The 125,560-nt window shown below is 42.1% G+C and overlaps 4 protein-coding genes and 1 long non-coding RNA gene across 5 annotated transcripts in view; 1 reads left to right on the top strand and 4 right to left on the bottom strand.

The window, feature by feature from the left end:
- Window positions 1–20,506: 20,506 nt before the first annotated feature.
- LOC310864880 (myosin heavy chain, fast skeletal muscle-like) lies at window positions 20,507–38,567 on the bottom strand. Its single transcript, XM_083773700.1, has 42 exons — window positions 38,459–38,567; window positions 37,696–37,742; window positions 37,073–37,291; window positions 36,836–36,979; window positions 36,502–36,658; window positions 36,381–36,408; window positions 36,178–36,289; window positions 35,952–36,044; window positions 35,804–35,867; window positions 35,581–35,679; window positions 34,788–34,891; window positions 34,494–34,632; window positions 34,105–34,223; window positions 32,778–32,927; window positions 32,514–32,684; window positions 31,910–32,097; window positions 31,613–31,728; window positions 31,284–31,348; window positions 30,957–31,044; window positions 30,482–30,599; window positions 30,273–30,396; window positions 30,041–30,177; window positions 29,456–29,711; window positions 27,670–27,912; window positions 27,339–27,515; window positions 26,616–26,761; window positions 26,438–26,528; window positions 25,955–26,344; window positions 25,478–25,604; window positions 25,210–25,328; window positions 24,926–25,122; window positions 24,225–24,408; window positions 23,925–24,090; window positions 23,664–23,788; window positions 23,213–23,521; window positions 22,910–23,113; window positions 22,700–22,825; window positions 21,465–21,635; window positions 21,277–21,381; window positions 21,065–21,160; window positions 20,746–20,874; window positions 20,507–20,633 (listed from the first exon to the last, which is right to left on the bottom strand). The coding sequence occupies exons 3-42, from the start codon at window positions 37,277–37,279 to the stop codon at window positions 20,613–20,615; spliced, it is 5,805 nt and encodes a 1,934-aa protein (XP_083629826.1). The 5' UTR covers window positions 37,280–37,291; window positions 37,696–37,742; window positions 38,459–38,567; the 3' UTR covers window positions 20,507–20,612.
- Window positions 38,568–46,199: 7,632 nt separating this feature from the next.
- LOC310864901 (myosin heavy chain, fast skeletal muscle-like) lies at window positions 46,200–64,996 on the bottom strand. Its single transcript, XM_083773730.1, has 42 exons — window positions 64,927–64,996; window positions 64,164–64,210; window positions 63,544–63,762; window positions 63,307–63,450; window positions 62,981–63,137; window positions 62,860–62,887; window positions 62,656–62,767; window positions 62,430–62,522; window positions 62,282–62,345; window positions 62,062–62,160; window positions 60,989–61,092; window positions 60,689–60,827; window positions 60,301–60,419; window positions 58,756–58,905; window positions 58,492–58,662; window positions 57,885–58,072; window positions 57,588–57,703; window positions 57,259–57,323; window positions 56,936–57,023; window positions 56,450–56,567; window positions 56,241–56,364; window positions 56,009–56,145; window positions 55,423–55,678; window positions 53,683–53,925; window positions 53,351–53,527; window positions 52,628–52,773; window positions 52,450–52,540; window positions 51,967–52,356; window positions 51,490–51,616; window positions 51,222–51,340; window positions 50,938–51,134; window positions 50,193–50,376; window positions 49,893–50,058; window positions 49,624–49,748; window positions 49,172–49,480; window positions 48,869–49,072; window positions 48,659–48,784; window positions 47,149–47,319; window positions 46,961–47,065; window positions 46,749–46,844; window positions 46,436–46,564; window positions 46,200–46,323 (listed from the first exon to the last, which is right to left on the bottom strand). Exons 3-42 carry the CDS (start codon window positions 63,748–63,750, stop codon window positions 46,306–46,308), a joined length of 5,802 nt encoding a protein of 1,933 aa, XP_083629856.1. The 5' UTR covers window positions 63,751–63,762; window positions 64,164–64,210; window positions 64,927–64,996; the 3' UTR covers window positions 46,200–46,305.
- Window positions 64,997–72,645: 7,649 nt separating this feature from the next.
- LOC310864727 (myosin heavy chain, fast skeletal muscle-like) lies at window positions 72,646–91,050 on the bottom strand. Its single transcript, XM_083773448.1, has 42 exons — window positions 90,942–91,050; window positions 90,184–90,230; window positions 89,563–89,781; window positions 89,326–89,469; window positions 88,992–89,148; window positions 88,871–88,898; window positions 88,667–88,778; window positions 88,441–88,533; window positions 88,293–88,356; window positions 88,067–88,165; window positions 86,985–87,088; window positions 86,691–86,829; window positions 86,302–86,420; window positions 84,788–84,937; window positions 84,524–84,694; window positions 83,918–84,105; window positions 83,621–83,736; window positions 83,292–83,356; window positions 82,965–83,052; window positions 82,479–82,596; window positions 82,270–82,393; window positions 82,038–82,174; window positions 80,765–81,020; window positions 79,054–79,296; window positions 78,722–78,898; window positions 77,997–78,142; window positions 77,819–77,909; window positions 77,335–77,724; window positions 76,858–76,984; window positions 76,590–76,708; window positions 76,306–76,502; window positions 75,556–75,739; window positions 75,257–75,422; window positions 74,988–75,112; window positions 74,538–74,846; window positions 74,235–74,438; window positions 74,025–74,150; window positions 73,595–73,765; window positions 73,407–73,511; window positions 73,195–73,290; window positions 72,882–73,010; window positions 72,646–72,769 (listed from the first exon to the last, which is right to left on the bottom strand). The coding sequence occupies exons 3-42, from the start codon at window positions 89,767–89,769 to the stop codon at window positions 72,752–72,754; spliced, it is 5,802 nt and encodes a 1,933-aa protein (XP_083629574.1). The 5' UTR covers window positions 89,770–89,781; window positions 90,184–90,230; window positions 90,942–91,050; the 3' UTR covers window positions 72,646–72,751.
- A 12,800-nt stretch (window positions 91,051–103,850) lies between these two features.
- Window positions 103,851–104,204, bottom strand: LOC310864728. The gene is made up of 2 exons (XR_014569756.1): window positions 104,094–104,204; window positions 103,851–103,978 (listed from the first exon to the last, which is right to left on the bottom strand). It is a non-coding gene; the product is annotated as an uncharacterized lncRNA (long non-coding RNA).
- A 7,201-nt stretch (window positions 104,205–111,405) lies between these two features.
- Window positions 111,406–125,560, top strand: part of LOC310864258 (zinc finger FYVE domain-containing protein 1) — a 16,535-nt gene continuing 2,380 nt past the window's right edge. The window contains exons 1-10 of the mRNA XM_083772879.1: window positions 111,406–111,954; window positions 115,275–115,556; window positions 116,175–116,397; window positions 117,161–117,378; window positions 118,851–118,957; window positions 120,158–120,266; window positions 120,741–120,838; window positions 121,454–121,571; window positions 123,546–123,716; window positions 124,513–124,705. Of these exons, the coding sequence (XP_083629005.1) occupies window positions 111,814–111,954; window positions 115,275–115,556; window positions 116,175–116,397; window positions 117,161–117,378; window positions 118,851–118,957; window positions 120,158–120,266; window positions 120,741–120,838; window positions 121,454–121,571; window positions 123,546–123,716; window positions 124,513–124,705 (1,660 nt within the window). The 5' untranslated portion in view covers window positions 111,406–111,813. The remainder of the gene's footprint in view (window positions 111,955–115,274; window positions 115,557–116,174; window positions 116,398–117,160; window positions 117,379–118,850; window positions 118,958–120,157; window positions 120,267–120,740; window positions 120,839–121,453; window positions 121,572–123,545; window positions 123,717–124,512; window positions 124,706–125,560) is intronic.

The raw sequence follows: 125,560 nt of genomic DNA, 5'->3' as shown, positions 1-125,560 counted from the left end.
ACTGTACTGTACTGTACTGTACTGTACTGTACTGTACTGTACTGTACTGTACTGTACCTAAGTTCTCCTTTCATTGTCAATATATTGCAAATTGCAAATATTGAGACGTGTGGGGACAAAAGCTGTATGAATAAAAATCACACTCGTGTGAAGTGAGCGGTGCTCTTGTCTTGTCATCGTACATAATCATGACGTAACGTATGTCGATTTGCTCAGACACACATGACGTAAATTCTCCATTCATAGTCAATTGGAACTGAAAAAATAATTTAAACAAGAACTTTTTTTTTAATAATTTCGTACCAAAATTGGGCATAGCTTCGCCGTCCAGCAAAACGTGACATTACTCCTTCTGGCACGATAGTTACACAAACGGTTGGACGTGGTTTATAGGAAAAAACACAACAGTACAACAGTAAAAAATAAATAAATTGTATTTTAATTTGATTATTTCAATTTCCAGGACTTTTACCACTACATCTCAGAGGCAAATAGTCTACTTTTACTCCACTACATTAATTTGAAAAATGTCGTTACTGAATGTTAGTTTGTACATTTAGATCAGTGGTTTTCAACCCTCTTCATATCAAGGGGGGGGGAGGGGACTGTCAGGAAAAACTGTCAGGATTTAGAAGGCATTTGTAGAATAGTCCTCAGGCATGTTTTGTAATAAATATTAAAAAAGACCTGCAAAGTAAATAGTAACTAATGTTTTCAAATAAATGCAGTGGAGGTAAAAGTATAATGTCTGGATCTGAGATGTAGTGGTAGTAGAAGTTAAAAATATTGGGGAAAAACTAGTGCAAATGCCTCAACATTTTAACGAATGACCAAAACCTACTCAAATTCCCTCTAAAACGTATTGTAACATTGTAACAATTTAACAACATTGTAGTAACCTTGCGATAACAGTGTAACGCTAATGACATTGTAATATTGTACTATCATTGTAACACTAATAAATTACAACTCACCGGTCTGCCGGGTCCACAGGCCGGGGAGAGGCAGGGAGCCAAATCTGTACCTCTCCCCCACGCCGTTCTGAGGAGGGTCTGGGAGAGGCAGGTAGCCAAATCTGTACCTCTCCCCCACGCTGTTCTGAGGAGGGTCTGGGAGAGGCAGGGAGCCAAATCTGTACCTCTCCCCCACGCCGTTCTGAGGAGGGTCTGGGAGAGGCAGGGAGCCAAATCTGTACCTCTCCCCCACGCTGTTCTGAGGAGGGTTCCAGACAAGAGCATCAGGCATCATTCTCCTTTAAAAATAAACAAACAAAAAAAAACATCAGAACCGTCTGAAGTGAGTGGTGCTGTACTATACTGTACTGTACTGTACTGTACCTAAGTTCTCCTTTCATTGTCAATATATTGCAAATTGCAAATATTGAGACGTGTGGGGACAAAAGCTGTATTAATAAAAATCACACTCGTGTGAAGTGAGCGGTGCTCTTGTCTTGTCATCGTACATAATCATGACGTAACGTATGTCGATTTGCTCAGACACACATGATGTAAATTCTCCATTCATTGTCAATTGGAACTGAAAATAATCCAAACAAGAACTTTTTTTTTTAATAATTTCGTACCAAAATTGGGCATAGCTTCGCCGTCCAGCAAAACGTGACATTACTCCTTCTGGCACGATAGTTACACAAACTGTTGGACGTGGATTATAGGAAAAAACACAGTACAACAGTAAAAAAAAAAATGTATTTTACTTTGAGTATTTCAATTTCCAGGACTTTTACCACTACATCTCAGAGGCAAATAGTCTACTTTTACTCCACTACATTCATTTGAAAAATGTCGTTACTGTATGTTAGTTTGTACATTTAGATCAGTGGTTTTCAACCCTCTTCATATCAAGGCCCATTATTTATTGGGCATTTGACCCAAGGAACCACCATATGATGACATTGAGCCTCTCAGACCCATTTGACCCAAGGAACCACCATATGATGACATTTAGCCTCATTGACAATTATTTTACATCTAATTGTGATACATTATTAAACAATACTTTTACTGTTGACGGGTCCATTTGGTTTCATTCTATCTCAAGAGTTAAAGATCTAATAAGGGTCCATTTGGTTAAACTCATATCTGCATGCGGACCACCTGGAACCACCCTCAAGGACCACTGGTGGAATGGCTTATTTTAGCAGCTTAATTACCATTAAAGGAGTTGATGGAATTAGTTAGTTAGATCACTGGTTCCCAAATCCTTGTCATGTCAAGGACCCCCAAATTGACACTAATCAGCCCCGCGGACCCCCATTTGAAAAGATATGCCAGGGACCCCCATAAAAGAAGGTTTTTACTGCTCGAGCAGTGATTCTCAACCTGTTTATAATTTCAAGGACCCCCAGTTTGACATGCATTAGTCTACGTACGGACCCCCATTTAATGGAATTTCTATCTCTGAGACCCCCAATTTATATTGTAAAATCTATGCTTATTTAATTCTGAGAGTATAAATGGATCCATTAGGGTCCATTTGGTTCAAAACGATCATTTGCGTTTGTGATCTGCTTGTATTAAACAACGTTAAACTCACCAACATTGCAACTCTAGGCCAAGCTTGAATTATCCTCTTTCAATCTGCCCAGCTTTTGTTTCATAAAAATCCACCGTAGACATGTTGTTATGAGATACTTTCTGTCAAGACTGTACCAACATCAATACAGCCTGTTATCTCTCCTAATGTTACCAACATCAATACAGCCTGTCATCTCTCCTAATGGTACCAACATCAATACAGCCTGTTATCTCTCCTAATGGTACCAACATCAATACAGCCTGTTATCTCTCCTAATGGTGCCAACATCAATACAGCCTGTTATCTCTCCTAATGGTACCAACATCAATACAGCCTGTTATCTCTCCTAATGGTACCAACATCAATACAGCCTGTTATCTCTCCTAATGGTACTAACATCAATACAGCCTGTTATCTCTCCTAATGGTACCAACATCAATACAGCCTGTTATCTCTCCTAATGGTACCAACATCAATACAGCCTGTTATCTCTCCTAATGGTACCAACATCAATACAGCCTGTTATCTCTCCTAATGGTACTGTGATGTGCATGCGAACACGGACTCATTGATGACGCCACACAGGCGGGTGTGGTAAACTAATGACACTGATTGCGGGCATTGAATCAGGTGGCGACGAGAGGACGCCAGTATAAAAGTGACACTTAGACGGCTGTGTGTTGTTGGAGCCCACGTCTAGTGAAGCGGCACTCTGGGTACGGGAGGGGCCGTTCGCAAGTGGTATAGTCTTGCCGACGGTGAAGACAGGTAGTGAGGGGGAGCTAGCTGTCATATCGTAGCAGGAGGGGAGACTACACCTGCGGTCTCCTGTAGTTTAGACAGAGGGGCTTTTAGAGAGTGTGCGCTCACTTTGCTCCTCCATTCAATCTGCAACGGACTGAACGTTAACTTGTCCAAGTCACGACGTCCGACACGCATCTCCCCGGGGAGTTGGACGGCGTCACAAGCAAAGACCCCGGGGGAGGGTCCGCCACATGGCGAGTTAAGTACCCAGAGACATTGCATTGTGTATTGAGTATTATAGGCTATGTGCATGATTATGTAAGAGACATTGTATTGTGAATACCCGGATTATTTAAGAGACATTGTATTTATACAGTTTATATAGCTACTTGGTTTTAATGGGGGATTAATGTGTTACTGTATTGATTCTTATATTTTGTATACTATTCCATGTATTCCATGTATATTCCAAGCATTATAATAAAGGTTGCTATTTGTACATTGTTGTCTGCGGTGCTTCCAGGGCTGACATTTACGCACTATAGAAAACCCACATATATTACACTGGTGGCAGCGGTGGGATCTATAAAAATGTCAGTCTCTGATCATGGAGCGGGCCCCAGTAACAACAGTGGTGGCCACAGTAACAATTTATCTGCAACTCCACGGCCAGTCTTTATGCCAGAAACATTCACGGGCACGGGACGGGAATGGGCTGATTGGGCTGAACAGTTCGAAATGGCAGCTGATGTTAATAATTGGGATGAATCTCTGAGATTGAAGTTTATGAGCCTACTTTTGTCTGGTCGAGCTCGGGAGGTGTATAGCGGGTTGTCTGCAGCAGCTAAAGCTAATTATGCCTTGTTAAAGACTGCAATGGGGAGATGTTTAGACCCATGTGATAGTGAGGACTGGAACAGGGCCAGCTTCTCGTCACGTAGGAGGCTACATAATGAGACTGTAAGAGAATTTGGCATTGCACTTCGCCGGTTGGTCACTAAAGCATACCCTACAATAGATCTTAATACCCAGGATGTGTTGGCAAAAGATAATTTTATTGCACATGTGGGAAATGGGGATTTGCGTATTAATCTCCGCAGTGCCAAACCAGCAACATTGGAGGAAGCCATTAACCTGGCTGCAGAGCTTGAACTCATTAGGGGTCTAGAGGGAGGGGGCCCAATGACTGATGCTAAGGTGCGCGGAGTTGTTGATAAATCTACCAGTGACGAGCGGATAGAGTCCCTGCTTGGGGTGGTAGAGGGCCTACGACAGGAAGTTAAATCCCTGCAATCGACTGTACAGGCAATAGGCCACCCAAGTAAAAGTGCTCCTACACCCACACCAGCGGTATCGGTTCCTTTTGGACGCTCAGTTCAACCACCCTCCCTATTCAAACGGGAAGCTGAGCGGAACAAGGGATGCTGGGAGTGTGGGTGTACTCGCCACATTCGACGTGACTGTCCTTATTTACAGGGAAACTAGAGGGGGTGTGCACAGAGGGCCCAATGCCCACCCCCGAGTCTGTGTCAACTGTGGCCCCTGGTGGTTCTGGATATTTGAAAGCTAAAATAGGTGGGTTGGATTGTTATGTGTTGGTTGATACAGGAGCCTCGCGCTCCATTATACCTAAGCAACTGTGGCTTTCTGTTACAAGTGGAGGAAGTGACCTAGCGAATTATATTGGCAGAGCTACAGCAGCTAATGGTGGGGGGATGCATATTTTGGGGTCCTGGCAGACTGTTTGTCAGTTCGATTCACTTGCCCTTGTTGCAGAGTTTCTAGTATCTGACATCCCCTCAGAGGAGGTTTTGCTGGGTTTTGATTTTTTATCAAAGTATGGTGCTGTTGTTGACCTGGGAAAAAAGAATTGTCAAATAATGGGCAAACAATTTCCTTTGGTAAATCTTAACCCAGGATCAGAGCCTCAAATAGTCACGGTCCAGACTGATACAGTGATACCCCCCCGCAGTGAGACCATTGTTTGGGGGCAGGTCCAAAGTGGGTGGGGGGATTATGCTGAAGGGTTATTAGAACCTTCCCTCATGTCTAAGCAGAGTGACATTTTGGTAGCCAGAGTGGTTTGTAGGGTGCAGCAAGGTAAACTGCCAGTGCGCGTTATTAATGTAACCAATGACGCTCTACCGCTAAGGAGTGGCATGAAAGTAGGCACACTTTTCACAGACATTGAAGTGGGAGAGGAGATGATGGAGCACTGTGAGGATGAGGGAGGGACCTTATTGCCACCGTGGACAGTTGACGCACTTGTAGACCACTTTGGGGTAGGAGAGAAGGGTCTCGCTCCAGATGAGGTGAGGGCAATTAGGCAGTCATTTCACAAGTACCGGGACGTGTTCAGTCGGGGTGATGCAGATTTGGGCAGAACACATTTAACATCACATAAAATTGACACAGGGAATGCACAACCCATTAAGTTGCATCCTCGACGGGTCCCCCTTCACTTGCAACAAGAAGTAACTAATAATCTGACACAAATGTTGGCTAATGGGATAATCCGTCCTTCCTGCAGTCCATGGGCAGCCCCAGTTGTGCTTGTAAAAAAGAAGGGAGGTGGGCTCCGGTTTTGTGTTGACTATAGGAAACTCAATGAGGTTACAAAAAAAGATGCATATCCCCTCCCTAGGATTGATGATGCCCTTGATAGTCTGTCACACGCTCGGTGGTTTTCCACCTTAGACTTGGCTAGTGGCTATTGGCAGGTTGAAGTAGAGCCAGAGGATCGCCATAAGACTGCCTTTGCCACCCGACAGGGCTTGTTTGAATTTAATGTTTTGAGTTTTGGCCTTTGTAATGCACCCAGCACTTTCCAGAGGTTAATGGATTTAATTCTTGCTGATTTGCAGTGGACAACATGTCTAGTGTACCTGGATGACATAATAGTGTTTGGGCGCAGTTTTCAGGAACATCTGACACGTCTTGATGAGGTACTGGGAAAACTCCAGCAGGCCAACCTTAAAGTGAAGCCATCAAAGTGTAACTTATTTTCTACTAAGGTCCATTACTTGGGGCACGTTATATCCGCTGAGGGAGTGAGACCAGACCCAGCTAAGGTGGAGGCAGTCAGAGATTGGCCTGTCCCTACCAATCAGACAGAGGTTTCCAGTTTTGTAGGGCTGGCATCTTACTATAGGAGGTTTGTAAAGGGTTTTGCAGACATTGCTCGCCCGCTACATAAGCTAGCAGAGAAGGGAAAGCGTTTCCAGTGGAGCGAAACTTGTCAATGTGCTTTTGATCAGCTTAAGACTAGTTTGATTACGGCCCCTGTGTTGGCTTACCCAGACCCCTCCAAACCCTTTATTTTGGACACAGATGCAAGTGATGTGGGGATTGGAGCAGTGATATCTCAGGAGGAGGACGGGATGGAACGAGTGGTTGCATATGCCAGTAGGGCCCTTGCAAAGTCAGAGCGGAAATATGCCACTACAAAAAAGGAGCTTTTGGCTATGGTAGTCTATACTAAACACTTTAGACACTATCTGCTAGGTAAAGAGTTTGTACTGCGAACTGACCACAATTCCCTACGGTGGCTACACAATTTTCAGGCTCTGGAGGGGCAGTTGGCTCGCTGGATTGAACAACTTGCCAATTTCCAATACACTATTGTCCATCGGCCTGGCAAACTTCACAGCAATGCTGATGCCCTCTCTAGGCTACCAGGCTTTCTAGAAAATAAACGGCAACCTGAACAGGGTCCCCCTCAGGGAGTGCCAGTAAAGCTCAACCTAAAAGTATGTGTGGTACAGGAGGTTCCAGACACCTCAGTGGCTAGTGAGATGGATGAGCTTTCTCTGGCACAGATGGCAGACAATGAGTTGCAGCGAATAATTCACTGTAAAAATCTGTCTGCTGACAGCTTAATTCCAGACGATCCTGATTTACAGAAATATGCACAAATTTGGGCTCAGCTTAAGGTACAGAGAGGCAGGTTAGTGAGGATTCCTCCTGCCAATTCTGATGCGGCATCCAAAGTACAGGTGGTTTTACCTCGGTCAATGGTGCCTGAGGTCTTAGCACAGCTTCATAGTGTTTCCACTGGGGGCCATTTGGGGGTGCAAAAACTGCAGGGAAAGGTTAAAGACCGCTTTTACTGGCTGGGGTGGTTTATAGATGTAAAGACATGGGTTAAAGACTGTGTAGATTGTGCTTCTCGTAAGACACAGGGGAAAGCACGGTGTGCCCCTTTACAGCCATCCGTGTCATCGAGGCCGTTCGAGCGAGTAGCCCTTGACATTCTTGGTCCCCTTCCAGAGACCCCGGGGAAGAATAAGTATGTATTGGTTGTCGGCGACTATTTCTCAAAGTGGACAGAGGCTTTCCCACTGCCTAATCAAGAAGCCTGTACTGTCGCTAAAGTTTTGACGGAACAATGGGTGTGTCGGTTTGGCGCCCCTCGGAGTCTGCATTCAGATCAGGGACGCAATTTTGAATCAAACTTGTTCAAAGAACTGTGTAGGCTTTTGCATATGCATAAAACTCGCACTACACCTTATCACCCAGAGTCAGATGGGTTGATCGAGCGATTCAACCGTACCCTTTTAGATATGCTATCCCTCTTTGTGGAAGACAATCAGTCTAATTGGGACACACTGTTACCATATGTTATGTTGGCATATCGTAGCAGTGTGCATGCTAGCACCCTGTTTACTCCTTACAGGGTATTGTTTGGACAAGAAATGGTCTTGCCAGTAGATGTTATGCTAAACATAGACAACCAGGAGTCCTTTACCTCAGTAGACAATTATGTGGCTAGGCTGAGGGACACCTTGTCTACTGTTGTAGAGGCCGTTAAGAAACATCAAGCAAGGGCCTCAGGACACCAGAAAGTGGCCTATGATTTCAAGGCGAAATTCCAATACTATTCTGAGGGAGAACTAGTTTGGATGAGGGATAAGGCTAAAAAGCGCGGGGTGAGTCCCAAACTACAGAGACGATATAAAGGACCCTATAGAGTAGTGGACAGGGTGACGGATGTCCTCTACAGGCTAGTGCCAGTGGAGGGAGGCTCAGAAACTGTTGTACATTTCAACCGCCTCAAACCCTGTACTTCTTCCTTGCCAGTGCCATCTGAGTCAACAGAGAATGAGACATCCATGGGAGATGGACAGAGGGTCTGCCCTACTCCGCCAGAACAGCGCCAGCAATCGGAGGTTCCAGGTTGTGCCAGTTGGGTCCAGCTTCGTCCGGCCCGCCGTGATGTCCCCGCGGAGGTGAGGACAGCGCCGGCAGGGCCGACCGAGGGTGGTCAGCGGCAACAGGGGACCCCGTCAGCAGGAGTGATGACACCGGTAGTGCAGCGGGACATGGAGACTGTCCCAGAGGTCACCGGAGAACAAGGAGGCCCACCAGTAGATTCAGCAGCATCTGAAGTAACCCTTCCATCGAACAGGCCTGTGGCTGTCCTGGGACAATCGGGCCACCAAGCTGCAACGACGTCGGAGGAATGTTCTGCACGCCAGCAGAGCTCACCAGCTGGGTCACAGAAGGGCAACGGGCCAGAAGGCCCCGCAGCAGCGGAATCGACCCAGCCCTTGGATCTGTCAGCGTCCCGTCCTGAGCGGTGGCAACAAGACTCCATAGGGGTGCCAACGCTAAGGGGAGGACGTCCACCTCGTCAGCGGAGACCGGCCGTCTGGTCACGAGACTACGATATGTCCTTATAGACTCGGGGACGAGTCCCTTTCTTCAAGAAGGGGAGAAGTGTGATGTGCATGCGAACACGGACTCATTGATGACGCCACACAGGCGGGTGTGGTAAACTAATGACACTGATTGCGGGCATTGAATCAGGTGGCGACGAGAGGACGCCAGTATAAAAGTGACACTTAGACGGCTGTGTGTTGTTGGAGCCCACGTCTAGTGAAGCGGCACTCTGGGTACGGGAGGGGCCGTTCGCAAGTGGTATAGTCTTGCCGACGGTGAAGACAGGTAGTGAGGGGGAGCTAGCTGTCATATCGTAGCAGGAGGGGAGACTACACCTGCGGTCTCCTGTAGTTTAGACAGAGGGGCTTTTAGAGAGTGTGCGCTCACTTTGCTCCTCCATTCAATCTGCAACGGACTGAACGTTAACTTGTCCAAGTCACGATGTCCGACACGCATCTCCCCGGGGAGTTGGACGGCGTCACAAGCAAAGACCCCGGGGGAGGGTCCGCCACATGGCGAGTTAAGTACCCAGAGACATTGCATTGTGTATTGAGTATTATAGGCTATGTGCATGATTATGTAAGAGACATTGTATTGTGAATACCCGGATTATTTAAGAGACATTGTATTTATACAGTTTATATAGCTACTTGGTTTTAATGGGGGATTAATGTGTTACTGTATTGATTCTTATATTTTGTATACTATTCCATGTATTCCATGTATATTCCAAGCATTATAATAAAGGTTGCTATTTGTACATTGTTGTCTGCGGTGCTTCCAGGGCTGACATTTACGCACTATAGAAAACCCACATATATTACAGTACCAACATCAATACAGCCTGTTATCTCTCCTAATGGTACCAACATCAATACAGCCTGTTATCTCTCCTAATGGTACCAACATCAATACAGCCTGTTATCTCTCCTAATGGTGCCAACATCAATACAGCCTGTTATCTCTCCTAATGGTACCAACATCAATACAGCCTGTTATCTCTCCTAATGGTACCAACATCAATACAGCCTGTTATCTCTCCTAATGGTACCAACATCAATACAGCCTGTTATCTCTCCTAATGGTACCAACATCAATACAGCTTGTTGTCTCTCCTAATGGTACCAACATCAATACAGCATGCTATCTCTCCTAATGGTACCAACATCAATACAGCCTGTTATCTCTCCTAATGGTACCAACATCAATACAGCCTGTTATCTCTCCTAATGGTACCAACATCAATACAGCCTGTTATCTCTCCTAATGGTACCAACATCAATACAGCATGCTATCTCTCCTAATGGTACCAACATCAATACAGCCTGTTATCTCTCCTAATGGTACCAACATCAATACAGCCTGTTATCTCTCCTAATGGTACCAACATCAATACAGCCTGTTATCTCTCCTAATGGTACCAACATCAATACAGCCTGTTATCTCTCCTAATGGTACCAACATCAATACAGCCTGTTATCTCTCCTAATGGTACCAACATCAATACAGCCCGTTATCTCTCCTAATGGTACCAACATCAATACAGCCTGTTATCTCTCCCAATGGTACCAACATCAATACAGCCTGTTATCTCTCCTAATGGTACCAATCAATACAGCCTGTTATCTCTCCTAATGGTACCAACATCAATACAGCTTGTTATCTCTCCTAATGGTACCAACATCAATACAACCTGTTGTCTCTCCTAATGGTACCAACATCAATACAGCCTGTTATCTCTCCTAATGGTACCAACATCAATACAACCTGTTATCTATCCTAATGGTACCAACATCAATACAACCTGTTGTCTCTCCTAATGGTACCAACATCAATACAGCATGGAATTGTGGACAAAATCTTAAGTGTATTTGTTACCGTCTATAAATGTTCTGATGAATTGAACAGGGTGGACCCTGATGTAAACAAGTGTAATGCTTTATTTGTCGTTCCACTCCACAGTAACAGTCTTTGTATCGAGTTGTGCTTTCATGTGAAATATTATGTATAGCCATTCTGCAAACTGTTGATAAATACTTCAATCAATCTTATACAAGGAAAACAAAAATAATAACACCTGCAAACACTGACTCACCTGAGGTTGTAGCCCTCCAAGCAGAACCCAATGCTACTGAAGTTTCTGACATTTTGTTCGACCCAGTGCATGGGGTCCTGTAGCCCCTCTCGGGACCCTACGTAAAGCTTTTCTGAAATTTTTATGAGTTTTACGTAGGGTCCCTGTTCATGACTATATTTTCGTATGGAAATCCCTGGACACGGATGTAGAAATTCTCTCTAAAATAGGATCTGCGCCAAAAGACGGCGTTATTTTACTTGAGTTATTCTGAATTCGGGAACTTTAAGTAGCTATACATCCCGCTGCGAATATCTCCTGTGGCGCGGAAGCCGCTAAGTATTTTTAATCTTTGTTTGACCGATTTGGTCGCTTTATTTCTTCTTGTTTGTTTACCGTTTATTGTACCGCCTCCCGGTGTGCGGTTGGCTTGTGCGGCTACGTCCCTGCCTCTGATCTGCTCTGTCATAGCTATAGCGCCACTAGCTAGCCAGATAGGCGGTACAATGAGGTGTCAATAAACAAGGAAGGAAGAGATTAATCCAAGCTTCCAAATCGGGCAAACATAGATTAAAAATACTTAACGGCTTCCGCGCCACAGGAGATATTCGCAGCGGCATGTATGGATACTTATACTTCACATATTCAGAAAGCCTCACACTGAATAATATCGTCATAGAGCGCGGAGAGCCACGAAACATGTTGTTTATGTTTTAAAATGGGTGCGTCCCAGGTGGCATGGTAGCAGTGGAACAGGACCCCATGGTCTGGGTCGAACAAAATGTCAGAAACTTCAGTACCATTGGGTTCTGCTTGGAGGGCTAGGGGTCCTGTTGCATCACTACCATGCCACCTGGTACGCGGCCATTCATAAAACATAAACAACATGGATAACGCCTGTCTGCGCTCTTTGACGACATTTTTCCGTGTGAGGCTTTCTGAATATGTGAAGTATAAGTACCCATACATGACGCTGCGAATATCTCCTGTGGCGCGGAAGCCGTTAAGTATTTTTTATCTTTGTTTGACCGATTTGGTCGCTTTGATTCTTCTCTTCCTTCCTTGTTTATTGACACCTCATTGTACCGCCTATCTGGCTAGCTAGTGGCGCTATAGCTATGACAGAGCAGATCAGAGGCAGGGACGTAGCCGCACAAGCCAACCGCACACCGGGAGGCGGTACAATAAACGGTAAACAAACAAGAAGAAATAAAGCGACCAAATCGGTCAAACAAAGTACTTAACGGCTTCCGCCCCACAGGAGATATTCGCAGCGGAATGTATAGGTACTTAAAGTTCACGAATTTAGAATAACTCAAAGAAAAAAAGGCCGTCAAACGCCGCAGATACGGTCTTAGAGAGAATATGAATGTCCGCGTTCCAGAATTCCCATACGAAAATATAGTTATGACCAGGGACCCTACATAAAACTCTGAGGTTGATAGGCTGCAGAGTGAAGACTTCTGTTTCCACAGCTTCTCATTGTAGAAGCTTTGTTTATGTTTTTGTTTTCCACCAGCCTGGTTAAAAACACTGACGACTTTACTCGATGTCCATGTCAATTAAATGTTACATTACGAGTTATTTATGAAAACAAACGGCCGGGCCTGTTGTAACAAACACTACAGCAGCCTGTTGAGTGTTTGTTGGCGTGTTGCCAAAAGCTGGCGTTGGGCGTCCTGATGACTTAAATACATGCACATGCGTATGGATCCTAGCCTGGTAAAACACCTCCCCCTGCTGGACAACATTGGGGGTACCCAGGCTATATGGATCCCACCACAGCTAAAGGAAACCCCCGCCCCCCCGCTGCTCAGAACACCAGACAGTCACACACACACACACACACACACACACACACACACACACACACACACACACACACACACACACACACACACACGCACACACGCACGCACGCACGCACGCACGCACGCACGCACGCACACACACACACACACACACACACACACACACACACACACACACACACACACACACACACACACACACACACAGTAAAGATTGACTGACGTAACAGTATCTGGCTGCATTGAAGTGTATGATTCAACTTTGCATGGTTTATATTAAATTGTTTTGAAATATTATATAGGCTATCATTTACATTTTTAAGTAACTTGGTGGAAAAATCGCAATAGTATCTGGCTGCATTGAAGTGTATGATTCAACTTTGCATGGGTTATATTAAATTGTTTTGAAATATTATATATCATTTACAATATTTCTTCTTCCTGTGAAGCACTTTACAATTTACAATTTATGCATTTAGACGCTCTTAATGAATCGATTAATCGAGCGATTTACAGTAAGCAAGAACAAAAAACATGGTACATCATATACATAAAGAGTCATCATGAATTATACATATTAACCCATTCCCTGAGATCAGATTCATACGAGGTTTCCACTGGACACACACACTGGTCTGATGAACCCATTCTGACCTGAGATCAGATTCTAAAAATGTCAGTCGTTCTTCGATTTTTCAAAAAATAGCAGACCTACAAGCTCGTACGCTATGAGCTTGTAGATCTGCTATTTTTCAATAGCTAAAGCATAACTGGTTCAAAATGGGTTCCCGTTCAGAATGGGTTAAAGCTATTGCAACTCCCCTCCCCCCCCCCCTCCTCCTCTCTCTCTCTCTCTCTCTCTCTCATTAGCAGGCAACAGTGCAGCACTATCTCTCTCTCCGTTTCTGGCACAACAGCTCCCCTACTGGTATAGTCATACAACTAGGAACATTGCTGTTCCTTGGAGTGGTTGCACCACTCAAAAATAAAGCTTGATTGATTTGACTTCTATTGGCACAATGAAGCCCTTGTGCTCTTGAAGTCCTCATCTGTGCTCATGGACTAAGAACCAAAAATAACTGTACCGGAACCAACCGGTGGAAAGGGGGGTCCCAGAGTTATAGTGTCAAAGTGTCCTTGAGCAAGACCTCTGAAACTCTAGCTGCTCCCGATGAGCAGGTTGGTGCCTTGCATGGATACCTCGAAAACCCTCCGCCATCGGTGTACAGTTACAGTATGAATCTGTGTGTGAATGGGTGAATGTGTTATGCACAATCTCTGTAAAGCGCTTTGGATAAAAAAGCGTTACATAAATGCACCATTTAGGCAAACCTATGAGCTAAAAAAAAAGCTGGATTGTTCATGATGTACAGCCACTAGATCAGACATTTTGTATTTTGGAGATGAAAAGCAAAGCTTTTAACCGTGTCATTACTTGCACTTCCACTCACGTCATTTACATGCTGCGCTGTCCTTGTGGTCTGGCCTATGTGGGCAAAACCACTAGGAAACTGAAGATAAGGATAAGCGAGCAAAAAAGCTCTATTAGAAGAAATGATAGAGACTACCCAGTGGCGGTACATTTCAACGATCACAAGCATGACATATCTTCTTTACGTTTCTGCGGCATTGAACAAGTTGATCCGCCACACAGAGGTGGCGATCATGATTTGCTGTTAAAAAGAGGTGAAGCATTCTGGATCTTCACACTCCAAACATTGGCACCTAGAGGCCTTAATGATGGACTTTTATTAAATGTCATGCTGTGATCTTTGTTTTTATCCTTCAGTTTGCTCCATATAGTTTTTAACTTATTGTATTGTTGATAATTTGATTTTGTACCTGGTTTTAACCTCTTGTAAACTGTTCCCTTTTCTCTTTCACAGGGAAAGTTTTTCATGAAGTTTCAACCTGCAATATGTTTCTTGATCATGATTTTTGTATAATTTATTTAATAATATTACCATTTGTATACTGTCATGATTAATATGGATTATTCTGATTTTTTCTTATTTCTTTGCACGGGTGTATTGAGTGGTTTATATTACTTTTTTGTTCTCATTTAACCACATGAGTACCTGTCACCTTAAGTTGAGTGATGTCATGTAATAGGCCAGACAGCCTACAAAAAGGATGCTTTCTCATTTGTGTTCATAAAGATAGCCTGATGAAGGCCGCATAGGCCCAAACGTTGCTATTTCCCTGTAAATAAAAGTTGGTCACTGCATTTGAAGACAGTGTGCGGTTGTTTTCCTTGTATTTTGGAGATAACATAATAAAAGTGTGAGTGTCCAGGAATTATGAAATAGCATAATATTACATTAGTTGCCCTAATAACTTAAGCCAAGTCATTTTACAGCATGATCATTCACAGCGCTTCTTGAGAATGCCTCCCTCATCATAGACGAGTTGTGACTAGAATAATAATTAAAATACTTGGCCTATGATTGTTATATAAAGCATTAGGAGTAGCCTCTCCTTACCGTTTATGAACCCTTATAGCATCACTATTCTGAGCATGCCATGTCAAAAAGCAGGGAGCCGACATCTGGGGTAGCCCAATTTATGGAAGCATATGTGGTTTAACCCATTCTGACCTGAGATCAGATTCATACGAGGTTTCCACTGGACACACACTGGTCTGATTAACCCATTCTGACCTGAGATCAGATTCTAAAAATCTAATGTAAAGCATAACCCATGACAACGTCCTGTTCTACACACACACACATGTAGGAGGAGACAACACTTTGTTTTACTCAAGGATCTTAATCTTTATTTATTTTTAACAAGGTAACAAACATACTATTTAATACGGTAACAAACATTATGTGTTGTATGAATGGAAGTGTTGAACTCTGCTGTCAGATGACAAGTCAACATTGGACTTTACATCATTAATGGACCAATAACAACTTTCACTTCAACTTCTAAAAAAACACCAATAACAACAGTCAACATTAATGCAGTTACTGTACATAGAAGAAATGATGGCATTCTTCATGTAATGGAGAAGCAGAATGCAATCACTGAACTGCTAGTTAAGCAGCAGTCCATGGCCCAGCTTCCAGTTAAAGAGATTGCAGTGTTTAAAGGTAATCCACTTACATATAGATCGTTTATCAGAGCTTTTAAACAAGCAATTGAACAGAGAACTGATGATGACCAGGACAAGTTATATTACTTGCAACAGTACACTGCAGGAGAACCACAAGACCTTGTGCGTAGTTGCGAACACATGCCACCGCACAGAGGATTCAAGGAAGCAAAACGACTGCTTGAGAGACATTACGGAGATGGAAAAGCACTGAACGCGTATGCTATAGTGCCACGGGTGGTAGAAATTTGCTGGTACAGCGATTAGCATTGCTGCATCCTGCGTTGTTTAATAAAAAGCATTTTTATCCGAGCGCCCCGGCTACTTTTCTCAAACGGGGTTCGTTTGGGAAATGCACAGTTGCACACCGGGAGCGCACTCGCCTATTAGTCTGTATTGGCAGTGCGGTCAGCGTGCCTATGGGTGCGTTCGGAAAAGCGCCCTGAACGCACTGGTGTGCTCTCTTGTCGTTCGTTTATTCAGTGCACTCGGTGCGAAAATCCAGTGCGCTGGGCACCGGGTGTGCCGAGTGCCCGCACTGAGCGACCCTACCCTGAAGCTGGGGTTGTCCGGTGTGATTCGTGTGAATGCGTCACAGCTGTGGTCTTTCGTAAATAAGGCACACTGAACGCACTCTGTGACGTCACCACCCACCACACTCAACAAACTGACCACATTCCCGGTGCGCATTTCCGAACGCACCCTATATCGAACACACCGAGTGCCACACTCCTCCCGACCGATAGGGGCGCGTAGTTGAAAGCCAATGGCAAAAAAACAGCTTTGATAAAAATGCTTTTTTTAAACAACGCAGGATGCAGCAGTGCTAATCGCTGTACCAGCAAATTTCTAACACCCGTGGCACATGTGGTGAGTACTTTATATTTGTAATCTGAATGTTTATTTACAAGTTTACAATGTAAATGTAGCGATCACGTAAAACAGGCGGAAGTTAAGCCATGGCGCTCGTGAAGTACGAGCGTCATGTGAAGTTTGTGAACCATGGCTATGGGTGCGTTCGGAAATGCGCCCTGAACGCCCTGGTGTGCTCTCTTGTCGTTAGTTTATTCAGTGCACTCGGTGCGTTGTCGTTCACCGGGTGTGCCGAGTGCCCGCACTGAGCGACCATACCCTGAAGGTGGGGTTGTCCGGTGTCAGCGGTGTGAATGCGTCACAGCTGTGGTCGTTCGTAAATAAGGCACACTGTGACGTCATCGCCCACCACACTCAACAAACTGACCACATTCCCGGTGCGCATTTCCAAACGCACCCTTAAAGGACCACTTCACCACTTTTCAACCTATCTTCATATAATAGGTCCTCACTAATAATCATGATAAAATGGCACGATTTTTTTCTACTCAATCTGTGTCTCATATAGGAGGGCTGTGGGCAGTTTAGAAACCGTCTTCCAGTGACATCATCATTAGGCAGATTATTTTTTAAACAAGATTTTTTTACAAAAATGTTTAGATTTTCATTATCGTGAGGCTTCCATTTTCGCATTGCAACTTTTCAGGACTAGAAAGCCTGCAGTTTTTATTAGCTTGTATTCCCCATCGATGATGTCACTGGAAGACGGTTTCTGAACTGCCCACAGCCCTCCTATGAGACACAGACCGAGTAGAAAAAAACTGCGCCATTTTTTCATGATTATTAATGAGGACCTATTATATGAAGATAGGTTGAAAAGTGGTGAAGTGGTCCTTTAATGTCGATGATTAAAACAATTTCTAGAAATTGCTTCAAAACCTCCAATTATTTTGTGCTTTTAAGTTGAAGGATACATTTAGGTCTGACAATGACCAATGGCAAGTTATTGTGGAACAACTTGCACCATTAGCATAAGACATCCAATGTACATTTCTGGTGTGCAATGGCACAATTAAGGGACCCCCACAAAAAAAAGACCACCCCAAAAATCGGCGTGGGCACTTCCTACTCAGTGCTCTCTGCACGGCCCTGGAAGGCTACTTTACATTAGTTTAGAGTGACAATTTTTCAAATATAGGCCTATATTTTTGTTTACATTTTGGCAATTTTAGATCGAGGTGCCCACTCTTCGGGTGCGTTCGGAAATGCGCCCTGAACGCACTGGTGTGCTCTCTTGTCGTTCGTTTATTCAGTGCACTCTATGCGTTGTCGTTCGAAAATCCAGTGCGCTGCACACCAAGTGTGCCGAGTGCCCGCACTGAGCGACCCTACCCTGAAGCTGGGGTTGTCCGGTGTCGACGGTGTGAATGCGTCACAGCTGTGGTCGTTCGTAAATAAGGCACACTGTGACGTCACCGCCCACCACACTCAACAAACTGACCACATTCCCGGTGCCCATTTCCGAACGCACCCTTAATGTATCCTTCAGTTTGACAGCGTGACTTCCAACTTTCACTTGTAGTTGATTGATTGATTGATTGATAATTGTATAGACAATAATAAAATGCAAACAGTACAGGGGTACAGTCATGCACAAATAATGGCCCAAAAGGATAGCACCGAAGAAAGTCTATTTGTAGTAGATAACAGTTGCATAATTTTAAATTTGCACCCTATGGTCAGAAGACTGTGTGTTTGACTATACAGTATAGGGTTTGACTGGATTGCTAAATTCCTACAATGACCATAATACTTTGGTGCACTGCTCCACCACTGCAAAGATTGTTAATTTATGAAGACTAGACCTGTGCCCGTCGGCCACCAGCCTATTTGGGAACGATGCAAGTTGGGAACCTAATATGAAATAAAATACCCGTTGTCATAGCACCCGTTTTAACCACCTGTCTGTGTCCCTTTTGTGCCTACATATGAAGATCTCTGTATCTGTCTGTCTGCCTGCCTGTGTCTGAAGAGTGCAAACTGACTGTGAAAAGTGGACTGGTTAAGTAATCAAATGGCAGGTGTGGGGTTGCCTTGGCATTCAATTGACTCAGGCAGAGGCTGGGAATTGCACAGGTGTCGGGACTTTGGCTCACTGGCAGAAACTGACTAGAGCCTTTTTTAATAGGGGATTCACACTATGGTCCCGGATGCACACTCGGGACCACTTGGCAGATGTTGTGGTAGTGTGAATGATGCGTACCGTTCCCGGGAGCGGATTGCCCAACCGTCCCTGGGACCGCATGGGGGGCGGGTCTCTGGACCGTTGAAGTGTATTCAGATACGGATCGTTCCAATGTGAATGCATGCGTACCTAAAGAAGGAAGTGGACTGTTTTTTTTTAAGAACGTGACATAATCTCTAGTCGACAAGCCAAGCGTCAACAAAAAAAAACACACAGCCGCTGCAGTGCTGCACAACGCGTAACAACAGCTCATTTCTCAACGCCGCCCGTCTCCTGTTGAATCTGCGTATACGCGCAGCACCGCAGTACGTGCTGATCTTATTCTGCGGACTACACGTGGCTCTTGGGCTTTGCTTGGCATAGTTTCCAAAGTAAAACTAAATAATAATAATGCTAAAGTAGAATCCATAGCAAACTAATATCAAACACGACACTGGAGCACAGAACTGACTGACACAGTGAATAGCAGGCAGGCTGACAGTATAGTAGTATAACGGCAAAGAGGCAATGCAATTCAGTGTGTCTGGATTTATTTGAGACAATGTCGCACAGTTGATGGTCAGTGTCCGTGCGCGCCAGCCATCAAGCACACCGTCATCAGGAGGATTAAAGTGTGTTATGCAAGTGTACCCGGGTGCGCTGTTGAATCTCGGGTAATGTGAATCATGGCCATCGGGGACCAGGCAACCGTATTCGGAAACGGTTCCAATGAAACAGATTCAGTCCGTCTCAGTGTGAATCCCCTATAAGATGTGGTTTTAGCGTTGTCCCAGCGCCGCCAGCGGTGTGATATGTCCTGTTGCATGCTGATGCACGTCGTCCCAAGTGATTTAAAGGGACATTTCACTGCTGGAAGAAACTGCAGTCACTCAATGTTAATAGTGTTTGTAGTAGATAACAATTTCAAATGTGCACCCTATGGCCAGAAAAATAATGAAGTCTGTGTGTTTGACTAGGGTTTGACTGGATAGCTGAATTCCTACAATAACCATAATGCTTTTGTGCACTGCCCCTCATTGTGGAGAGGGGGAGGCTGCGTGAAGGTGTGACTTGACTTCCAGGAAGGAAGTGAGTCACATTTTCATGACAAATTTGGGTCTGAACATGGCATCATGACTAAAATAGCTAAACACACATATTATACACATAAAAACCCCAGGAAAGTGTTTTGTGTGTCCTAAACATCATTAAAGGTATATTCAGTGATTTCACTTAATTCAAATATCATCAAATATCATCATGATCAAGCGGTGGCGGGCCTTGGTGTGTGTGCTGTTGGCCTGTTGCGTGTCTCCCCACTGTGCATGTGCACATATTGTTACCGGGAGGGACCGGGGGTTTTCCAAATCACCCAAATCACTGAATGCTCATTTAAAATACATACATATAGAGTTTTAAGTACATTTATTTATCCTTGCAATGGTTTTACAAAATAGTATATAGTGGACGTGTGAGTTAATTGAAACCAGAATACTCTGAAGAACCTGACAATACAACGTGATGTAATGAATACAATGTACAATGAATACATGAAATTACACCTTTATTGAATACAATGGGTCATATTGTATGACTTTTTGAATACAATGCGTCATATTTTATGAGTTTTTATGGTGAGTTGTATTTGAGAAGTTATTCAGCAGCCTCCTTTCCCTGTAAAATAGGAGTATGCTATTAGATATTCAACATGATTTATTTTGTTAAATCTTAGCCATCTTAGACAGCCAACATAATAAACCTTGATATTGCACATGTATTTATTTACCTTAGAGTCACGACTTTTAGATCTCATCTTGTTGACCTGGGATTCAGCGATGTCAGCACGCTCCTCTGCCTCCTCTAGCTCATTCTGAACCTTTCTGCACTTAGACAGGTGAGTGTTGGCTGCTTCCTCCTACAATATGATAGAGATGGTTCAAAGCCTCAATATTTGAAAAGAGCACCTTACAATTATAGTCCAAGCAAGACAATTTCAGAAAAACTGTAAAGTGTGGTTGTGGCTAATGTTCATGTTAGTGTTATTAACACTAACTATTAACACTCTAGCCCATGGCGAACACAACTAAAGATGTATGTTGTCTTACCGCTTCCTCAGCCTGCCTCTTGTAGCCCTTCACCTTCATCTGCAGTTTGTCTACCAGATCCTGAAGCCTGGCAACATTCTTCTTGTCCTCTTCAGTCTGAAGTGTGAATTTATGACATTTATAGTTCTTTGTATTTGTATTTTGTAGTTCATGCAATCTATTCATTTAGTTAGTGGCATGATGGATATTTAAGTGAACATGATATACAGTACCTGGTATGTCAGCTCCTTCACTCTCCTCTCGTACTTGCGGACACCTTTAATAGCGTCTGCTCCACCTCTCTGTGCATTATCGACCTCTCCCTCCAGTTCACGCACCTTCACAAAGGAATTATGCACTATGAAATGACTTATTCTTATTTAATTGACTATAAGCTGTGTTGAAGTAAACCACATCTTACCCTAGACTCCAGTTTCTGGAGCTGCTTCTTGCCTCCCTTCATAGCCAGGTTCTCAGCCTCATCCAGACGGTGCTGCAGGTCCTTGACTGTGACCTCCAGGTTCTTCTTCATCCTCTCCAGGTGAGAGCTGGTGTCCTGCTCCTTCTTCAGCTCCTCGGCCATCATAGCAGCCTGGAAAGAAGATAAAATGTACTTAATTATCCTGCAAGGAAATAATCATGTCACTGCACACTTGACAAACATGGTACATAGATTACATTTATATCAATGTTGACTGCGAGAAAATATCTTGTAATATAACAGGTAATAATAGGGTAATAAACAGATACTAATCCTGGTCATAAGACCAGATGGAAACAAAAACATCATAGGGGGGCAAAACCCCCCACCATATTTTTAATACAACGCTTACCACCATTGCCGTTGATTAATGCTTTTATAGTGCATTCGATCGATCGAGCCATAATGCTACTTACGTTAGCCGGTTAGCTAGCTATGTTGTTAGCACAGCACTGGATCGCCCATCTTAGATTGTCGTCGCCATAATAATCCATATCTCCTATTCCTTGTCCCAGATGGCATTTTGGTCATAACGACGTTTCTTTGACGGCACAGAGCCGACGATGTGGAGCTCTCCAGTGCCCCGGTTTGGATTCATATTGTAAACAAGGGCTGTCCAGGCTCCGTTCAGCTTCCTAGGTTAATACTACTTCTGGTAGACTGGAAATGTGGCTTTTCAAAATAAGAGCTCGACTGTAAAAAATGCTGGCGTGAATTAGATCCATTTTTCAATAAATGCTAGCGCTGTAAGTGTTAATAATGGAGCTGGGAACTTCTCCTTTGGTCCACCCATTCCTGGGACATGTGAGAATGATCCAGTGAAAAGAATAGCAAAAAATCTAAAGCAAATCAAAAGCCCATTGTGGGATCACTATCTCACTAAACATGGGTGAAATTCACCCAAACACTAGCGAAAGAAAAGTAAAAAAAAAAACAGGGATGTGGTCAGGGAAACAAACCTGCCCTCTATGATGTCACTGAGCATCATGAAGGTACAGTACTGAAAGAACTTCTGAACAGAAATAAAATGTATGTCGCCGACTCGCCACCTCTGTGTCGCCAACCGACACAAAGGAATGTGGGTGTGGAATTCTCTCAATTGTAATAATTAAGCATGCCATAAGGATGTCTAATTGTCCTGGTATATTGGATAAGAGGCAGAGCTCCTAACTTACATCAGTGATGGCTTTCTTGGCCTTATCCTCAGCATTCCTTGCTTCTGAAACACTGTCATCCACTTCACCTTGGACCTGGATCAGGTCGGTTTCAAGTTTCTTCTTGGTGTTCGCAAGGCTTGTGTTCTAAAATAAAGATTCAGTTTAGCAATGCAAGTATGAATGAGTTGTATTTGAAAAATATGTTGTTGAGTTTTTCCATTGACTTACCTGAGAGTGCAACAGTCCAGCGCGCTCACTGGCATCCACCAGTTCTTGCTCAGCCACTTTGCGGCCTCTCTCTGTCTGTTCCACCGCCACTCTCAGCTCCTCGATCTCAGCGACCATTAGACCGTTCCTACGCTCCACCATAGCAGCTTGCTCCTTGCTATCTTCTTGGCCTCTGGAGGCATCATCAAGGTGCAGTTGGGCATCCTAAAATAAATTGAGGTGGTCACGATAAGAGAAACATCAGAATGTGATTTGTTCAAAGCAGTTCCATTGTTTGAAGATGTGTATAAATATGTTTTGCACCTTAAGCTGTCCCTGAACGTTCCTCAGCTGCTTCTGGGCCTCAGAAGCCTGGCGGTTGGCGTGACTCAGCTGAACCTCCATCTCGTTCAGGTCTCCCTCCATCTTCTTCTTGATTCTAAGGGCATCATTTCTGCTCCTGACCTCAGAATCCAGAGTGCTCTGCATGGAGTCAACCACCCTCTGGCTGTTCCTCTTGATCCCCTCCATCTCTTCATCCTTCTCTGCCAGCTTCCTGTCCACCTCACCCTTGATCTGGTTGAGCTCCAGCTGGACACGGAGAATCTTGGACTCCTCGTGCTCCAGAGTACCCTGAAATGCAATAATACAGGATCAAAAGGTTGTAGGACTTTTTTAATATAACATCCATCATTATACTGCTACACTGTTTGAATGTAAAACGTATTGAAATAAATAAAACTTTAGGTTATAGATGTCTGTATTTTATTAATACCTCTGCTTCCTCCAAGGCTGTCTGGATCTCTGACTTCTCTGTCTCTGTCTGCTTCTTGGACTTCTCCAGCTCATGGATGCTCTTTCCAGTCTCACCGATCTGTTCAGTCAAGTCTGAGATCTCCTCTGCAGTGGATTGAAAGTAATTAATCAGTCAGCAAATATTTTGTATTTTCATTTTAATAAAGTTGTAGCCTGATCCACCATTTGATCTGTCTATTGTTTTAACTGTTGCTCTTAAAAGAATGATCTGAAAACGTACGTTGCAGGTTCTTGTTTTCACGCTTCATGGTCTCCAGTTGGTCCAGAGACTCCTCGTAGGAATTCTTCATCTTAAACAACTCAGTGCTGAGAGAACGAGCCTCTTTCTGAGCTCCCTCCAGTTCTGCCTGTCCCTCTTCAAATTTCTGCTTCCATTCTGCCAGGACCTGCATACAATTTGTAATGAAATGTGTAATTTACCTCCACTTTAAGGACCTGCACACCATTTGTAATGAAATGTGGCATTTACCTCCACTTTAAGGACACAATAATTATTTTGTAATAATGTACGTCAAAGCACCTTATCGAAGTTCCTCTGTTTCTTGTCGAGGTTGGAAGCCAAACCATTGGCCCTCTCCACATCAATCATGAGGTCTTCCACTTCACCCTGGAGTCTCTGTTTGGTCTTCTCCAGAGAGGCGCACTTGGAATTCACAGCCTCGATTTGCTCCTCAGCCTCCTGAAGACGCTGGGCGAGCTTCTTCCTGTTGATCAGTTTTCAATGGAATTCGATTATTGTGGGAAATGTTTTGTATAGTGAGTGGAGCCTAGGGCAAAACGTGTGATGCGTTTTGACCTTGTAGATCTGCTAATTCCACTCTTTCTGAAAATGTTGGAAAACTTTTTTTTTACATTTTGACATTGAAATGAATATCACGATTATGCCCATTTAGATTTTTTTTAAATCTCAAGCGATTATCTCAGATAATTGCGACAGTGGGCCCCCAGAGCATCTGGGAAACGTTGAAGTCGCCCAACCCTTCTGGCCAAAGCTGCAAATGCAGGCAGGCGGTTTAGCTCGAGCAAAAGAGTGCGCAGCTGGGGTTTAACACAGAGCGCTTGTTCACGAGTTAGCACTTCCACATTTTCAATGCGGCAGTAGAGCGTTCTTCCATTCTTCAAATGCCAGTGAGCAACTTCTATTGAAATTAATAGTGGGGGCTGTCCGCTCTCTAGTTTATATACCGGGATAACTCTATGGTAAAAACACTGCTGACTTACTTGGCCTCCTCCAGCTCCTCAGTGCGTTGGACAGCATCAGTCTCATACTTGCTCCTCCACTGACACACCTCAGCGTTGGCCTTAGACATTCCACGCTGCAGCTCTGCCTTCGCCTCCTGCTCCTCCTCAAACTGCTCCCTCAGAAGGTCACAGTCATGGCGAGCTGATTGCACAGCATGAGCAAGGGCATTCTTTGCCTGTCAGAAAAAAATAGAAAAAACAATGTCAGCTGAATGAAATGACAAAGATTATGAAACTAAAAGGGAAAATAATCTGTTCCTCACCTTAACCTCCTCTTCAACAAGTCTCTTCAACTCCTCAATCTGTTGGGTGAAGGCCTGCTTGCCTCTTGTGAGCTGAGAGACCAGAGCTTCTTTCTCCTCCAGTTGACGACTAAACTCACCTAATTAGAAATTTGAATATTAATTTCAAACATATAATCGGTCCTGGAATCACTGTGGATCAAAAGCATTATCTCTAATAGCGTCAATTTGCTCAAGTACCATCGACAAACCATGTAGACAAATGATTTATGATTAAATGAACATTTACCGTTCTCTGTCAACAGTCTTGCTCTCTGAGCGCCGATATCATTGATCTGGCGAACGTTTTCATCACTCTTGGCCTTGATTTCACTAAGTTGATCCTCAAGGGTGCGGCACATCTTCTCAAGATTTCCCTGGAAACGAACATTATACATGTTCAATCATCTTTTTTTTTCAGATAGGTTCATTGCTTTGATAAAGCAAAGCCAATCGATGGAGTCTATAATCCCGCCCTCCGGTTTATAACTGTATGGTTTCCTTACCCAACACTATCTTAACAGCTTCATAACATTTAGAGTTTGCAATCACCATACTCGTTCACAAGATTACTTGTTTTAAACATTCCCACTGTTAAATCTGAGCTATAAAGACTGCCTTTTAATGCCATGTGAAACTATCAGTTTTAAAATTTGAGTATTTCATTTAACTTTAAACACCTTATTTTGTCTCAAGAATGATATTATACCATGGCATTTCATCATACCTTTGCCTTAGCAACAGCCTCCATGTTGCTGGACAGGTCATCGATCTCCATCTTGTATTCACTCTTCTCCTTCTCCAGTTTCTGCTTGACTCTCTGGAGGTTGTCGATCTGTTCACCAAGTTCCGCCACGCTGTCGGCCTGTTTCTTACGGAGAGCAGAAGCAGTGGCCTCATGCTGCAGGGTGGACTCTTCAAGGTCACGACGCAGCTTCTGGAACTCAGCCTCGCGCTTCTTGTTCATCTCGATCTGAGAAGCGGTGGCGCCTCCAGCCTCCTCCAGCCTCTCACTGATCTCTTCAAGTTCCCTGGAGAGATCGGCTCTCTGCTTCTCCACTTTGGCACGAGCGGCACGCTCTGCCTCGATCTCCTCCTCCAGTTCTTCAATACGAGCCTTTCAAATGAATGATGTTAGATTAACATCTGAAAATAACCATTCACACTTAGGCCTACTTATTATTAATGATTTTACAGAAAATAAAAATACCTGGAGTTCTTTGATCTTCTTCTGCAGCTGGGCCCCCAAAGATTGTTCATCCTCAATCTTACTCAGAAGCTGGCTTACTTCAAAGTCCTTCCTGTTGAATAAAGTCAATAGTCATATTTTAGCATCATTCTGCAGGTGGTTTCTCTCCATGACATTTCATATTGTTGGTGCACATTACTTCTTTATCTTCTCGTCAGATTGCTGCTTGTCATTTTCCAGGTCCATGATGGATTCCTGGGCCAGTTTCAGATCACCCTCAAGCTTTCTCTTGGCTCTCTCCAGGTCCATGCGGAGCTTCTTCTCTTGCTCCAGAGAACCCTCCAACTGCACAACAATTTATTGTTCTTATTAATCAGTACAACAATAAACATACGTAAGTAAGTAATAAACATATAATATTAAAGATGGAGTGCCGTGATATTTGTATCTTTTCCAGTTTTTCATGTGTTTATAAGGTCACAGTACTTCATTAGACCCCTTGGTGTGGTTGTTATGTGCAAGGTTCAAGGTTGCAATGATGTCTTCCCTTTGTATTTAGGGTTTCTTCCTGGAGGCTGAAACATTGACATTCAAACGTGCCAATGAAAAAACAGTGATATAGTAACATCACAAAATCATCCCTAACCCCTCCCTCTTTCTCATCCAATAACAGCTGTGGGTGTGGCTTCAGTTCAGGTGGATCACCACCCATCACCACCCACCAGGCAAACCAGGCATACTTAATGAAATGGTGGGCGTGTCCACATAAAAACAACATTTTAACAAATACTGTACACTTTTTGGGAAAGAAATTGTCCACCTCATATAATAATAGTACCTGATGATCATGTTTTAGGGTGGAAAGAAATCACTGCACTCCATCTTTAAATTCAAAACATCTGATTCCCTTTGGTAAACTCACATCGTCAACTTGCTGCTCCAGCTTGGTCTTGGCCTTGGTCAGAGTGTTGACTTTGTCCTCCTCTGCCTGCAGGTCATCCAGGGTTTGCTGATGGGCCTCTTGGAGGGCTTTTTTCTCCTTGGTCAGCTTAGCGACGCTCTCATCCTGAGACGCCATCTCCTCAGTCAGGTTCTTCACCTGATAGAAGCAAAACATAATGTGTTGTCATAGAAGGGCTCAAATTCAATCAGTGCTTTCAAAGTGCATTCCAGGGACTCTCAGGGTTCCTTTAGGGGAGGAATTGACCCTTACAAGTCTGTAACTAGTGTATGATCTTGAGTATAATCTATACCTTGTTTTCAGTGGCGTGTTTCTCCTTCTCCACTTTGGCCAAGGTGAGCTCCAGGTCATCAATGTCCTTCTTGAGCTCAGAGCATTCATCCTCCAGCTTTCTCTTCTTGGCAGTCAGTTCTGCATTGATCTCCTCCTCGTCCTCCAGTCTCTCGGTCGTCTCTTTGAGCTTTGCCTCCAACTGGATCTTACTTTTAATAAGACCTTCACATCTCTCCTCAGCATCATTCAGAGCCTCGTCTCCCTAGTTGTCAATGAAAATGAATTTGTCAGCATTTGTTCTGGGTGAGGTGAGGACAAGGAAGAAGCTGGAGGGGTGCAGTACTAAGTTCCGACACGTGTTTTGATCCGACGGTCATTAGACCGACCACCTACCTCTATCCCTAACATAACCACAACCGCAATCACGGGAGCAGCACATGTTCGAGCGGTAGTCCGACCGCTGTTCCCGCATGTCGGACTAATAGACTGACACCACGGCGCGTATTCAGAGCTTCAAGCTGTGACTCCGCCAACCCCCGGGGGAAGTTGTGATTTGCTTTCGTTCACTGCAATGCAATTTGCGGCATTTCCAAAACAATATTGCAAACGTATTTGCAATGCCATACGTTGAAAGATCTGTTGCCCGTGGACAAGGCACGCTACCTCCGCAAGTTAGATATTATCAGCATAGATGTTTGTCCGTATGTGATTAAGGATTGGACCAAGTTGCATTGGCAGCCATAGAAAATTCTTACCCTGGGCTAAAACCGGATGTGACATTTGTGGGCGTTCCTGTCTAACGTGGTGTCAGTCTATGCTCAAACTAATCAAACTCCTCCAAAAGGATATAATATAGTAGTGTATCAACCTCCTCCAAAAGGATATACTATAGTAGTGCGTGGGTGAATAGCAGTTGCATATTCAAATTCACCCTCCCCACAGAAGAATGTCAAATTGGGTCAGGCCCTTGTACTGAACAGCCGTTCGACCACCAGGCATTCTCTGCCATGGTCTGCAATGTATACCATGGCAGAGAATGCCTGGTGGTCGACTTTGGTAGAGATTTGGGTTGTGTATTTACCTTGCCATCATGATGTTCTCCAAATGTGGACAAGAAATCAAAAATAATTGCTCTAGTAATTAGAAATTGATCATTGAAAATATTCTCCTCATTGACTTACATTGTACACTGAAACAGCTCACAAAGTCACTGAAGGAGGAGAGGACACTGGAGCAGCACGGACATTTAGAGCCTTTTATTAGGTACTAGTATACAGAACGACTAACGTTTCGACCTAAGCCCTCAAAGTCACTCTTTTAGTACGTAAACAAACAAACAAAGTTGATTCAGACAATATAGAGCATCACCAAACCCAGTTCTGTTAGTTTTTCTTTTATAAAATGTAAAATTCCTGTTGATTAATTTTGCCATTTTTATAGGAAGAAAACCCGGACTGGATCCGTGGATCCAGATCTTCAAATAGTAAATTCAACAGGAAGTTAACGTTATTATTAAAAACAAAAAGAGTACTGGGTTTGGTGATGCTCTATAGGCTATTGTCTGAATCAATTTAGTTTGTGTTCATTTAAAAGAGTGACTATGAGAGCTCTTTCAGCGTCAACGAGGAGAATATTTTGAATTATCAATTTCTAATCAATGGAGCAATTATTTTTGATTTCTTGGCATGGCAACGTAACTATACAACTCAAATCTCAAAAAAGTGGTCTTGCCCTTTAAGATGATAAACAATATGAAATATTAGCAACTTCCTGTAACAATTTCCTGTACAAGTGTAGCTACTTACTGATGCCGATGCTGCTGCAAGGTTATTCTTCTCCTGCACCACAGCTATCAATTTCTCTTCCAGTGTCTTCTTCAAGGCCTGGGCAGTGGCCAGGTCAGTCTTCATCTTTTCATAGTTCTCCTTCATGTTCTGCAGCTCCTTCTCAGTCTCAGCACTCTGCAAGAGAGGCTTGATCTTGTAGTAGACCATCATCCATGGCCAGTTTTTCACATTGACGAATGAGCGGACGTTGAACTGGATGCTGTAAATGGCCTCTCTGTGGACAACAGTGGATCATGATTGAAATGTAGATTGAGGGTTTCCATGTAATACGCCTGCAGGCTGTTATTATATAATTGTGTCATTATAGTTGTACTATTGTTGTTGTTATTATTGCTGTTGGTATTATTGTTGTTAACCGCCGCAATGTAAATGCAGGATGACCCCCCCATCCTATAGCCAGATTCTGCTAGAGGTTTCTTCTGCTGTTTATTAAGGAGATTTTTCCTTGCCACCATCATCAAAAGCTTGCTCTGCAATTTTTGCTATTTTATTATAGTGATTTGACACTTTATTTCTTTTATTGAATAGATGTTTTCAAAGTACCTCCTAGCCGTCATCTTGACATACTCCTTCCTCATGATGTAACCCCTTGCGATTGCCTGAGTCATGCCGACCAGAGCAGCCAGCTTTTCATCTCGCATCTCTTCAAGGACACCCAGCAGACCAGCTTTGAAGAACACCTGAATACAATGTCACAAACACTGTAACTAAACAACCATAACATCTATTTTAGTCCTCTGTCCATAATGTTAAACCAGATTGGGAGTGTGTTTACCTTGGTGTGTCCAAACCTGTAATCATCAACAGGTACGTCAATGGACCCAAGCAGCTTCTCAGATGCCTTCTTGTTGTCCATGAACGCGCCTTCGGGACATGCGCTGGCGTTCAGTACTTTGTATCTGTTTAGCAGAAGTTCATGGTCATTTTGCATGCCTCCCGTTAATACGTTTGGAACTAAAAGCTGCTGGAAAAAGGAATTGATACCTCTGCTTGAAGTCAGCATAGGGGATTCTGCTTGGGAAGCCCTTTCTACAAATTCTGATGCCCTCCAGCACACCATTACACCTCAGCTGGTGGATGACCAGGAAGTTCTCCATCAGTCCTGTAAATATGTTGCTTCATTATTATTACAACAAAATAGTTACGCACTGGCCAAAGTTGCAAAAACGAGTCAACCAAAATAGAAATATAGCATTTGCTATAATTGTCTGGGAAAAGGGCCCTAGAGCTAAAGCAAATTGTGAGGACAGTGTCTGGTTAGTCAGTCTCCTAGCTGCAGTGGGGTTGCTGTACAATAGCCTAATCCATGTAATGAACCTATCTCCCATGTCAAATCTTTCCATCACTGAGAACAAGTATGAACATTCCACCTGGTCGAAAGCCTTTTCCGCATACACGGTCTTCCTTAGGGCCTCTAGAAGAGAATTGATAAAGCGTCAAATGTTTCTTTTCTGTTTACCTGGACACTTGGACTCGTTGGGAATCAGGCAACGCACAAAGTGAGGATGTGTGCTCCTCAAGTTGGTCATCAGCAACTGCAAGTTTGCCTATTGAGACATAAAGGTTTATAATTAGTCAAAAGTGATAGAATGTTGTAGTTATTTGAACTCTTTAGATACTACTTACTTTGCAGATTTAGATTGTTTTTAAAAACATACTTTAACTTTTACTTCAAACTTTAATTCCAACATTTAAAGACAATTTTTTACATGGATATAATGTTGATAATAATAACGCTTCATTCTTACAGGGATATATGTTGATAATAATGAAAAGATATTATTACCCTGAAAGCACTAGACACAGTCTGCATGGAACCACCCTTCTTCTTGCCTCCCTTCTTGGTATTATCTGTTTAAATTAGAATCATGAGTTATCATTAGTTATATACAGTAGAATGAAAATGCTTCCCCTCTTGTCAGTTTCTGAATGTTTATAGTATTGATATAACAATACCTTCAGGCTTAAGTGGGGGATAGAACACATTATATTATATTATTGTCCTATATTAATTTGTTGTTGTCCCGCCCTCTTTGTGTTCCTATTGCCTGGGGTACAGCCATAACTCCAGTTCCCAATATGCTAAATGCTCCAAACCAATTGTAATAAACATACCTTCAGGCTCAGGTGGGGGATATAATGTACAGAGCAGCTTCACTGTAGACTTCTGGTACAGCTGCACCACAGAGTCGTTGAGAGGATCCTTGTTCTTCTCTAGCCATCCTGTGATGCTGTTGATTGATTGATTACTTTATTAACAGTTTTTTAACAAAAGCCTATCGCTTGTTTCCATTGGGGTCCTCCATACTCAATTAATCGAAAACTGTAGTCCACAGCTCCGGTTATATTATATTATATAATATATAATTATATATACAGTGCATAATATGCATACTATAGGGTTCTGTTCACCTGTAGTCCACAGTTCCAGCATAGTGGACCAGGGAGAAGTGAGCCTCACCCTTGCCTTTACCAGGCTTGGGTTTCTCAAAGGCCTTGTTCTTCCCCAGATGCAGGTCAATCAACTTCTCTGCAAAACTTTTGTCTGTAGCTTTTGGGAACATGCACTGCTCTTCAAGGCTGGAGAAGATGCCCAAGGGCTTTGGGAAGGAGATAAAAGAGACAAATCAACAAAAGCTTAGTGCCAATAACAAAAAAAATAAGTGTGTGTGTGTGTGTGTGTGTGTGTGTGTGTGTGTGTGTGTGTGTGTGTGTGTGTGTGTGTGTGTGTGTGTGTGTGTGTGTGTGTGTGTGTGCGTGCGTGCGTGCGTGTGTGTGTGTGTGTGTGCGTGCGTGCGTGTGTGTGTGTGTGTGTGTGTGTACATTATGTCCATTAAAGCACAAAATAATTGTATACCTTCAATGAACGCAATGCTGATATACCTAAGTCCATAGCAATACATAATAATATAATACGCTATACTATTAATAATTCTATACCTTCTCAATCAACTCAATGCAACAGTGTATGTATTCAGGTCAATTGCAGGCAGCCAAGTCCATGTACAGTACCTACCTTCTCAATGAGCTCAATGCAGATAGCCAAGTCCATGCCGAAGTCAACGAGATCCCAGGGAATTCCCTCTTTCAAGTATTCTTCTTGTTCCAGAACAAACATGGTGTGGTTGAAAAACTGTTGCAGTTTCTCATTGGTGAAGTTGATGCACAGCTGCTCCAGGGTGTTGAACTGTGAGAGGAAATATCATTAGCCCAATCTCTTGCAAATGTGTAACTGTGACAAAAATATTTAGTCTCCAACATAATACAAGTCCATGCTTACATCAAAGATTTCAAAACCAGCGATGTCCAGCACACCAATGTAGAAGTTTCTCTGCTGCTTGGTGTCCAGCATCCCGTTGATCTTAATGACCATCCACAAGAACAGCTTCTCATAGATGGACTTGGCCAAGGCACTGACTGAGTTCATTGTCTAAAGGAAATAGGAACATTATAGTGAATTACACAATTTAAGCAATTTTAGCCTTTGCATAAGCCTGCAAGGTTTTCAAGGCTAGACCAAGTGTTACGGGCTAGGTTGGAGTCTGAAGAGGTGACTCTTCAGATTACGGTGGAAGATTCTGAGTTTGTCTGCAGTTCTAACTGCAATGGAAAGTTTATTCCAAAAGTTTGAGAGCCAGAAGGGAGAAGAGTCTCTCCCGAGAGCTTTAGGGAAGGTTGACAGCTTCCCTGTGTTAGCTGATCTGAGTGAGCGGGATGGGTTTTAGGGTTGGATACACAATAGAGGGTATGCACATGCATAAAGTGAATGGCAAATCGAGTGGCAAAGTGAGTGACAGTCAGTTAGATGCAATCAAATACAACTTCTCTATTTGGCTGTCAAGGCCAGAAAGTAGTTTTTTGCCACTTAGTAGACATTCCCGCATAACTTCCGGGTTTGATGATTATGTCACGCGCATACCCACTATACACAAGGTGTAGTCATATATACTGTATATATATAGTTTTTTTATATGTTTTTTTTAAAAGATTCGTTTTTTGCTTGTTTGCCTTTATTGATAGATACAAGTGAAGATGGACAGGAAAGAGGGAGAGAGAGAGACCGGGAAAAACATGGACCAAACGTTGTCATGAACGGGACTCAAACACACAACGCACTACGGGCAGAGCCTAGATATGTGGCATGCGCCTGTACCTATAGAGGTACTTGGAACTGCACATGTTTCTGCAGTGTGCTGTTTTTGTAGCAAAAATGCAGGGCAAAGGTTTTTCCTTGGCCTTGGTCAAAGTTTTAAGCAAATCAGTGCAGTTACCTGTAAAAATGCCAATATCTGTAGGACTAGGACATGTGTTTTGCAAAAATCGACCTCCTAGTGGCGCGCCGATTCTGAAAGATTTGGGGCAGAGGTTCTGCTCTGGGATCCACCGATCCAGGGAGTGTGCATGCATAGTTTCGCGGCCAAACAATGCCTGAGATTAGCTGCTCAGAGACACACAGACATGGTGCAAAACATAATCTCTGCCTCGCCTTCAGCCTGGCTGAGACAATAATGTTGGAGGATCATTTTAATAATGATTTAAAACAGTCTGGACACAACTTATAAGGTGTGTATGAAATCAGAACATGGAAATAATGTAACTTTACTCACCTGTGGCACAGTTTGTCCTTTAGTGACATATTCATTTCCCACTTTAACTCTGGGGTAGCAGTATGCCTTAAGCATATCCGCTGAGTTCAGACCCAACAGGTAGCAGATCTTGTCAGCCACTGAAATGAACATACAATTTGCAATTTACGATTCAGGCATTTAGCAGACGCTTAATCCAGAGTGCGATTTAAGAAAGTTAAACACAATTGGTAATACATTGAATGCATACAGCTAGTAATCTAGGACCATTTAGGTAAACCAAATAACCTTCAGTATAAACAGTATAATATAAATAAATAATGACAATATATTGAAAATATATTTAGCTTAGTTCTTTTGAAATAAATAAATATAGAACTATCACATTTTTTGTTGAAGATGCAACTTACCCTCCGTGCCGTCTGGCTCCGCCTGTTCCTCACGCTGCTTCTGTTTGAAGTTCAACACCCCATGATGCATCACTGCACCGGTGAACTTGTAGATGGCCTGTTTCTCCTCAGCGTTGAAGCCCAGGATGTCAATAGCATCCTGAAGATTGAGATTAAGCATTATATTAGCAATCCAGTTTAAATAGGATTATTTTGGGAGATCATGGCCTGAAAACCACTGCTGTAGAAATGTTCTTTTGCAGAGCAACTGCAATTCACAGTGAGTATTAGAAATGTAAAATAATGTCCATTTACATCTGTAGCCTCCAACTCGACTTTGTCATCAATGCTGGCCACAGTGATCTGACCCATGCTGATCAACGGGAAGTCGTATGGGTTGTTGGTGATGAGGCAACTTTCTGAGAAGCGATAAAAAAAAGTGTGAACATGTGTTTCTATTCATTAGTGTGGTTCAACCAGACTAGTAATAGTAACACTTAATGTTTTTACTTCTTTCTAGAGTAACCCTAAACTTTGGTTCACTACTTATCCCACAGTTTTCATGGCACACACTTGACCGGCTTCATCGGGAATTGTATTTTGCTAAGAGAAATGTTTAATGTTTAATTGATTGGATTAATGTATTTGTGCATTACATTTCCCCATTGACATGAATCGGAAAATGCGGAAAGTCACGTTGAAGTATTTTTTCCTCAGAGACCGTAAGGGCTATAGTTACAAAACTAGGAGTGCAGGTTCCTAATAATTATTAAAATTAATTAACTTATAATTATAGCGGTCGGCTATATGGTGGCGCTATAACAGCCCCCAACTCTTGAACCGTAGGTCGTAAAATCAAATTTATTAACCAAAACACAATTTCTGCTCCTCCTGAGTCCTACAGATTATGTCCAAATATCACAAACATTTGTACACATGATCTGAGGACCTATCCGATTAAAACAACACAGACAGAATTTTGATAGTGTGTATCGTGCGGCCATAATCGTCGGCCAAAATTAGTGGGAGGGGCCTATTTTACAAAAAACTTCCAATCCAGTCTAGTTAATTTATGTTCTCACTGCATCATCAGTATAATTCCATTTACCAATAATCCCAGGTAGGTGGTCGGTCATCATCTGGAAGAAGATATGGTAACCTCTCTCTAGAGGAAGCTGGTAGGTCACTCTAGACTTCTCCAGCAGATCTATATGGGTTGTACAACATAATTAATAATAATAATAATAATAATAATAATCTATATGGGTTGTACATAAGTCAAAATGTAATCCTCAAATATATATTTTCTTATCTCTGAACTTCATACTTACATGTCTCAATATCAGCACTGGCCAATTTACCCGCATTGTTGAAATGGATTCTGATGAATTTACCCTGTTTGATATAGCACAATTAGTTGCATCCGTCGTGTGGAATTATTGCAGGTTTACTCATAAAATGTCATTATTTTACACTTACAAAGCGAGAGGAGTTGTCATTCCTCACAGTCTTGGCATTACCATAGGCCTCCAGCAAGGGATTGGCTGCAATAATCTGATCCTCCAGTGACCCCTAGAATGTTTTAGACATCGCCCAATTTAAAATTTGGTCTGAATTCTTTTAAATTGAATTGCTATATTTCATATAAATGCTTTATGTTCCAAAACATTTTTGTTAAAGTTAAAAACATATACATATACAGTACCTTAATTTTACCACTATCGGCGGCCGATTTCTCTCCACTAGCAGTTGCTGCTGTTGCAAAGTACTGGATGACACGCTTGGTGTTCACAGTCTTCCCAGCACCGGATTCTCCACTGGTTATAAACGCATACATTCAGATAAATGCACTTAGTGAATTTGTGTACAATGTTTTTTTTTAATGCCTAGTAGATGATGGAAACTTACGTGATCAGGACAGACTGGTTCTCTTTATCTGTAAAATGTAAAGCAATTTTTTTGTCATGGATACACAGCACAAAACCATTGTAGTTATGTATTTGTTTACATTGTCCTGACTAGTACGTACCCATCAGCATGAACTGAAAGGCGTTGTCAGAGACAGAGAAGATGTGGGGTGGAGCCTCAATACGCTTCTTGCCTCTGTAGGCATTTACAACCTCCTGGTCGTACACTGGGAGCCACTTGTAGGGGTTCACAGTTGCACAGAACAAGCCAGAGTAGGTCTGAAGGGGAGAAGAGAGAGAACATTAACATTGAACATAACTTCAGAACCATGAGTTTGTTTGCATTTGTTTTTCTACGGTTTTTCATTTGATGATGTAATTTGTACTCTGTGTTTGTGTTTTTCTTTCTTTGACAGGTGAAATAGTGTACTGCTCTCAACATGTAGAAAAGCTTACATAGATCATCCATGCTGCATAACGCTCTTTGAGGTTATACAGGACAGAGGCTTCACTGAGGTAGGTCATCATGGCCATGTCCTCAATCTTGTCATACTTGGGAGGGTTCATAGGGTGCACGTCCGCCTCAGGGACAGTTCTTTTCTAAAAAATAAAATATTAAAATAAAAGCACAACATCAGAATCTAATGTGATTACAGTTGTACTGTGCCACTATTTGATTTTATATACACCTACCTCTTTCTTGTCAATCGTTTCCACGGTGACTTGTGTACCCTCCTTGCTTAAAATCTTACACTTGAGGTACAGCTCGCCCTTATCAGCCACATATGCTGCAGATTTGGCATCAAAGGGCGCAGTTTGAGCTTCCATTCTCTCCCTCTCTGGCTTACGGAGATAAATGGCGGCCTGGCCGTACTGCTTCATCTCTTCGTCCGTACTCATGGTGGCGGCTTTCTGTAGACATTTCAGGAGAGGAGAAGCAAGCACTCAGTTGGGTAGTTCAGTATAAGAATATCGGGTAGTCTATAGAAAGGAATTACAGCATTAACTTTTTATCCATTTAGGATTCTTTGTTTATTAAAGGTTTACCCCCAGCAGCAGCAACAAACAGACGTTTCAGCCCATAGGCCTTCCTCTGCTTATTTTATATTTATTTTACGCTGAGGAAGGCCTATTAAGGGCCTACATTTGTTGCTGCTACTGGGTGTGAACCTAAAGAATAAATGGAATAAAAGTGTGTGCTGGTATGCCTTTCTACAGACAGACAATAGATGGTGTTGACACCTTTGCTGACTTGACATCTGAGCAGATCATTGTAGGACTATGCTAGGTTTAACAGAAAAATTATGAACACTCACTTTTCCCCTCTACCAGTAGCAGTGAAATCTTGAGTGCAGTACAAGTCCTAAGTGTGGGGAAAAAAACATAATTTTGAGTTGAATGATTTAGTATTATATGAATCCTATATTGTTCATTCTTGCCGCACAGCAGTTCATGAGAGACATTTTTTAATTACTCATTAGTTCCACATCTTAAAAGAGTGATCCATTCCATCCAATATTATCACTGCATGCAATGAAATGAATTGATGCTTGCCCATTCACTTCTTTTCATTGGTTTGTTTGTTATTGGCTTGTTTCTTTTTTCTTTTTTTGTACTGAAGCAATGCTAGAATTATTTTCCCCTTTCTAATAAACTTTCATTCCATTGTATGAATTAAGGTTACATTCAGAGGTGGTTACACTAGCCAAACTACTACTCAAGTAAAATAATTATTATTTAACTTTAATTATAACGTAATTTAAATGTCTAAATAGAAATGTATGAACAAAAGCAAATTCCAATCTGGCCTACACCATAATTACAAATAAAAGACTATACAGTCAATAATTTAAATCTGTACATTTTAACATCAATTATGCTGTCCACTATGTGGACTATGCTGTCCACTAAGTGGGTCATCTATGTGGTATGTAAGGAGTCATATTAATGAAATGCTAATTAACATGTCTGGTTTATATGACTAGGATTAGATAACATCTCTAAAACATTTATATGACTATACATAGCTTAGATATCTAACACATTAGGACTATTAAAGACAGATAAAGTGTCACTCACCAGATGAAACGCGGAACACCTCTGCAGTGGGTCCGTGTCAACCAGCTCAGCAGGCTTATATGAGTTGCAATTGCATGCTATGCAGAAAGTAAAAGTAGGAATGGCCTTTAATGGTTCGTTCGTCCATTCGGATACTGGATAGTGCATCTTGGAGGTGCATAAACTTTATGACCATGCCAGTGGCTCTGATATAAAAATAGCATAATTGGCAGGGTGTGGGGTGCCTGTTTTGGTATAGTCATGACAGCATGATACATTATTTTAATATTCAGTGAGGAAAGTAAATACGTAAATGTGTTGAGAATTGCAAATACTCCACTTAAGTAAAAGTACCACAAAATTGACCATTATTTGAGTAAATGTAATTAGTTACTTTACACCACTGGTATTTCCATTGTATGCTTCACACTCTTAGGACTCTTAAGCTTTAGTCGCATTTTGGGGGGTTTGATGTTATTTTTTATTGTTTTGTCACAGTTCAGATTTAGGTTAGATGTCCTGATGTCAGATGTCTTAATGGCACTGACTTCGATGTAGGAGCAGCACTGGTATTAATCACTCAACCTCCAGCCCATTAACGTGTCTCACCCTAACCCAATTTCCATTCCTTGTGCTCATCACATTTCAGCATTACATTTCACCATAAATGCATTAGTTAACAGACACCTTCCATGTTTAATTGCAAACACAGCTTCTCTCACACAGCTGATACAGTCCAAGTTGGTTTTCACTCACAGCTTGCCTATATAAAATCAAGCAGATACAAAGTAGCCTAAACCCAAATCTAGTGTGTTTAATGAATAGACCAGTGGTTCTCAAACTGTGGGTTGGGAGCCCAAAGGGGGTCCCCAAATGATGAATGGGGGATTTGCTTACTGTTTTTTCCTCACTCAACAGTACAGTAGTTAAGTATATGCAGGGTATCTGCACATTTTTAAAGTGACAATTTAAGGTCTTAAAGTATTAAAAGTAATAAACATAATTTTTTTTATAAAAATAAAATCATTGGTCAAATAGCCAATATTACCTAAGAAAGAGGGATTTTTTTTGTTGATCGGCTATTTTCACAACTGTGAAACCGAGTGCTGAGCAGCAGTGGTGTACAGTAATTACATTGAATTTGTTATTGTACTTAAAGGGCCACTTGACCCCTTTTGCAACCAGATCTTAATGATGTTTAGGACACAATAAACACTTTCCTGGGGGTTTTATGTGTTTATTATGTGTTTTTAGATATCATTAGATGTCATGAACTCATGACGCCATGTTCATGACCAAAATTGGTCATGAAAATGTGGTCTCACTTCCTTCCTGGACTACAAGTCACACTTCCAAACAGCCTCCCCCCGAGGGGCAGTGCACCAAAGCATTATGGTCGTTGTACGAATTCAGCAATTCAGTCGAACCCTATTCAAACACACAACAACTTTTTCTTACCATATGGGTGTACATTTCAAATTTTGCTACTGTTATCTACTACAAATGCTATTAACATTGAGTGACTGCAGTTTCTTCCAGTGGTGAAATGTCCCTTTAAAGATGGAGCGCTCTGATTCCGATCTCAAATAGGTGTTAAAATTCAGTTTTTATGTGGCCACACCCACCAGTTCATAAGAAAGAAACCAGAAATACACATGGAAGACATATTTGAATATTAAAACCACACCTGGGTTCTATTTGAGTGATTTTAACTGTTTGTTTGAATATCGAAATTGTACTTGTAAACAGACTATTTCTACAATAGGGTATTGATTATTCATTCCATCACTGATAGGCATTATAGTAGATAGATTACATCTAGATCTGAGTCACTGAGCAACTCTACATGAAACATTATGAAGTATCATGCAGTGGTGTAAAGTAACTATACTGTGTAAATAGTACATTTAGAGTACATTAGAGTACATTAAGTACTGTAAAACATTTGAGGGATTGATTGGATTTTTTGACTTTAGTATTATGCATTTTCAACACTTTCACTTCTGCTTCACTACATCTCTGAGGCAATTATTGTACTTTTACTCCACAACAATAATTTGACAACTTTAGTTTGAATATTTGGATTATTATTACATATAGGTCTAACATACATTCACAACTTCATCCCTATACTTTGGCTATTTGAAAATGGACGTACAACCTGTCGACACATTGTGAACTCATTGTAGATCTGCACCAGTCACCAGAACCAAGGTTGTGTGTTTCAGGGAATCTAACAGAGTTTCTAATGCAGGCTTTGACGTTTCAATGGGTTGTTATATACAGTGGAAAGAAAATGTGTCTGATGTCATTATTATCAAAAATTATTACACACTATGGTCTTTGCTAGAGAAGACACAGGAGGAATGACCATGTGTTTGTGGCCCCTCACATTGCAAAAGTAGTGTCCAAGTAGCCTAGCCATTACTGTACACCTATTAATAAAGCACATCATGTGTAAATGATACAACATTCATCCCATACTTGGTATGGAGTGAATGAGGTGAACTTGCTACGTGGTATCCAAGTGGCTAGTGATCAAATTGAATCACTGCTGAGAGCATAAAATAATCTGTATAACTGGGAGGGTGGCAGGGTGCTGGGTTTCTTCACTTGGTGTCACTATATCTTGTCAAATAAATTATTTGGAATAGGTTAATATTAGTTAAGTGGTGTATCATTTTGGTGCCAAAAGCCTACTTATACAACTCTGTAGGCATGTCAGGCTGGGACAAAATGTTGGCCCTGGTCCCCGAATGTGATCCCATAATAGAGTGTCTCACATAATGTTATTTTCATGCCCTATACTCATCACATTTGATTTCAGCATTACATTTCACCGTCAAACGATGAATTAATAGACTATTTAATGTATTGTAAACAGACTATTTATATGTATTGTAAACAGACTATCCTTTCTGATACAGTCCAAGATTGTCACAACTTGCCTATACTATAATATAGTATATCTTTGCTGTCGGGCAGAAACCATTACTCGTATATTATATGAGCATATACTATACAGGTATAGTATATGCATAACCTCTGATTGTACTACCTGTACTGTTAATAAGTGTTAATAGAGATTGGACATTGTTATTGACATCTACATGCTTCTATAGGAGTTCACATAAATGTGTCCTGTATATTATGTTTGTATGTGATATTGCATTATGTCATAATGCTGTGTGCAAATTGTGTTTTTATGGAATGGTCTGTGAATTGCTACCGAAGTCTGTATGACTGGGGCAGTCTGCTCTCTAGTTTATATATAATTCTATATAAACTACAAAATCTACAAAATCACGGCCACAATTGAGACAGCACTGCCACTTCTGGTCCGGGAGAACGGTGTACTGCAGTTTCATCTGTATAGTTAGCCTACTTTTACAATAATCTGAAATGAACTGAAGACTATATTGAATCGGATTCTATATTGAAAAATAATAAAAATAATAATAATAATAGAAAAGAAAATCGGACAAGGAGCTCAATGAGTGAGTGAAAACCGCAATGACATGAGCCGGAAACAAGGATTAAAGGTTAACTGAAAAATTATTATTAAACTTCACACAGAAAATAAACAGCTTTGAACATTCATGAAAAACAGTTCAGTTTCTATTCAGTTCTAAAGGGAAATCAGTCTCTTTCTCCAATTTAGAGAACCAGATTACCACATTTGTGGGGGGAAGGGGGGTTCAGAATCCCGGGTCGGCTCGCCAGGTCTGGGTACCTTCCGGTACCAGTCCAGAACCATCCATGGAACAGAATCCTTTCAGGACACAAAAAACCTGACCTGAAAGGCGAGGTGTCCAAATGAGTATTTGTTTCAAAATCACTGTTGTATAACATCAAAATTAAATAAACTATCAATGCATGAGAAAAGAGTTCGATTTGATCAGGATCGACCTCTTTAATCATGATTTCCATTAAACAATTTGGTTCTAGCATGCATGCATTAATTGTCTTAGAAAATAAAATACAAAGGTGTATTTCATAACATGCTTTTATTCGGGTGCAGTACTTAGTTTAGACAGTTTTTGGTTTAGAGTAGTCATTGGTTAGACCAGTCATTAGTCCTACAACTACAACCTATCTCAAACCCTCACCCTAAACCTAACCTCTCACAGGGAAGCACACCTAAAACTAATCTTAACGCATGTCTAACCAATGACTATAGTCTAAACTAAGTATGCACCCCGTCTTATTCAAACAAAATATAAATCAAATTCTTTCAAGTGAGAACTCAATACAAACTCAAATCAAATAACTCAAAAACAGTTAACCAGTTGATCCAATGATGAAGACACCAAGCCTAAAATGACTCACAGATGAGTAACAAAGGGTAACAAAGGGCTAGCACAGGAGTGTAGAAGAATCACCAAGAGGAATCAGAAGCTGCTGCCATGCTGGCAAACATTTCGGCCATCTTGGAATGGAGGTGGGAGTGGGAAGTGCCATAGATATAAAAAAAATAGATGCCTCATTGGCTGCTGCAGTTCGTTGGAGCAATGTGTGTTGACAGGAGGGCGGAATAATTTACACTGGCGCCGGAAGAGTGGACAGCACACTACGTCACGCTGCCACTCAAGTGACTACTGGCCAATCACAGCGCATCTTTTCCGGGTCTTATCAGACCCGAACATGCGCTCTGTGCTCATGCTCATGCTTCCGCGGGGCTTCGCAAGGAATATTTTGCTCTCCCTTGAGCACATACACTCCAGAGCCGAAAGGGGCGTCTACCTTTATATGTCTATGGGAAGTGCAAGGAAGCTTTGACTAAGGACTGTCTAAAGAAGACGAGACACGAAGACCGTAAGGGCGCCGCCATGTTGCTCACATGGTGCTCCATGGAAGGAAAGAAACATGCGCAGTTGAGACCAAGGAAGCTGAACGCGGAAGTGTTGGCTGCATATAGCCTATTGCGCATGTTTCTTTCCTTCCATGGAGCACCATGGAGCAACATGGCGTCGAACCGTCGCGCCTCGTCCTCTTTAGACAGTCCTTGGCTTTGACAAGGAAGAGAAGTGGTCACGTGACTGGGCTGCGCCATGACACTTTCATGGACACTTTCATGGGAGCCAAACTCACACCGGAAGTGCAATGAATACATGGCAGTGAACGGAGCCGGCTGGACCAGCTCATAACAAACCTTATTTCTGGGTTTTTTGTCATCAAAGTTTTTTATTGATTTTACAATAAAGCATACAAAATACACATGACTTACACAAAAGAAAGAGACAAGAAAAACAAACAAAAAACAAAACACAACTAGCAGTAAAAAAAACAAAAAAAACCAATGAACAACAACCCTCCACATTCTGTTGTTGACAATAGTGATTATAACATCTGTAATGTATTATCAATTACAAATTGTTAATGCAAACATCCTTTAATATACAAATAAAAGTAGTCCCATATTTCATGGAACTTTCCTTTGACATTGTTCCTCCTGGCAATTGAGTATTCAAAGGTTGCAGTTTCAGTCATAAGTTGGGTCCATTCTGTGATCTCTGGCGTAGCAGAGCTCTTCCAGTTTCTCAGTATCAACCTGGCTGCAGTAATAAGACCTGCAGTCACCAATGCATGTTGTGCCTTGGTGACCCCCTGTGGCAGCACTGTGCGATATCCCAAGAGACATAACCTTGGGCATTCTGGTAGTATTAGCCCCATCCATTCTCCAAGTTTCCCCAGTACCTCTTTCCAGAATGGTATAACCACAGGACATTCCCAAAAAGCATGTAAAATGTACCATTTTCCCCTTTACATTTCCAACACTGTCTTCCATCCTAAACAGTTTCACAGGGTAGTAGAATCTATGTATAATTTTGTAATGTATAAATTTGCTTTGAATATCCCTAGTGGCCCACCCAACTTTGGAAATTATATTTGACCATTTCTCTTCACTTATTTCACATCCTAAATCCCTTTGCCATATTAATCTAAGATTTTCAGTCTTTGCACTTTGTAATTCCATTATACTTTTGTAAATTATTGAAGCCCTATGCATTGTTGGTGGCCAGTCAAAAATAGTTTTCAACATATTAGATTCCTCTATAATATACCCCTGTTAAGATTGAACACACTAACATTATTTACGTTAACAATTGTGACCTTTTGTAAAGCAAATAACAGTGACATCATCTGTCAACAATGACCACTCAGCCATAATATCACTTACCCTTCCTCTCCAAAGTCCTGGAGAAAATAGTTTACACACAAATACAATCCTTTTGAACTAATCATGACCTCATTTTCAATCTGGTTTTAGACCCGGCCACAGTATGGAAACAGCACTCCTAAAAGTTTTTAATTACCTCATTTTAACAACCTCGGCCACCAAATCCACCATCCATACCAGTGCAAAAAACCTTGGCGTTATTTTCGACAACCACCTCAATTTCGACAAATAGATCAGCTTTGTTGTTAAAACAAGTTTTTACCACCTACGTTTACTCGCCAAGATCAAACCCTACCTCCCCCCTAAACAATTCGAAACAGTCATCCATTCATTCATCTCCTCAAGGCTAGACTATACTGTAATGCACTATATTATGGTATCCCCCAATCCTCTCTCAGTCCTCGGACGACTACAATTAGTCCAAAATGCCTAGGCCTCCTCACTGGTACCAAAAGGTTTGACCACATCACACCCATTTTAACCTCACTCCACTGGCTCCCCATTAAACAGAGAATAGATTTTAAGATCCTCCTATTTACCTTTAAATCTCTCAACGGCCTTAATCGATCTTAATATATGGAGATGGCCATATATGGAGCATGTGACGGACTGATTGACACAAGACTTGACTAACGAATGACTAATGAAATTAAGGTTTTCATAGTAAACTGCGACCTGCAGTCGCAAATATGCAAAAGCTAAACTAATTTTGTATAACTATTGAACATTTTAAAATAATGTCATATATATTCTTTGTACAGATTTGTGACACGTATTAGTATGTGCCTGCCATGCAATGGCAAAACACAGCTTGGATTGTACCATTATACTTAAAGGGACATTTCACCGCTGGAAGAAACTGCAGTCACTCAATGTTAATAGTGTTTGTAGTAGATAACAATTTCAAATGTGCACCCTATGGCCAGAAAAATAATGAAGTCTGTGTGTTTGACTAGGGTTTGACTGGATAGCTGAATTCCTACAATAACCATAATGCTTTTGTGCACTGCCCCTCCTTGTGGAGAGGGGGAGGCTGCGTGAAGTTGTGACTTGACTTCCAGAAAGGAAGTGAGTCACATTTTCATGACAAATTTGGGTCTGAACATGGCATCATGACTAAAATGGACCGGGGGTTTCCAAATCACTGAATGCTCATTTAAAATAAGATCTGGTTGCAAAAGGGGTGAAGTGGCCCTTTAATACAAGATAACTTATATATTTGAGGTCGTAGCATTCGTCTCCCTGCTCTTCTAGAGACATTTAGATAATGTCAAAGGTCACGTCTCAGCTAGACACAGGATCTGATATGAATTTTGGTCAAGATTCAATTTATCCCCTGAGCAAGCAGGCCAGCTCTATTAGATCAATGGTAACATTTCAGCACAGCACACAGGAAACTGGGTTCAAATCCGTAGAAGAGGAAAGTTACATATAGTGCTGCTTTAAGTACATTTATTTATCCTTGCAATGGTTTTACAAAATAGTATATACTATATAGTGGACGTGTGAGTTAATTGAAAACAGAATACTCTGACCAACCTGACAATACAAAGTGAAGTAATGAATACAATGTACAATGAATACATGAAATGACACCTTTATTGAATACAATGGGTCATATTGTATGACATTTTGAATACAATGCGTCATATTTTATGAGTTTTTATGGTGAGTTGTATTGGAGAAGTTATTCAGCATCCTTTCCCTGTAAAATAGGAGTATGCTATTAGATATTCAACATGATTTATTTTGTTAAATCTTAGCCATCTTAGACAGCCAACATAATAAACCTTGATATTGCACATGTATTTATTTACCTTAGAGTCACGACTTTTAGATCTCATCTTGTTGACCTGGGATTCAGCGATGTCAGCACGCTCCTCTGCCTCCTCTAGCTCATTCTGAACCTTTCTGCACTTAGACAGGTGAGTGTTGGCTGCTTCCTCCTACAATATGATAGAGATGGTTCAAAGCCTCAATATTTGAAAAGAGCACCTTACAGTCCAAGCAAGACAATTTCAGAAAAACTGTAAAGTGTGGTTGTGGCTAATGTTCATGTTAGTGTTATTAACACTAACTATTAACACTCTAGCCCATGGCGAACACAACTAATGATGTATATTGTCTTACCGCTTCCTCAGCCTGCCTCTTGTAGCCCTTCACCTTCATCTGCAGTTTGTCTACCAGATCCTGAAGCCTGGCAACATTCTTCTTGTCCTCTTCAGTCTGAAGTGAGAGTGAATTTATGACATTTATAGTTCTTTGTATTTGTATTTTGTAGTTCATGCAATCTATTCATTTAGTTAGTGGCATGATGGATATTTAAGTGAACATGATAGTACCTGGTATGTCAGCTCCTTCACTCTCCTCTCGTACTTGCGGACACCTTTAATAGCGTCTGCTCCACCTTTCTGTGAATTGTCGACCTCTCCCTCCAGTTCACGCACCTTCACAAAGGAATTATGCACTATGAAATTACATATTCTTATTTCATTGACTATAAGCTGTGTTGAAGTAAACCACATCTTACCCTAGACTCCAGTTTCTGGAGCTGCTTCTTGCCTCCCTTCATAGCCAGGTTCTCAGCCTCATCCAGACGGTGCTGCAGGTCCTTGACTGTGACCTCCAGGTTCTTCTTCATCCTCTCCAGGTGAGAGCTGGTGTCCTGCTCCTTCTTCAGCTCCTCGGCCATCATAGCAGCCTGGAAAGAAGATAAAATGTACTTAATTATCCTGCAAGGAAATAATCATGTCACTGCACACTTGACAAACATGGTACATAGATTACATTTATATCAATGTTGACTGCGAGAAAATATCTTGTAATATAACAGGTAATAATAGGGTAATAAACAGATACTAATCGTGGTCATAAGACCAGAGGGAAACAAAAACATCATAGGGGGGCAAAACCCCCCACCATATTTTTAATACAAGGCTTACCACCATTGCCGTTGATTAATGCTTTTATAGTGCATTCGATCGATCGAGCCATAATCCTACTTACGTTAGCCGGTTAGCTAGCTATGTTGTTAGCACAGCACTGGATCGCCCATCTTAGATTGTCGTCGCCATAATAATCCATATCTCCTATTCCTTGTCCCAGATGGCATTTTGGTCATAACGACGTTTCTTTGACGGCACAGAGCCGACGATGTGGAGCTCTCCAGTGCCCCGGTTTGGATTCATATTGTAAACAAGGCCTGTCCAGGCTCCGTTCAGCTTCCTAGGTTAATACTGCTTCTGGTAGACTGGAAATGTGGCTTTTCACAATTAGATTTGAAAAAAATATATATATATCAATAAATGCTAGCGTGTTAATAATGGAGCTGGGAACTTCTCCTTTGGTCCATCCATTCCTGGGAATGATCCAGTGAAAAGAATAACAAAAAAGAAAAAGCTAATCAAAACCCCATTGTGGGATCACTCTCTCACTAAACACGGGTGAGAGAGTAACACTAATGCGAAAGAAAAGTAAAAAAAAAACAGGGATGTGGTCAGGGAAACAAACCTGCCCTCTATGATGTCACTGAGCATCATGATGCTACAGTACTGAAAGAACTTCTGAACAGAAATAAAATGTATGTCGCCGACTCGCCACCTCTGTGTTGCCAACACTTCTGTCGCCACCTCTGTGTCACCAAAACCTCCGACACAAAGGAATGTGGGTGTGGAATTCTCTCAATCATCATACTATAATTCTAACAATGTCTGTCTGCGTGTGTGTGTGTGGGGGTGTGTGTGTGTGTCTGTGTGTCAGAAACACTGCCATAGCTCCTTACTGCCTGCACCAATCACTCCCAGGCATTGACCATATGTATATGGAGGGCGTAACAAAGCCCTTTTTTCGATTTGACACATTAATGATTATTAATTTATTTATTAGTCAATTACAAACGCACCCGGGCGCAGTACCCCCCACGGCCACAAGGGGGGGCAAATATCTCACAACGGGTAAGGGCTAGTTGTAATAATTAAGCATGCCATAAGGATGTCTAATTGTCCTGGTATATTGGATAAGAGGCAGAGCTCCTAACTTACATCAGTGATGGCTTTCTTGGCCTTGTCCTCAGCATTCCTTGCTTCTGAAACACTGTCATCCACTTCACCTTGGACCTGGATCAGGTCGGTTTCAAGTTTCTTCTTGGTGTTCGCAAGGCTTGTGTTCTAAAATAAAGATTCAGTTTAGCAATGCAAGTATGAATGAGTTGTATGTTAAAAATATCTTGTTGAGTTTTTCCATTGACTTACCTGAGAGTGCAACAGTCCAGCGCGCTCACTGGCATCCACCAGTTCTTGCTCAGCCACTTTGCGGCCTCTCTCTGTCTGTTCCACAGCCACTCTCAGCTCCTCGATCTCAGCGACCATTAGACCGTTCCTACGCTCCACCATAGCAGCTTGCTCCTTGCTATCTTCTTGGCCTCTGCAAGCATCATCAAGGTGCAGTTGGGCATCCTAAAATAAATAGAGGTGGTCACGATAAGAGAAACATCAGAATGTGATTTGTTCAAAGCAGTTCCATTGTTTGAAGATGTGTCTAAATATGTTTTGCACCTTAAGCTGTCCCTGAACGTTCCTCAGCTGCTTCTGGGCCTCAGAAGCCTGGCGGTTGGCGTGACTCAGCTGAACCTCCATCTCGTTCAGGTCTCCCTCCATCTTCTTCTTGATTCTAAGGGCATCATTTCTGCTCCTGACCTCAGAATCCAGAGTGCTCTGCATGGAGTCAACAACCCTCTGGCTGTTCCTCTTGATCCCCTCCATCTCTTCATCCTTCTCTGCCAGCTTCCTGTCCACCTCACCCTTGATCTGGTTGAGCTCCAGCTGGACACGGAGAATCTTGGACTCCTCGTGCTCCAGAGTACCCTGAAATGCAAAAATACAGGATCAAAAGGTGTTAGGACTTTTTTAATATAACATCCATCATTATACTGCTACACTGTTTGAATGTAAAACATATTGAAATAAATAAAACTTTAGGTTATAGATGTCTGTATTTTATTGAATACCTCTGCTTCCTCCAAGGCTGTCTGGATCTCTGACTTCTCTGTCTCTGTCTGCTTCTTGGACTTCTCCAGCTCATGGATGCTCTTTCCAGTCTCACCGATCTGTTCAGTCAAGTCTGAGATCTCCTCTGCAGTGGATTGAAAGTAATTAATCAGTCAGCAAATATTTTGTATTTTCATTTTAATAAAGTTGTAGCCTGATCCACCATTTGATCTGTTTATTTTTTTATTTTTTTAACTGTTGCTCTTAAAAGAATGATCTGAAAACGTACGTTGCAGGTTCTTGTTTTCACGCTTCATGGTCTCCAGTTGGTCCAGAGACTCCTCGTAGGAATTCTTCATCTTAAACAACTCAGTGCTGAGAGAACGAGCCTCTTTCTGAGCTCCCTCCAGTTCTGCCTGTCCCTCTTCAAATTTCTGCTTCCATTCTGCCAGGACCTGCATACAATTTGTAATGAAATGTGTCATTTACCTCCACTTTAAGGACCTGCACACCATTTGTAATGAAATGTGGCATTTACCTCCACTTTAAGGACACAATAATTATTTTGTAATAATGTACGTCAAAGCACCTTATCGAAGTTCCTCTGTTTCTTGTCGAGGTTGGAAGCCAAACCATTGGCCCTCTCCACATCAATCATGAGGTCTTCCACTTCACCCTGGAGTCTCTGTTTGGTCTTCTCCAGAGAGGCGCACTTGGAATTCACAGCCTCGATTTGCTCCTCAGCCTCCTGAAGACGCTGGGCGAGCTTCTTCCTGTTGATCAGTTTTCAATGGAATTCGATTATTGTGGGAAATGTTTTGTATAGTGAGTGGAGCCTAGGGCAAAACGTGTGATGCGTTTTGACCTTGTAGATCTGCTAATTCCACTCTTTCTGAAAATGTTGGAAAACTTTTTTTTGACATTTTGACATTGAAATGAATATCACGATTATGCCCATTTAGATTTTTTTTAAATCTCAAGCGATTATCTCAGATAATTGCGATTGGGCGACAGGCCTAGTGGTACCTGACAGTGGGCCCCCAGAGCATCTGGGAAACGTTGAAATCGCCCAACCCTTCTGGCCAAAGCTGCAAATGCAGGCAGGCGGTTTTGCTCGTGCGCATGTAGCTCGAGCAAAAGAGTGCGCAGCTGGGGTTTAACACAGAGCTCTTGTTCACGAGTTAGCACTTCCACATTTTCAATGCGGCAGTAGAGCGTTCTTCCGGGTGCTTCAAATGCCAGTGAGCAACTTCTATTGAAATTAATAGTGGGGGCTGTCCGCTCTCTAGTTTATATACCGGGATAACTCTATGGTAAAAACACTGCTGACTTACTTGGCCTCCTCCAGCTCCTCAGTGCGTTGGACAGCATCAGTCTCATACTTGCTCCTCCACTGACACACCTCAGCGTTGGCCTTAGACATTCCACGCTGCAGCTCTGCCTTCGCCTCCTGCTCCTCCTCAAACTGCTCCCTCAGAAGGTCACAGTCATGGCGAGCTGATTGCACAGCATGAGCAAGGGCATTCTTTGCCTGTCAGAAGAAAATAGAAAAAACAATGTCAGCTGAATGAAATGACAAAGATTATGAAACTAAAAGGGAAAATAATCTGTTCCTCACCTTAACCTCCTCTTCAACAAGTCTCTTCAACTCCTCAATCTGTTGGGTGAAGGCCTGCTTGCCTCTTGTGAGCTGAGAGACCAGAGCTTCTTTCTCCTCCAGTTGACGACTAAACTCACCTAATTAGAAAATTGAATATTAATTTCAAACATATAATCGGTCCTGGAATCACTGTGGATCAAAAGCATTATCTCTAATAGCGTCAATTTGCTCAAGTACCATCGACAAACCATGTAGACAAATGATTTATGATTAAATGAACATTTACCGTTCTCTGTCAACAGTCTTGCTCTCTGAGCGCCGATATCATTGATCTGGCGAACATTTTCATCACTCTTGGCCTTGATTTCACTAAGTTGATCCTCAAGGGTGCGGCACATCTTCTCAAGATTTCCCTGGAAACGAACATTATACATGTTCAATCATCTTTTTTTTTCAGATAGGTTCATTGCTTTGATAAAGCAAAGCCAATCGATGGAGTCTATAATCCCGCCCTCCGGTTTATAACTGTATGGTTTCCTTACCCAACACTATCTTAACAGCTTCATAACATTTAGAGTTTTCAATCACCATACTCGTTCACAAGATTACTTGTTTTAAACATTCCCACTGTTAAATCTGAGCTATAAAGACTGCCTTTTAATGCCATGTGAAACTATCAGTTTTAAAATTTGAGTATTTCATTTAACTTTAAACACCTTATTTTGTCTCAAGAATGATATTATACCATGGCATTTCATCATACCTTTGCCTTAGCAACAGCCTCCATGTTGCTGGACAGGTCATCGATCTCCATCTTGTATTCACTCTTCTCCTTCTCCAGTTTCTGCTTGACTCTCTGGAGGTTGTCGATCTGTTCACCAAGTTCCGCCACGCTGTCGGCCTGTTTCTTACGGAGAGCAGAAGCAGTGGCCTCATGCTGCAGGGTGGACTCTTCAAGGTCACGACGCAGCTTCTGGAACTCAGCCTCGCGCTTCTTGTTCATCTCGATCTGAGAAGCGGTGGCGCCTCCAGCCTCCTCCAGCCTCTCACTGATCTCTTCAAGTTCCCTGGAGAGATCGGCTCTCTGCTTCTCCACTTTGGCACGAGCGGCACGCTCTGCCTCGATCTCCTCCTCCAGTTCTTCAATACGAGCCTTTCAAATGAATGATGTTAGATTAACATCTGAAAATAACCATTCACACTTAGGCCTACTTATTATTAATGATTTTACAGAAAATAAAAATACCTGGAGTTCTTTGATCTTCTTCTGCAGCTGGGCCCCCAAAGATTGTTCATCCTCAATCTTACTCAGAAGCTGGCTTACTTCAAAGTCCTTCCTGTTGAATAAAGTCAATAGTCATATTTTAGCATCATTCTGCAGGTGGTTTCTCTCCATGACATTTCATATTGTTGGTGCACATTACTTCTTTATCTTCTCGTCAGATTGCTGCTTGTCATTTTCCAGGTCCATGATGGATTCCTGGGCCAGTTTCAGATCACCCTCAAGCTTTCTCTTGGCTCTCTCCAGGTCCATGCGGAGCTTCTTCTCTTGCTCCAGAGAACCCTCCAACTGCACAACAATTTATTGTTCTTATTAATCAGTACAACAATAAACATACGTAAGTAAGTAATAAACATATAATATTAAAGATGGAGTGCCGTGATATTTGTATCTTTTCCAGTTTTTCATGTGTTTATAAGATCACAGTACTTCATTAGACCCCTTGGTGTGGTTGTTATGTGCAAGGTTCAAGGTTGCAATGATGTCTTCCCTTTGTATTTAGGGTTTCTTCCTGGAGGCTGAAACATTGACATTCAAACGTGCCAATGAAAAAACAGTGATATAGTAACATCACAAAATCATCCCTAACCCCTCCCTCTTTCTCATCCAATAACAGCTGTGGGTGTGGCTTCAGTTCAGGTGGATCACCACCCATCACCACCCACCAGGCAAACCAGGCATACTTAATGAAATGGTGGGCGTGTCCACATAAAAACAACATTTTAACAAATACTGTACACTTTTTGGGAAAGAAATTGTCCACCTCATATAATAATAGTACCTGATGATCATGTTTTAGGGTGGAAAGAAATCACTGCACTCCATCTTTAAATTCAAAACATCTGATTCCCTTTGGTAAACTCACATCATCAACTTGCTGCTCCAGCTTGGTCTTGGCCTTGGTCAGAGTGTTGACTTTGTCCTCCTCTGCCTGCAGGTCATCCAGGGTTTGCTGATGGGCCTCTTGGAGGGCTTTTTTCTCCTTGGTCAGCTTAGCGACGCTCTCATCCTGAGACGCCATCTCCTCAGTCAGGTTCTTCACCTGATAGAAGCAAAACATAATGTGTTGTCATAGAAGGGCTCAAATTCAATCAGTGCTTTTCAAAGTGCATTCCAGGGACTCTCAGGGTTCCTTTAGGGGAGGAATTGACCCTTACAAGTCTGTAACTAGTGTATGATCTTGAGTATAATCTATACCTTGTTTTCAGTGGCGTGTTTCTCCTTCTCCACTTTGGCCAAGGTGAGCTCCAGGTCATCAATGTCCTTCTTGAGCTCAGAGCATTCATCCTCCAGCTTTCTCTTCTTGGCAGTCAGTTCTGCATTGATCTCCTCCTCGTCCTCCAGTCTCTCGGTCGTCTCTTTGAGCTTTGCCTCCAACTGGATCTTACTTTTAATAAGACCTTCACATCTCTCCTCAGCATCATTCAGAGCCTCGTCTCCCTAGTTGTCAATGAAAATGAATTTGTCAGCATTTGTTCTGGGTGAGGTGAGGACAAGGAAGAAGCTGGAGGGGTGCAGTACTAAGTTCCGACACGTGTTTTGATCCGACGGTCATTAGACCGACCACCTACCTCTATCCCTAACATAACCACAACCGCAATCACGGGAGCAGCACATGTTCGAGCGGTAGTCCGACCGCTGTTCCCGCATGTCGGACTAATAGACTGACACCACGGCGCGTATTCAGAGCTTCAAGCTGTGACTCCGCCAACCCCCGGGGGAAGTTGTGATTTGCTTTCGTTCACTGCAATGCAATTTGCGGCATTTCCAAAACAATATTGCAAACGTATTTGCAATGCCATACGTTGAAAGATCTGTTGCCCGTGGACAAGGCACGCTACCTCCGCAAGTTAGATATTATCAGCATAGATGTTTGTCCGTATGTGATTAAGGATTGGACCAAGTTGCATTGGCAGCCATAGAAAATTCTTACCCTGGGCTAAAACCGGATGTGACATTTGTGGGCGTTCCTGTCTAACGTGGTGTCAGTCTATGCTCAAACTAATCAAACTCCTCCAAAAGGATATAATATAGTAGTGTATCAACCTCCTCCAAAAGGATATACTATAGTAGTGCGTGGGTGAATAGCAGTTGCATATTCAAATTCACCCTCCCCACAGAAGAATGTCAAATTGGGTCAGGCCCTTGTACTGAACAGCCGTTCGACCACCAGGCATTCTCTGCCATGGTCTGCAATGTATACCATGGCAGAGAATGCCTGGTGGTCGACTTTGGTAGAGATTTGGGTTGTGTATTTACCTTGCCATCATGATGTTCTCCAAATGTGGACAAGAAATCAAAAATAATTGCTCTAGTAATTAGAAATTGATCATTGAAAATATTCTCCTCATTGACTTACATTGTACACTGAAACAGCTCACAAAGTCACTGAAGGAGGAGAGGACACTGGAGCAGCACGGACATTTAGAGCCTTTTATTAGGTACTAGTATACAGAACGACTAACGTTTCGACCTAAGCCCTCAAAGTCACTCTTTTAGTACGTAAACAAACAAACAAAGTTGATTCAGACAATATAGAGCATCACCAAACCCAGTTCTGTTAGTTTTTCTTTTATAAAATGTAAAATTCCTGTTGATTAATTTTGCTTCAAATAGTAAATTCAACAGGAAGTTAACGTTATTATTAAAAACAAAAAGAGTACTGGGTTTGGTGATGCTCTATAGGCTATTGTCTGAATCAATTTAGTTTGTGTTAATTTAAAAGAGTGACTATGAGAGCTCTTTCAGCGTCAACGAGGAGAATATTTTGAATTATCAATTTCTAATCAATGGAGCAATTCTTTTTGATTTCTTGGCATGGCAACGTAACTATACAACTCAAATCTCAAAAAAGTGGTCTTGCCCTTTAAGATGATAAACAATATGAAATATTAGCAACTTCCTGTAACAATTTCCTGTACAAGTGTAGCTACTTACTGATGCCGATGCTGCTGCAAGGTTATTCTTCTCCTGCACCACAGCTATCAATTTCTCTTCCAGTGTCTTCTTCAAGGCCTGGGCAGTGGCCAGGTCAGTCTTCATCTTTTCATAGTTCTCCTTCATGTTCTGCAGCTCCTTCTCAGTCTCAGCACTCTGCAAGAGAGGCTTGATCTTGTAGTAGACCATCATCCATGGCCAGTTTTTCACATTGACGAATGAGCGGACGTTGAACTGGATACTGTAAATGGCCTCTCTGTGGACAACAGTGGATCATGATTGAAATGTAGATTGAGGGTTTCCATGTAATACGCCTGCAGGCTGTTATTATATAATTGTGTCATTATAGTTGTACTATTGTTGTTGTTATTATTGCTGTTGGTATTATTGTTGTTAACCGCCGCAATGTAAATGCAGGATGACCCCCCCCATCCTATAGCCAGATTCTGCTAGAGGTTTCTTCTGCTGTTTATTAAGGAGATTTTTCCTTGCCACCATCATCAAAAGCTTGCTCTGCAATTTTTGCTATTTTATTATAGTGATTTGACACTTTATTTCTTTTATTGAATAGATGTTTTCAAAGTACCTCCTAGCCGTCATCTTGACATACTCCTTCCTCATGATGTAACCCCTTGCGATTGCCTGAGTCATGCCGACCAGAGCAGCCAGCTTTTCATCTCGCATCTCTTCAAGGACACCCAGCAGACCAGCTTTGAAGAACACCTGAATACAATGTCACAAACACTGTAACTAAACAACCATAACATCTATTTTAGTCCTCTGTCCATAATGTTAAACCAGATTGGGAGTGTGTTTACCTTGGTGTGTCCAAACCTGTAATCATCAACAGGTACGTCAATGGACCCAAGCAGCTTCTCAGATGCCTTCTTGTTGTCCATGAACGCGCCTTCGGGACATGCGCTGGCGTTCAGTACTTTGTATCTGTTTAGCAGAAGTTCATGGTCATTTTGCATGCCTCCCGTTAATACGTTTGGAACTAAAAGCTGCTGGAAAAAGGAATTGATACCTCTGCTTGAAATCAGCATAGGGGATTCTGCTTGGGAAGCCCTTTCTACAAATTCTGATGCCCTCCAGCACACCATTACACCTCAGCTGGTGGATGACCAGGAAGTTCTCCATCAGTCCTGTAAATATGTTGCTTCATTATTATTACAACAAAATAGTTACGCACTGGCCAAAGTTGCATTTAATGAGTCAAAACGAGTCAACCAAAATAGAAATATAGCATTTGCTATAATTGTCTGGGAAAAGGGCCCTAGAGCTAAAGCAAATTGTGAGGACAGTGTCTGGTTAGTCAGTCTCCTAGCTGCAGTGGGGTTGCTGTACAATAGCCTAATCCATGTAATGAACCTATCTCCCATGTCAAATCTTTCCATCACTGAGAACAAGTATGAACATTCCACCTGGTCGAAAGCCTTTTCCGCATACACGGTCTTCCTTAGGGCCTCTAGAAGAGAATTGATAAAGCGTCAAATGTTTCTTTTCTGTTTACCTGGACACTTGGACTCGTTGGGAATCAGGCAACGCACAAAGTGAGGATGTGTGCTCCTCAAGTTGGTCATCAGCAACTGCAAGTTTGCCTATTGAGACATAAAGGTTTATAATTAGTCAAAAGTGATAGAATGTTGTAGTTATTTGAACTCTTTAGATACTACTTACTTTGCAGATTTAGATTGTTTTTAAAAACATACTTTAACTTTTACTTCAAACTTTAATTTAATTTAATTTAATTTTTTACATGGATATAATGTTGATAATAATAACGCTTCATTCTTACAGGGATATATGTTGATAATAATGAAAAGATATTATTACCCTGAAAGCACTAGACACAGTCTGCATGGAACCACCCTTCTTCTTGCCTCCCTTCTTGGTATTATCTGTTTAAATTAGAATCATGAGTTATCATTAGTTATATACAGTAGAATGAAAATGCTTCCCCTCTTGTCAGTTTCTGAATGTTTATAGTATTGATATAACAATACCTTCAGGCTTAGGTGGGGGATAGAACACATTATATTATATTATTGTCCTATATTAATTTGTTGTTGTCCCGCCCTCTTTGTGTTCCTATTGCCTGGGGTACAGCCATAACTCCAGTTCCCAATATGCTAAATGCTCCAAACCAATTGTAATAAACATACCTTCAGGCTCAGGTGGGGGATATAATGTACAGAGCAGCTTCACTGTAGACTTCTGGTACAGCTGCACCACAGAGTCGTTGAGAGGATCCTTGTTCTTCTCTAGCCATCCTGTGATGCTGTTGATTGATTGATTACTTTATTAACAGTTTTTTAACAAAAGCCTATCGCTTGTTTCCATTGGGGTCCTCCATACTCAATTAATCGAAAACTGTAGTCCACAGCTCCGGTTATATTATATTATATAATATATAATTATATATACAGTGCATAATATGCATACTATAGGGTTCTGTTCACCTGTAGTCCACAGTTCCAGCATAGTGGACCAGGGAGAAGTGAGCCTCACCCTTGCCTTTACCAGGCTTGGGTTTCTCAAAGGCCTTGTTCTTCCCCAGATGCAGGTCAATCAACTTCTCTGCAAAACTTTTGTCTGTAGCTTTTGGGAACATGCACTGCTCTTCAAGGCTGGAGAAGATGCCCAAGGGCTTTGGGAAGGAGATAAAAGAGACAAATCAACAAAAGCTTAGTGCCAATGACAAAAAAAAAGAAGTGTGTGTGTGTGTGTGTGTGTGTGTGTGTGTGTGTGTGTGTGTGTTTGTGTGTGCATGTGTGTGTGTGTGTGTGTGTGTGTGTGTGTGTGTGTGTGTGTGTGTGTGTGTGTGTGTGTGTGTGTGTGTGTGTGTGTGTGTGTGTGTGTGTGTGTGTGTGTGTACATTATGTCCATTAAAGCACAAAATAATTGTATACCTTCAATGAACGCAATGCTGATACCTAAGTCCATAGCAATACATAATAATATAATACGCTATACTATTAATAATTCTATACCTTCTCAATCAACTCAATGCAACAGTGTATGTATTCAGGTCAATTGCAGGCAGCCAAGTCCATGTACAGTACCTACCTTCTCAATGAGCTCAATGCAGATAGCCAAGTCCATGCCGAAGTCAACGAGATCCCAGGGAATTCCCTCTTTCAAGTATTCTTCTTGTTCCAGAACAAACATGGTGTGGTTGAAAAACTGTTGCAGTTTCTCATTGGTGAAGTTGATGCACAGCTGCTCCAGGGTGTTGAACTGTGAGAGGAAATATCATTAGCCCAATCTCTTGTAAATGTGTAACTGTGACAAAAATATTTAGTCTCCAACATAATACAAGTCCATGCTTACATCAAAGATTTCAAAACCAGCGATGTCCAGCACACCAATGTAGAAGTTTCTCTGCTGCTTGGTGTCCAGCATCCCGTTGATCTTAATGACCATCCACAAGAACAGCTTCTCATAGATGGACTTGGCCAAGGCACTGACTGAGTTCATTGTCTAAAGGAAATAGGAACATTATAGTGAATTACACAATTTAAGCAATTTTAGCCTTTGCATAAGCCTGCAAGGTTTTCAAGGCTAGACCAAGTGTTACGGGCTAGGGTGGAGTCTGAAGAGGTGACTCTTCAGATTACGGTGGAAGATTCTGAGTTTGTCTGCAGTTCTAACTGCAATGGAAAGTTTATTCCAAAAGTTTGAGAGCCAGAAGGGAGAAGAGTCTCTCCCGAGAGCTTTAGGGAAGGTTGACAGCTTCCCTGTGTTAGCTGATCTGAGTGAGCGGGATGGGTTTTAGGGTTGGATACACAATAGAGGGTATGTACATGCATAAAGTGAATGGCAAATCGAGTGGCAAAGTGAGTGACAGTCAGTTAGATGCAATCAAATACAACTTCTCTATTTGGCTGTCAAGGCCAGAAAGTAGTTTTTTGCCACTTAGTAGACATTCCCGCATAACTTCCGGGTTTGATGATTATGTCACGCGCATACCCACTATACACAAGGTGTAGTCATATATACTGTATATATATAGTTTTTTTATATGTTTTTTTTAAAAGATTAGTTTTTTGCTTGTTTGCCTTTATTGATAGATACAAGTGAAGATGGACAGGAAAGAGGGAGAGAGAGAGACCGGGAAAAACATGGACCAAACGTTGTCATGAACGGGACTCAAACACACAACGCACTACGGGCAGAGCCTAGATATGTGGCATGCGCCTGTCCTGGACCACTAGGCCAGCAGGCGCCAAACATGTCAGTATATAGAGGTACTTGGAACTGCACATGTTTCTGCAGTGTGCTGTTGTTTTTGTAGCAAAAATGCAGGGCAAAGGTTTTTCCTTGGCCTTGGTCAAAGTTTTAAGCAAATCAGTGCAGTTACCTGTAAAAATGCCAATCGGCCTGTTATAGTGCCACCATGAGGCTGATTTGAAATGTTTACTTCCTCGGCTGTAATATGGGAATATGCGTGCAAAATTTCACAGAAATTGCACACTGCGTTCATGCATTTTGTTCAGTTTAATGGATATAGAGATACTGTGTACCGGTTTGCATGATGTTTGGACAAAATCTGTAGGACTAGGACATGTGTTTTGCAAAAATCGACCTCCTAGTGGCGCGCCGATTACGCCAATCTGAAAGATTTGGGGCAGAGGTTCTGCTCTGGGATCCACCGATCCAGGGAGTGTGCATGCATAGTTTCGCGGCCAAACAATGCCTGAGATTAGCTGCTCAGAGACACACAGACATGGTGCAAAACATAATCTCTGCCTCGCCTTCAGCCTGGCTGAGACAATAACGTTGGAGGATCATTTTAATAATGATTTAAAACAGTCTGGACACAACTTATAAGGTGTGTATGAAATCAGAACATGGAAATAATGTAACTTTACTCACCTGTGGCACAGTTTGTCCTTTAGTGACATATTCATTTCCCACTTTAACTCTGGGGTAGCAGTATGCCTTAAGCATATCCGCTGAGTTCAGACCCAACAGGTAGCAGATCTTGTCAGCCACTGAAATGAACATACAATTTGCAATTTACGATTCAGGCATTTAGCAGACGCTTAACCAGAGTGCGATTTAAGAAAGTTAAACACAATTGGTAATACATTGAATGCATACAGCTAGTAATCTAGGACCATTTAGGTAAACCAAATAACCTTCAGTATAAACAGTATAATATAAATAAATAATGACAATATATTGAAAATATATTTAGCTTAGTTCTTTTGAAATAAATAAATATAGAACTATCACATTTTTTGTTGAAGATGCAACTTACCCTCCGTGCCGTCTGGCTCCGCCTGTTCCTCACGCTGCTTCTGTTTGAAGTTCAACACCCCATGATGCATCACTGCACCGGTGAACTTGTAGATGGCCTGTTTCTCCTCAGCGTTGAAGCCCAGGATGTCAATAGCATCCTGAAGATTCAGATTGAGATTAAGCATTATATTAGCAATCCAGTTTAAATAGGATTATTTTGGGAGATCATGGCCTGAAAACCACTGCTGTAGAAATGTTCTTTTGCAGAGCAACTGCAATTCACAGTGAGTATTAGAAATGTAAAATAATGTCCATTTACATCTGTAGCCTCCAACTCGACTTTGTCATCAATGCTGGCCACAGTGATCTGACCCATGCTGATCAACGGGAAGTCGTATGGGTTGTTGGTGATGAGACAACTTTCTGAGAAGGGATAAAAAAAAGTGTGAACATGTGTTTCTATTCATTAGTGTGGTTCAACCAGACTAGTAATAGTAACACTTTATTTTTTTTACTTCTTTCTAGAGTAACCCTAAACTTTGGTTCACTACTTATCCCACAGTTTTCATGGCACACACTTGACCGGCTTCATCGGGAATTGTATTTTGCTAAGAGAAATGTTTAATGTTTACTGATTGAATTAATGTATTTGTGCATTACATTTCCCCATTGACATGAATCGGAAAATGCGAAAAGTCACGTTGAAGTATTTTTTCCTCAGAGACCGTAAGGGCTATAGTTACAAAACTAGGAGTGCAGGTTCCTAATAATTATTAAAATTAATTAACTTATAATTATAGCGGTCGGCTATATGGTGGCGCTATAACAGCCCCCAACTATTGAACCGTAGGTCGTAAAATCAAATTTATTTTCCGCCATTTCGAATTTTCTCCAAAACACAATTTCTGCTCCTACAGATTATGTCCAAATATCAAAAACATTTGTACACATGATCTGAGGACCTATCCGATTAAAACAACACAGACAGAATTTTGATAGTGTGTATCGTGCGGCCGTAATCGTCGTCCAAAATTAGTGGGAGGGGCCTATTTTACAAAAGACTTCCAATCCATCCCAACATGTCACGGGTGGTTTAATCAACCCAGAGCAAAAGGCAATTCCATTTTCATCCACAGGGGGTGCCGCAAATGCAAAAAAAAAAGAAAAAAAAACATTAATTTTGTTGCAGAAATTTTATATTTGGGGGGATAAATCCCCTACAAATTACTTCCGCATGATCACAGGGGTGACGTGACATTGTAATTGGCTAGAATAATTAGTGGGAGGGGCCTATGTAACCGATTGCGGCAACCACACTTTGCAATTTTTCAAAATTGCGACTTTTCTAGTTAATTTATGTTCTCACTGCATCATCAGTATAATTCCATTTACCAATAATCCCAGGTAGGTGGTCGGTCATCATCTGGAAGAAGATATGGTAACCTCTCTCTAGAGGAAGCTGGTAGGTCACTCTAGACTTCTCCAGCAGATCTATATGGGTTGTACAACATAATTAATAATAATAATAATAATAATAATCTATATGGGTTGTACATAAGTCAAAATGTAATCCTCAAATATATATTTTCTTATCTCTGAACTTCATACTTACATGTCTCAATATCAGCACTGGCCAATTTACCCGCATTGTTGAAATGGATTCTGATGAATTTACCCTGTTTGATATAGCACAATTAGTTGCATCCGTCGTGTGGAATTATTGCAGGTTTACTCATAAAATGTCATTATTTTACACTTACAAAGCGAGAGGAGTTGTCATTCCTCACAGTCTTGGCATTACCATAGGCCTCCAGCAAGGGATTGGCTGCAATAATCTGATCCTCCAGTGACCCCTAGAATGTTTTAGACATCGCCCAATTTAAAATTTGGTCTGAATTCTTTTAAATTGAATTGCTATATTTCATATAAATGCTTTATGTTCCAAAACATTTTTGTTAAAGTTAAAAACATATACATATACAGTACCTTAATTTTACCACTATCGGCGGCCGATTTCTCTCCACTAGCAGTTGCTGCTGTTGCAAAGTACTGGATGACACGCTTGGTGTTCACAGTCTTCCCAGCACCGGATTCTCCACTGGTTATAAACGCATACATTCAGATAAATGCACTTAGTGAATTTGTGTACAATGTTCTTTTTTTAATGCCTAGTAGATGATGGAAACTTACGTGATCAGGACAGACTGGTTCTCTTTATCTGTAAAATGTAAAGCAATTTTTTTGTCATGGATACACAGCACAAAACCATTGTAGTTATGTATTTGTTTACATTGTCCTGACTAGTACGTACCCATCAGCATGAACTGAAAGGCGTTGTCAGAGACAGAGAAGATGTGGGGTGGAGCCTCAATACGCTTCTTGCCTCTGTAGGCATTTACAACCTCCTGGTCGTACACTGGGAGCCACTTGTAGGGGTTCACAGTTGCACAGAACAAGCCAGAGTAGGTCTGAAGGGGAGAAGAGAGAGAACATTAACATTGAACATAACTTCAGAACCATGAGTTTGTTTGCATTTGTTTTTCTAAGGTTTTTCATTTGATGATGTAATTTGTACTCTGTGTTTGTGTTTTTCTTTCTTTGACAGGTGAAATAGTGTACTGCTGTAGAAAAGCTTACATAGATCATCCATGCTGCATAACGCTCTTTGAGGTTATACAGGACAGAGGCTTCACTGAGGTAGGTCATCATGGCCATGTCCTCAATCTTGTCATACTTGGGAGGGTTCATAGGGTGCACGTCCGCCTCAGGGACAGTTCTTTTCTAAAAAATAAAATATTAAAATAAAAGCACAACATCAGAATCTAATGTGATTACAGTTGTACTGTGCCACTATTTGATTTTATATACACCTACCTCTTTCTTGTCAATCGTTTCCACGGTGACTTGTGTACCCTCCTTGCTTAAAATCTTACACTTGAGGTACAGCTCGCCCTTATCAGCCACATATGCTGCAGATTTGGCATCAAAGGGCGCAGTTTGAGCTTCCATTCTCTCCCTCTCTGGCTTACGGAGATAAATGGCGGCCTGGCCGTACTGCTTCATCTCTTCGTCCGTACTCATGGTGGCGGCTTTCTGTAGACATTTCAGGAGAGGAGAAGCAAGCACTCAGTTGGGTAGTTCAGTATAAGAATATCGGGTAGTCTATAGAAAGGAATTACAGCATTAACTTTTTATCCATTTAGGATTCTTTGTTTATTAAAGGTTTACCCCCAGCAGCAGCAACAAACAGACGTTTCAGCCCATAGGCCTTCCTCTGCTTATTTTATATTTATTTTACGCTGAGGAAGGCCTAAGGGCCTACATTTGTTGCTGCTACTGGGTGTGAACCTAAAGAATAAATGGAATAAAAGTGTGTGCTGGTATGCCTTTCTACAGACAGACAATAGATGGTGTTGACACCTTTGCTGACTTGACATCTGAGCAGATCATTGTAGGACTATGCTAGGTTTAACAGAAAAATTATGAACACTCACTTTTCCCCTCTACCAGTAGCAGTGAAATCCTGAGTGCAGTACAAGTCCTAAGTGTGGGGAAAAAACATAATTTTGAGTTGAATGATTTAGTATTATATGAATCCTATATTGTTCATTCTTGCCGCACAGCAGTTCATGAGAGACATTTTTTAATTACTCATTAGTTCCACATCTTAAAAGAGTGATCCATTCCATCCAATATTATCACTGCATGCAATGAAATGAATTGATGCTTGCCCATTCACTTCTTTTCATTGGTTTGTTTGTTATTGGCTTGTTTCTTTTTTCTTTTTTTGTACTGAAGCAATGCTAGAATTATTTTCCCCTTTCTAAATACACTTTCATTCCATTGTATGAATTAAGGTTACATTCAGAGGTGGTTACACTAGCCAAACTACTACTCAAGTAAAATAATAATTATTTAACTTTAATTATAACGTAATTTAAATGTCTAAATAGAAATGTATGAACAAAAGCAAATTCCAATCTGGCCTACACCATAATTACAAATAAAAGACTATACAGTCAATAATTTAAATCTGTACATTTTAACATCAATTATGCTGTCCACTATGTGGACTATGCTGTCCACTAAGTGGGTCATCTATGTGGTATGTAAGGAGTCATATTAATGAAATGCTAATTAACATGTCTGGTTTATATGACTAGGATTAGATAACATCTCTAAAACATTTATATGACTATACATAGCTTAGATATCTAACACATTAGGACTATTAAAGACAGATAAAGTGTCACTCACCAGATGAAACGCGGAACACCTCTGCAGTGGGTCCGTGTCAACCAGCTCAGCAGGCTTATATGAGTTGCAATTGCATGCTATGCAGAAAGTAAAAGTAGGAATGGCCTTTAATGGTTCGTTCGTCCATTCGGATACTGGATAGTGCATCTTGGAGGTGCATAAACTTTATGACCATGCCAGTGGCTCTGATATAAAAATAGCATAATTGGCAGGGTGTGGGGTGCCTGTTTTGGTATAGTCATGACAGCATGATACATTATTTTAATATTCAGTGAGGAAAGTAAATACGTAAATGTGTTGAGAATTGCAAATACTCCACTTAAGTAAAAGTACCACAAAATTGACCATTATTTGAGTAAATGTAATTAGTTACTTTACACCACTGGTATTTCCATTGTATGCTTCACACTCTTAGGACTCTTAAGCTTTAGTCACATTTTGGGGGGTTTGATGTTATTTTTTATTGTTTTGTCACAGATTTAGGTTAGATGTCCTGATGTCAGATGTCTTATAATGGCACTGACTTCAATGTAGGAGCAGCACTGGTATTAATCACTCAACCTCCAGCCCATTAACGTGTCTCACCCTAACCCAATTTCCATTCCTTGTGCTCATCACATTTCAGCATTACATTTCACCATAAATGCATTAGTTAACAGACACCTTCCATGTTTAATTGCAAACACAGCTTCTCTCACACAGCTGATACAGTCCAAGTTGGTTTTCACTCACAGCTTGCCTATATAAAATCAAGCAGATACAAAGTAGCCTAAACCCAAATCTAGTGTGTTTAATGAATAGACCAGTGGTTCTCAAACTGTGGGTTGGGAGCCCAAAGGGGGTCCCCAAATGATGAATGGGGGATTTGCTTACAGTTTTTTCTCACTCAACAGTACAGTAGTTAAGTATATGCAGGGTATCTGCAAATTTTTAAAGTGACAATTTAAGGTCTTTAAAGTATTAAAAGTAATAAACATAATTTTTTTTATAAAAATAAAATCATTGGTCAAATAGCCAATATTACCTAAGAAAGAGGGATTTTTTTTGTTGATCGGCTATTTTCACAACTGTGAAACCGAGTGCTGAGCAGCAGTGGTGTACAGTAATTACATTGAATTTGTTATTGTACTTAAAGGGCCACTTGACCCCTTTTGCAACCAGATCTTAATGATGTTTAGGACACAATAAACACTTTCCTGGGGGTTTTATGTGTTTATTATGTGTTTTTAGATATCATTAGATGTCATGAACTCATGACCAAAATTGGTCATGAAAATGTGGTCTCACTTCCTTCCTGGACTACAAGTCACACTTCCAAACAGCCTCCCCCCGAGGGGCAGTGCACCAAAGCATTATGGTCGTTGTACGAATTCAGCAATTCAGTCGAACCCTATTCAAACACACAACAACTTTTTCTTACCATATGGGTGTACATTTCAAATTTTGCTACTGTTATCTACTACAAATGCTATTAACATTGAGTGACTGCAGTTTCTTCCAGTGGTGAAATGTCCCTTTAAAGATGGAGCGCTCTGATTCCGATCTCAAATAGGTGTTAAAATTCAGTTTTTATGTGGCCACACCCACCAGTTCATAAGAAAGAAACCAGAAATACACACGGAAGACATATTTGAATATTAAAACCACACCTGGGTTCTATTTGAGTGATTTTAACTGTTTGTTTGAATATCGAAATTGTACTTGTAAACAGACTATTTCTACAATAGGGTATTGATTATTCATTCCATCACTGATAGGCATTATAGTAGATAGATTACATCTAGATCTGAGTCACTGAGCAACTCTACATGAAACATTATGAAGTATCATGCAGTGGTGTAAAGTAACTATACTGTGTAAATAGTACATTTAGAGTACATTAGAGTACTGTAAAACATTTGAGGGGTTTATTTTTTGACTTTAGTATTATGCATTTTCAACACTTTCACTTCTGCTTCACTACATCTCTGAGGCAATTATTGTACTTTTACTCCACAACAATAATTTGACAACTTTAGTTTGAATATTTGGATTATTATTACATATAGGTCTAACATACATTCACAACTTCATCCCTATACTTTGGCTATTTGAAAATGGACGTACAACCTGTCGACACATTGTGAACTCATTGTAGATCTGCACCAGTCACCAGAACCAAGGTTGTGTGTTTCAGGGAATCTAACAGAGTTTCTAATGCAGGCTTTGACGTTTCAATGGGTTGTTATATACAGTGGAAAGAAAATGTGTCTGATGTCATTATTATCAAAAATTATTACACACTATGGTCTTTGCTAGAGAAGACACAGGAGGAATGACCATGTGTTTGTGGCCCCTCACATTGCAAAAGTAGTGTCCAAGTAGCCATTACTGTACACCTATTAATAAAGCACATCATGTGTAAATGATACAACATTCATCCCATACTTGGTATGGAGTGAATGAGGTGAACTTGCTACGTGGTATCCAAGTGGCTAGTGATCAAATTGAATCACTGCTGACAGCATAAAATAATCTGTATAACTGGGAGGGTGGCAGAGTGCTGGGTTTCTTCACTTGGTGTCACTATATCTTGTCAAATAAATTATTTGGAATAGGTTAATATTCAGTGGTGTATCATTTTGGTGCCAAAAGCCTACTTATACAACTCTGTAGGCATGTCAGGCTGGGACAAAATGTTGGCCCTGGTCCCCGAATGTGATCCCATAATAGAGTGTCTCACATAATGTTATTTTCATGCCCTATACTCATCACATTTGATTTCAGCATTACATTTCACCGTCAAACAATGAATTAACAGACTATTTAATGTATTGTAAACAGACTATTTATATGTATTGTAAACAGACTATCCTTTCTGATACAGTCCAAGATTGTCACAACTTGCCTATACTATAATATAGTATATCTTTGCTGTCGGGCAGAAACCATTACTCGTATATTATATGAGCATATACTATACAGGTATAGTATATGCATAACCTCTGATTGTACTACCTGTACTGTTAATAAGTGTTAATAGAGATTGGACATTGTTATTGACATCTACTTGCTTCTATAGGAGTTCACATAAATGTGTCCTGTATATTATGTTTGTATGTGATATTGCATTATGTCATAATGCTGTGAGCAAATTGTGTTTTTATGGAATGGTCTGTGAATTGCTACCGAAGTCTGTACGACTCCATTGAAATTAATGGCTGGGGCAGTCTGCTCTCTAGTTTATATATAATTCTATATAAACTACAAAATCTACAAAATCACGGCCACAATTGAGACAGCACTGCCACTTCTGGTCCGGGAGAACGGTGTACTGCAGTTTCATCTGTATAGTTAGCCTACTTTTACAATAATCTGAAATGAACTGAAGACTATATTGAATCGGATTCTATATTGAAAAATAATAAAAATAAAAATAATAATAGAAAAGAAAATCGGACAAGGAGCTCAATGAGTGAGTGAAAACCGCAATGACATGAGCCGGAAACAAGGATTAAAGGTTAACTGAAAAATTATTATTAAACTTCACACAGAAAATAAACAGCTTTGAACATTCATGAAAAACTGTTCAGTTTCTATTCAGTTCTAAAGGGAAATCAGTCTCTTTCTCCAATTTAGAGAACCAGATTACCACATTTGTGGGGGGAAGGGGGGTTCAGAATCCCGGGTCGGCTCGCCAGGTCTGGGTACCTTCCGGTACCAGTCCAGAACCATCCATGGAACAGAATCCTTTCAGGACACAAAAAACCTGACCTGAAAGGCGAGGTGTCCAAATGAGTATTTGTTTCAAAATCACTGTTGTATAACATCAAAATTAAATAAACTATCAATGCATGAGAAAAGAGTTCGATTTGATCAGGATCGACCTCTTTAATCATGATTTCCATTAAACAATTTGGTTCTAGCATGCATGCATTAATTGTCTTAGAAAATAAAATACAAAAGTGTATTTCATAACATGCTTTTATTCGGGTGCAGTACTTAGTTTAGACAGTTTTTGGTTTAGAGTAGTCATTGGTTAGACCAGTCATTAGTCCTACAACTACAACCTATCTCAAACCCTCACCCTAAACCTAACCTCTCACAGGGAAGCACACCTAAAACTAATCTTAACGCATGTCTAACCAATGACTATAGTCTAAACTAAGTATGCACCCCGTCTTATTCAAACAAAATATAAATCAAATTCTTTCAAGTGAGAACTCAATACAAACTCAAATCAAATAACTCAAAAACAGTTAACCAGTTGATCCAATGATGAAGACACCAAGCCTAAAATGACTCACAGATGAGTAACAAAGGGGTAACAAAGGGCTAGCACAGGAGTGTAGAAGAATCACCAAGAGGAATCAGAAGCTGCTGCCATGCTGGCAAACATTTCGGCCATCTTGGAATGGAGGTGGGAGTGGGAAGTGATAGATCATAGATATAAAAAAATAGATGCCTCATTGGCTGCTGCAGTTCGTTTGAGCAATGTGTGTTGACAGGAGGGCGGAATAATTTACACTGGCGCCGGAAGAGTGGACAGCACACTACGTCACGCTGCCACTCAAGTGACTACTGGCCAATCACAGCGCATCTTTTCCGGGACTTATCAGACCCGAACATGCGCTCTGTGCTCATGCTCATGCTTCCGTGGGGCTTCGCAAGGAATATTTTGCTCTCCCTTGAGCACATACACTCCAGAGCCGAAAGGGGAGTCTACCTTTATATGTCTATGGGAAGTGCAAGGAAGCTTTGACTAAGGACTGTCTAAAGAAGACGAGACGCGAAGACCGTAAGGGCGCCGCCATGTTGCTCACATGGTGCTCCATGGAAGGAAAGAAACATGCGCAGTTGAGACCAAGGAAGCTGAACGCGGAAGTGTTGGCTGCATATAGCCCATTGCGCATGTTTCTTTCCTTCCATGGAGCACCATGGAGCAACATGGCGTCGAACCGTCGCGCCTCGTCCTCTTTAGACAGTCCTTGGCTTTGACAAGGAAGAGAAGTGGTCACGTGACTGGGCTGCGCCATGACACTTTCATGGACACTTTCATGGGAGCCAAACTCACACCGGAAGTGCAATGAATACATGGCAGTGAACGGAGCCGGCTGGACCAGCTCATAACAAACCTTATTTCTGGGTTTTTTGTCATCAAAGTTTTTTATTGATTTTACAATAAAGCATACAAAATACACATGACTTACACAAAAGAAAGAGACAAGAAAAACAAACAAAAAACAAAACACAACTAGCAGTAAAAAAAAACAATGAACAACAACCCTCCACATTCTGTTGTTGACAATAGTGATTATAACATCTGTAATGTATTACCAATTACAAATTGTTAATGCAAACATCCTTTAATATACAAATAAAAGTAGTCCCATATTTCATGGAACTTTCCTTTGACATTGTTCCTCCTGGCAATTGAGTATTCAAAGGTTGCAGTTTCAGTCATAAGTTGGGTCCATTCTGTGATCTCTGGCGTAGCAGAGCTCTTCCAGTTTCTCAGTATCAACCTGGCTGCAGTAATAAGACCTGCAGTCACCAATGCATGTTGTGCCTTGGTGACCCCCTGTGGCAGCACTGTGCGATATCCCAAGAGACATAACCTTGGGCATTCTGGTAGTATTAGCCCCATCCATTCTCCAAGTTTCCCCAGTACCTCTTTCCAGAATGGTATAACCACAGGACATTCCCAAAAAGCATGTAAAATGTACCATTTTCCCCTTTACATTTCCAACACTGTCTTCCATCCTAAACAGTTTCACAGGGTAGTAGAATCTATGTATAATTTTGTAATGTATAAATTTGCTTTGAATATCCCTAGTGGCCCACCCAACTTTGGAAATTATATTTGACCATTTCTCTTCACTTATTTCACATCCTAAATCCCTTTGCCATATTAATCTAAGATTTTCAGTCTTTGCACTTTGTAATTCCATTATACTTTTGTAAATTATTGAAGCCCTATGCATTGTTGGTGGCCAGTCAAAAATAGTTTTCAACATATTAGATTCCTCTATAATATACCCCTGTTAAGATTGAACACACTAACATTATTTACGTTAACAATTGTGACCTTTTGTAAAGCAAATAACAGTGACATCATCTGTCAACAATGACCACTCAGCCATAATATCACTTACCCTTCCTCTCCAAAGTCCTGGAGAAAATAGTTTACACACAAATACAATCCTTTTGAACTAATCATGACCTCATTTTCAATCTGGTTTTAGACCCGGCCACAGTATGGAAACAGCACTCCTAAAAGTTTTTAATGACCTCATTTTAACAACCTCGGCCACCAAATCCACCATCCATACCAGTGCAAAAAACCTTGGCGTTATTTTCGACAACCACCTCAATTTCGACAAATAGATCAGCTTTGTTGTTAAAACAAGTTTTTACCACCTACGTTTACTCGCCAAGATCAAACCCTACCTCCCCCCTAAACAATTCGAAACAGTCATCCATTCATTCATCTCCTCAAGGCTAGACTATACTGTAATGCACTATATTATGGTATCCCCCAATCCTCTCTCAGTCCTCGGACGACTACAATTAGTCCAAAATGCTGCTGCCGGCCTCCTCACTGGTACCAAAAGGTTTGACCACATCACACCCATTTTAACCTCACTCCACTGGCTCCCCATTAAACAGAGAATAGATTTTAAGATCCTCCTATTTACCTTTAAATCTCTCAACGGCCTTAATCGATCTTAATATATGGAGATGGCCATATATGGAGCATGTGACGGACTGATTGACACAAGACTTGACTAACGAATGACTAATGAAATTAAGGTTTTCATAGTAAACTGCGACCTGCAGTCGCAAATATGCAAAAGCTAAACTAATTTTGTATAACTATTGAACATTTTAAAATAATGTCATATATATTCTTTGTACAGATCTGTGACACGTATTAGTATGTGCCTGCCATGCAATGGCAAAACACAGCTTGGATTGTACCATTATACTTAAAGGGACATTTCACCGCTGGAAGAAACTGCAGTCACTCAATGTTAATAGTGTTTGTAGTAGATAACAATTTCAAATGTGCACCCTATGGCCAGAAAAATAATGAAGTCTGTGTGTTTGACTAGGGTTTGACTGGATAGCTGAATTCCTACAATAACCATAATGCTTTTGTGCACTGCCCCTCCTTGTGGAGAGGGGGAGGCTGCGTGAAGTTGTGACTTGACTTCCAGAAAGGAAGTGAGTCACATTTTCATGACAAATTTGGGTCTGAACATGGCATCATGACTAAAATGGACCGGGGGTTTCCAAATCACTGAATGCTCATTTAAAATAAGATCTGGTTGCAAAAGGGGTGAAGTGGCCCTTTAATACAAGATAACTTATATATTTGAGGTCGTAGCATTCGTCTCCCTGCTCTTCTAGAGACATTTAGATAATGTCAAAGGTCACGTCTCAGCTAGACACAGGATCTGATATGAATTTTGGTCAAGATTCAATTTATCCCCTGAGCAAGCAGGCCAGCTCTATTAGATCAATGGTAACATTTCAGCACAGCACACAGGAAACTGGGTTCAAATCCGTAGAAGAGGAAAGTTACATATAGTGCTGCTTTAAGTACATTTATTTATCCTTGCAATGGTTTTACAAAATAGTATATACTATATAGTGGACGTGTGAGTTAATTGAAACCAGAATACTCTGACCAACCTGACAATACAAAGTGAAGTAATGAATACAATGTACAATGAATACATGAAATGACACCTTTATTGAATACAATGGGTCATATTGTATGACATTTTGAATACAATGCGTCATATTTTATGAGTTTTTATGGTGAGTTGTATTGGAGAAGTTATTCAGCATCCTTTCCCTGTAAAATAGGAGTATGCTATTAGATATTCAACATGATTTATTTTGTTAAATCTTAGCCATCTTAGACAGCCAACATAATAAACCTTGATATTGCACATGTATTTATTTACCTTAGAGTCACGACTTTTAGATCTCATCTTGTTGACCTGGGATTCAGCGATGTCAGCACGCTCCTCTGCCTCCTCTAGCTCATTCTGAACCTTTCTGCACTTAGACAGGTGAGTGTTGGCTGCTTCCTCCTACAATATGATAGAGATGGTTCAAAGCCTCAATATTTGAAAAGAGCACCTTACAGTCCAAGCAAGACAATTTCAGAAAAACTGTAAAGTGTGGTTGTGGCTAATGTTCATGTTAGTGTTATTAACACTAACTATTAACACTCTAGCCCATGGCGAACACAACTAATGATGTATGTTGTCTTACCGCTTCCTCAGCCTGCCTCTTGTAGCCCTTCACCTTCATCTGCAGTTTGTCTACCAGATCCTGAAGCCTGGCAACATTCTTCTTGTCCTCTTCAGTCTGAAGTGAGAGTGAATTTATGACATTTATAGTTCTTTGTATTTGTATTTTGTAGTTCATGCAATCTATTCATTTAGTTAGTGGCATGATGGATATTTAAGTGAACATGATAGTACCTGGTATGTCAGCTCCTTCACTCTCCTCTCGTACTTGCGGACACCTTTAATAGCGTCTGCTCCACCTTTCTGTGCATTGTCGACCTCTCCCTCCAGTTCACGCACCTTCACAAAGGAATTATGCACTATGAAATTACATATTCTTATTTCATTGACTATAAGCTGTGTTGAAGTAAACCACATCTTACCCTAGACTCCAGTTTCTGGAGCTGCTTCTTGCCTCCCTTCATAGCCAGGTTCTCAGCCTCATCCAGACGGTGCTGCAGGTCCTTGACTGTGACCTCCAGGTTCTTCTTCATCCTCTCCAGGTGAGAGCTGGTGTCCTGCTCCTTCTTCAGCTCCTCGGCCATCATAGCAGCCTGGAAAGAAAATAAAATGTACTTAATTATCCTGCAAGGAAATAATCATGTCACTGCACACTTGACAAACATGGTACATAGATTACATTTATATTAATGTTGACTGCGAGAAAATATCTTGTAATATAACAGGTAATAATAGGGTAATAAACAGATACTAATCCTGGTCATAAGACCAGATGGAAACAAAAACATCATAGGGGGGCAAAAACCCTAATTGTCCTGGTATATTGGATAAGAGGCAGAGCTCCTAACTTACATCAGTGATGGCTTTCTTGGCCTTATCCTCAGCATTCCTTGCTTCTGAAACACTGTCATCCACTTCACCTTGGACCTGGATCAGGTCGGTTTCAAGTTTCTTCTTGGTGTTCGCAAGGCTTGTGTTCTAAAATAAAGATTCCGTTTAGCAATGCAAGTATGAATGAGTTGTATTTTAAAAATATGTTGTTGAGTTTTTCCATTGACTTACCTGAGAGTGCAACAGTCCAGCACGCTCACTGGCATCCACCAGTTCTTGCTCAGCCACTTTGCGGCCTCTCTCTGTCTGTTCCACAGCCACTCTCAGCTCCTCGATCTCAGCGACCATTAGACCGTTCCTACGCTCCACCATAGCAGCTTGCTCCTTGCTATCTTCTTGGCCTCTGGAGGCATCATCAAGGTGCAGTTGGGCATCCTAAAATAAATCGAGGTGGTCACGATAAGAGAAACATCAGAATGTGATTTGTTCAAAGCAGTTCCATTGTTTGAAGATGTGTCTAAATATGTTTTGCACCTTAAGCTGTCCCTGAACGTTCCTCAGCTGCTTCTGGGACTCAGAAGCCTGGCGGTTGGCGTGACTCAGCTGAACCTCCATCTCGTTCAGGTCTCCCTCCATCTTCTTCTTGATTCTAAGGGCATCATTTCTGCTCCTGACCTCAGAATCCAGAGTGCTCTGCATGGAGTCAACCACCCTCTGGCTGTTCCTCTTGATCCCCTCCATCTCTTCATCCTTCTCTGCCAGCTTCCTGTCCACCTCACCCTTGATCTGGTTGAGCTCCAGTTGGACACGGAGAATCTTGGACTCCTCGTGCTCCAGAGTACCCTGAAATCCAATACAGGATCAAAAGGTTGTAGGACTTTTTTAATATAACATCCATCATTATACTGCTACACTGTTTGAATGTAAAAACGTATCGAAATAAATAAAACTTTAGGTTATAGATGTCTGTATTTTATTTAATACCTCTGCTTCCTCCAAGGCTGTCTGGATCTCTGACTTCTCTGTCTCTGTCTGCTTCTTGGACTTCTCCAGCTCATGGATGCTCTTTCCAGTCTCACCGATCTGTTCAGTCAAGTCTGAGATCTCCTCTGCAGTGGATTGAAAGTAATTAATCAGTCAGCTAATATTTTGTATTTGCATTTTAATAAAGTTGTAGCCTGATCCACCATTTGATCTGTTTATTTTTTATTTTTTTTAACTGTTGCTCTTAAAAGAATGATCTGAAAACGTACGTTGCAGGTTCTTGTTTTCACGCTTCATGGTCTCCAGTTGGTCCAGAGACTCCTCGTAGGAATTCTTCATCTTAAACAACTCAGTGCTGAGAGAACGAGCCTCTTTCTGAGCTCCCTCCAGTTCTGCCTGTCCCTCTTCAAATTTCTGCTTCCATTCTGCCAGGACCTGCATACAATTTGTAATGAAATGTGTCATGTACCTCCACTTTAAGGACCTGCACACCATTTGTAATGAAATGTGGCATTTACCCCACTTTAAGGACACAATAATTATTTTGTAATAATGTACGTCAAAGCACCTTATCGAAGTTCCTCTGTTTCTTGTCGAGGTTGGAAGCCAAACCATTGGCCCTCTCCACATCAATCATGAGGTCTTCCACTTCACCCTGGAGTCTCTGTTTGGTCTTCTCCAGAGAGGCGCACTTGGAATTCACAGCCTCGATTTGCTCCTCAGCCTCCTGAAGACGCTGGGCGAGCTTCTTCCTGTTGATCAGTTTTCAATGGAATTCGATTATTGTGGGAAATGTTTTGTATAGTGAGTGGAGCCTAGGGCAAAACGTGTGATGCGTTTTGACCTTGTAGATCTGCTAATTCCACTCTTTCTGAAAATGTTGGAAAACATTTTTTTGACATTTTGACATTGAAATGAATATCACGATTATGCCCATTTAGATTTTTTTTAATCTCAAGCGATTATCTCAGATAATCGCGATTGGGCGACAGGCCTAGTGGTACCTGACAGTGTAAAACCGAGCCCCCAGAGCATCTAGGAAACGTTGAAGTCGCCCAACCCTTCTGGCCAAAGCTGCAACTGCAGGCAGGCGGTTTTGCTCGTGCATGTAGCTCGAGCAAAAGAGTGCGCAGCTGGGGTTTAACACAGAGCGCTTGTTCACGAGTTAGCACTTCCACATTTTCAATGCGGCAGTAGAGCGTTCTTCCGGGTGCTTCAAATGCCAGTGAGCAACTTCTATTGAAATTAATAGTGGGGGCTGTCCGCTCTCTAGTTTATATACCGGGATAACTCTATGGTAAAAACACTGCTGACTTACTTGGCCTCCTCCAGCTCCTCAGTGCGTTGGACAGCATCAGTCTCATACTTGCTCCTCCACTGACACACCTCAGCGTTGGCCTTAGACATTCCACGCTGCAGCTCTGCCTTCGCCTCCTGCTCCTCCTCAAACTGCTCCCTCAGAAGGTCACAGTCATGGCGAGCTGATTGCACAGCATGAGCAAGGGCATTCTTTGCCTGTCAGAAGAAAATAGAAAAAACAATGTCAGCTGAATGAAATGACAAAGATTATGAAACTAAAAGGGAAAATAATCTGTTCCTCACCTTAACCTCCTCTTCAACAAGTCTCTTCAACTCCTCAATCTGTTGGGTGAAGGCCTGCTTGCCTCTTGTGAGCTGAGAGACCAGAGCTTCTTTCTCCTCCAGTTGACGACTAAACTCACCTAATTAGAAATTTGAATATTAATTTCAAACATATAATCGGTCCTGGAATCACTGTGGATCAAAAGCATTATCTCTAATAGCGTCAATTTGCTCAAGTACCATCGACAAACCATGTAGACAAATGATTTATGATTAAATGAACATTTACCGTTCTCTGTCAACAGTCTTGCTCTCTGAGCGCCGATATCATTGATCTGGCGAACGTTTTCATCACTCTTGGCCTTGATTTCACTAAGTTGATCCTCAAGGGTGCGGCACATCTTCTCAAGATTTCCCTGGAAACGAACATTATACATGTTCAATCATCTTTTTTTTTCAGATAGGTTCATTGCTTTGATAAAGCAAAGCCAATCGATGGAGTCTATAATCCCGCCCTCCGGTTTATAACTGTATGGTTTCCTTACCCAACACTATCTTAACAGCTTCATAACATTTAGAGTTTGCAATCACCATACTCGTTCACAAGATTACTTGTTTTAAACATTCCCACTGTTAAATCTGAGCTATAAAGACTGCCTTTTAATGCCATGTGAAACTATCAGTTTTAAAATTTGAGTATTTCATTAAACTTTAAACACCTTATTTTGTCTCAAGAATGATATTATACCATGGCATTTCATCATACCTTTGCCTTAGCAACAGCCTCCATGTTGCTGGACAGGTCATCGATCTCCATCTTGTATTCACTCTTCTCCTTCTCCAGTTTCTGCTTGACTCTCTGGAGGTTGTCGATCTGTTCACCAAGTTCCGCCACGCTGTCGGCCTGTTTCTTACGGAGAGCAGAAGCAGTGGCCTCATGCTGCAGGGTGGACTCTTCAAGGTCACGACGCAGCTTCTGGAACTCAGCCTCGCGCTTCTTGTTCATCTCGATCTGAGAAGCGGTGGCGCCTCCAGCCTCCTCCAGCCTCTCACTGATCTCTTCAAGTTCCCTGGAGAGATCGGCTCTCTGCTTCTCCACTTTGGCACGAGCGGCACGCTCTGCCTCGATCTCCTCCTCCAGTTCTTCAATACGAGCCTTTCAAATGAATGATGTTAGATTAACATCTGAAAATAACCATTCACACTTAGGCCTACTTATTATTAATTGATTTTACAGAAAATAAAAATACCTGGAGTTCTTTGATCTTCTTCTGCAGCTGGGCCCCCAAAGATTGTTCATCCTCAATCTTACTCAGAAGCTGGCTTACTTCAAAGTCCTTCCTGTTGAATAAAGTCAATAGTCATATTTTAGCATCATTCTGCAGGTGGTTTCTCTCCATGACATTTCATATTGTTGGTGCACATTACTTCTTTATCTTCTCGTCAGATTGCTGCTTGTCATTTTCCAGGTCCATGATGGATTCCTGGGCCAGTTTCAGATCACCCTCAAGCTTTCTCTTGGCTCTCTCCAGGTCCATGCGGAGCTTCTTCTCTTGCTCCAGAGAACCCTCCAACTGCACAACAATTTATTGTTCTTATTAATCAGTACAACAATAAACATACGTAAGTAAGTAATAACACATAATATTAAAGATGGAGTGCCGTGATATTTGTATCTTTTCCAGTTTTTCATGTGTTTATAAGGTCACAGTACTTCATTAGACCCCTTGGTGTGGTTGTTATGTGCAAGGTTCAAGGTTGCAATGATGTCTTCCCTTTGTATTTAGGGTTTCTTCCTGGAGGCTGAAACATTGACATTCAAACGTGCCAATGAAAAAACAGTGATATAGTAACATCACAAAATCATCCCTAACCCCTCCCTCTTTCTCATCCAATAACAGCTGTGGGTGTGGCTTCAGTTCAGGTGGATCACCACCCATCACCACCCACCTGCAGGCAAACCAGGCATACTTAATGAAATGGTGGGCGTGTCCACATAAAAACAACATTTTAACAAATACTGTACACTTTTTGGGAAAGAAATTGTCCACCTCATATAATAATAGTACCTGATGATCATGTTTTAGGGTGGAAAGAAATCACTGCACTCCATCTTTAAATTCAAAACATCTGATTCCCTTTGGTAAACTCACATCGTCAACTTGCTGCTCCAGCTTGGTCTTGGCCTTGGTCAGAGTGTTGACTTTGTCCTCCTCTGCCTGCAGGTCATCCAGGGTTTGCTGATGGGCCTCTTGGAGGGCTTTTTTCTCCTTGGTCAGCTTAGCGACGCTCTCATCCTGAGACGCCATCTCCTCAGTCAGGTTCTTCACCTGATAGAAGCAAAACATAATGTGTTGTCATAGAAGGGCTCAAATTCAATCAGTGCTTTTCAAAGTGCATTCCAGGGACTCTCAGGGTTCCTTTAGGGGAGGAATTGACCCTTACAAGTCTGTAACTAGTGTATGATCTTGAGTATAATCTATACCTTGTTTTCAGTGGCGTGTTTCTCCTTCTCCACTTTGGCCAAGGTGAGCTCCAGGTCATCAATGTCCTTCTTGAGCTCAGAGCATTCATCCTCCAGCTTTCTCTTCTTGGCAGTCAGTTCTGCATTGATCTCCTCCTCGTCCTCCAGTCTCTCGGTCGTCTCTTTGAGCTTTGCCTCCAACTGGATCTTACTTTTAATAAGACCTTCACATCTCTCCTCAGCATCATTCAGAGCCTCGTCTCCCTAGTTGTCAATGAAAATGAATTTGTCAGCATTTGTTCTGGGTGAGGTGAGGACAAGGAAGAAGCTGGAGGGGTGCAGTACTAAGTTCCGACACGTGTTTTGATCCGACGGTCATTAGACCGACCACCTACCTCTATCCCTAACATAACCACAACCGCAATCACGGGAGCAGCACATGTTCGAGCGGTAGTCCGACCGCTGTTCCCGCATGTCGGACTAATAGACTGACACCACGGCGCGTATTCAGAGCTTCAAGCTGTGACTCCGCCAAACCCCCGGGGGAAGTTGTGATTTGCTTTCGTTCACTGCAATGCAATTTGCGGCATTTCCAAAACAATATTGCAAACGTATTTGCAATGCCATACGTTGAAAGATCTGTTGCCCGTGGACAAGGCACGCTACCTCCGCAAGTTAGATATTATCAGCATAGATGTTTGTCCGTATGTGATTAAGGATTGGACCAAGTTGCATTGGCAGCCATAGAAAATTCTTACCCTGGGCTAAAACCGGATGTGACATTTGTGGGCGTTCCTGTCTAACGTGGTGTCAGTCTATGCTCAAACTAATCAAACTCCTCCAAAAGGATATAATATAGTAGTGTATCAACCTCCTCCAAAAGGATATACTATAGTAGTGCGTGGGTGAATAGCAGTTGCATATTCAAATTCACCCTCCCCACAGAAGAATGTCAAATTGGGTCAGGCCCTTGTACTGAACAGCCGTTCGACCACCAGGCATTCTCTGCCATGGTCTGCAATGTATACCATGGCAGAGAATGCCTGGTGGTCGACTTTGGTAGAGATTTGGGTTGTGTATTTACCTTGCCATCATGATGTTCTCCAAATGTGGACAAGAAATCAAAAATAATTGCTCTAGTAATTAGAAATTGATCATTGAAAATATTCTCCTCATTGACTTACATTGTACACTGAAACAGCTCACAAAGTCACTGAAGGAGGAGAGGACACTGGAGCAGCACGGACATTTAGAGCCTTTTATTAGGTACTAGTATACAGAACGACTAACGTTTCGACCTAAGCCCTCAAAGTCACTCTTTTAGTACGTAAACAAACAAACAAAGTTGATTCAGACAATATAGAGCATCACCAAACCCGGACTGGATCCGTGGATCCAGATCTTCAAATAGTAAATTCAACAGGAAGTTAACGTTATTATTAAAAACAAAAAGAGTACTGGGTTTGGTGATGCTCTATAGGCTATTGTCTGAATCAATTTAGTTTGTGTTAATTTAAAAGAGTGACTATGAGAGCTCTTTCAGCGTCAACGAGGAGAATATTTTGAATTATCAATTTCTAATCAATGGAGCAATTATTTTTGATTTCTTGGCATGGCAACGTAACTATACAACTCAAATCTCAAAAAAGTGGTCTTGCCCTTTAAGATGATAAACAATATGAAATATTAGCAACTTCCTGTAACAATTTCCTGTACAAGTGTAGCTACTTACTGATGCCGATGCAGCTGCAAGGTTATTCTTCTCCTGCACCACAGCTATCAATTTCTCTTCCAGTGTCTTCTTCAAGGCCTGGGCAGTGGCCAGGTCAGTCTTCATCTTTTCATAGTTCTCCTTCATGTTCTGCAGCTCCTTCTCAGTCTCAGCACTCTGCAAGAGAGGCTTGATCTTGTAGTAGACCATCATCCATGGCCAGTTTTTCACATTGACGAATGAGCGGACGTTGAACTGGATGCTGTAAATGGCCTCTCTGTGGACAACAGTGGATCATGATTGAAATGTAGATTGAGGGTTTCCATGTAATACGCCTGCAGGCTGTTATTATATAATTGTGTCATTATAGTTGTACTATTGTTGTCTCCACCAGGCCGAAGGCATGTGGGGAGAGTATGTTTTGCACTCCGTCCGTCCGTGTGTCCGTCCGTCCGTGTGTGTGTGTGTCCGTCCGTCCGTGTGTCCGTGAACAGCTAATCTCGGCCACCGTTAACCCGGTCGATGCCATATTTTGCACACACACTCCCTGGATGCCAACGATGAACCTCTGCCCCAAACATTCCAGAACGGCCTGTTATAGCGCCACCAGGAGGCCGCTTTGTGCAAAACAAGTTTTTGCACAGTACACCTACAGATTTTGTCCAAACATCGCGCAAATTGGTACACAGTCTCTCTAGAGCCATTCAACGAAACGGGTCTTTCAGATTTATCAGACTCCATCCTGATTGGTTAAGATTGGCTTCCAAAGTTCACAGGAGTGCTCAGTTTCAAACAAAATGCTGCAAATCATGAACACATCGCGTGATTTCCGTGAAATTGTGCACCCACATTCCCACTAGGCCGAGGACGAAATGCCACATGAACAATTTCAACTCAGCCTCAAGGTGGCGCTATAACTGGCCGAAAAGTGTTTTTACCTCTAACTGCACGGATCTGTGGATAACTTTGTATGCCAACTCCCTAGAGGCCAAGGAAAAACCTTTGCCTGGAATTTTTCACATCTGCTCATCCTGGTGGAGACCTGTGCCCAGAAGGGCACTTTTTCTAGTTGTTGTTATTATTGCTGTTGGTATTATTGTTGTTAACCGCCGCAATGTAAATGCAGGATGACCCCCCCATCCTATAGCCAGATTCTGCTAGAGGTTTCTTCTGCTGTTTATTAAGGAGATTTTTCCTTGCCACCATCATCAAAAGCTTGCTCTGCAATTTTTGCTATTTTATTATAGTGATTTGACACTTTATTTCTTTTATTGAATAGATGTTTTCAAAGTACCTCCTAGCCGTCATCTTGACATACTCCTTCCTCATGATGTAACCCCTTGCGATTGCCTGAGTCATGCCGACCAGAGCAGCCAGCTTTTCATCTCGCATCTCTTCAAGGACACCCAGCAGACCAGCTTTGAAGAACACCTGAATACAATGTCACAAACACTGTAACTAAACAACCATAACATCTATTTTAGTCCTCTGTCCATAATGTTAAACCAGATTGGGAGTGTGTTTACCTTGGTGTGTCCAAACCTGTAATCATCAACAGGTACGTCAATGGACCCAAGCAGCTTCTCAGATGCCTTCTTGTTGTCCATGAACGCGCCTTCGGGACATGCGCTGGCGTTCAGTACTTTGTATCTGTTTAGCAGAAGTTCATGGTCATTTTGCATGCCTCCCGTTAATACGTTTGGAACTAAAAGCTGCTGGAAAAAGGAATTGATACCTCTGCTTGAAGTCAGCATAGGGGATTCTGCTTGGGAAGCCCTTTCTACAAATTCTGATGCCCTCCAGCACACCATTACACCTCAGCTGGTGGATGACCAGGAAGTTCTCCATCAGTCCTGTAAATATGTTGCTTCATTATTATTACAACAAAATAGTTACGCACTGGCCAAAGTTGCATTTAATGAGTCAAAACGAGTCAACCAAAATAGAAATATAGCATTTGCTATAATTGTCTGGGAAAAGGGCCCTAGAGCTAAAGCAAATTGTGAGGACAGTGTCTGGTTAGTCAGTCTCCTAGCTGCAGTGGGGTTGCTGTACAATAGCCTAATCCATGTAATGAACCTATCTCCCATGTCAAATCTTTCCATCACTGAGAACAAGTATGAACATTCCACCTGGTCGAAAGCCTTTTCCGCATACACGGTCTTCCTTAGGGCCTCTAGAAGAGAATTGATAAAGCGTCAAATGTTTCTTTTCTGTTTACCTGGACACTTGGACTCGTTGGGAATCAGGCAACGCACAAAGTGAGGATGTGTGCTCCTCAAGTTGGTCATCAGCAACTGCAAGTTTGCCTATTGAGACATAAAGGTTTATAATTAGTCAAAAGTGATAGAATGTTGTAGTTATTTGAACTCTTTAGATACTACTTACTTTGCAGATTTAGATTGTTTTTAAAAACATACTTTAACTTTTACTTCAAACTTTAATTCCAACATTTAAAGACAATTTTTTACATGGATATAATGTTGATAATAATAACGCTTCATTCTTACAGGGATATATGTTGATAATAATGAAAAGATATTATTACCCTGAAAGCACTAGACACAGTCTGCATGGAACCACCCTTCTTCTTGCCTCCCTTCTTGGTATTATCTGTTTAAATTAGAATCATGAGTTATCATTAGTTATATACAGTAGAATGAAAATGCTTCCCCTCTTGTCAGTTTCTGAATGTTTATAGTATTAATATAACAATACCTTCAGGCTTAGGTGGGGGATAGAACACATTATATTATATTATTGTCCTATATTAATTTGTTGTTGTCCCGCCCTCTTTGTGTTCCTATTGCCTGGGGTACAGCCATAACTCCAGTTCCCAATATGCTAAATGCTCCAAACCAATTGTAATAAACATACCTTCAGGCTCAGGTGGGGGATATAATGTACAGAGCAGCTTCACTGTAGACTTCTGGTACAGCTGCACCACAGAGTCGTTGAGAGGATCCTTGTTCTTCTCTAGCCATCCTGTGATGCTGTTGATTGATTGATTACTTTATTAACAGTTTTTTAACAAAAGCCTATCGCTTGTTTCCATTGGGGTCCTCCATACTCAATTAATCGAAAACTGTAGTCCACAGCTCCGGTTATATTATATTATATAATATATAATTATATATACAGTGCATAATATGCATACTATAGGGTTCTGTTCACCTGTAGTCCACAGTTCCAGCATAGTGGACCAGGGAGAAGTGAGCCTCACCCTTGCCTTTACCAGGCTTGGGTTTCTCAAAGGCCTTGTTCTTCCCCAGATGCAGGTCAATCAACTTCTCTGCAAAACTTTTGTCTGTAGCTTTTGGGAACATGCACTGCTCTTCAAGGCTGGAGAAGATGCCCAAGGGCTTTGGGAAGGACATAAAAGAGACAAATCAACAAAAGCTTAGTGCCAATGACAAAAAAAATAAGTGTGTGTGTGTGTGTGTGTGTGTGTGTGTGTGTGTGTGTGTGTGTGTGTGTGTGTGTGTGTGTGTGTGTGTGTGTGTGTGTGTGTGTGTGTGTGTGTGTGTGTGTGTTTGTGTGTGCGTGCGTGTGTGCGTGTGTGTGTGTGTGTGTGTGTGTGTGTGTGTACATTATGTCCATTAAAGCACAAAATTATTGTATACCTTCAATGAACGCAATGCTGATACCTAAGTCCATAGCAATACATAATAATATAATACGCTATACTATTAATAATTCTATACCTTCTCAATCAACTCAATGCAACAGTGTATGTATTCAGGTCAATTGCAGGCAGCCAAGTCCATGTACAGTACCTACCTTCTCAATGAGCTCAATGCAGATAGCCAAGTCCATGCCGAAGTCAACGAGATCCCAGGGAATTCCCTCTTTCAAGTATTCTTCTTGTTCCAGAACAAACATGGTGTGGTTGAAAAACTGTTGCAGTTTCTCATTGGTGAAGTTGATGCACAGCTGCTCCAGGGTGTTGAACTGTGAGAGGAAATATCATTAGCCCAATCTCTTGTAAATGTGTAACTGTGACAAAAATATTTAGTCTCCAACTTAAAACAAGTCCATGCTTACATCAAAGATTTCAAAACCAGCGATGTCCAGCACACCAATGTAGAAGTTTCTTTGCTGCTTGGTGTCCAGCATCCCGTTGATCTTAATGACCATCCACAAGAACAGCTTCTCATAGATGGACTTGGCCAAGGCACTGACTGAGTTCATTGTCTAAAGGAAATAGGAACATTATAGTGAATTACACAATTTAAGCAATTTTAGCCTTTGCATAAGCCTGCAAGGTTTTCAAGGCTAGACCAAGTGTTACGGGCTAGGGTGGAGTCTGAAGAGGTGACTCTTCAGATTACGGTGGAAGATTCTGAGTTTGTCTGCAGTTCTAACTGCAATGGAAAGTTTATTCCAAAAGTTTGAGAGCCAGAAGGGAGAAGAGTCTCTCCCGAGAGCTTTAGGGAAGGTTGACAGCTTCCCTGTGTTAGCTGATCTGAGTGAGCGGGATGGGTTTTAGGGTTGGATACACAATAGAGGGTATGCACATGCATAAAGTGAATGGCAAATCGAGTGGCAAAGTGAGTGACAGTCAGTTAGATGCAATCAAATACAACTTCTCTATTTGGCTGTCAAGGCCAGAAAGTAGTTTTTTGCCACTTAGTAGACATTCCCGCATAACTTCCGGGTTTGATGATTATGTCACGCGCATACCCATATATACTGTAGTTTTTTTATATGTTTTTTTTTAAAGATTAGTTTTTTGCTTGTTTGCCTTTATTGATAGATACAAGTGAAGATGGACAGGGAAGAGGGAGAGAGAGAGACCGGGAAAAACATGGACCAAACGTTGTCATGAACGGGACTCAAACACACAACGCACTACGGGCAGAGCCTAGATATGTGGCATGCGCCTGTCCTGGACCACTAGGCCAGCAGGCGCCAAACATGTCAGTATATAGAGGTACTTGGAACTGCACATGTTTCTGCAGTGTGCTGTTGTTTTTGTAGCAAAAATGCAGGGCAAAGGTTTTTCCTTGGCCTTGGTCAAAGTTTTAAGCAAATCAGTGCAGTTACCTGTAAAAATGCCAATCGGCCTGTTATAGTGCCACCATGAGGCTGATTTGAAATGTTTACTTCCTCGGCTGTATGGGAATATGCGTGCAAAATTTCACAGAAATTGCACACTGCGTTCATGCATTTTGTTCAGTTTAATGGATATAGAGATACTGTGTACCGGTTTGCATGATGTTTGGACAAAATCTGTAGGACTAGGACATGTGTTTTGCAAAAATCGACCTCCTAGTGGCGCGCCGATTACGCCAATCTGAAAGATTTGGGGCAGAGGTTCTGCTCTGGGATCCACCGATCCAGGGAGTGTGCATGCATAGTTTCGCGGCCAAACAATGCCTGAGATTAGCTGCTCAGAGACACACAGACATGGTGCAAAACATAATCTCTGCCTCGCCTTCAGCCTGGCTGAGACAATAATGTTGGAGGATCATTTTAATAATGATTTAAAACAGTCTGGACACAACTTATAAGGTGTGTATGAAATCAGAACATGGAAATAATGTAACTTTACTCACCTGTGGCACAGTTTGTCCTTTAGTGACATATTCATTTCCCACTTTAACTCTGGGGTAGCAGTATGCCTTAAGCATATCCGCTGAGTTCAGACCCAACAGGTAGCAGATCTTGTCAGCCACTGAAATGAACATACAATTTGCAATTTACGATTCAGGCATTTAGCAGACGCTTAATCCAGAGTGCGATTTAAGAAAGTTAAACACAATTGGTAATACATTGAATGCATACAGCTAGTAATCTAGGACCATTTAGGTAAACCAAATAACCTTCAGTATAAACAGTATAATATAAATAAATAATGACAATATATTGAAAATATATTTAGCTTAGTTCTTTTGAAATAAATAAATATAGAACTATCACATTTTTTGTTGAAGATGCAACTTACCCTCCGTGCCGTCTGGCTCCGCCTGTTCCTCACGCTGCTTCTGTTTGAAGTTCAACACCCCATGATGCATCACTGCACCGGTGAACTTGTAGATGGCCTGTTTCTCCTCAGCGTTGAAGCCCAGGATGTCAATAGCATCCTGAAGATTGAGATTAAGCATTATATTAGCAATCCAGTTTAAATAGGATTATTTTGGGAGATCATGGCCTGAAAACCACTGCTGTAGAAATGTTCTTTTGCAGAGCAACTGCAATTCACAGTGAGTATTAGAAATGTAAAATAATGTCCATTTACATCTGTAGCCTCCAACTCGACTTTGTCATCAATGCTGGCCACAGTGATCTGACCCATGCTGATCAACGGGAAGTCGTATGGGTTGTTGGTGATGAGACAACTTTCTGAGAAGGGATAAAAAAAAGTGTGAACATGTGTTTCTATTCATTAGTGTGGTTCAACCAGACTAGTAATAGTAACACTTTATTTGTTTTACTTCTTTCTAGAGTAACCCTAAACTTTGGTTCACTACTTATCCCACAGTTTTCATGGCACACACTTGACCGGCTTCATCGGGAATTGTATTTTGCTAAGAGAAATGTTTAATGTTTACTGATTGAATTAATGTATTTGTGCATTACATTTCCCCATTGACATGAATCGGAAAATGCGAAAAGTCACGTTGAAGTATTTTTTCCTCGGAGACCGTAAGGGCTATAGTTACAAAACTAGGAGTGCAGGTTCCTAATAATTATTAAAATTAATTAACTTATAATTATAGCGGTCGGCTATATGGTGGCGCTATAACAGCCCCCAACTCTTGAACCGTATGTCGTAAAATCAAATTTATTTTCCGCCATTTCGAATTTTCTCCAAAACACAATTTCTGCTCCTACAGATTATGTCCAAATATCAAAAACATTTGTACACATGATCTGAGGACCTATCCGATTAAAACAACACAGACAGAATTTTGATAGTGTGTATCGTGCGGCCGTAATCATCGTCCAAAATTAGTGGGAGGGGCCTATTTTACAAAAGACTTCCAATCCATCCCAAATTTGAATCACATGTCACGGGTGGTTTAATCAACCCAGAGTAAAAGGCAATTCCATTATCATCCACAGGGGGTGCCGCAAATAAAAAAAAATAAAAAAAAATACATTAATTTTGTTGCAGAAATTTTATATTTGGGGGGATAAATCCCCTACAAATTACTTCTGCATGATCACAGGGGTGACGTGACATTGTAATTGGCTAGAATAATTAGTGGGAGGGGCCTATGTAACCGATTGCGGCAACCACACTTTGCAATTTTTCAAAATTGCGACTTTTCTAGTTAATTTATGTTCTCACTGCATCATCAGTATAATTCCATTTACCAATAATCCCAGGTAGGTGGTCGGTCATCATTTGGAAGAAGATATGGTAACCTCTCTCTAGAGGAAGCTGGTAGGTCACTCTAGACTTCTCCAGCAGATCTATATGGGTTGTACAACATAATTAATAATAATAATAATAATAATAATAATAATCTATATGGGTTGTACATAAGTCAAAATGTAATCCTCAAATATATATTTTCTTATCTCTGAACTTCATACTTACATGTCTCAATATCAGCACTGGCCAATTTACCCGCATTGTTGAAATGGATTCTGATGAATTTACCCTGTTTGATATAGCACAATTAGTTGCATCCGTCGTGTGGAATTATTGCAGGTTTACTCATAAAATGTCATTATTTTACACTTACAAAGCGAGAGGAGTTGTCATTCCTCACAGTCTTGGCATTACCATAGGCCTCCAGCAAGGGATTGGCTGCAATAATCTGATCCTCCAGTGACCCCTAGAATGTTTTAGACATCGCCCAATTTAAAATTTGGTCTGAATTCTTTTAAATTGAATTGCTATATTTCATATAAATGCTTTATGTTCCAAAACATTTTTGTTAAAGTTAAAAACATATACATATACAGTACCTTAATTTTACCACTATCGGCGGCCGATTTCTCTCCACTAGCAGTTGCTGCTGTTGCAAAGTACTGGATGACACGCTTGGTGTTCACAGTCTTCCCAGCACCGGATTCTCCACTGGTTATAAACGCATACATTCAGATAAATGCACTTAGTGAATTTGTGTACAATGTTTTTTTTTTAATGCCTAGTAGATGATGGAAACTTACGTGATCAGGACAGACTGGTTCTCTTTATCTGTAAAATGTAAAGCAATTTTTTTGTCATGGATACACAGCACAAAACCATTGTAGTTATGTATTTGTTTACATTGTCCTGACTAGTACGTACCCATCAGCATGAACTGAAAGGCGTTGTCAGAGACAGAGAAGATGTGGGGTGGAGCCTCAATACGCTTCTTGCCTCTGTAGGCATTTACAACCTCCTGGTCGTACACTGGGAGCCACTTGTAGGGGTTCACAGTTGCACAGAACAAGCCAGAGTAGGTCTGAAGGGGAGAAGAGAGAGAACATTAACATTGAACATAACTTCAGAACCATGAGTTTGTTTGCATTTGTTTTTCTACGGTTTTTCATTTGATGATGTAATTTGTACTCTGTGTTTGTGTTTTTCTTTCTTTGACAGGTGAAATAGTGTACTGCTCTCAACATGTAGAAAAGCTTACATAGATCATCCATGCTGCATAACGCTCTTTGAGGTTATACAGGACAGAGGCTTCACTGAGGTAGGTCATCATGGCCATGTCCTCAATCTTGTCATACTTGGGAGGGTTCATAGGGTGCACGTCCGCCTCAGGGACAGTTCTTTTCTAAAAAATAAAATATTAAAATAAAAGCACAACATCAGAATCTAATGTGATTACAGTTGTACTGTGCCACTATTTGATTTTATATACACCTACCTCTTTCTTGTCAATCGTTTCCACGGTGACTTGTGTACCCTCCTTGCTTAAAATCTTACACTTGAGGTACAGCTCGCCCTTATCAGCCACATATGCTGCAGATTTGGCATCAAAGGGCGCAGTTTGAGCTTCCATTCTCTCCCTCTCTGGCTTACGGAGATAAATGGCGGCCTGGCCGTACTGCTTCATCTCTTCGTCCGTACTCATGGTGGCGGCTTTCTGTAGACATTTCAGGAGAGGAGAAGCAAGCACTCAGTTGGGTAGTTCAGTATAAGAATATCGGGTAGTCTATAGAAAGGAATTACAGCATTAACTTTTTTATCCATTTAGGATTCTTTGTTTATTAAAGGTTTACCCCCAGCAGCAGCAACAAACAGACGTTTCAGCCCATAGGCCTTCCTCTGCTTATTTTATATTTATTTTATGCTGAGGAAGGCCTAAGGGCCTACATTTGTTGCTGCTACTGGGTGTGAACCTAAAGAATAAATGGAATAAAAGTGTGTGCTGGTGTGTCTTTCTACAGACAGACAATAGATGGTGTTGACACCTTTGCTGACTTGACATCTGAGCAGATCATTGTAGGACTATGCTAGGTTTAACAGAAAAATTATGAACACTCACTTTTCCCCTCTACCAGTAGCAGTGAAATCTTGAGTGCAGTACAAGTCCTAAGTGTGGGGAAAAAAACATAATTTTGAATGATTTAGTATTATATGAATCCTATATTGTTCATTCTTGCCGCACAGCAGTTCATGAGAGACATTTTTTAATTACTCATTAGTTCCACATCTTAAAAGAGTGATCCATTCCATCCAATATTATCACTGCATGCAATGAAATGAATTGATGCTTGCCCATTCACTTCTTTTCATTGGTTTGTTTGTTATTGGCTTGTTTCTTTTTTCTTTTTTTGTACTGAAGCAATGCTAGAATTATTTTCCCCTTTCTAATACACTTTCATTCCATTGTATGAATTAAGGTTACATTCAGAGGTGGTTACACTAGCCAAACTACTACTCAAGTAAAATTATTATTATTTAACTTTAATTATAACGTAATTTAAATGTCTAAATAGAAATGTATGAACAAAAGCAAATTCCAATCTGGCCTACACCATAATTACAAATAAAAGACTATACAGTCAATAATTTAAATCTGTACATTTTAACATCAATTATGCTGTCCACTATGTGGACTATGCTGTCCACTAAGTGGGTCATCTATGTGGTATGTAAGGAGTCATATTAATGAAATGCTAATTAACATGTCTGGTTTATATGACTAGGATTAGATAACATCTCTAAAACATTTATATGACTATACATAGCTTAGATATCTAACACGTTAGGACTATTAAAGACAGATAAAGTGTCACTCACCAGATGAAACGCGGAACACCTCTGCAGTGGGTCCGTGTCAACCAGCTCAGCAGGCTTATATGAGTTGCAATTGCATGCTATGCAGAAAGTAAAAGTAGGAATGGCCTTTAATGGTTCGTTCGTCCATTCGGATACTGGATAGTGCATCTTGGAGGTGCATAAACTTTATGACCATGCCAGTGGCTCTGATATAAAAATAGCATAATTGGCAGGGTGTGGGGTGCCTGTTTTGGTATAGTCATGACAGCATGATACATTATTTTAATATTCAGTGAGGAAAGTAAATACGTAAATGTGTTGAGAATTGCAAATACTCCACTTAAGTAAAAGTACCACAAAATTGACCATTATTTGAGTAAATGTAATTAGTTACTTTACACCACTGGTATTTCCATTGTATGCTTCACACTCTTAGGACTCTTAAGCTTTAGTCGCATTTTGGGGGGTTTGATGTTATTTTTTATTGTTTTGTCACAGTTCAGATTTAGGTTAGATGTCCTGATGTCAGATGTCTTAATGGCACTGACTTCAATGTAGGAGCAGCACTGGTATTAATCACTCAACCTCCAGCCCATTAACGTGTCTCACCCTAACCCAATTTCCATTCCTTGTGCTCATCACATTTCAGCATTACATTTCACCATAAATGCATTAGTTAACAGACACCTTCCATGTTTAATTGCAAACACAGCTTCTCTCACACAGCTGATACAGTCCAAGTTGGTTTTCACTCACAGCTTGCCTATATAAAATCAAGCAGATACAAAGTAGCCTATACCCAAATCTAGTGTGTTTAATGAATAGACCAGTGGTTCTCAAACTGTGGGTTGGGAGCCCAAAGGGGGTCCCCAAATGATGAATGGGGGATTTGCTTACTGTTTTTTCTCACTCAACAGTACAGTAGTTAAGTATATGCAGGGTATCTGCACATTTTTAAAGTGACAATTTAAGGTCTTAAAGTATTAAAAGTAATAAAAATATTTTTTTTTATAAAAATAAAATCATTGGTCAAATAGCCAATATTACCTAAGAAAGAGGGATTTTTTTTGTTGATCGGCTATTTTCACAACTGTGAAACCGAGTGCTGAGCAGCAGTGGTGTACAGTAATTACATTGAATTTGTTATTGTACTTAAAGGGCCACTTGACCCCTTTTGCAACCAGATCTTAATGTTTAGGACACAATAAACACTTTCCTGGGGGTTTTATGTGTTTATTATGTGTTTTTAGATATCATTAGATGTCATGAACTCATGACGCCATGTTCATGACCAAAATTGGTCATGAAAATGTGGTCTCACTTCCTTCCTTCCAAACAGCCTCCCCCCGAGGGGCAGTGCACCAAAGCATTATGGTCGTTGTACAAATTCAGCAATTCAGTCGAACCCTATTCAAACACACAACAACTTTTTCTTACCATATGGGTGTACATTTCAAATTTTGCTACTGTTATCTCCTACAAATGCTATTAACATTGAGTGACTGCAGTTTCTTCCAGTGGTGAAATGTCCCTTTAAAGATGGAGCGCTCTGATTCCGATCTCAAATAGGTGTTAAAATTCAGTTTTTATGTGGCCACACCCACCAGTTCATAAGAAAGAAACCAGAAATACACATGGAAGACATATTTGAATATTAAAACCACACCTGGGTTCTATTTGAGTGATTTTAACTGTTTGTTTGAATATCGAAATTGTACTTGTAAACAGACTATTTCTACAATAGGGTATTGATTATTCATTCCATCACTGATAGGCATTATAGTAGATAGATTACATCTAGATCTGAGTCACTGAGCAACTCTACATGAAACATTATGAAGTATCATGCAGTGGTGTAAAGTAACTATACTGTGTAAATAGTACATTTAGAGTACATTAGAGTACATTAAGTACTGTAAAACATTTGAGGGATTTATTTTTTGACTTTAGTATTATGCATTTTCAACACTTTCACTTCTGCTTCACTACATCTCTGAGGCAATTATTGTACTTTTACTCCACAACAATAATTTGACAACTTTAGTTTGAATATTTGGATTATTATTACATATAGGTCTAACATACATTCACAACTTCATCCCTATACTTTGGCTATTTGAAAATGGACGTACAACCTGTCGACACATTGTGAACTCATTGTAGATCTGCACCAGTCACCAGAACAAAGGTTGTGTGTTTCAGGGAATCTAACAGAGTTTCTAATGCAGGCTTTGACGTTTCAATGGGTTGTTATATACAGTGGAAAGAAAATGTGTCTGATGTCATTATTATCAAAAATTATTACACACTATGGTCTTTGCTAGAGAAGACACAGGAGGAATGACCATGTGTTTGTGGCCCCTCACATTGCAAAAGTAGTGTCCAAGTAGCCATTACTGTACACCTATTAATAAAGCACATCATGTGTAAATGATACAACATTCATCCCATACTTGGTATGGAGTGAATGAGGTGAACTTGCTACGTGGTATCCAAGTGGCTAGTGATCAAATTGAATCACTGCTGAGAGCATAAAATAATCTGTATAACTGGGAGGGTGGCAGAGTGCTGGGTTTCTTCACTTGGTGTCACTATATCTTGTAAAATAAATTATTTGGAATAGGTTAATATTAGTTAAGTGGTGTATCATTTTGGTGCCAAAAGCCTACTTATACAACTCAGGCATTATACAGCATGTCAGGCTGGGACAAAATGTTGGCCCTGGTCCCCGAATGTGATCCCATAATAGAGTGTCTCACATAATGTTATTTTCATGCCCTATACTCATCACATTTGATTTCAGCATTACATTTCACCGTCAAACGATGAATTAACAGACTATTTAATGTATTGTAAACAGACTATTTATATGTATTGTAAACAGACTATCCTTTCTGATACAGTCCAAGATTGTCACAACTTGCCTATACTATAATATAGTATATCTTTGCTGTCGGGCAGAAACCATTACTCGTATATTATATGAGCATATACTATACAGGTATAGTATATGCATAACCTCTGATTGTACTACCTGTACTGTTAATAAGTGTTAATAGAGATTGGACATTGTTATTGACATCTACTTGCTTCTATAGGAGTTCACATAAATGTGTCCTGTATATTATGTTTGTATGTGATATTGCATTATGTCATAATGCTGTGTGCAAATTGTGTTTTTATGGAATGGTCTGTGAATTGCTACCGAAGTCTGTACGACTCCATTGAAATTAATGGCTGGGGCAGTCTGCTCTCTAGTTTATATATAATTCTATATAAACTACAAAATCTACAAAATCACGGCCACAATTGAGACAGCACTGCCACTTCTGGTCCGGGAGAACGGTGTACTGCAGTTTCATCTGTATAGTTAGCCTACTTTTACAATAATCTGAAATGAACTGAAGACTATATTGAATCGGATTCTATATTGAAAAATAATAAAAATAATAATAGAAAAGAAAATCGGACAAGGAGCTCAATGAGTGAGTGAAAACCGCAATGACATGAGCCGGAAACAAGGATTAAAGGTTAACTGAAAAATTATTATTAAACTTCACACAGAAAATAAACAGCTTTGAACATTCATGAAAAACAGTTCAGTTTCTATTCAGTTCTAAAGGGAAATCAGTCTCTTCCTCCAATTTAGAGAACCAGATTACCACATTTGTGGGGGGAAGGGGGGTTCAGAATCCCGGGTCGGCTCGCCAGGTCTGGGTACCTTCCGGTACCAGTCCAGAACCATCCATGGAACAGAATCCTTTCAGGACACAAAAAACCTGACCTGAAAGGCGAGGTGTCCAAATGAGTATTTGTTTCAAAATCACTGTTGTATAACATCAAAATTAAATAAACTATCAATGCATGAGAAAAGAGTTCGATTTGATCAGGATCGACCTCTTTAATCATGATTTCCATTAAACAATTTGGTTCTAGCATGCATGCATTAATTGTCTTAGAAAATAAAATACAAAAGTGTATTTCATAACATGCTTTTATTCGGGTGCAGTACTTAGTTTAGACAGTTTTTGGTTTAGAGTAGTCATTGGTTAGACCAGTCATTAGTCCTACAACTACAACCTATCTCAAACCCTCACCCTAAACCTAACCTCTCACAGGGAAGCACACCTAAAACTAATCTTAACGCATGTCTAACCAATGACTATAGTCTAAACTAAGTATGCACCCCGTCTTATTCAAACAAAATATAAATCAAATTCTTTCAAGTGAGAACTCAATACAAACTCAAATCAAATAACTCAAAAACAGTTAACCAGTTGATCCAATGATGAAGACACCAAGCCTAAAATGACTCACAGATGAGTAACAAAGGGGTAACAAAGGGCTAGCACAGGAGTGTAGAAGAATCACCAAGAGGAATCAGAAGCTGCTGCCATGCTGGCAAACATTTCGGCCATCTTGGAATGGAGGTGGGAGTGGGAAGTGCCATAGATATAAAAAAATAGATGCCTCATTGGCTGCTGCAGTTCGTTGGAGCAATGTGTGTTGACAGGAGGGCGGAATAATTTACACTGGCGCCGGAAGAGTGGACAGCACACTACGTCACGCTGCCACTCAAGTGACTACTGGCCAATCACAGCGCATCTTTTCCGGGACTTATCAGACCCGAACATGCGCTCTGTGCTCATGCTCATGCTTCCGCGGGGCTTCGCAAGGAATATTTTGCTCTCCCTTGAGCACATACACTCCAGAGCCGAAAGGGGAGTCTACCTTTATATGTCTATGGGAAGTGCAAGGAAGCTTTGACTAAGGACTGTCTAAAGAAGACGAGACGCGAAGACCGTAAGGGCGCCACCATGTTGCTCACATGGTGCTTCATGGAAGGAAAGAAACATGCGCAGTTGAGACCAAGGAAGCTGAACGCGGAAGTGTTGGCTGCATATAGCCCATTGCGCATGTTTCTTTCCTTCCATGGAGCAACATGGCATCACCCGTCGCGCCTCGTCCTCTTTAGACAGTCCTTGGCTTTGACAAGGAAGAGAAGTGGTCACGTGACTGGGCTGCGCCATGAGACTTTCATGGACACTTTCATGGGAGCCAAACTCACACCGGAAGTGCAATGAATACATTGCAGTGAACGGAGCCGGCTGGACCAGCTCATAACAAACATTATTTCAGGGGTTTTTTGTCATCAAAGTTTTTTATTGATTTTACAATAAAGCATACAAAATACACATGACTTACACAAAAGAAAGAGACAAGAAAAAAAAAACACAACTAGCGGTAAAACCCCAATGAACAACAACCCTCCACATTCTGTTGTTGACAATAGTGATTATAACATCTGTAATGTATTACCAATTACAATTTTTTAATGCAACCATCCTTTAATATACAAATAAAAGTAGTCCCATATTTCATGAAACTTTCCTTTGACATTGTTCCTCCTTAGCCCCATCCATTCTCCAAGTTTCCCCAGTACCTCTTTCCAGAATCGTATAACCACAGGACATTCCCAAAAAGCATGTAAAATGTACCATTTTCCCCTTTACATTTCCAACACCGTCTTCCACCAAGCCCATCCTAAACAGTTTCACAGGGTAGTAGAATCTATGTATAATTTTGTAATGTATAAATTTGCTTTTAATACCCCTAGTGGCCCACCCAACTTTGGAAATTATATTTGACCATTTCTCTTCACTTATTTCACATCCTAAATCCCTTTGCCATATTAATCTAAGATTTTCAGTCTTTGCACTTTGTAATTCCATTATATTTTTTGTAAATTATTGAAGCCCTATGCATTGTTGGTGGCCAGTCAAAAATAGTTTTCAACATATTAGATTCCTCTATACCCCTGTTAAGGTTGAAGTTGAAAAATTATTTATGTTAACAATTGTGACCTTTTGTAAAGCAAATAACAGTGACATCATCTGTCAACAATGACCACTCAGCCATACAATATCACTTACCCTTCCTAAATAGTTTACACACAAATACAATCCTTTTGAACTAATCATGACCTCATTTTCAATCTGGTTTTAGACCCGGCCACAGTATGGAAACAGCACTCCTAAAAGTTTTTAACGACCTCATTTTAATATATGGAGATTGTGGCCGAGACCTGAGTATGGTCTGGGGGTGAGATGCCGAAGGGATCGTCTGGTAACCAATTCCCTTTGAGCCGCAGGTTTAGTAGTGTTAGATATGGTGTCTAAGTCTACTGCTGTTGCTATATTGCTATCTTCCAGTTAATCCTGCGGTAGGCATGTATTTATGGTTTTGGGATGTCGAGAGTGATGTCACTCCCGACGTCCTGGTTGTGATGTCAGAGAGGCACTACGTTCCTTCGTAACACTCCCCCTTAGTGAGGCTGTGGGCTTCACTGTTCGTTCTCTCTGATCATTGTGGCTGTGTCCGGCAGCTCCGGGAGCTGGATTAGCCGGGCCACGGGCCGCGTGCATGTCCGGCCCCCCAGCTGCACTGTGGCCGTTCTTACGCGGCCGTCTTCGCCTGGTGTTACCTCTGCTACCTTGCCCATCTGCCAGTACGCTCTCGGGAGCTGCGGGTCCATCACCAGGACGTGGGCCCCTTTGACGAGGTTATCTCTCTCCGCTAGCCATTTCTGACGCGGCTGTAGGTCGGGCAGGTAGAAGCGAGTAAATCGGCGCCAGAATTGGTCGGCCAGGATTTGGGAGTGTCGCCACCTCCGACGGCTGAGCAGTTCGGCTTCGGGGTAGATGACCTGCGGCGTCGAGGCGTCGGACCTGCCCATGAGGAGATGGTTCGGCGTCACTGGGTCCGGGTCTGCTGCGTCCGAGGACACGTAGCCTAGGGGCCTGGAGTTCAGGATGGCCTCAATCTCGATCAGCGCTGTTGCCAGTACCTCCTCGGGCACAGTTTGTGTACCCAGGATCACTCGGATTATAGTTTTGACGGACCTCACCTCCCTCTCCCAGGCGCCCCCGAAGTGTGGGGCCCCTGGTGGGTTGAACACGAAGTCGACCTGTAGGGGGGCCATCTTGGATTTGAGTTCTGGCTTCAGGTGTCCGAAGGCTTCTCTCAGCTCCCGCCTTCCGACGAAGTTCGTGCCCCGATCGGACCTCAGCTCGATGGGTTTGCCTCTGCGTGCCATGAAACGACGGAGGGACATGAGGAACGAGTCCGTTGTCATACTGGTTAGGAGTTCCAGATGTATGGCTCGTGTCGTGAGGCACTTGAATATGATGCCCCATCGCTTTTCCGTCCTTCTGCCGCACTTTATGGTGAGCGGCCCAAAACAGTCCATGCCGGTGGAGTGAAAGGGGGGGTCCATTAGCCTTAGCCTGGACTTGGGGAGGTCCGCCATCTTGGGCTCGTTGGGTCTTCCCTTCCACCTTCGGCACTCGAGGCAGGTGGTCTGGTGCTTCTTCACTGCTTCCCTCCCCCTAGTTATCCAGTACTTTCTGCGTATCTCGGCAAAGACTCGTTCGGTTCCTGGGTGCGCTAGGTCCTCGTCGTATTGTTGGATTAGGAGCTTCGTATAGGGGTGGGCCGGTGATAGCAGGATAGGGTGTGTCGCTCCGGGGTCTAGGTCCTGGCATCGCCGGAGTCTGCCTCCTACCCGCAGGAGCCCTGAGTGGAGTTCCGGGGCTAGTGCTCTTATCCTGCTGGATTTGGGTAGCTCCGCGCCGGCCTGTAGCATTTTGATTTCCTCACCAAAGCTATCTCTTTGGGCCTGGCCGAGGATGCTTATTTCTGCGTCTCGGTAGTCTTTAGAGCTTATCTCGCGTTCGCTCCCCCCCTGCGTTGCCTTTAAGGTCAACGCAGTGGCATTGATCAGCTCGTTGTAGGATGACGGCAGCGGGCTGGCCGACTTGAGGCAGCAGAATAGTGTCTTCTTTATCTCATATAGTTCTGCTTGCTCTTCGGATTCTACCGATGGGTTCAGGACTGGTTGTGTGGGCCACAGGTCCTCTGCTAGGGCGAGGAATGAGGGGCCCTTGCTCCAGCGGTCTCCACTTGCGATCTCTTGAAGCGTCTTGCCTCTCGTGATGTCGTCCGCTGGGTTGCTTGTGGTGTTTATGTAACGCCAGTCTGTGGCTTCTGTTAGTGATTGTATTTCCGTGACTCTGTGCCCCACGAAGACTTTGTAGGTGCACGACTGGGATCGCAGCCAGTGAAGGACTGTGGTGGAATCTGTCCAGAGGACCTGGGCTGCGATGGTCACGGTGAGCTCCTCTCTAAGTGTTGCGGCTAACTGGGCCCCAGCGAGGGCTGCACACAGCTCCAGCCTGGGTATTGTTAGTTGTTTCTTGGGGGCGATCCTGGAACGCGCCGCCAGGAAGGATGTATGAAACTTCCCCTGGTAGTCTTCTGTGCGTAGGTACGCTACCGCTCCGTACGCCATCTCCGAGGCGTCGCAGAACACGTGGATGCTGTGTCCTACAGGGTCGCGACCGTCTGTGTGCCCCGCGTAGCACCTAGGCAACACGATTTCAGGGAGGTGTGCTAGCTCGCCCTCCCATCTTCGCCAGGCTTGGAGTAGCTCGCTTGGCAGGTTGGGGTCGTCCCAGAGCCGATCTGGTTTGTTCCACAGCTCTCTCACCACCATCTTCGCCCTGGTGGTGTATGGAATGATGAAGCCCAGGGGATCGTATTGTCGCGCCAATACCTTGTAGATGTTTCTCATGGTGGGCACCATGGGCTCTCCCGGCTTTTGTTTGTACCTCAGTACGTCCGAGGCGCATAGCCACAGCAAGCCCAGGGTGCGTTCTTCCGGATCGGCTCCATCTTGCGTGAACCACAATTCACTGTTTTTGGACAGTGATGCTTCCGGAAAGTGCTTTATGACGTTGGGGGTGTTGCTCGCCCACTCGCGCAGCTCGAACCCGCCTTGCAGGAGGAGCGCGTAGAGATTGTCCACGCTCCTCTTAGCTTCATCCTCTGTGGAGAAACTCTGCAGCCAGTTGTCCACGTAGAAGCACTGATCTATGGAGGCTCGGGCGTCGCTCCCTTCTTCGGTGTGCTTGTGCACGTGAGTCTGAAGCGCGTACGTGGTACAGCACGGGGAGCAGGTGGTGCCGAATGGAAGCACCTGCCACTCGTACACCGTAGGTGGTTCCTTCACGTCCAGGTCCCTCCATAGGAACCTGGTTAATGGTCTATCCTCTGGGAGGAGCCGCACTTGGTGGAACATCCCTTTTATGTCGCTGCATATCGCGACTGGGCGCTCTCGGAACCTCAGCAGGACCCCTAGCAGCGTGGCTCCAAGGACTGGCCCTGGCAGTAGCCTCTTGTTCATGTTCTGATTCTTGTACGTGTGTGAGAAATCGAACACAATCCTGTTCTTGCCATTGTGCGTCCGCATGAAGTGTGGGATGTACCATGACTCCTTGGATTGCACTGCCTCGGCTGGTGGAATTGGGAGGATGTATCCCGCGTCCCTCAGCCTTTTCATTTCTTTGTTGTAGCTTTCTGCGCCTTGCGCATCCTTCCCCAAGCGGGCCTCGGTGTGGCGCAGGAGGTTGAGGACTGCTTCTTTCGCGACACGTGGGTGGGTGTACGATTTCCTCCACAGCAGTGGGGTCGCGTACCTCAGGACACCGTCGACCTCTACTCGGGTGGTTTTCTCTTCAAGCATGCTGATGGCCTCGTTGTCCTCCTTCGACCTCGTGACGAGCTTCCGGCTCTTGTACGGGAGCACGTCTATCTTCCACAGTCGTTCTACATTGCTGTAGAACTCTGCGTCGGGAGGTGGGGCCGCCGTGTAATAATGTCGGACAGTCTCGGACTGCTTCAATAGCGCTGAAGGTCCCTGTAGGCACCACCCGAAGACCGTTTTCACGCCTACGGGGGTTCCTTCCGGGCCTTGTGTGACCGGCTCCACTGGCATGATCAGATTGCAGTAATCTGACCCCAGCAGGAGTTCCGGGCGGACGCCTTTGATCTCCTCTAGATCTAGGTGCTTCAGATGCGTGTACCTTTCCTGATTCTCCTTCACGCCGTAGTCCACGCGGTCGAGTTCGAAGGCGTCGCTGTGGGGGGTGAAGACCTGCTGTAGTTGGTATTCCGGCCCAGTTGCTGATCCCGCCCTCACTCCGAGGGACACTGATCTGCCTTCCACCCACTTACTTTTGTGTTCTATCGTTTGGTAGCTGAATCTCTCCTCATTGCCGTCCAGACCCAGCTGTTTCGCGGCTCCGGGCATGAGGATCGTCCGCTGCGAGCCGTCATCCAGGAGGGCATACGTAGGTGGTGTGCGTCTTGGTCCCGTTGGTGAGGGTGACGCAAACCACTTTGAGCATGACCCCTCCACCCGGGCTCCTTACGGCTCGTGAGAGGGAGAGGCTCACGGCAGGTGGGTGCCTGGCGTCGGCATTGACTTCGTGGAATTGCGTAAGGTGGTCGCCGGGGCAGATTCCGCAGGGCCCGGAATCAGAGGTGAGGTTGCAGTCCTTATCCAGGTGGCTCCTGCCGCACTTGTAGCAGCCTTTGTTCTTCTTCAGCCACTCTTCCTTTTGCACCTTGGTCATCTTCCGGAGGGCCGGGCATGCGCTGGTGTAGTGCCGGTCTGTGTCGCAGATCGGACAGAACCTGTTATTGCCTTTGGCCGTGCTGAGGTGAGTCACGGTCGCGGTCACAGGTTTGTCGGGCGCTCGCGGCTGGCCGCGGTCCCTCCCCCTGCCACCTCGGTCGCCCCTCCCCCATCCACCTCGATCGTCCCTCCCCTTGTCGTGTCGCTGAGACGACTGACCTTGATCGCGGGGTGGCTGGTACTGTTGTGGCGGGGGGTTAGAAGGGCGCGGGTGCCGGTACCCGTTGTCGGATCCGTGACCGTTGGCAGGATGGGCGGGGGGTGGTGGGACGTGTCGCCACATGACTGTGGACTCCTGCAAAACCAGGCAGAGGTCGGTGATGGTGACGGGCCGCTCCTCATATCGGCCTATTAACGCGGTCGCCCTCTGGTCCCAGGCAAACTGTACCCTAGGTGGCAGATTGGCGGCGATTACGGAGGCGAAGGGGTGCTTCAGATGCGCGTACCTTTCCTGATTCTCCTTCACGCCGTAGTCCACGCGGTCGAGTTCGAAGGCGTCGCTGTGGGGGGTGAAGACCTGCTGTAGTTGGTATTCCGGCCCAGTTGCTGATCCCGCCCTCACTCCGAGGGACACTGATCTGCCTTCCACCCACTTACTTTTGTGTTCTATAGTTTGGTCGCCATATATTGGTCGAGATAGCCATATATGGAGCATGTGATGGACTGATTGACACGAGACTTGACTAACGAATGACTAATGAAATTAAGGTTTTCATAGTAAACTGCGACCTGCAGTCGCAAATGTGCAAAAGCTAAACTAATTTTGTATAACTATTGAACATTTTAAAATAATGTCATATATATTCTTTGTACAGATTTGTGACACGTATTAGTATGTGCCTGCCATGCAATGGCAAAACACAGCTTGGATTGTACCATTATACTTAAAGGGACATTTCACCGCTGGAAGAAACTGCAGTCACTCAATGTTAATAGTGTTTGTAGTAGATAACAATTTCAAATGTGCACCCTATGGCCAGAAAAGAATCAAAGTCTGTGTGTTTGACTAGGGTTTGACTGGATAGCTGAATTCCTACAATAACCATAATGCTTTTGTGCACTGCCCCTCCTTGTGGAGAGGGGGAGGCTGCGTGAAGTTGTGACTTGACTTCCAGAAAGGAAGTGAGTCACATTTTCATGACAAATTTGGGTGTGAACATGGCATCATGACTAAAATGTCTAAACATAAAAACCCCAGGAAAGTGTTTCTTGTGTCCTAAACATCATTAAAGGTATATTCAGTGATTTATTTCACTCAATGCAAATATCACTTCTTTTTGTTTTTGGCTTTTGGCTAGGTGGCCCAGCCTTCATCCAATCAGGATAGAGAGGGGCCTTCCGCCAATCATGACCGAGCGGAGTCGGGCCTTGGTGTGTGTGCTGTTGGCCTGTTGCGTGTCCCCCCACTGTAGTGCGTGCATGTGCACATCTTGTTACCGGGATGGACCGGGGGTTTCCAAATCACTGAATGCTCATTTAAAATAAGATCTGGTTGCAAAAGGGGTGAAGTGGCCCTTTAACCGTCTTCCTGCCATTGCCGAAGCCCTTCGGCAATCAAAGCCTCAATTTGATAATACACCTTGCTGCCATTGCCGTAGCCCTTCGGCAATTATACTTTTATAGTGCATATGATCGATCGAGCCATAATGCTACTCACGTTAGCCGGTTAGCTAGCACTGTTGTTAGCACTGCACTGGATCGTTCATATTAATTCACCGTCGCCATAAGAATCCATTCTATCCGTTTCTTTCAATCGCCTGTATCTCCTATTCCTTGTCCCAGATGGCATTTTTGGTCAAACCAGCGTTTCTTTGACGGCACAGAGCCGACGTTGTGCAGTGCTATATGTACCGGCATTGATTCGATTATGTAAACAAAGGTTGTCTTGGCAACGTAAAGCTGGCAGGGATAAGCTCACTTCCGGTTGAGGCAAAATGTGGCTTTTCAAAATAAGAGCTCAAATTAAAAAAATGCTGGCATGAATTAGGTCCTAATTTCTCAATAAATGGCAGCAGTAAAAGGGTTAATACAAGATAACTTATATATTTGAGGTCGTAGCATTCGTCTCCCTGCTCTTCTAGAGACATTTAGATAATGTCAAAGGTCACGTCTCAGCTAGACACAGGATCTGATATGAATTTTGGTCAAGATTCAATTCATCCCCTGAGCAAGCAGGCCAGCTCTATTAGATCAATGGTAACATTTCAGCACAGCACACATGAAACTGGGTTCAAATCCGTAGAAGAGGAAAGTTACATATAGTGCTGCTTTAAGTACATTTATTTATCCTTGCAATAGTTTTTACAAAATAGTATATAGTGGACGTGTGAGTTAATTGAAACCAGAATACTCTGACAAACCTGACAATACAAAGTGAAGTAATGAATACAATGTACAATGAATACATGAAATTTATTGAATATAATGGGTCATATTGTATGACCTTTTGAATACAATGGGTCATATTTTATTGTTTTTATGGTGAGTTGTATTGGAGAAGTTATTCAGCAGCCTCCTTTCCCTGTAAAATAGGAGCATGCTATTAGATATTCAACATGATTTATACATTATTTTGTTAAATCTTAGCCATCTTAGACAGCCAACATAATAAACCTTGATATTGCACATGTATTTACCTTAGAGTCACGACCTTTATAGCTCTCAGCTTGTTGACCTGGGATTCAGCGATGTCAGCACTATAGACAGATGAAGTCTCACTCACCAAATAAAACGCTGAACACCTCTGCAGTGGGTCCGTGTCAACCAGCTCAGCAGGCTTATGAGTTGTTAATTGCATGCTATGCAGAAAGTAAAAGTAGGAATGGCCTTTAATGGTTATTCCTTCTTGTTGACATTGCAATATCATCCTTATAGTCCAACCATTCCAATGACACTGGATAGTGCATCTTGGAGGTACATCAAGTTTATGACCATGCCAGTGGCTCTAATATAGAAATAGCATAATTGGCATGTGGTGTGCCTGTTTTGGTATAGTCATAACAGCATGACTTGTCAGATACATTATTTTAATATTCAGTGAGGAAAGTAAATGTGTTGAAAATTGCAAATACTCCACTTAAGTAAAAGTACCTAAAAATTGTCCATTAATTGAGTAAATGTAATTAGTTACTTTACACCACTGGTATTTTCCTTGTATGCTTCACACTTCCACTGAATTTAATTTCAGGGGGACTCTTAAGCTTCAGTTACGTTTTGGTGGGTTGGTGTATTTTTTTTAACATGTCATGTCTCACCTAACCCAATTTCCATTCCTTGTGCTCATCACATTTCAGCATTACATTTCACCATAAATTCATTAGTTAACAGACACCTTCCATGTTTAATTGCAAACACAGCTTCTCTCACACAGCTGATACAGTCCAAGTTGGTTTTCACTGACAGCTTGCCTATATAAAATCAAGCAGGTACAAAGTAGCCTAAACCCAAATCTAGTGTGTTTAATTAATAGACACACCTCCAAACAGCCCCCTATTTTTATGTTCATGTTTATTATTATTATTATTATTTTTAGTATTTCCAATTTGTGAGCTTGTAAATCTACTATTTTCCAAGGATTTTAACACATTTTATACCTTTGAAATAGTGTGAAATGGACCTTCTGAATAAATAGTAGCCTACTTTTACTTTTGGTACTTTTCTACTTTTACTCAAGTACATTTTGAATATCGAAATTGTACTTGTAAACAAGACTATTTCTACAATAGAGTATTGCTTATTCATTCCATCACTGATAGGCATTATAGTAGATAGATTACATCTAGATCCGAGTCACTGAGCAACTCTACATGAAACATTCTGAAGTATCATGCAGTGGTGTAAAGTAACTATACTGTGTATAGTTACTAGAGTACATTTATAGTACATTAGAGTACATTAAGTACTGTAAAACATTTGAGGGATTTCTTTTTTGACTTTAGTATTATGCATTTTCAACCCTTTCACTTCTGCTTCACACATCTGAGGCAAATATTGTACTTTACAATATTTTTACAATAATTTGACAACTTTAGTTTGAATATTTTGATTATTATTACATATAACATACATTCACAACTTCATCCCTATACTTTGGCTATTTGAAAATGGACGTACAACCCGTCGACACATTGTGAACTCATTGTAGATCTGCACCAGTCACCAGAACCAAGGTTGTGTGTTTCAGGGAATCTAACAGAGTTTCTAATGCAGGCTTTGACGTTTCAATGGGTTGTTATACAGTGGAAAGAAAATGTGTGTGATGTCATTATTTTCAAATATTATTATACTCGTTTTTGAAATAGTTAACTTTAAACAACCAATAAAGTCTATCGGAAATTAATGTTATTTTCATATTAAAGCTCATTTTTCTTTCACTTGTTACTTCCCTGCTATCCAACTTCAAAGGAAGAGGTGGACTGTGGATCTCAGTCTTTTCAGCTTTTCCAATACAAACTAATGGTCTTTGCTAGAGAGGACACAGGAGGAATGACCTTAAGTTCGTGAAGTCACTGCGGCCATATTTCTTAGACTACATATCTGTGTGATGTACTACTGCTATACATTTTAAGTTAAGACAACCCATGTCACTCTGCACTGTAGCAATTATTACACTTGGGGCTGTTTCATGCTTAGCCTGTGAAAGTGGTGCAAAGTAACTAAGTGCATCTACTCAATTACTATAAAAAGTGCAGTGCTCACAATGCACAGTAGGAGTTACTTTTACTTTATTTTCCCTGTTTGTTATACTTCATATAGCATTTGACAGCTTTAGTTACTTGTTACTTTGCAGATTGTATAATACAAAACTTAATACTTTGGCTATTCGAAAAAAGCTGAGCTACAATGTGATGTGTTGTGTTTGTAGATCTGCTGTTTCTGAAAAAGATTGACACCATTTGGAAAATCTGAGTAGGCCTACTTATTTTATGTTAGTGACAATAAAACTCTTCACTCCCCCCCCACACCCCCTCACAGGGTAAAAGTATCCAAGTAGCCATAACATCTATTAATAAAGCACACATTTACAAGTGTAAATGATACAACATTCATCCCATACTTGGTATGGAGTGAATGAGGTGAATGAGTTGCTATGTGGTATCCAAGTGGCTAGTGATAAATGTAATCACTGCCGACAGCATAATCTGTATAACTGGGAGGGTGGCAGAGTGCTTGGTTTATTCACTTGGTGTCACTATATCTTGTCAAATAAATTATTTGGAATAGGTTAATATTCAGTGGTGGATCATTTTGCAGCTGTAGGCATGTCTGGCTGGGATAGAATGTTGGCCCTGGTCCCCTAATGTGATCCCATAATAAAGTGTGATTTCAGCATTACATTTCCCTGTCAAATGATTAATTACAAGACTATTTAATAATTTTAATGTATGTTTAGAGGCGTATATTTTCTGTTCAGTTTTCAAAATATATTCCCTTCAAGAGCTGTGAGCACAAATAATCTGACGCACGTGGTATCCGTTGTAACACTTTAGTGAAGTAAAAGCAAAAATACAAGTGGTACAAAAATGTCTCAATATGGTTACATGGTCTGTGATAACATGAGAGTGGTTACTGTGGTAGAAAAAAAATGTGCTCTCTCTACTGCAACTTCACAGCTTCTGACAAGCTCAAACAGGAGGACAGGAGGGTAACTTAGACATCAAAGAAAAGGAGCACCAATCACAAACATTCAATCAAGACTGACCAATCTAAGCAAGGTAGTAAAAAGAGTACTCTGCTGCACTAATTATGTGATCAAACACTGTTGCATAGAATAGGCAATCAACATCAAAGCAATTAAGGTCATCATGACATGCCCTCATAAAGTGGCTCTTACATTATCTGGCCCCTAATTGGTTACGCAATACTTAAGCAATTATCAAATTCACAAAAAATACTAAGAGCCAGTTAACATAAATCTAATAAGCAGGCAATAAACAATTCTATTCTAATACTCATTTGTCGTCGTCTTCATCCTTTGGTCCTCTTGAGTTCACACTGCTTCTTGCAGCAAGCACAGTTTCTGTATCGGCCTCTCCAGAGTGCTGGTTTTCGTTTTGCAGCTTCACTTTGCGCACCGTTTCGCTGGAGTCAGGTATGGTTTGGATAATTCTTCCCATTGTCCAGGTGTTTCGTGGGGCTGAATTGTCAACCACGAGCACTACATCTCCAGTCATGAAGTTTCTTTTCAGCTTTGTCCACTTCTGAGGGATCCAAAGTCTTTGTCTCAGCTGCGACAACATGTAGTTGCGTCCGCAGTGTCCAATTCTTTCATGAACATCTTGCAAGATGAGAGTGGCAACTCTGGAGTGCTTTGAGATGATCGCTGGATGCTTTGCCTCCTCTGTCAGAGCGGATCTGTTCAGCCGTCCTCCAACTCTCAACATGCCATCTTGTAAAGTGGGGTCCAGCTTGTACAATGGACTGTTTCCTTTGATTGACAGATTACTGCAGAGAGCCTTCAGCTCTTCAGGAAAGCTTTGACCTTGACTGTATCGGATGATTTCTGTTTCTGCATCCATCAACTGTTCCAAGGTAAGTGTTCTCTTTTCCAACTGAAGTATTGAGCTTTGTAACTCTTTTCTTTTGTCTTTCAGGTGGATCAATATTTCCTTGACTCTCAACATCCAAGCTACTGCTCTTTTGAGTCGGTCCCATTTTGAGTAGTACTGAAGCAGGCTGTTGACAGAGTCAGGCTTTTCTTCAGCTGTGATAGTATTCACTGTGACGTTCTTGACCTCTGGGTCGTTTTGCAGGTTTTGAGCCACGTCTGGTCTCTGTGGCCATTCACTTTCTGGCTGCAACAGAAACTGTGGCCCGTTCAACCATGTTTCACTTTCCATCAAGCTCTTGGCGTTCATTCTTAAGCCTTTGTAGTCATCAAGAAACACTTCATTCCTTCTCAGTTTGTTCTTCAAGCTAGTAGCTCGCTGTTCTGCCACACAGTGGTTGTTTGGCATTTTAGCTTCTTTGTTCCTCAGCGGAAGTCCAACACAGTAATGTCCATCCACACATTCTGTGGTCTCTTGCACTGACAGCATAAACTTTTTGTCTTCCTGAGACATCTCTTCCTTGTCATCATAATGACGTTCTGGAAAGTCTTTGTTATACTGCTGCACCAATAACTGTTCTACTTCCAACACTGAGATTCGGTTGATGTTTTAGTGAGCCGTCGTATTTTTGGAATGTTCTTTTTCGTTCTTTTCAGGTCCACACACCGTCCAGCCCAGTACAGTCTTAACAGCATAGGGTCCTTCTTCTTGACTATTAATTATGTGCCACGGCTCCATTGCCTTTGTCGGCTCCTATGAGAAGGCCCACATCTGCGTCAATGTGTGGTAGGCATACTTCATTCAGGTAAGGCCATTTTCGCAGGTGTTGTTGACTGGGTATGTTCTCTTTCTGAACCGGGATGCTATCGTGTGTGTAGACTTTAGGTAACTGAAGAAACGTACTCTCCTCCAAACCACACACCTCCAGGTCAGAAATCTTGTAACTGTTAACCAGCTTCGGTCCATCTGGTTTATCCTGGCCCATTGTGCTCAATAGGATCTGAGTCAGATTTCCTTTTAAGTTCAGCTTCTTTCTGAGCTCCTCTGTGCAGAACGTCGCTGTACTGCCAGGGTCCATAAAAGCGTATGTGTCTACAGACCTTCCACTGCTACGGGACTTGACTTTCACTGGCACAATTGATTGCGAACGCAGTGAACACTAACTATGAGACCCTGCAGATCATGTCTGTGTGTCTGTGTGTCTGTCCCGCTGTTACACCACCCGCCCGCCACCAGAGGGCACAGCTGTATCACACAAAACACAAACACACACGCACGCACGCACTCACACACACACACACACACACACAACATAACTTTTAAAAAAACTTAACTTAAAATGAAAAAGAAAAAACTTTAAAAACACTTAACTTCTAAAAACTTAACTTAAAAATAAAATTAAAAAAACACAAAAAAACTTAACTTAAAAAAACACTTTAAAAACATTTAACTTAAAAAAACTTAACTTAAAAATAAAATCTTAAAAAACACAAAAAAGAGAACTTTAAAAAGAAAACCTTAAAAAAGTAAGTAATTTATTCTAATTGTTGTTATTGCCATTTACGAGCTGCGTTCGCTTCCCGCGTTTGCGCGTCTTACTTGTAGCATACAATTGGTCTCTCCGCCCCCGGTGTAGCCAACTATTTCTTGTGGAACAGATCTTTGAGTGCCTGTGATGTCTTCGCTCAAAGTGCTGTTAGTATTGGCTTCTTTCTCTTGATGAAGAATGTCTGGGTGTCTACCTGAGCACTGTTTGCATTCCATCCTCTTCATGCAAGTTTTACTGAGGTGCCCTTGCGTTAAACATCCAAAACAAAGGCCTCTTGTCTTTATGAATTCAACACGATCTTTGTGTGCTAGCCCTTTAATTTGTCTGCACGATTCCAATGTGTGATTCTCCTGACAGAAAAGACATGGAGTCTCGAAGGCGTTGGCTGCTTTAGTTGGATTAGCATGCTTATAGTGAGGACTTTATATTTGAAATATGAATGTTTATGTACACGTTTGGACTGTAAATGTAGCGAAAGTGTAGCGCAGGATTCCCCAGAGGCCCGCGGGCCATTTGCGGCCCGCAGAGCGCCCCTTTGTGGCCTGTGGAAGAATCTGGGGGGGGTCCCAGATATAAATGGCTTTAAATAGGGGTCAGTAGCCTCTGCATGTCAAACTGGGGGTCCTTTTCAAATGGGGTCTTGCCCTGAAAATTAATTTTCAGGGCAAGCGTTCGTGCCGACTCGGCCCCCAGCCTAGTACCGTAGTCAAAATATGGCCCTTGAGGAAAATTAATTGGGGAACCCTGGTGTAGCGTAAAACAGGCTGAAGTTGCGCCATGACTGTCATGGTAATCATGACAGTCATGGTAAATGGTGCATTTATATAGTGCCTTTATCCAAGGCGCTTTACATAGTACATTACAGTCACCCATTCACACACACACATTCATACACCGATTGCAGCGGAAGCCATGCAAGGTACCAACCATGCACATCGGGAGCAATTTGGGGTTCAGTGTCTTGCCCAAGGACACCTCGACATGTAGACAGGAGGAGCCGGGATTCAAACCGCCAACCCATGGATCATTGGTCATGATAATCATGACAGTCATGTTTCAGGGCTGACTACATTGTTTTGTTTAGTTTTTCTTTTGGGGGGGGGGGTGCAAGCTATTAAATACATTTTGTATATTGGCAGCGGTGGCCGAACGGTTTGCGGAGCGGTCTTGATACCGGAAGGTCGCCAGTTCGAATCCCCGGACCGGCACGTTAAAATTACCACAGCTGAAGTGCCCTTGAGCAAGGCATTGAACCCCTACTATACCATGAAATGTTCTATGAGCAGGGTGTGGCTGTAAACAAGCATCTCGAGCTTAGTCCACTTCCCTGGGTAAACAAATGAACTTTGCTTTGGTATAATTATTTACCGTTTTAAAATAATTTCATATATCTTTTGTACAGATCATTATTAATTAAATTAATAATCATTGATTATTAATTTATTAATATTGCTAAATGTCTAAATTGTAATTATTATGATTTTATTTATTTTCATAGCGTTTCCGTGACAACAAAGTAGCCAATGGCAACGCGGCGTAAAGAATGGCCCTCCTCGGGGCTATGTGATCGCTGTGTGTCATGTGTTGTGAGCGGACCAGAGCCGACCAGAGCCAGAGTTACGACAACTCCGTTCACTGGCTCTTCTAAAAGGGACAACCGGAAGTTTGCGGAATGCATTGGAGTCTATGGGCTCGCGCGAGTACATGAACCACGTGACTGCCCCCTCAATGTCGTAACTCTGTCTAGTGTCTACTCTAGAGTGTAGAGTAGGAGAGTAGCGACACGCTTTTTGGGGTGCGTTCGGAAATGCGCACCGAGAGCGCACTCGCCTATTAGTTTGCATTGCACAGTGCGCTATCATCGTAGAAACGCGCCCTAGATCTCGTCGCAAAGCGGGTGCCTGCTTCCAAACATTGCTCCTATGGCTGGAACTATCCCATTGAGATAGAATGAGCACTTCCGCATTCCATTGTTACAATGGGAGTCAAAGCTAGTGTCGCCACTCTCTTGCTACACTACAGGCTCTGAGTCTGGAGTCTGGACTGGACCCTCGCAGAAGTAAGCCTGGGACCGATGCTAGGACTGGACTGGAGAGACCGACTGAAGTGACAGACAGACAGGACTCGAGTGTGGGTGAACTTTCAGGTTTAGTCTGTCTGTCTGACTGTCTGTCCTCTCAGAATGAGAAACATGTCGTGCTGTTGTTGACCACCACCACCCACCAAAAACAAAAACAGTCAGTGACTCAGTCAGCATCCATGTCCGAGACACTGATGAGAGAAATGGACGTGAACGTGTCGCTGTGTCTCGGCAAGCCGGGGGGCGACGGAGGAGGACGGCGCGGTGACAGTGACACGGACCGCAGCTTCCTGCTGGTGGACGAACAAGAAAACCTGCAGGTGTGTGAACTAGTAAAAAAAACTAACTTGGCTAACTCCATACTAGCTGGGTGGCTAACGCTCGAGCTCCGAAAACGGCTGATCTATAAGCTCACATTGCTTCGCGCCGCGACGCGCTGTGAGCTTGTAGATCTGCTGGAAAGGAAACAAAACAAAGTCCAGTCCAGTCCACATTTGACTTAAAAGGACACGCTTGTTATTTTGCATTGTGACAGTTGCGTTGTTGGCATAAATAGCAAGCGGGACACACGAAGACGGCATCATTTAAAAGTTTATAACGATAATAACCGAGATATAATGATATCATTACTGTTAAAATGAATAGCCTGCCAAAGCTGTGTGTTAGCAAGCAGTTGATGACTTCCTGTGTGGGCGCTTAATATACACACCCACCATGATTCTGCAACAATTAATAACAGCAATAGCACAGACACGGAATTTATTTAATTATAACTGAGTAACTGACGTTATAGCTGTGTGTCGTTTTGTCTTTGCGTAGGTAGGCTACGCTACTGTTTAATATATAAGAAGGAGTGCAGATTGAAAGACCGATAGGATACCCTGGGGAAATCCCTTATTCCCTTGAGTCATAACAAGAACTAGGACAAGAGGCAACACTGTATAAATTATAAAAGCGGTACAAACAATATGTTTGATTGATTGAAATATTTATTAACAGTTTGCAGAATTACAGTACATTTCAAGCACAAACTGAATACAAAGACTGTTAACTGTGAGTGGACGACCCAATTAAGCATTACACTTGTTTACAACAGGGTCCACCTTGTTCAATTCATCAAAACATTTAGAGACATACAAATAGACACAGTGAAGGGAAAAGGGGGGGGGGGGATTCAGATTTTACAGGGGCCAGTTTCGAATTGCGTCTGTAGGTGCCCTTTGAGAGCGGTTTTGAAGGAGTCAAGGTATTCACATGTCTTAATGACTGTTGGTAGGGCGTTCCACATTTTGGTGGCATAGGAGAGAAACTAATTTAGTCCCTTGTTTGTGCCGAATCTGGGTTGTACATGGTTTGTTGCACTCCCTCTGGTGTTGTGGGTGTGGACTTCGTTTACATTAAGGAAGTATCTAGACAGGTACATGGGTATCTTGGTGGTGTATCGAATCTTGTGGACCAGACCCATTGCAAGATGCTGTACTCTGTCGTCGACCCTAAACCAATTTGTTTTGGGAGGTCTGGAGCCTTGTTTTAAGGGCCTTTGAGGTGCTGTGGTACCAAGAGGTGCATGCATAGTCAAATAAACCTTGTACGAGGTCTCCTGTTAAGGTCTTCTCTTCAAGGTGTTTTTGTTGACCAGTGAGGAGATCCTGTAAAGGAATCTTGTTCTTTGATTTACTTTTTTGATTACGTTGGTGGCCATTTTATCACCGGAAAGATTGGCCTCCAGGATGGAACCTAGGTAGGTAATTTCATCTTTTCGTGTGACAATATTGTCACCCACTCTAACCAAGAAGCCATCTGCCTTGCTGAGATTACTATTTGATCCGAAGAGAATGGATTCACTTTTTCCCAGGTGTAAGGATAATTTATCAGCGAGCCAGGTGCAGATTCTACCGAGTTCAGAGCTGAGGGTCTTTTCAACCTGCAGTTTGTTCCTGTCCGAGACCAGCAGTGCTGAGTCATCTGCGAACAGGAACAAGTTGCAGTCACAAGCTGATGTCATGTCGTTAACATATATTAGGAACAGTAAAGGCCCTAGTATGCTTCCTTGTGGAACGCCACAGCTCACTGGGAGGGGGGGGGGAGACAGTGTTCCGTTCACCTCCACCATCTGTTCTCTCCCCTCCAGGTAGGATTGCATCCAGCTCACTGATGTGCTATCAAAACCAATAGCTTTAAGCTTGTTAACCAGTATGGAGTGGTTCACGGTGTCCAAAGCCTTTTGGAGGTCCAGCATGACCATGCCGCAGTATTTTCCAGCATCCACCTCGTGTTTGATGTGGTCACTCAAATAGAGGAGGCATGTGTCAATCCATGTGGATATCATAGCAACGAGCAATTACGCAACCCCCCTTCTGCCTCGGATTGAAGCATGTTCCATGCCCCCTCCTATAAAAGTTTGTCACAATACTTGAGTAATTGAAATATATGATTCATTATTGATATTTTCAGGGCATGATACTTTTTTTGTAACATTAACTATATCATGACAGAAAACAGCATTTTCTAGTTTTAGTAAGGTATGATGATATAGTTTATTAATACCCTAAACTTTCATGCGCCGATCATCACGGATCGGAGCACCTCTAATAAATGTATTTGTCTGTGGAGGTGGAGGACAACAACTACTGGCACACACGAGCAGACTCCAACTTTTAACTTGTTAACTTTTCATAAATGAATGCTTGATCATACCAGTCAGTTCAGCGACTCAGCGTCACACAAAAATAGCAGATAGAGCTTGTGAATTCGGAACAGTTTTTTGGACATAATGAGGTTTCCACTTTCCACCTGAAAGACGACATCATGACCCTTGATTCAATCGATATGGGAAAGGGACGTTTTATTTTCAGTGTTTTCACACATCTGCTGCAGCAGACGTGTAGACAAGGATGCGGCAAAGACTCCATCCGTATGAGTAGCTCTCTTGTAGGTGAAGAAAGAGAACAATGTGAGCATACATAACTAGTTCCAAAAAGAGGCAGACACGTAACATAATGTAATTTGGAAATGATTGTGTTACATGCAAAATTATGCTGAACAACCAACCACGTTTGTGAGTTTTATGAACATTGCAAGTTGCAACAAAGACAGGCAAGAGGCAACATTATATTATTATATATTCAATCTGAAGATAAAGCACGTAAGTAAGTAAGTACGATGAATGTATCAAGTTAACCCATTTTGACCTGAGATCAGATTCTAAAAATGTCTTCTACATCCTGACAGTTTTCTGAAAAAGCTACTGTATGTTTCTATGTCAGTCGATTTTTCAAAAATAGCAGACATACAAGCTTGTAGCGCTATGAGCGGTGGCGCGCTATGAGCTTGTAGATCTGCTATCTTTCAATAGTTAAAGCGCTAACACCAAAAGGGGTTCCCGCCCTTAAAGAGTAGTGACTGCCTTTGACACTCTCCTGTAAGTGTAACCTCAGCCAAACGTCTGAACACCCCCATCTTCTTCTTCTCTCTCTCTCACTCACTCACTCACACACACACACACACAGAAGCCAGCATGTATTCTATGAAAAAAAATTGCCGGTCTACAAGCTGTACCGTTTCAAAAATCGTTCAAAAGTCCTACTTACCGGTATTTACTTCCCTCCTATCAACCTGTTGTTGTCGTCCCGTCCCCCAGGTGCGTGATGAAGAAGAGTTCCTGCAGGGGCTGGGCTGCGGCCAAGTGGCGGGGGTCAAGGTCCTGTCCATCTTCGGCAACACCGGAGACGGCAAGTCTCACACCCTCAACCACATCCTGTTTGGAGGGCAGAGCGTCTTCTACACATCCAAGTCTCCCAACTCCTGCACCGTGGGCGTCTGGGCTGCTTACGACCCCACCCTCAACCTGGTCGCCCTGGATACCGAAGGCCTGCTGGGGGCTGCAGCCCATCAGAACCAGAGGATGAGGTTGTTGCTCAAGGTAATAATAAAGGCCAGCGGTGGACAGCAGAGCCCTGCATTGGGAGTGGGATCCCACGCACGGGAACTATTCCACTATCTCCGAATGCTGGAGGAACGACACCAAACTACACCTGCCGAAAACAGAAGCTGTCCTCTGTTTGCCAGTTCTGTTTCTGCTCAGCAGCAAGCTATATACTGTAGGCTTCGACTTTACTAAACAATCAAAAAGGTTTATACAGAATAAATAGTAATTTCCCAGCTTTATTTATCTATTCTGTATAAAAAAGATCTTACATCATTTACGACAATTTCGTACTAAAAATGTCTTAAGTCATTAAATTGTAACTTTGGAAAATGTACAGATACCCTACACTTATGCTGGATGTTTACTGTTGAGTGAGAAGAAAACAATGTTGCACATTAAGCTAATCATCTGCGGACCCCCCAGAATTTGGGAACCACTGCTTTAATTCTTGCGAGGTATGATCTCACAGTCTCTGTGCCCGCTCTCTCTCTCAAGGTATGATCTCACAGTCTCTGTGCCCGCTCTCTCTCTCAAGGTATGATCTCACAGTCTCTGTGCCCGCTCTCTCTCTCAAGGTATGATCTCACAGTCTCTGTGCCCGCTCTCTCTCAGGTCCTGGCGGTGTCAGACGTGGTGGTGTACCGCACGCGGGCAGAGAGGCTCCACAACGACATGTTCCAGTTCCTGAGCAACGCGTCGGGTGCCTACCTGAAGCACTTCACCCCGGAGCTGAGGGCCCTGTCCAGCCGCTGTGGCCTGGACGTGCCCCTCTCCTCCCTGGGTCCTGCTGTCATCGTCTTTCAGGAGACCACACACACTCAGCTGCTGGGCGACGGTAGGTGAAAAGCATGCAGTGATGTGATAGTCTGGATGGAATTAGGTTTGCACGATTCTGATTCCCTCTTAACGCTCCAATTCATGAATTTGAATAACGAAACCTCTTAACTCCATGTTCAAACTGTGTTGTTTTTTTTTTTGGTAAATATTAAATGAATGCCCTACTAACCTACTTGATTATTTTAAGCCTAGAATCAAGCCGTTCAGGATCCTAGTGAATCATGACAATAAAACCTTTAATTCTGTATTTCTGTAACTTTTACCAGCTAAAATTAGATGCAGCTAATCAATTTTCATAAGAAAGCCTGAAGAGTGAACATTTCACAGGCAAACCTTCCCTGTCTCCCTCACACTCAAATTGCATTCCCACTAAAATATATGCTCTTTGACTCCTGCTGAAAGTTGCTGTACCTGTCACCGCTCTAACATCTTTTGTGCTCACACTGTGAGTAAAGACGGTTTCACACAAACTCGCCAGGAAAATCGCTCCTTGTTTCCAACACTGTCATTCTTATTTTTGCATTTATTATAGGACAACTTCACCCATTTAAAATCTTCATATAATTGGTCCTCACTATTGCTCCCAGAGGAGGGCCCAAGGTAATAGAAATGTCAGCATCTCTATTCCTGGAAAGTTGACATGCTATAAAGGAAGCCATTGTTAATTTAAATTAACATAATCATATAATCATACAAAAAATGTTTACTCCACTAACCTATGATTCCACACCCCTCCACCTGCCTCCGCACACTGGTTGCAGAGTCCAGAGTGTCCGGCCAGGCCGATACGCTGCTCCAGAAGCGCTTCCATGACCTGGGCATGGGCACGGAGGCCTTCAGCTCAGTGCAGTACGTAGGCACACAGACCATCACCCCCCCGACGGACTACAGCCTGCTGCTGGACGCGGTGAGGCAGCAGGTCAGGAACACCCACACCCGCTCCCCACGCCAGCCCGGGATCGTGTTCCACGCCCTGGAGGTAAGGGAGAGAGGGAGGAAGTGTTGTAGTCTCACTTATCATAATGCTGCATTCACACGGGCAGATGCAAAGATACAGTCTATTTATTTATTATTTATTCATACTCTGATACGCCGCCAGAAACGCCACCAGCCAATCGCGTACTATGATTGCCTGCCTCCGAAGCTATGACACACGCACCGTGGAAGGCCTGATTTCCGCACCGTAGCCAGCCAGCCAGCCACTCTACGACCGCAGCTCGAAGCGACAACAGCTGCTAATGTTATGAGCTAACTGCAAGGACAGTAGGAAAGCCACAACAAAACATTGAACCACGCACAGAACGTCGGAAACAAACGCAAACAATGGCGCGAGGTTGCCACACAGAAACATACACGTTACTAAAATAATAACAATAATAATAATATGGGGGGAAAACGAAACGGAAGACAGCACGCGAAACTCTGCCAACGCCGCCTCCACTGCAACAAGGTTAACTTGTGACAGAGAAACATACGTTACTAAAATAATAACGGAGACAGCGCCTGTTTCATCTGACACATTATGACTGTCATCATTCCTCGTTTTATTCTCCCTCCCCGCTATTTTTAACCCTGTTCTGGCTGACAAAAAATTTGCAGCGTCTTCTTTAAGTCCATTTCCAATGCATATAAATAATGTCTTTTCATATGCCTCGTGTGAACGCAGCATAAAGGTGGTTGCACACTGGGCGCGTTTTTCTGAAAACCGATGGAGAAACGCCGCTAGAAGTCGGAAAGAGTCGGAAATCTCTGCCTAGTGCCTACTGGTTGTCTGGGGACTATTTCGTGTCTGTCGGGTGGAAAATTGGTCCAAAATTGTTACTTTTCAGGATAAAAAATGCAAAAGTAGCAGCTCTACAGATCCACAAGAAGTGGATCTGCTACTCTCTTTTTTAAGTTGTTTTTGGGGCTTTTTCTGCCTTTTATTGATACAGTAGATGGAAACACTAACAGGAAATGGGGAGTGACACGTAGCAAAGGTTGTCGGGATCGGGAGTTGAACCTGCGACACACTGTTAGGCAGCCGTCCGGGCCTGGATCTTCTACTTTTGATGCTTGATGCTTGTGTGACACTGTAGTATGATCACATACTGTAGTGCTTTAATTTACGGAACACAAAAAGTTAAAATATGGAGATAGGTTTATGCCTGACAAACAATGTGCAAGGTAGTTGCTGAAATGTCGGCTTTGGAAATCAGTAATTACATGTCACTGCTCCGGTATGAAGGGCCGACCTTCATACTTTGGATTGGATCTGCAATGTAGGTTTGTTTTATTTATCTAATTGTTACCGCCCAGTTTAAAAAAACGAAACCTGGGACATTGTTCAAAGGCTCTAGTTGAGAGAGGCATTCACAGAGAGATGTGTGTGTCTACTCTACGGCCTCACTGATGTGCTGAGCTCTGCATGCCTCCACTCCTCACTGTCCCATCTACTTTCTCCTCCACCAGGCCCTTAGCGAGCGCTTCTGTGGGGAGATCTCAGAAGAGAGGATGTCTCTGTACTCCTTCTTCCCTGACGAGTACTTCACCTGCTCCTCTGTGTGCCTCAGCTGCAAGTAAGTCAATGACAAGCACGTCCCAAAACAAGCCCAAGTGAAGAATAGTAAATGCTGTTATGACGATACCATTAAGACTCTGTCCTTGTGTAGCCGGCCTGGGTCCAACCTGAGTCCCTTTGCTCCATGTCCTCCCCCCTCTATCTCTCCTATTTCTGTCTCCCACAACTGTCCCTATCAAATCCAGGCTCGAAAATGACCTAAACTAAAAATAAAACAAAACCTAAAAATCTATTTATCTATTTATTTTAACGCAAATCACTTGAATCCAGGCCTGGTTCGATACATCATCTCATCCCATAAACACAGAAACGGGAGAGAAAGTTCTGTCGTCATTATTTTCAAGGCCAGTGAGGGTATTTCTACTGGTGGGTGGGGGGTGCGGTTTGAAACACTACATCTACATTTTTCACGTGCGTAACTTTGTGAAAACCATCCTAGTATGAAGTAATCTTCCAACTCCCACGGTCTCCTCTCTGACCTCTCTCGCTCTCTCTCAATTCAATTCCATTTCAATTCAAAGGGCTTGTATTGGCATGAGAAGACATGTTTTTACATTGCCAAAGCAAAAGTGGAACAATACAAAATAAAACAAAATAATGTAAATGCAATACAAAGGGAGTAGAAATGATGTGCACACAGAGCTCTTACATTGCAACTGGGGGAAATCTAACCATAAAATAATTCTGCATTTACATTTACCGTCAGTAACTTTGGCATATATATATATATATATATATAAAAAAAGAGAAAAACCTTCCAAGGAAGGGACTGCAGGGAACAGAGACGGACAACTAAAAGTGTTTATCCACATAGGAAAGGTTAGCTTGGGATAAGCTTTTGCAAAGTTGTGCACACAAATAGCAGCTGTTTTTCAAAAGTGTTTAAAGGTATATTCAGTGATTTCACTCAAAAAACCTTAGGTTTCGTTTTTGGCTGTGGGACCCAGCCTTTCGTCCAATCAGGATAGAGAGTCAAAAACGAAACCTAAGGTTTTTTGACCCCCAGGGGTTAACTGGGGACAGGGAGGAACTCCTTATATGGTCAGCACACTCTATAGTAGGGAGGATTATCACAACAAAACAAAAAAATAAGTGATATTTGAATTAAGTGAAATCACTGAATATACCTTTAAAGGTAATTGCTCCCTTTGCATGTACACATTTCTACAAATCGTGTAGTAACACTCTCTCCCTCCAGTGTGCGCTGTAAGATGGGAATGAACCATCTGAAAGACGGGGTCCCCCACTTGGCTGATGGACTGTGCCAGTATGCACACCAGTACAACAACAAGGTTCTCATATGCAAGGTGAGACGAGACTAGTACAACCGCGTGGTTCCTGAACTGAGGGGCCTCCGATAATTAGCTTAATGTGCAACATTGTTTTTCCACTCAACGGCAAACGGACCAACATACAGTAAAAGTGCATACAGGCAGGGTATCTGCACTTTTCAAAAGGTACAATTTAATTACTTTTAAGACCTTTTTAATACCAAATTGTTAAATATGATGTAAAGAAGAGTCAAAGAGTGTGAAAAATAGTATTTCACAACATGTTTCTGTGGAACCAAGTCAAACGAAATCTAATCTCTACAATTCCAAGTGCTTGTCAGAGTGGGTGGTCCACAGTTCAAATATGAATATTTTGGGGGTCACGGTAACCCTTGCCGTACAACACCAAAACAATCTCAACCCCGTTTCAGTACTTCAGTAATGAAAGTAACACATTTACTGTTTGTGTGTATGTGTGTGCATGCGTGCGTGCGTGCACTTTCCCAACAGAGATGCTATGAAGGAGGCAGAGAGGTGATTGTTGTGCCCAAGACATCATCTTCCTCTGACAATCCATGGCTAGGACTGGCCAAGTACGCCTGGTCTGGGTAGGTACACACACATGCTCTCTCTCTCTAGGAGTCAGCATGTCTTATATTGAAGCATGTTGCGCAGTGAAATTAGCCGATATACAAGCTTGTAGAATACTGTAAGTGTAAGCTATTTCTGGTTATTTGAAGAATAGAGCATTTGGAGTGGACAAACTATCAATATGTTATTATTGTCAACGGATTTGAGTGAAAATCAACCGATAATTCCCAGTAGGTTAGTTATCAAGCCGATCTTATTGGTCTACTGCACATGCTGGGAGCCTACTGAGGAAACGACAAGCCTCCTCATACCCTAACCTAAACATAAGCGCAAGTACGTAGCAGCATGGTCTCAACTTTAACGCATGTTCGCCAACCTTAATCCGGTCGTTTTGGTCTACTGCCTACTGAGAAACGACAAGCCTCCTCATCCTCTAACCTAAAAATAACTGCAAGCACGTAGCAGCGCGGTCCCAACCTTAATTGTCATTTATCAATGCCAATCGCAGCCAGTAGGCTCCCAGACTACATGCAGTAGGGCGATAAGATCGGCTTGATAAGTAACCTACTGGGAATTATCGGTTGATACCATTCGAAGCGGGTGAATTAGAATCCTCCTTCCCTTCCTGGTAGCTACGTGCTGGAGTGTGCCAGCTGTGGTATCATCTACCGCAGCAGACAGTACTGGTTGGGAAACCAGGACCCTGAGAGTGGCGTGGTGAGACCAGAGGTCAAACATGTCTGGGAGGGGGTGAGTAACTACACACACTCAATCTTGTCTGTATACTGGGTTATACAATTACAACGTAGCCATTTAGCAGATGCTCTTCGTCCAAAGTGACTTACAGTAAGCAAGGTAAACACACACATCAAATGCAGAGAGACAGTGTGGTGCCTCAGCAAAATCAGTCTAAACTAAAGAAGAAAGTTTGATCGAACAATATTCGATCAAACATTTGCTGTACTACCCTACCCTATGTTATACTTCGGCGATTAGAAAATATCCAATCTATAAGCTCGCAACATTCTTGAAAGTTTTTATAAATTGCTACAAAATCCCTACAATATGAACAACTTTGAACAAATATCTTCTCTTCTGAAATGCCACAAAACATTTCAGATGGCTGTGGGGGTCCGTGCACAAAATACATATTATTTTGAGGGTCCTTGGCACAAAAAACTTTGAGAACTAGTACTGATTTAGACGGCATTTGTAGTGTACAAATGAGACAAAAACAATCACGTTTTGTGACCTGATTCGGTAGACATGGGGTACTGAGAAGTGTTCCCTCGGCCCGATCGGCCGTTAGAGACGTTGCCGTGTTGTCAACACAGTTAAAAGATAAAGAACTCTTCTCTAAATAATAGTTTGTTTTATGAATGCAAGGCTCAAAGGTTACAGATAAGGGAACATTCATGACTCCACATACTGTATGGTGGAACAGTTTACTCCTCATCCTGTAGGATTATCATTGCAAGTACATTAGTAATAACTCACACCTCTTTCTACCTCTCTTCATGTCTAGATACTAGATAGACCTTTACTGATCCCGCACAGAACATTCAGTTGTCAATGCCACAGTACAGCAGTACGTAAGAGCCAAAGCACTAAGGTGACGCATGCTAAACGGTAGCTACACAATAATATTAGTCATGAATAAGTGATTCTAAAAAGTGTCTGCGGGTAGCTAGCAACACACTCAGACTACTAAAGGAATACCAGGCACCAGGTTACTACAATAAAAATCTTACCCAATCCGCACTTCTCTATGTACAGTAAAATACAGCATGGGTACTACAATAAAAATCTTGCCCAATCCGCACTTCTCTATGTACAATAAAATACAGCATATCGTCTGTCGGTTGGAAACCAAAACGGTACTTTCCAGGATTCAAATTTAAAATTGCAGATCTACAAGCTCAAAACTATGATCAATTTAGGGTGTTAATTTACGTAAAGAATAAATAAATAATAATAAAAACTATAAGGTGTGTGCGCGACTGCGCGTGCATGTAGCAGTCTAGCAGAGTAGCTCAGCCTGAGGTTCAAAAGACCCTGTTCCAAGGGGATTCCCTCAGTCTTAACCTAATCAGTAGATGTTTTACTGTGTGTTATACTGTTTGGGGTTCTGCCAATGGTAGATAACGGTAAGCACATTGTCCACAGAAACAACGTGCCAGCTGGATGTCTTTGGGCATGACAGTGACTCATATAGGTCACATATAAACACCAGTGCTGGCCGCTCTACACTGTTTGCTCTTTGATTTTTAAATCCTCTTAACCAACTCACACAGCGTCACACGGGCTGGCCCCACTTAACATCTCTGAACTACTATACTGTCCACTTCAAAACCTCTCAGGTCAAAATGTGAGTTCTCTCAGGTCTTCTGACCAAGGCCTTCTGGTTGTCCCTAAGACCAACACTCAAAACTACAGGTGACTGAATCTTTCTGTCACCCTCAGTAGAATGTTTGAAGAAATTAGAAGGTCGTCTGAACCAAGGACGCGTGTTTTCATGACTTTTTTTCCAAGTATAGGAAAGGGGACATGTCTGATAAAATAAATATCAAATATCTAAATGCTGAATCAAGCAACTTGAAAATGGTCTGGGGTCCTCACAAACCCAGGGTAGAAGTACCAAACACGTTGAAATATCCCTTTATTGGTTAATGTCGACCCCTGCTTCACCTCACCCCCCCCCCCCCCCCCCCCCTCCCTCTGCAGTCGGATGCCTTCCTGACAGACCACCAGAACGCGGCACAGAGGGTCCTGGACGGCATGAACTATGTCATCCAGTCCGTGTCAGATTACGGCACGGGACCCACCAAGGCTGTCACCGCCTGGCTCACCGACCAGGTGGCGCCGCCCTACTGGAGACCCAACGTCCAGATCACAGTGAGTGACGCCGCACACACAGGTTGTTTTTTCTTTTTTCAGTGCACACGCAACTACGTTTAAATCAGGCATGACTGTATCTGTAACCCCTACATCTAACTTCTAAATGTCTAATCCTAACCCCAACCTGCATTTTTTAACAATCATAAACCTAACTACCCGTCAGTGGGGAGTGTTGGCTGATGAATTAATAACAACATCCTAATACAGGGGGGTCTAATTAGGACAGGCAATTCCTCCTGTCAAAATATGACCCCCCAGTCAAAAAACACTTTGATTGTAAAAAAGAAATTCAACCATTTCACCACAATATAGTAACACGTGCGCGTGCACACACACACCTTGTGAGACTAATTGACGATTACGTCACCATTACATGCCTAACCTAGGTTATACATAACCTAACTATAACCCTTAAGTCAAGTCCTTCCTAACCATAACAGAAAAGTAAAGTAATCTCTCTGATAATTACACACTAATTAATGTTAGTATTATTGTCTGTCGGGTATAAACTATAAACTGTTACTTTTCAGGATTCAAAAGTAGCAGAAGTAGCAGATCTAGAAGCTCGAAACGCGCCACAATTCGAGCTTGTGGGTCTGCTTTCGTGTGACGCTCTAGTATGATCAAGTAGGGTGTTAATTTACAAAAAACACAAAAGGTTAGAATATGGAGAATAAGATAAGAGGTTTCTGCTTGACAGCATATATCCTCCTACTCCTAGATGTTCTCCTGTTCTTCTACAGTATGTCTCAACCATGCGCACTGCTCTCCCTTCCCCTCTCCTCCTCGCCAGGCGTGCCATGGCTGTCAGAAGGTGTTTGAAGAGGCGGACAGGAAGCATCACTGTCGTTCGTGTGGTGAAGGTTTCTGCCAGCCCTGTTCCACCTACAAGATGCCCGTGCCAGAGAGGGGCTGGGGCAACGCACCCGTCAGGGTGTGTGGGGGCTGCTTTCGCCAGGGAGGACCGGCCGTCACAAACAACCAGGGTGAGGAGACGCCAAATAGGCACGGGGGTGAAATCAGCTCTCAACGGCTTCTGACATACATAGTAGGGGTTGGCCCTTGCATCCAGCAGCCCAACCCAGTAGTCACTTTGAGTAGCACGAAGCCACGGGTGAACGCATGTACTTTATGTCGGACATTAATAACAACTACCCCAAACCCTAACCTCAGTCTTAACCGGCCGTGTATGTTGGACTCCGTCGCACAAAAACCTGCGAGGCGACAGCGCTACTGACTCACAACACATTCTATTGGAGCGATGCGTCTCCGCTCCGGGCTTGTATCTAAACTATACAGCTTTATTAAAATGAGATCATAGAATAAACTAAATGTGAAATACAAGGTTTCTGCCCGACAGCAATGATATGGATGTTAGAAATGGGTGGGAGCCTTTCTTTGGGAAGTTTGTGGGCTTTTTCTTCATATTTTCTTTTTATATAATTTAATTTTATCTGCGGTGTATGCTAGGCTGGCATGGCCAGACTAATATCACTGCGTAGATATTAGTCTGGAATCTCCGTGTGGAACTTGCATTTCCAAAGGGCAAATTTAAACAAGAATGACTCGGTCATGGGGCCTCTGCCTCAGCTCACGGCTTCACGTTGCGGCGTTCAGAGTATGGGTTTAATGCCGTTCAGACTATGGGTTTTATGGGTAAGTCGTGTCCACTACGTGTCCACGTTTGCCAGGTGCTTTTCAAGCACCTGGCAAAACTCCCTCCATATTTGCATACTTTGCCTTGATTGTTCTCGCACTAAATGAGACCAATTTAGCAGATGGCATTTTTGTACTGGTTTCCAGGCTGTGTGTATGCAATTGTGCATGAGGGCATGATGTTC

Source organism: Protomyctophum parallelum, assembly GCF_964188405.1.
Source record: "Protomyctophum parallelum genome assembly, chromosome: 9".
Classification (NCBI taxonomy): Eukaryota; Metazoa; Chordata; class Actinopteri; order Myctophiformes; family Myctophidae; genus Protomyctophum; species Protomyctophum parallelum.
This window is presented reverse-complemented; position numbering and strand designations above follow the sequence as displayed.

What these genes read in the sequence shown, in the direction of transcription:
- LOC310864880 (XM_083773700.1), bottom strand. Translation starts at nt 37,279, where the DNA reads ATGAGTACGGACGAAGAGATGAAGCAGTACGGCCAGGCCGCCATTTAT. An exon ending in AACCAGTCTGTCCTGATCAC is followed by an intron (nt 36,290 to 36,380) that starts GTAAGTTTCCAT and finishes GTTTATAACCAG; the next exon opens with TGGAGAATCCGGTGCTGGGA. An exon ending in AGGCTGTTGCTAAGGCAAAG is followed by an intron (nt 25,605 to 25,954) that starts GTATGATGAAAT and finishes GTTCGTTTCCAG; the next exon opens with GGAAATCTTGAGAAGATGTG.
- LOC310864901 (XM_083773730.1), bottom strand. Translation starts at nt 63,750, where the DNA reads ATGAGTACGGACGAAGAGATGAAGCAGTACGGCCAGGCCGCCATTTAT. An exon ending in ACGTTCAGGGACAGCTTAAG is followed by an intron (nt 49,073 to 49,171) that starts GTGCAAAACATA and finishes TATTTATTTTAG; the next exon opens with GATGCCCAACTGCACCTTGA. An exon ending in TGAAGGAGCTGACATACCAG is followed by an intron (nt 46,845 to 46,960) that starts GTACTATCATGT and finishes CTCTCACTTCAG; the next exon opens with ACTGAAGAGGACAAGAAGAA.
- LOC310864727 (XM_083773448.1), bottom strand. Translation starts at nt 89,769, where the DNA reads ATGAGTACGGACGAAGAGATGAAGCAGTACGGCCAGGCCGCCATTTAT. An exon ending in GCATTGAGCTCATTGAGAAG is followed by an intron (nt 84,106 to 84,523) that starts GTAGGTACTGTA and finishes TCCTTCCCAAAG; the next exon opens with CCCTTGGGCATCTTCTCCAG. An exon ending in TGAAAACAAGAACCTGCAAC is followed by an intron (nt 75,113 to 75,256) that starts GTACGTTTTCAG and finishes AATCCACTGCAG; the next exon opens with AGGAGATCTCAGACTTGACT.